The sequence below is a fragment of the Salvia miltiorrhiza genome, chromosome 3 (genome assembly GCF_028751815.1).
Source record: "Salvia miltiorrhiza cultivar Shanhuang (shh) chromosome 3, IMPLAD_Smil_shh, whole genome shotgun sequence".
NCBI lineage: Eukaryota > Viridiplantae > Streptophyta > Magnoliopsida > Lamiales > Lamiaceae > Salvia > Salvia miltiorrhiza.
This window is the reverse complement of record NC_080389.1, coordinates 10,398,066-10,519,961: the sequence shown is the minus strand read 5'-3', so window position 1 is coordinate 10,519,961 and position 121,896 is coordinate 10,398,066. Positions and strand designations below refer to the sequence as shown.

At 36.3% G+C, this 121,896-nt stretch overlaps 11 protein-coding genes and 2 long non-coding RNA genes across 30 annotated transcripts; 4 read left to right on the top strand and 9 right to left on the bottom strand.

The window, feature by feature from the left end:
- Nucleotides 1–1,049: 1,049 nt before the first annotated feature.
- LOC131017598 (probable disease resistance RPP8-like protein 4) lies at nt 1,050–25,065 on the bottom strand. Of its 2 annotated transcripts, none has more exons than XM_057946405.1 (4): nt 24,768–25,065; nt 23,663–23,776; nt 2,152–2,285; nt 1,050–1,711 (listed from the first exon to the last, which is right to left on the bottom strand). In XM_057946405.1, exons 3-4 carry the CDS (start codon nt 2,173–2,175, stop codon nt 1,130–1,132), a joined length of 606 nt encoding a protein of 201 aa, XP_057802388.1. In that variant the 5' UTR covers nt 2,176–2,285; nt 23,663–23,776; nt 24,768–25,065; the 3' UTR covers nt 1,050–1,129. The 2 variants fall into 2 exon arrangements, with proteins under 2 accessions (XP_057802388.1, XP_057802389.1); XM_057946406.1 differs by having other exon boundaries at nt 23,663–23,769.
- A 3,984-nt stretch (nt 25,066–29,049) lies between these two features.
- LOC131017500 (disease resistance protein RPH8A-like) lies at nt 29,050–33,515 on the top strand. The gene is made up of 2 exons (XM_057946255.1): nt 29,050–29,988; nt 31,620–33,515. The coding sequence occupies exons 1-2, from the start codon at nt 29,082–29,084 to the stop codon at nt 33,401–33,403; spliced, it is 2,691 nt and encodes an 896-aa protein (XP_057802238.1). The 5' UTR covers nt 29,050–29,081; the 3' UTR covers nt 33,404–33,515.
- A 2,872-nt stretch (nt 33,516–36,387) lies between these two features.
- On the bottom strand, nt 36,388–37,440 carry LOC131018299 (uncharacterized). The gene is made up of 3 exons (XM_057947025.1): nt 37,436–37,440; nt 36,472–37,061; nt 36,388–36,425 (listed from the first exon to the last, which is right to left on the bottom strand). Exons 1-3 carry the CDS (start codon nt 37,438–37,440, stop codon nt 36,388–36,390), a joined length of 633 nt encoding a protein of 210 aa, XP_057803008.1.
- Nucleotides 37,441–37,602: 162 nt separating this feature from the next.
- On the bottom strand, nt 37,603–41,395 carry LOC131017556 (probable disease resistance protein At1g58602). Its single transcript, XM_057946353.1, has 3 exons — nt 40,975–41,395; nt 40,300–40,873; nt 37,603–38,899 (listed from the first exon to the last, which is right to left on the bottom strand). Exons 2-3 carry the CDS (start codon nt 40,485–40,487, stop codon nt 37,735–37,737), a joined length of 1,353 nt encoding a protein of 450 aa, XP_057802336.1. The 5' UTR covers nt 40,488–40,873; nt 40,975–41,395; the 3' UTR covers nt 37,603–37,734.
- Nucleotides 41,396–49,113: 7,718 nt separating this feature from the next.
- LOC131018298 (uncharacterized) lies at nt 49,114–50,894 on the top strand. The gene is made up of 3 exons (XM_057947024.1): nt 49,114–49,515; nt 50,016–50,374; nt 50,748–50,894. The coding sequence occupies exons 1-3, from the start codon at nt 49,497–49,499 to the stop codon at nt 50,892–50,894; spliced, it is 525 nt and encodes a 174-aa protein (XP_057803007.1). The 5' UTR covers nt 49,114–49,496.
- A 1,805-nt stretch (nt 50,895–52,699) lies between these two features.
- LOC131017507 (probable disease resistance protein At1g58602) lies at nt 52,700–58,483 on the bottom strand. The gene is made up of 3 exons (XM_057946263.1): nt 58,309–58,483; nt 54,883–55,800; nt 52,700–54,466 (listed from the first exon to the last, which is right to left on the bottom strand). Exons 2-3 carry the CDS (start codon nt 55,775–55,777, stop codon nt 52,737–52,739), a joined length of 2,625 nt encoding a protein of 874 aa, XP_057802246.1. The 5' UTR covers nt 55,778–55,800; nt 58,309–58,483; the 3' UTR covers nt 52,700–52,736.
- Nucleotides 58,484–60,093: 1,610 nt separating this feature from the next.
- LOC131017641 (uncharacterized) lies at nt 60,094–63,356 on the bottom strand. 3 transcript variants are annotated; one of them, XR_009099728.1, is made up of 6 exons: nt 62,953–63,356; nt 62,480–62,870; nt 62,334–62,406; nt 62,141–62,180; nt 61,855–61,957; nt 60,094–60,565 (listed from the first exon to the last, which is right to left on the bottom strand). It is a non-coding gene; the product is annotated as an uncharacterized LOC131017641 (long non-coding RNA). The 3 variants fall into 3 exon arrangements; XR_009099729.1 differs by lacking the exon at nt 60,094–60,565 and adding an exon at nt 61,722–61,737; XR_009099727.1 differs by lacking the exon at nt 60,094–60,565 and having other exon boundaries at nt 61,473–61,957; nt 62,953–63,353.
- An 11,462-nt stretch (nt 63,357–74,818) lies between these two features.
- LOC131017516 (probable disease resistance protein At1g58602) lies at nt 74,819–82,969 on the bottom strand. Of its 14 annotated transcripts, none has more exons than XM_057946285.1 (7): nt 82,795–82,969; nt 82,207–82,299; nt 82,069–82,124; nt 78,127–78,268; nt 77,805–77,928; nt 76,759–77,545; nt 74,819–76,671 (listed from the first exon to the last, which is right to left on the bottom strand). In XM_057946285.1, the coding sequence occupies exons 5-7, from the start codon at nt 77,835–77,837 to the stop codon at nt 74,948–74,950; spliced, it is 2,544 nt and encodes an 847-aa protein (XP_057802268.1). In that variant the 5' UTR covers nt 77,838–77,928; nt 78,127–78,268; nt 82,069–82,124; nt 82,207–82,299; nt 82,795–82,969; the 3' UTR covers nt 74,819–74,947. The 14 variants fall into 14 exon arrangements, with proteins under 14 accessions (XP_057802268.1, XP_057802261.1, XP_057802264.1 ...); XM_057946278.1 differs by having other exon boundaries at nt 77,805–77,953; nt 78,155–78,268; nt 82,069–82,154; nt 82,230–82,299; XM_057946281.1 differs by having other exon boundaries at nt 78,155–78,268; nt 82,069–82,154; nt 82,230–82,299.
- Nucleotides 82,970–84,030: 1,061 nt separating this feature from the next.
- On the bottom strand, nt 84,031–86,835 carry LOC131017531 (probable disease resistance protein RF45). 2 transcript variants are annotated; one of them, XR_009099646.1, is made up of 3 exons: nt 86,146–86,835; nt 84,232–86,053; nt 84,031–84,102 (listed from the first exon to the last, which is right to left on the bottom strand). XR_009099646.1 is itself a non-coding variant. In XM_057946316.1 (2 exons), exons 1-2 carry the CDS (start codon nt 86,807–86,809, stop codon nt 84,318–84,320), a joined length of 2,400 nt encoding a protein of 799 aa, XP_057802299.1. In that variant the 5' UTR covers nt 86,810–86,835; the 3' UTR covers nt 84,031–84,317. The 2 variants fall into 2 exon arrangements, 1 of the variants encoding a protein (XP_057802299.1); XM_057946316.1 differs by having other exon boundaries at nt 84,031–86,053.
- A 398-nt stretch (nt 86,836–87,233) lies between these two features.
- LOC131018297 (uncharacterized) lies at nt 87,234–89,021 on the bottom strand. The gene has a single exon (XM_057947023.1). It carries the CDS (start codon nt 89,019–89,021, stop codon nt 87,234–87,236), a length of 1,788 nt encoding a protein of 595 aa, XP_057803006.1.
- Nucleotides 89,022–103,237: 14,216 nt separating this feature from the next.
- On the top strand, nt 103,238–105,416 carry LOC131018296 (uncharacterized). Its single transcript, XM_057947022.1, has 3 exons — nt 103,238–103,977; nt 104,063–104,166; nt 105,091–105,416. Exons 1-3 carry the CDS (start codon nt 103,238–103,240, stop codon nt 105,414–105,416), a joined length of 1,170 nt encoding a protein of 389 aa, XP_057803005.1.
- Nucleotides 105,417–110,028: 4,612 nt separating this feature from the next.
- Nucleotides 110,029–114,084, bottom strand: LOC131017505 (disease susceptibility protein LOV1-like). The gene is made up of 3 exons (XM_057946261.1): nt 113,000–114,084; nt 111,845–112,072; nt 110,029–111,633 (listed from the first exon to the last, which is right to left on the bottom strand). Exons 1-3 carry the CDS (start codon nt 113,943–113,945, stop codon nt 110,159–110,161), a joined length of 2,649 nt encoding a protein of 882 aa, XP_057802244.1. The 5' UTR covers nt 113,946–114,084; the 3' UTR covers nt 110,029–110,158.
- A 3,789-nt stretch (nt 114,085–117,873) lies between these two features.
- On the top strand, nt 117,874–120,470 carry LOC131017652 (uncharacterized). Its single transcript, XR_009099748.1, has 2 exons — nt 117,874–119,709; nt 120,184–120,470. It is a non-coding gene; the product is annotated as an uncharacterized LOC131017652 (long non-coding RNA).
- Nucleotides 120,471–121,896: the final 1,426 nt, after the last annotated feature.

Below are 121,896 nucleotides of genomic sequence, written 5' to 3'. Positions count from 1 at the left end.
CTTCCTCGGAATTGAAGTTCTCAGATCAAAGAAGGGGATCTTCATCAACCAGAAGAAGTATACTCTAGATCTCCTAGCTGAAACTGGGATGCTAGATTGCAAGCCAGCAGAAACTCCTATGATCGTAAATCATGGGCTACAAATTGTGGAAGGAGCTCAGTTAGCCGATCGAGGACAATATCAGCGTCTGGTAGGGAAACTTATCTATCTTTCCCATACTCGACCTGACATTGCTTATGCTGTTGGTGTTGTTAGCCAATTCATGCACCAACCACAGGCTGACCACATGGAAGCTGCGCTCAGAATTGTGAGATATTTGAAGAAGACTTTTGACTATGGAGTGCTGTTCAAGAAGACTGAACACCTCGAGGTACAAGCTTACACAGATGCTGACTGGGCTGGAAACCCAGTAGACAGGAAGTCAACAGCTGGATACTTTGCATTCATCGGAGGGAATCTTGTCTCATGGAGGAGTAAGAAACAAAAGGTGGTAGCTCTCTCTAGTGCGGAAGCAGAGTTCAGAGGGATCAAGAGTGGATTGACTGAAGTCCTTTGGTTGAGAAGACTGTTAACTGAGTTGGGCCTTCAACCAACACAAACATGCCAGATGTTCTGCGACAATAAAGCCGCGATTAGCATCTCAGAAAATCCTGTTCAATACGATAGAACAAAACATGTCGAAGTGGATAGGCACTTCATCAAGGAAAAGATTGAGGAAAAGATTGTGGAGCTCCCGTTTGTGAGGTCCGAAGATCAGCTCGCTGATATCCTAACCAAAGCTGTAGACTTCAAAAGTTTTTCAGAAGTTCTTTCCAAGTTGAGTATCGGAAATCCCGTCACTCAACTTGAGGGGGAGTGTTGAGAATAAAAAGTCAGCAGACAAATAAAGTTAGTCAAAAGATAAAGTTAGTCAAAAGATAATCAAGGATCCCTTAATTATAGGGATCCTCATGATGTTGTAGGAATCCTCATGATGTTGTAGGAATCCTCATGATGTTGTAGAATTAATATTGAATATCAGCTCCCTTCTTAATACTATAAAAGGGATGATTGTATCAGCAGAAAAAAACAAGAAATACAAGAACAATATTCAAGAAACAAATTCTCTCTTCTATGATGATAACATGTTTTAACAATAATTAGATACCCAAAGACGACCCTTGAATCGCTCAATGACGGTTGGATGGTTGTATATCTCTCTCGCAAGAGTTGTCTTTCCAATACCAGACATGCCTGTGATAAGAACAGTCATATTGAACCCACCAATAATCCTTTTGCGAAGCAGCATTTGCACATCTTCCTCCAATCCCACCACATATTTCATGTCATCTTCAACATTTTCAGGTGATCTCATGTTGGACTCCATCTCTGCCTCATCATCTCCCAGTTTAAGCATCTGTTGTTTGATCAGTTCTATCCAAGGTCGTAAGGAAGCAGTACTATAATTGGTTCCATCTTGTTTATAAATGTCGAGGGCATGCTCAGCCATGCTGACAATGTCAGATACCAAAAAATTTAGTCTTCTCCCGTCTTCTAATTTCTTATCCCTCACAATATCCGCAATCTCTCTCACCTCTTTAATTACCCAATCAATAAAATGATTTGGTATCATGTACTCTATATAACTAATGTTCAGCTTCTGTATCACCGATATGAGGAGGGCCTCCGACATGGTTCGACTTCGAGCAGATGGCCTTAATACGATCATAGGCTATTTAACAGCATTAGTAGTTAGGAAATGACAAAAACAATTATACCGGTGTTTTGCATATTATGTATTCATCATATGGGAAAAAGAACAACCCAATTATAACAAATGTAGTCTATGCACAAAATTAATTCAAAAAGACTACACTATTTTACCTCTTTAACATTTGTTTTTTAAAACCGATGTCATACATTAAATACCACCACACTAAAACGATTTTAGAGTCTACAACCACGATTTTAGAGTCTACAACTACGGTTTTTCATCAAAACACTAGTCTTTCAGCATTTTTTTATAGTATATGTTAAACTAGACATGTAATATCCAGGCTTCGAAAAGATTTCGGGCTTAACAAAATTCTAGGATTTAACTTTCCCATTTAAAAACTCCGTACATTCATGCGAGTCTTCATATTATTCCAATGTAAGGAGAAGACAACATACCGGTTCGTAGATTTTCTCTATCATATCTTTGCTCGTCTAGATTGACTTTCCAAATCAATTCTTCCTTTCTCCTTAACTTTGTTCGTCTAGATCGACTTTCCGATTCAATCTTCCCCGCTGGTCTGTCCAACTATCTGTAATTTGAGTGGTTGTTTGGTTCAAGTAGAGGAATAGAAAGAGAATGGAATCAAATAAAGGAGATGAATGATATCAATAACTGTTACTTTTATTGAGTATTAGCAGAAAGAACGTACGTTCTGCATGTAATTAATGTTATTTTATTTGATAATCTATTATTTTAAAAAAATCTATTAATTCATTACTTTTATTTAATAATTTATTGAATGGATATATTTAACAATCTTAATAAGAGAGAAGTCAGAAGATGAATAGTATTGTAGAAAGAATAGTGATGTGCTGGCATTTTTGTACTTTTATGTTATTTGGAGGCTGATTTTTGAAACTATTGATTTATCTCACCAGCTTTCTCCTCATAGCCGATGAGATCAGCTTTCTTTTTCTCCCTTTTTATTTTCTATGGTTTCTCTCTTTAGGAATTCTACTCCAAGAAATCAAATCTTCTTCAAATGATCGGTGCAAAGTCAGATCAAAATCAACCCACTTGAGAAAGCCATTACAGCAACAAAACCAAAGGTGAGCTTATCTTCTTAAACCTGCTTTTATGATTACTTTTTTTTTATTAACCCTAGAACTATATAGTGATCACGAAAGCTTGAATCGAGTATAATGAATGATTTTAAGAAATCAAAGAGGAAAGGGTGCTCCCTGTTTTACAGAATATCATGTCTTGACCAGAGTTTGAGTGAGCTGCGGCTAGGTTTCTGGTGCTGGTCGGAGGCGGCTTTCTTGGCTTCTGGTTATCGGAGAAGGATGGTAGAGGATGGGGAACGGCGAGTCTTGGCTGAGTTAGAACGAGTTGGGGCTGGGTTAATTGGGTTGTTGTCTGCAATTGACTGTTGATTTACGGGTCGAGGCGAGGATTGTGGGTCGACGATTTGGAACGACAGTGAGGTGCAGTCGGACGGCTGATTTTCAGATTATTCGCGAGAAATTAAGAGAAAGGGAAGAAGAAGAGGGAAGAATAACGATTAGGATTTACTGAGTTTAAAATTATTTAAGGCCATTATTTTAGGGCGATTTGCAAAAATATGCCACTATTTTTTAGACTTACAAAAATAGGCCAATTATTTTAGTTTTTGGCATTTTTAGGCTACATTTGAGCTCAATTCAGCATTTATAGGCCACTTTTTGGGGTCAAAATGTGGCCTAAAATAGTCTGATTGGGTACACATGTGGCCTAAAAATACCAAAAACTAAAATAATTGGCCTATTTTTGCAAGTCCGAAAAATAGTGGTCTATTTTTGCAAATCGTCCTAAGATAATGGCCTTAAGTAATTTTAAACTCGGATTTACTTACTGTTGCGAACATGAAGTGCAGAGAGAGATGAGCGAAAGTGTGAGTGGAGGAGATGAGAAAATGGAGAGAGCTAAGGAACAGGGTATATTGTGAGGGATTTTGGCTCTCTATTTTTAATTGATAATAATGGAATATAATTGATCTGGGTCATGATATAATGCATGAAATATAGTTGGGCCTGATGATTAGGATTGTGCATTAATCATTTATCTCTTGTCGCTTTGAGCTACATAAATTTGGTTATATAAACCTAACTATAAATATATATATAGCCCAAAATTATCATCCAAAATATTCAAACAAACCACATCTCAAATCAAAATCCTACCTTTTCAATCACAATGAGAGCCATCACCCATTTTGTACGGTAGTATTATATATATTCTGGGGATAGTTTAGTTTAGTTTAGTTTTCTTAATTATCTGATGTGGGTGAGTTACTTGCTCTGGTCTCTTCTTTATGTTTTGAGCATAAACAAATCTTCTTTAATATAATAATACCTATTATATATATAGATTATTCAATCACAGCTTCTTATTAATTTGTTCTAAAATCCAATGAGATTACATGAAATGCTCAAATTTATGAATATAACTGGGGAATACTTGGCTACCTATTGGGTTTGACTTATTAATTTTAAATTGTTTATTAGACACGTGCTCGTTCAGCGACATCCACTTCTTCAAAAGTTGCATATTCTTCCACGGGAGTAGTGAGCCACTACCTTGCATTTGAGTTGGGGTTCATATTATTAAGTAGCATTTTTTGATAAATACTTGACATCCTTTTCTTTGTCGTGTAATGATGTTTATAGGTTGATAAAAACCGACCCTGTTGCGCTAGCGTTTTGCGTTCTTTCTATTTGATCTGAGGTAAGCTAATGGTATGAATCTAAGAAGTGGTCGTCGTCTGACCATTTTGATTTTAATGTAGTATTTTTGTCACGTGCGCCGTATTATAACAAATTATTTAGTTTGTTAGTTTAGATAAAATTTTAATATTTGAACAATAACTTTACCAAGTAATTCTCTATAATAAAAAAATTCAATTATATCATGAGCATATCTACCATTAGGCTATTTTTCTCTTGTGCTCATCATTTATGCGAGACATTTTGCCTTCTTATGTAATTAGAAAGCTATTTCGCCTCTCTAAATTTCAAGGTGCATTTATTTTTGTGTTGCTTTTTATTTGTGTTGTAATATTTCGTCTTCACGATTTTGCACTCTTCATTGTTGTTAGATGTGCACGGTCGTTTAGTTATAGTTCTCATTTATAGGTTTAGGGGATGGTTCATTACTCTAGGATTAGGCCCATATTGGTTTTCTGCCTCTAGCCTTTTTGGATTTTTAAGGTTTCATTACTTTGTGTTACTTGAAGATTGTTATCTTTGGTTTCTGATTAGTTTCAATTGATGCTCTCTCGGTTTGCTTGTTTGTGCTCCCACCAAGGTTCTTAGTTTATTGCAACGGTGGGAGTCAATATCTTAATTTGTTCTTATAATAGTATTCGTTTTTGTGTTTTATTTTGTTACGTGTTTTATTATTTGATCGAGACATCTAAGTCACTCGTGTCTGAGTTCGGTCTCAGTTTTCAGATCTTTTGTTAAGGATAAAAGAGGATGTGTACTTTCAACTAAAGGTTACTTAGTCTCAAGTTTTCTTTATATATTTTTTTACGCATTCTTACTGTTAATTTATTTTTTCCGTGTCTTTGTTTTAGACCTGAATGGTGGCAAGAGGCTTAAACTTAGTTTGTCACCTCTATTTGCGTTGCCAATTATTTTTAGGTCGTGTTCGCTCGGTCTTCTTACTCGGTCGAGGCATTTGATAGGTTCAAATTTATTTATATATGTTGGTCAAGTTAAGTTTAAATTTGCACAATTTAATTTAACATAGAGGTTTTGTGGATGCTAATGTGAGTTCTTGATACAATTTATTGATCCACCTCTGAGATTTGGTAATCTTTTAACATTATGTGGGTTTTTTATTCTTTTAATTTATTTATTTATTGTGGTTGGTAATTTTCATATGAGACTCCGAAGAAATCGAAGAGATGTGATATTGTAGGTGAGATTGGTTTAAGTATTCAAATCCTACAACAAACAAGTTATGATTTCACTTGTTTTCTTCATTTTAGATCTCTTTAAAACTTGTAAGAATTTCTTGCGTATATGCTCAAATAATGGTTTTTTTTGTCTCTTAACAATCATTTTGTTTTCATTTAGGAGTAGGTGCTTCTGAAAATGGCCAAGTTTTGCTTGGCTAACAAATGTTGTAGCCTTATTGCTCCATATTAGCAATAGTAACTGTTATAGTATTTGATTAATGTTATTGTTTGAGTTATTGGCAAAATCTTTTACTTTTTTTATGTTGATTGTGAGTAAATTGTCTTGTATTCTCACTAGATCGGATTTGTTACTCTAGGATTAGGACTTGGGTTATTGCCTCTAGCCTTTAGGTTTTTAAGGATTTGTTATTTTGTGTTTTACAAAGTTTGTTATTTTCGGTTTCTGGTTTTCGATGGGTGCCCTCACGGTCCGCTTGTCTTTGCTCACATCAAATTTATTTGGTGTAACACTTTTCATCGGTTTATTGCATCTTCGGTGATTCACTACCCTACTTTGTTCAAAATAGTATTTTTGTGCTTTATTTTCTTTTCATATTTTGTTATATCACTGACTAAATTACTGAATTCTCAATCGTGACTTCGGTCATATTTTTTAGATATCTTGTTGTGGCAAAAAGAAGATGAGTGCTTTCAAAGAAGGTTACTGATGAGCTTTCTTTGTTTTTTCTTTTTTTGGGGCTCATTTGTATTGGTTGCACACTTACCTTTAGTTTATTGGTTCTATGTCTTTGCTTTAGAGTATGGTGCATGGTAATTTTAATTCTTCTATAATGCATATTGTGAGATGTGTTATCACACCTGCCATGTATTTCTCAATTCTTTGTTGGTTATATTTGTTTTGGTGTGAATTTAATATTAAATCTCTATTCAAATGCGTACACGGCTTTGGCCACTCGGCCGAGAAGCATGAGATGTGCATAATTATATTTGTTGTGTGTATAGATTTGCACAATTCAATTTATCATTATGTGAGATTGTTTAGTAAGTGGTGTTGCTATTAATATTTTTATTAACTGTGGTTTCTAATTTTCAAATAAGACAGTGAAAAAGAAAGATGTGTGTTGTTGCTGTTGACACTGGTGGGTGTTCCAATCTCATAGGTGGGCTGCATGATCTAGGTTGCCATTACATGAATGTGCTAGCACTTGTTGCGAAATATGGACTCTGAGGTATTTTTCTCACAATGACTTGTAATCCAAAATGAGTGGAAATTCAAAGTTGATCATTTCCTATTGAAAACAGTCATAATAGAGTTGATTAGCATGCAAGAGTTTTCAGAGCAAAAATTGAGTACTTGAAAAAGGAAATTGTAAAAGACTCTTGTTTTGGGTGGTTGCTGCTTATTATGTGGTCAAATCTCAGAAAAGAGGACATCCATATGTTCATTGCAATGGTTTCTGAGCAAAATAAAGGTGAGTGTAGGGTGAATATTCTACATGAAACAACGATGTTAATAGTTGAATGACGTCATCAACGATACATGATAGTATGCAAATACATTATTGTTTTTCATCATCATCATCATCATCATCATTATTATTATTATTATTATTATTATTATTATTATTATTATTATTATTATTATTACTACTTTTCAGACAAAATAGTTGCACAAACACCATCACTCAAACCAAGGGGTGGTGTAACAATCAAGCGAAAAATATTGGACTCATATAGGGATGTCAATCCAACCCGAAATCCGTGGATCAACCCGAATAACCCGACAAAAGTAGAGGGTTAGGGTTGAAAAATCGCAACCCGATTATAAAATCGGGCTAGCACGTTCGGGCTAGCGAGTTGAAGCGGGCCAGCCCGTCGGGTTGGCCCGTTGGGCTACTGTTTTTTTTTTTTTTAAATTGAATTTTAAAATACATTAGAGTTTAGGCTTTTAGGGTTTGAGATTTTTTTTGAGATGCTTTTTTTCTTTAATTTCAAATTATTGTTGAATATTTTATTTTTAGTTTTTTAACAAAGTTGAACATTTTATTGTTATTAACTTATTTTATAAAGTCTCAAAAAAAATATTTTATATGTTATGTGATCTTGAATATATTATATTTTTGCATTTCATGCTTTTCTATATAATTTATATATTTAATATCTATGTATATTTTATACATTATACATTAGATCATTAAGAATAATAAAATACAAATGATAATTTTATTTTTATGCCTTTAACTTGATTACCCTTATGGGCTAGCCTGAAACCCGAATGTTTAGGGTTAGGGTTGAAGATATACAACCCAAAAAAATCTCCAACCCGATTAGCCCGCACTCGATTAACCCGAAACCCAATAGGGCTAGCCCAAAAACTCGGTGGGCTAGCCCGATTGACATCCCTAGACTCATAAAGTGAAAAAAAATCGATGAGACTTTGAGGTAACTTTTGTATGTACTTGTAATCTATGACTTTTGGTCTATTACACCATGTCGATGATATTTTATTAACATTTTGAGATTGTCTTTTGTGTGTACATTGTATATGCCTCAATGTAGCTTCCGATTGAATGCACTGTGTATATATGATGCATAATGTCTTAAAAATATTTAAGTAGTTTGTATATAAAATGTACTTGTAGATTGTTGCATTTTTTATGAATTAGTGACTTATAGAAATTCTCTTACAAGTCATAGTATATGGCTGCACTTGGAAATGATTTGACTAGCATCATTATTAATCCTATATTTCACAGAGCAATTATTGAAACACCGCGTAGGACGCGGTGTGAAATTTCTAGTTTATCTATAAGCCTTATCAATAGTTATAGATATATATCACATAGATTTAGTGTAATATCTAATGAATTAATATATTCTTATAAATATATAATATATAAAATAACCTTAAAATAAAATATATAATAGGGATAAAATAGGCGATCCACAAGTTGTGCCTTAGGATGTCTTAGGTTCTTTTCTATTAGTATAGATTTGGTTTAACAAAGGAAAATAATCACTAGTAAGGATTTTCTTATTCTTGTTTGGTATATGTTTGATAAACAAGGAATCAAGACTTTCTAGTTTAGCTAATATATAGAACAACTAGTTCAAAATTCTACGAATTCAACAACTAATAAAGGTCTCTTGCTACAATTAACTTCTATTCCATAATCAACGCTATGATATGATCAAAAGTGAGATGGATTTTTTTTCTTAAATAATTAATAATAAGGACAAATGGGAAGGACCACATGCTGTGGTTGTTGAACATGATTTTTTTTTTTACTTAGGAACCTCACTGTTCACACACAGGAGGTCGCACCACTTGGTGTCCCCTTGAAGACTCAAAAGTGAGATGGATCAAAGCAAAAACATAAATGTTTTTATGGTTTCTAAATAATAATTTGGATGATTTGGTTATCCTCAAGTAACCATTACCCAAATCAAATAACAAGTAATGAATTCGATTAATTGAATCTGTTTTCAAACTCCAAAAAAGTCCTACCAAACATGGGATGCGGAAAATAGAGTTTGATATCTTTGAACAAGCCAAAACAGAACTGGAAGGAATTATAGGCTACACAAATGCATAAAGTTACATATTTTATATACATGTTAACACTTGATTTATTTTATTAAAACTTAATTGTCAGCCCATAATTTTTCCGATGAAATTAGCTCGTCTCTTGATTTTCTAATGAATCCTTTATTTTGACGGGTAGAATGTGATACCTTTCAAGTTGGTTTTTTTTTTTTTTTTTTTTTTTTTTTTTTTTTTTTTTTAAAGATGAAAAGAATTTTACACTAAACTAAAACTTAACAAATTAAGAAGAGATCGAAAATCTTCACAATGAAAAAAATAAAAAAAATTGTACCGAAGGATTTACAGAAAATTAATTTCATCTTTTCATAGTGATAATTATATGGAATGGATCCATGAGGTCCTTCCGCGTTTAGTGGCTTAAACAATAATAATATTGCTACTATTATCTATATATAATTATATACTATATTAAAAACTCAAGATTTCAATTTGAAATTAATTTTAAAATTAAGTGACAATTTTGTAGTTATACTAAAATTGAAGGTTTATTTGTAAACTATATTTGTTCTTTTTATTTCCTTTTTCTTTATTTTTTTTTAATTTCATTTCTTTCTAAAATTATGATATTCGACTAATTTTAAAGTATGTAATATGCATATCAAATTAATTCGACTAATTTCAATGATTATAATTTTAAAAAATTATCCTCTCTGATCCTTTGTTGGATAAATCTATTTTTCAATTATTTTTATTTTTATTTTTATTTTCATTTTTTATTTTTATTTTAACCTTTTGATAATGTCAATTTTTATTATTCAGATTTTTTCTTTATTTTTTCAGTATTTAGCTCAAATATATTAAATTAAAAATTATTTTTTAGTATATTTATGAATAAAATAATTGAGTTGGTACCAATTTTACATAAATATAAAAATGTTTCACGTGGATTGTTGGGGGAGGGGAGGGGGGGGGGGGGGGTACAAATGCTAGTACGTTATTTCTTAAAGAAGAGATGTTAATGAACTTGGTTTTTATTTAGTAATTGTAAATTAAATTTGAAAATAGTTCCACATTAGATTATAATGCGACATCTTTTATTGAATTTATGGACGATTGACATGTGACAATCTGAAGGGTTCAAGATTGGTCGATGTTATAATATATATTTTCTTTAAAGAAATCCTACATTTAAACCCTTAATATTGTCTTGATTAGATCAGCTCGCACGTCAAGTAATTTTTATTTTTCTTTTTTCTATAGCCTCTATGAATAGTAGTATTATTCTATTTTTTATTTTAAATATATTTTAAAATTAAATTAAACATTGAATTTTAAAAAATAATTCTCATTAAAATTAAAATTCAACATTACATTAATTAAAAAATTACAACAATTTACAATAATTAAAAAAAAATACAATGAACAAATTACAATAATTTAAAAAATTAATAAAAATAGAAAATAGAAATTAGAATTAATACTATTTGGAAGCTAATCAAGTTTACTTTTTTTATTGAATCCTACATTGGAAAGTGTATGATTCTCTACTATGTGTAGTGCACTATGAAAAGAGAAACTGCATTAAGTTAATTTTGTATTGAATTCTGTAATATCCCGCCCATTTCTATTAAGTTTATAATTTATTTTAAGCTTAGATTAAGATGATTCACGCTGGAAAAAAAAAAGAGAGAGATTTATTTTAATTCCAACAAAATGATTTACAAAAGAACTTTGAAAAAATCATTTATTTTAATTATTTGTGCATTTCATATTTATTTAAATTTAACATTCAAGCATTTATATGAGCTTTTAATTCGTGAACCCTGAAGAATTTATACAGCTCCAATAATTCAACCATGTAGTTTTAATTGTCCAATCAACATTCCATCTCACGCCATACCTATGTTTCCCAATAGCCGCCGACCCTATACCCATAGCCACCCCCATTCACCGAATCACAGCTCCCACCCATATTCACCAATCTCAGCTGCCTTCCCTAGCTCGCTACTACCCCTATTCCCCCATGCCTTCCCTGTTCATCCTCACCCCTTTAAACATCACCCTCATTCCCCTAATTCCTCATCCTAGCAACGAGTTTTAACCGAGCTCTTAACATCTCAGAATCCGCTCAAAAAGGTGTTGCTTCAACTCAATGTTTATTTCGATGCATTCCATTAGAATAAGAATACCTGCGAATTCTGCAGTAATTCCCAAGCAACCTTTTCTATCTCAAAACCAAACCAACATATCATTTTTGTAAAGACTGTAAACTATGAATTCTATACACTGATTTTTTTTACAATTGAAAATGCAATAAGTGGAATGATGAACAAGCATGTGTAGAACTAGCCTTGTGACTGTAAAAATTCGAACTTGAATCTAGGTTGTTGGCTATTGAATGTTGTGTGTGTGCTTGCTGTGAGATCGAGTCGAGGAGCTTCGGAGGGCGAGTTCGGAGGTAGAGGCGCGGCCTATAGATGCGTCTCCCTCAGATTTTAGAGAAAGAGATAGAGTTTTGAGGGAGGTCAGCGGCGGCGGTGGGCTTTTCTGCTGCTGCAGCCGCCGGGTTCTGTGAACAGAGAAGGGTCGTCGGCTGGTCACGGCGGTCGGAGCCCGAGAGGGAGAAGAGGAAGGGGCGGAGCACGCGGCGGCGGTCATGGTGGTGGTGGTGGCTGTCGCCAGAAATTTTGAAGGAGGAGGCAACGGTGTTTTCGGTGCGTGTGGGTGTGTGCGTCGGAAAATAAGGGAGAAGGGACAGAGTAGAGGCGAGATGGCGGCAACATTTTCTTTGTGTGAGTGTGTGTGTGGGAAGGTGAGAAAGAAAGAGAGAGCTGGGAGAGCAGAGCTGGTAGAGCGGAGCTAGGAGAGCAGAGCTGGTAGATCATAGTATAGCAGAGCAGAGTAGAACATAGTATAGTAGAGCAGAGCTGGGAGAGCAGAGTAGAGTAGAGCAGACTAGAGCATAGTAGAGCAGAGCAAAGCTGAGAGAGCAGAGCTGGTAGAGCATAGTATTACATAATATAGTAGAACATAGTAGAGTAGAGCAGAGCTGGTAGAGCAAAATAGAGTAAAGCATAGTAGAGCTGGGAGAGCAGAGCTGGTAGATCATAGTAGAGCAGAGCAGAGTAGAACATAGTATAGTTGTTAGTGTATGTGCATAAGTTGCATATATGTGGTATAAAGGAACTAAAGGAGTTGGACGTGAGCTCTGCCACGCTGGATTCTAATTAGTTACATCTTATTAGATCTCAGGCCCTAGGATGATTTGTACGTTCAGGATTATTTCTTTCTTCTCATTTATATTGTATTTTCTATTCATTTTAGTATGTAGAATTTATAGAGAGAGCTGATACAGGAGAAAAAACACGAGTGGAAAAAGGCTGGAAAAGGCCGGAGAGTTTGTGTGATTCTTTGTAATTTGTTGTATATTGCTGCCTTGACCCTTCCATGTAGTAGGATTCACATACGAACCATGTAAACATTGGTGTATTCTTACTGTTTTGATTTGTTCTTTCAATTCGTTTATTGGAGATTTGGAATCTTGGATCGAAACTCACAAATTGGTGCCGTCTAAGGGAACCTGTTCTCACGATGATGACTGCAAAGTTCGAAACCGAGAAATCGGATTGTGGAGGATCAAGATGATGGCCTTGCTTGTTCAGCAAGGTTTAGTTGGTGCGTTGAAGGCGAAAAGGGGCTGAGTGAGAAACTGACGGAGGCTCAACGGGAGGATATTATGCAGAAAGCACATAGTGCTATAATTCTCTGCTTGGGCGATAAGGTTCTCCGGGAGATCGCGAGGGAGGAGACGGCGGCCGGCGTCTGGTCGAAGCTTGAGTCATTGTACATGATGAAATCACTCGCGAACCGACTATACATGAAGCAGCGTTTATACTCTTACAAAATTCTTGAAGATAAGAATCTTGGGGATCAACTCGATGAATTTAATAAATCCATCGATGATCTTGAAAATATAGGAGTGAAATTGGAGGATGAGGATAAGGCGATCCTCCTCTTGAATGCCCTCCCACACTCCTATGACCATCTAAGAGATGCGATGTTGTTTGGTAAAGAGAATGCCATTACTCTTGATGATGTGCAGTGTGCACTAAAAGCGAAGGAGCTTCACAAATCAAATGAATCTAAACTTGATACAGCTGCTGAATGTCTTCATGTGAAGAAATTCAAGAATAAGCCTAAGAAGGCTGGTCAAGAAGAAAAGAAAGGGGGCGCTCCGAAGCAAAATGATGCTGATGGAAAAGGCACAAGAAGATGTTTTCACTGCAAGAAAATAGGACACCTCAAAAAGGACTGCTACTCTTGGAAGAGAAAGCAGGGTCAAAAGGCACAGGCTCCCACTGCTGATTTGGCTGAGGAATCCGAGGGTGCGGAGGTGCTGAATGTTTCAAATGGAGACACTTGAGGAGCCTGGATACTTGATTCAGGCTGTAGCTTCCACATGAGTCCATGCAAGGAATGGTTTCTGGATTTTAAACCACAGGAGCTTGGGTCAGTTCTTCTTGGAAATGATCAAGTGTGCAGTGTAAAGGGAATTGGCAATATCAGGTTAAAAATGGATGATGGATCAATAAAGCTCCTATTTGATGTCAGGTACATCCCACAACTTAAAAGGAATCTTGTGTCTCTAGGCGTGTTAGAAGCGAAAGGTTGCAGTTTCAAATCTGAAAATGGATTCATATCTGTTATAAAGAATGCTAAAATTATGATGTAAGGTGTTAGGAAGAATAGCCTATATTACTTGCTAGCTGAAACCTTGTCAGGAGAATCTGATTTTAGTAGTTCTGATGAGCTACATGTATGGCACTCTAGACAAGCTCATGTTGGTGAAAAGTCACTGACAGAACTTGCTAAGAAAGGTGTTATAAAGGGAGCTCTGCCATTGAATCTTGATAAATGTGAATATTGCATCCTTGGTAAAAGTAAGAAACTCCCTTATAAAAGGGGAAAGCATACATCGAAGGTACCATTGGATTATGCACATGCAGATTTATGGGGGCCATCAAAGGTGGAGTCAACTGGTGGTGGTAGATACTTCTTAAGTATCATTGATGACTACTCTAGGAAACTGTGGGTATATATATTGAAAATCAAAGCACGAAGCCTTCAGTAAGTTCAAGGATTGGGTAACTGAGACTGAGGTCGAAAATGATTCTTGTATGAAATGTTTGAGGACAGACAACGGGTTAGAATTTTTATCATAAGAATTCAATGATTTCTGTAAAAGCAAAGGGATAAAAAGGCATAGAACGGTTCCAGGGAATCCTCAACAAAACGGTGTGGTTGAGAGGATGAACAGGACCATTTTGGAAAGGGTGAGATGTATGATGCTGAGCTCTGGAGTGCCTAAGAGTTTTTGGGGAGAAGCAGTCTCTAGTGCTGAATTCTTGATATACAAGAGTCCTTCATCTGCTGTGGAGTTTAAAGTTCCTGATGAGCTATGGTATGGGCACAAATCTGATTACAATAGATTGAAGGTGTTTGGGTGTCTAGCTTATGCTCACATCAAGCAAGATAAACTGGATGCAAGGGCCATAAAATGCATAATGTTTGGATATCAGCAGGGTGTTAAGGGATATAGGCTATGGTGCATTGAGCCAGGTTTAAAGAAAATTATTATCAGCAGAGACGTGTTTTTCAATGAGATGAATATGCCATTCAAGGGTGCTGGAGATGTTTCAGAAAAGGTGCAAGGTTCAACTGAAAATGATGGTTCGCAAGTTGAGGTGGAGTCACCTGCAGAAACACAGCATGAAGGTAATTCAGAGCAGCATGTTGTTGATGATGATGATTTGGGAGACTATCTCTTGGCAAGAGATAGACAGAGAAGGACCATACGCCCACCAGCAAGGTATCACCAGGCAGATCTTGTAGTCTATGCATTAAATGTGGCTGAAGACATAGAATACCAAGAGCCAAGGAACTATCAAGAGGCCATGGACAGTGATGACAGAGAAAAGTGGGCATGTGCAATGAGAGAAGAAATCGACTCTCTCATGAAAAATGGAACATGGATTCTTGTAGATAGACCAAAGACACAGAAGTTGATAAGTTGTAAGTGGCTCTACAAGAAAAATATGGAGGTGTCTGAAAATGGAAATGAAACAATAAGATATAAAGCTAGACTTGTTGCAAGGGGCATTGATTTTAATGAAGTTTTCTCACCCTTTGTAAAACATACTTCAATTAGAGTCTTACTAGCTCTAGTTGCTCAGTTTGACCTCGAATTGGAACAACTAGATGTAAAAATAGCTTTTTTACATGGAGAGCTAGAAGAATCAATCTTCATGGAGCAACCTCAAGGTTTTGTTATAGCTGGGACAAAGGGTAAGGTTTGTCTGCTGAAAAGATCTTTATATGGATTGAAACAAGCTTCTAGACAATGGTATAAGAGGTTTGACGACTTCATGAAAAGGATTGGTTTTGAGAAATCAGAATATGACAGCTGCGTTTACAAGAAAAAGGGGAAAACAGGAGCTATGATCTACTTATTGTTGTATGTAGATGATATGTTAATTGCTAGTAAGGATAAAGCTGAAATAGAAAGGGTGAAAGAACAGTTGAAGTCTGAATTTGAAATGAAGTGTTTGGGAAGTGCAAAAAGGATTTTAGGTATGGACATCATAAGGAAGAGATCAGATGGGGTGCTGTGGCTAACACAAAGAGATTATATCCTAACGGTACTTAAAAGATTCCTTATGCATGAATCGAAAACTGTGATGATACCTTTGTCACAATAATTGAAGCTATCTGAGAACCAAAAGCCAAAAGATGATATGGAAAGAGAGGCAATGAGTAAAGTGCCTTATGCTAATGCTATTGGGAGTATCATGTACACTATGGTGTGTACGAGGCCGGATATAACATTTGCTATATCAGTAACTAGCAGATTTATGAGTGACCCGGGAAGGAGTCATTGGGATGCTCTAAAATATGTTTTCAGGTACATGAAAGGTATAGCCAACCTTGGTATCATGTTCCAGAAAAAAGGAGAAGTACAGTAACCCTTTGAAGTGTTATGTAGATGTTGATTTTGCTGCGAATATCGACTCCAGGAAATCACAAACGGGTTACATATTCTCTTTATTTGGCTCAGCTATAAGCTGGAAGTCAATGTCACAAAGTGTAGTAGCCTTATCCACTACAGAGGCCGAGTACATGGCGCTTACAGAAGCAGTGAAGTAGTCATTGTGGTTAAAAGGAATTCTTGGTGAATTGGGCATTGTGCAGAAGACTGTGGATGTTTATTGCGACAATCAGAGTGCTATCCACTTGGTGAAGCACCAAGTCTTTCATGAGAGATCAAAGCACATCGACGTGCAAGCTCACTTCATCAGGGATGTTGTTCAAAAGGGATCAGTTCAAATTGTGAAAATATCAACTGATCACAATGCAGCTGATGTATTAACTAAGGCGCTGCCCACGGCTAAATTCAGGTATTGCCTTGAATTAGTCAATGTTCTACTTCTGTAACTTTGTTGATAGGAGGGTAGTCCTGTGCAGAGACGGATCTATGCATACCAGTGTGGGGGCACGTGCCCCCACAATTTTTTTATTTTTTATAGCATATATATATATATATATATATATATATATATATATATATATATAATTTAAAAAAATACATAATAGATAAACAACTTTTTAACCTCTTAATTCTTAATATATTACACGTTATGTAGTATTCCCTTCGTTCATATAAGAGTTCCACTTACCTATTTTTATTTGTCTACGAAAAAATAAGTTTCACTTTTTAAATTATTACATCTTATTTACTTATAAATTGTACTTTTATTTCAATTTATAACCAATAATTATATTTATTTCACATTTTGTATTAACACTATTATTAAAAAATTGTACATTTATTTTACATTTCTACTTACAATAAATTTAACAATTTAATTAAAATCGTGTTCAGCACACACTGATTTAATTTTTTCGTGGAAAAATGGAGTAATTTTATTTAACGTATTTTATACTTCTCCTGTCCTAATCCAATAGATCATAAGGTTCGGGCACAAATTTTAAGAAACGAATAGTTTATAATAAAACAGGTGAGAGAGTAAATTTTTTTAGGACAGAGGAAATATTTATAATTATTTTGTGCCCCCGTATTAAAAAAGTTCTGGATCCGTCCCTGGTCCTATGATCGGACTAAGTGAAGGGGAAAGGAGTTCATGCAAGCTATGCACAAGGTGGAGATTGTTAGTGTATGTGCATAAGTTGCATATATGTGGTATAAAGGAACTAAAGGAGTTGGACGTGAGCTCTGCCACACTGGATCTAATTAGTTACATCTTATTAGATCTCAGGCCGGAGGATGATTTGTACGTTCGGGATTATTTCTTTCTTCTCATTTATATTGTATTTTCTATTTATTTTAGTATGTAGAATTTACAGAGAGAGCTGATATAGGAGAGAAAACACGAGCGGAAAAAGGCTAGAAAAGGCCGGAGAGTTTGTGTGATTCTTTGTAATCTGTTGTACATTCAATCTTCATCAATATAGTGATTACTGCCTTGACCCTTCCGTGGAGTAGGATTCACATCCGAACCACGTAAACATCAGTGTATTCTTACTGTTGTGATTTGTTCTTTTAATTCGTTTATTGGAGATTTGGAATCTTGGATCGAAACTCACAATAGTAGAGCAGAGCTGGGAGAGTAGAGCTGGTAAATCATAGTAGAGCAGAGCAGAGTAGAACATAGTATAGTAGAGCAGAGCTGGTAGATCATAGTAAAGCAGAGCAGAGTGGAACATAGTATAGTAGAGCAGAGCTGGGAGAGCAGAGCTGAGCATAGTAGCAGAGCAGAGTAGAGCATAGTAGAGCATAGCATAGCATAGCAGAGAGAGGAAGTTGGGTGTAGAAAAAAGGGCGATTTTGTTCAGACTGAGCCCTTATTTACTTAAAGACCTTGGGCTTGCGCATATTTTAAGTAAACACTTATTATATGTTTAAGTATGAAATGAGTCATGATTTAATTGGTTATTTATAATTCCAATTATAAAAGGAAGTCGAGTAAGAATATTGTTGGTGTTCTTAACTCAAAAATTTTAGTTTTCAATTATTTATTCATTAAATTTTGAAAACCCGGCTAAGTGAATCATAGAATGTTAAGCACTTTACCTTGACTTAAGATTAGATTCAGGAGACCTATTAAGAGTATAGATTTCTTGTAGGCTTCGTGGATCGTGAGGACTAGCACCGCTATTCCGATTCAGAGATAAGAATAAACGACAGGCATTGCCTAATCAGATGGGCTTATTTTTCAAATGTATGCTTAAGTTATTAAGCTCTAAATGTTTCATGAATTGAAAATTGTTTATCCAATAAATATTTTTGTGCGCTCTATTATGTTTAAGGCTCGCAATTCATGGATCGATCGAGGTTCTCTTATGACCTAACACGTTGTTTGAGAGAATTGTGTACACTTGTTAGTTGTTTCGGTGGGTTGATATCCATCGGGCACTAATTCATGTAAGAGGCGTTATAAGGGTGCTTGGCTGGATGTGTCCCGGAGCATGTATCATGTAAGGCCTGCCTGAGTAGCGTCCCGAGGTCAGTTCAACTTGTCTGAGTTACGTCCTCAGGGCAAGTGTTATGGGAAAAAGCGATACGTCGGTGGCTAAAAGGTCCGGTATCACAGCGAGTAACTAAACAGAGTGTGACAATAACGCGCTAATAAAATGAAATACTTTAACATGCTTAGAAGTTCCTTTACCTTAAAACCTTCTAAGTTATGTCATGAATGATTGGATAAACTGCTCTTACGAATTGTGAAATGTTTTTAAAGTTGCAGCCCACTAAGTACATTAGTACTTAGCCCAAATATTTTCAAATGTTTTTCAGGTTGATGGCTGGTGATGACGTGGAGAACTGAGGCTAGGGTTCAACTCTGTGTTTTGACTTCCGCTGTAGTACTAGCCTTTATCTGTCTTTCGTTTCCATGACCTAAGACCTTTATGTTATGACTTTAATCGATATCTTTTGTTGAGCCTAGACTTTTGACTCTCAATTATTTTGATTAAGGAATGTTGGTTATCTTAAACATGAAACTAAATTTGTGATCCTGAAGTTTGTTGTGTTTGTTGATTGATTTGTATCAATTGGATATTTATCTTTCTTCATCCAAAGGGGCTATGCCCGATTGTTATCCCTTTGATTCGGATTTCACAAGGTTTTTCCCTTGTTCATTTTAATGATGAGTCGTACCCCGGTTATAGTTAATATTTCAAGAATTGGGGTGTGACAAATACCACATCAAAAAAGTGTAAGGTTCTATAGTATGTGTGATACATTATAAAAGGTGAAGCTACATTAAGTTGAATTTATATTGAATTTTACATCAAATGTGTAGGATTCTATACTAGGTACATATACTATAAAAAATGAAGCTATATTTAATTAAAAAATTAGAATCTTAAAATTTAATAAATTTTTATAACCAAAATTGATTTTATATTAAAGTACTACCTCTTCTTTTTATATATATATATATATATATATATATGAAGGCGGTGCGCAACATGCGCCTTCACATTTTTCTTCTGCTCTTAGACTCATTTAAACAAGTCTTCGCATATTTAAATTAAAAATTATGTAATAATAAGTTATAATAATCAAATAATTTATTCTTAACATTAAAAACCATAAGACTATATTAAAACACAAAAAAGTAAAATTGAAAAGGTAAATTTGGGACACAAACTAAAAAGTTAGAGAATCCCACTTGTAAATATCAAACTATATGAATCAAAATACACTAATTTTCACATGCATACAGTAAATTGGAACATAAAAGAGAATTCTCTAATCAAGAAATTAATTTGTGATACAATTTATGTATATATAATATCTGAGATATGAAAATTATAATAACAAAATCTATTAAAATCATAAACCTAAACATTAAAACTATATATACATATATATATATATATATATATAGGGAAGAGATCAATAAAGAATGCTAAATGTAGAAGGAAACAACGAAGGCTGAATAACTCAATACATTTACTGAATAAATCACGCGAGCGCATGAACGAAAAATGTACGTGTTTATTCAGTAAAATAACTATTCGTGCGGTCGCGTGATTTATTCAGTAAATTTATTGACTTATTGAGAACGAAATATAGTTACTTCTTCATAGATCCCAAACGAAATATATATATATATAGGGTCAAGTTAAACAAAGAATGACCCTATGTATAGAGAATAAAGAATAAATCTAGTCCGTAGAAAATGATGGATCGTGCGGTTCCAATTAAATCTGCCTGCATTTTTTAATTAGCATTTTCCATGTTTAAAAATACATTTTAATTAGAATTAGGGCATTTTGGGTAACTTTACAACCTATTAAAAACGGTAGGTCCGAGATTTACTCCCATTTCCACCCTATCGTCACCCACATTTAGGTATTCACCAAACAAATCAATTCAGATCTCCTCTCCCCCTGCCGCTACAGCCGCAACCACTGCATCTCCTTTCTTCATCCTCCCTAAACCACCGGAGTTCCAGCAAGATCGTCGACGTCGTCACGATTTTCACCATCAAAAACCTCATCTCTCTCTCTATTTCAACGGCGAGCGGCGAGAATCGCCGCCGCCCCCTTCTCCTTCGGTCTGGCAGTAGCGACCATCAACTATCATCGCCGCCGCGACGAACCACCATCACCACCGCCTCTGATTCTCCCTGAGTCGCTCTCTCTTATCCTCTTGAATAGACCAAACGACCCAGATCTTGAAGCATCGCCGCTGTCCCAGACGTCCTGCCCGACTACTCGCCGGAGCCCCCAACCAGCCACACCATCGTCGCTTCCTTCTTCGAGCCTAATCCGCCGAGCAGCATCAATTAGAACCGCCGCCCTCAATCCCTGACTCCCTCGATTCATCCCCATCAACTCAAGCCCTAAACTTTCAGATCTGGAATTTGGGAGAATCCTTTTGGTGTGCATTTTTTTGTCTGGGGAATTTTGCTGTTTATAGTTGTTGTGTTCTTTGTATAAATGTGTCTGTTCAAATAGTTGTGATTTCTGTTCGAAATGTACTAATGCTGTTATCAAATGGAGTTTCATTTCATAGGTGTTGTTGTGTTCTTTAAGCTAGTTAGTCTGTTCAAATATTTGTAAGGTCTGTTCGAAATGTACTAATGATATTCTTTGTTTTCATTGGAGAAGGAAGTGCGTGTGAAACTCACGCATGACCCAGATCTTCAGAGCAGACAACATCAACTCAGCAGAAACAAAATTGTGTTTTGTTCATTTAGAATTGGGTTCTGTTCATTTATTAGAATTGTGTTCAGTAAATCTAAATAAGGTTTTCGTTTCTACTATGAAATCTGATTTTTTTTCGTTTTCTTAACATAAACATTTTGAACATGCTTTAAACAATTACGAACTCCTAAATAAACTATTTGAACATGCATAAAAAAATATTTCGAACAGACGTAAAATAATTTACGAATAGGCGTAAATTATTTCGAATACAGCTACAAAAATATTTAACATAGAACATTTTGAACAAGGGTAATAAAATTACGAACATATAAATAAAAATTTTGAATTTTACTTGCTGACATAAAAATTTAACCACGTAATTATTGTAAAATAATTGAAAAGAAAATAAATTATTGAATTCACCAGCAAAACAAACTAAAATTAGGAGAAAAAATCGTAAAAAAATAAAAAATAAAAAATAAAAAAGGCAAGAATAGCGTGAATGATTAGATTTAGGATTGAAGCATATCTTTTAATGTAATTAAAGTGATATGGTGTATCTTTCCATATAAATTTTCGGTTATAAATAAATTGTAGTTTACAAAAATAACCTTTCCCTATAACATAAATACATAAATCAGCCTTAATTATAACCATTAGATTAGATTTGATCAAGGATCAGGATTAATTCTCTATTCTCTAAATACTTAATTATCATTCTCTGTTTAACCTTTCTATATATATATATATATATATATATATATATATAGGGTGTGGTTCTAGAAAGAACTACATTATTTGTGAGAACGGGAGAACCATCAAATCTAATGCATCCACTGTAAAAATTAATGCATTCGCTGTTAAAATTAATGCACTAAAAAAATAAAATAAAAATGCTCTCTTCAGGATTCGAACCCAGGATCTGCATTCATCCAACAAGATGATGCATCCACCGTAGATCTTGATGATCGAATGGCTGAAAATGGTTCTTCGGTCTTCTTTTATGTATGGTTCTTTCTTGAACCTCTCCCTATATATATATATATATATAGGAATTGGTTCAATTGAGATTTATATATATTTTGAGATTTTGAGATAAATGAACATATAAGTACATTTTGATGAACTTGTCAATTAATTTTTACGAACGCGCGTTGGTCTGGGGTTCAATCCCTACAAGTGGCATGTTTTTTAAATAAATTAAATAGATTCATATGTTCATCAGTTATATTGGTTATGTTCAAAGAATTTATTGATATGTTCATTTATCTCAAAATCTCAAAATATTTAAAATCTCAATATAAGCTAACCCTATATATATATATATATATATATATATATATATATAGGGGGGCGCTCCAATGAGACCCCCTAATTTTACTGAGATCTAGGGCACGATCTGGTGCGCTTATTTTATCAATCCTATGGCTGATATTGTATTTGGAGGGTGATTTTTTTTACCAGGGTTCGAATCCTGGATGGAGCAGAATATTTTAAATTTTGTTATTCATCAGTATATACTGCATTGTTCATCAGTATATACAGCCCTATTCATCAGTATATATGTCTTATTCATTATGAATTTTATAAATTTTATTTTTCATCAGTATATACATCTTGTTCATTGGATATACGTTTTGTTCATTAGTATTATATATCTTGTTCATTGTACTCATGTTACACGAAAAATAGGGGGTCTCATTGGAACGCGCCCCTATATATATATATATATATATATATATATATATATATATATATTGTCCCATCAGGAACATCCGATTCGCGAGCAACTTAACGAGCTATAAATTTTAAAAAGTCTCATTAAAATTGAAGTTTACAGAAACTATCTACCCTAATTATAGATTTATTCACTCCACTAATCAAATAATAACTAATAAAATTAAAATTAATTGCTAAAAAGATAATTATACCAGTGCAAGTGTGCAACGTATATTATATATTATTCGTATTGGAAAACAACAAGTGAGGTGAGAATACTCAAGTTATAACTATATAAGTAATTAGCAACAGTCGATGCACAACTCTGTGTTTAAATAGACTAGCAATTTACTCGGTCTTCCAAAATAATTTTCGGCTTAATAAATTTTTATGATTAATAAATTTTTATGAAGCACAGAAATCTAAATTGTTGATGCAAAAACTCCGTATAATTATGTGAGTTTTCATATTATTCAAATCTAAGGAGTAGGAAAATTACCCTTTGCAAATTTTCTTATCTAAAATTTGCGATTCAATCCTCCCTCTCTCCTTGTCTTCGCTCGTCTTGCCAACTGAGAGTGATTTGATTACGGTAGAGTTTGATACCTTTGAACTAGCCAAAACAGACAAATTCACAAAACCACAGTTACAATTATAGTCAAACTCAACAAGTTATATATTTTAGGGTAAATTGCTGTAATATACACAAAGATTGGACGAATTTTGTTTTTGCATACAACTTTTGAAATTTGAAATAAAATACATCACGTTTTAATTTATTTTTTTTCTGATTTTTCCCATCATTTAAAATTCCCCCAAATTTTTTTTAAAAATTGCTACTACAACCTAACACAAAAAGTTTATAACTTGTACATATAATACATTTAATGAACTCTGCAATTCAACAATTCAATATGAAATAAAGTTTTGTCTCACAACCAAACATTAGTTCATAAGAAAATGAAAATAAATTATGACAAATGTATAATTTAGTGTATTTTATTTCAAATTGAAAAGGTTGTGTGAAAAATTAAAATTTTATTTTTATTTTCTTGTGGATTAATGTTTGATTGCAAGGAAAAACTTTATTTCATATTGAATTACCAAGTTTTAAATTTAGGAGAATATTAAGTTGATGAAAAAATTAGAAAAATTAAAACTTGGTGTATTTTATTTCAAATTTCAAAGACTGTGTGCAAAACAAGAATTCGTCCAAATTTGGTGTATTTTAGAACTATTTTTCTAAGTTAAATAGAAGTAACAAAATACTACTTAATTTTCATCAAATGAGGTTCTTAGAGGATCTTCAACACAAACACAAACTGAAAAATTTTCATCAAACTGAACTATTTTTCTTTGAAAGAAAAAACAAAAAATCATAGAAAGAAATGGAAATGGGCCTTGATGCTTGTAGAGGAGCTTGACTGCTTGAGTAATCGCGCAATCACAGTGTGATAGACTCATAATCTTCTTCTTATCTTATTTTCAATTGATACAACTAATTCTGATTCCATTTTGACAATAGCAAGTAAGCAAGCATTGTAAATCAAGAAAAAAGAACATATGTATTGAATTCAGTAAAGCAGAGAGTTAAAATAACGCACCTGGGCTGCTGGCGACGGAAGGAGGCGGTGGCGCCGAGCGAGCAACGGCGCGGCGGAATCCGGCGGTGTTTACTGTGATTAGATTTGGGGCTCTGAATAGTGAATTTCGTTTGAGTAGAATTATGGATTTTGAATGTTAGAAATTGTGATAAATGTCCAGTTGAAGAAGCCAAATAACGTGCATATTCAACAACCTCTAATAAAATAATTAATAAAATCAGGAGCAGATCGAGCCAGTTGAAGAGTTGACTTATTGTTTCACACATAAAATTTGTAGAGATAAGTGACAATTTTGAAAGATATTTAAACAGTGTATATATATTGTTAAGACTTTTGAATGATAAATGAAGGTCAACTTCCACTTTCATCACCCCATGCACTTGCATTCTTCGTTTAATAATTATTCTTTCAACTAGTTGATCCAATATCGATCCTAACACCAAAACATATTAGTTAATATTTCTTTTACTTCTTAAATAAGTATTCAAGGATCTGCGAAAGCATATCGATGCATTTTCTGTCCAACTTGAATATTAGCAACTTAATTAGGAAATGCATGTGCCTACATGTGAACACATTACTTTAATTGTTTTGGAGCATCTCCATCCAAGAGCTCCTTTGGAGATCTATAGAAGTGGTCCCCACTTAACGATGGTGGACTCTTAAACCGATCTCAAAAAAATTTATTTTTATTTTCTCCAAATTAAATGCATTCTAAGATTAAAGTAAATATTGAATTTTGAAATAAAAAGTCTCAGTAAATTTAAATTTTAACCTTACATTAATTTAAAAATATTAAAATAATTTTTAAAAATATTATAGTAATTAAAAAATACATTAATTGAATTATGACTGGATAGGATCAAATCATGCATGTCCAACTCAATTAGATCTTCTTGGAGGCGATTTTGGATTCGTTTATCGTAAATGGAGGAGTATCGAGCTATATACGCTCGAATTGGAAGAGGAGTTGCATAGGAGTTTAATTTGGTGTAGAAGAAAATGAATGGAATGAAGAGGTATTTATAGAATTATTTTGGAATAAAAAAAATGTTAAAGAGCCATTGCAAACGGCTAATTGTTCTAAAAATTTAAAAAATCGGCTGAAATAGATGTTGGATAATTGAAAAAGACATAAGTTGGGCCAGCGCACCGCGATGGAGATGCTCTTAGTATGATGGTTGCTGGAGATGCGATCATCAGTCCCAATTCTATTATCCTATTCCACTATTAAAACCAATGTCAATTTTATTTGATAAAAATAAAAAATAAATATATTTATAATATTTATTATATTGTCTTAATTGATTTCAATTATTGAATTTAGAAAGGTGACTCGATCATTTGTCTTTTGCAATTTTTTATGAAAATTTATAATACTATTAGCAAATAAATAAAAATTAAAATAAATTACTATTATTTCATAATATACGATGAAATCCAATTTGATGATTAGAGATTTCTTCTTCATTTTTTGCGCTTGTTGAGATAATCTTGCTCAACCATTGATCATCGTTACTTGTAATTTCATTGTAGCCATCAAATCATAATTATATAATCAACTCAATTTTTAAGTAATAAATAATCGTACAATTAGATATAATTAACAAGGAGATGGTACTCAATAAATTGATAGCAGAAGTCCTCTACACTATTTTTGTCTTCATTTTGACGTTGATTTAAAGTGGTCTCCACTTTAACTTTGTCGGCCACTGGCTTAAATAATTGCAGTCAGGTCCCTCTCCACAAAACAGTGGTTTCTTAATTTGGCATATATACTCTACACCTTGTCATGTCTCATTCTTTAATAGCGTTTACTTCGGTGGATTAGCCTTGATTGATAAAAATAATAAGACTAATCCTTTATTATATAAAGCAAACCTAAACTTTCTCAAAACAAAAGGGTAAGAGGGCAGGGAGATTTACTTTGATAGATTGCGCAACTTTGGGATATGCAAGACCCTTGATTATTTCTATCATTCAACTTAGTTTTTTGCTTGATTATTATCACATGTAAATGATGGGATTAGAGATATCATACTCTCGAGGATAAGAATACTCAATCATATACATATAATCAATCATGCAAAGTAAACACCCCCAAAATGTAAAAAAGTACATATTTATCAATTAATGAGCGTTTACTTTGAAGGATTAACCTTGATTGAAAAAAACAGTAAGGTTAATTTCTTTTACTTTTATGGATTGCAACTTTATGATATCTCAATACTAGGGGCGGAGCCGGGGGGGGGGGGGGGCAGTGGGGTCACCTGGACCCCCCTGGAATTTCCAAAAATCCTAGGGGTATTTTAGTAATTTTACAAATATATTTAAAAAAATAAAAAAAATATTAATTTTATCTAATTTTTCTAATTGGAATTCCAATCCCTAACTTCTGCGAATTTCAATCCTTAACTTCGCTGCACATCATCTATTTTTTCGCTGCTCTCCGTTCGTTCTCACTCGCAATCGCCATATCCCAGTTTGACTCTACCGTTCGTCTACCGCTGAGCTGCCTCCATTCGTCTCCCTCAGTTCATTTGCCTTTCGTTGCTCCGCAAGTAAATGTTGTGTTTCCTATTCTTGGTCAATAATAGCTCAATGCTCACATAAATTTATTTAAGGGGGTGTGGAGGAAGTTCATGTTCACATAAATTTATTCCAGTGACCTTCCAAAAAATAAAACAATAAATTATCGTACTAGTTTAGTGATGCTAGACGACTAATGTGGTGGTTATCTCATCTGCTATAATAATAATTCAAATGCATTTACAGACAATATTTCTGGTATGATGTATTATGTATGTTGTGACAGAACAAAGGTAATGTTGCTAAATGGTAAGGTGTGTATTTTCTAAAGAAAACATATGCTATAATTTGAGACTTTTCTAGTTTTCTGCCCCGCTTTTGTAGAGCTTGCAAATGATGATTTTGGGTATTGACTTTACAATATAAATTGTGCTTGGTTATTAATATGCTTGCTAATTGTTACATTGGACTTTTTTTAAAAAAATAATTATGTTTATTTTTTTTAACTTGTTATATAATTTAAATAACATTATAATTATATTAATTATTATTATTTATTTTTTTAAAAAAAATATTTAATTATTATTTTTGTTGAAAAAAAAAATTTGGACCCCCCTGGGTCGAAAGTCTGGCTCTGCCCCTGCTCAAGACCCTTAATTATTTCTATCATTCAAGCTAGCCTTGATTGATAAAAATGCTCGAATTGTTCAAGCAAAATTACTTTGAATGATATATAGAAATAATCAAGGACCTTGGGATATCTCAAAGTTGCAATTCATCAAATGAAAGTAAACAAGCGATTAGCTTTTATTATTTTTATTCATCAAAGCTAACCCTCAAGGGTAAACAACCCTAAATGAAAAGTAACAGTTCTCGATCTATATCTCATTTTATAATTCAAGAAAATTTTGAAAATTTGTGACCACTTTTGTAGGACCTACACCTACACTGCGGCACCATGTGGATTACTCTACACTCACATCCACAAAGATGCACGTCTTATCTTGTAAGTTTTATAAAAGAGAAAAAAGAAAAAGTGGAATCCAATATTATTCAGGTTATCTAATCCAACATAATTTGATGTCAAAATACATGTGTAAAATATTTAGAAAATTGAAAATGTTGATTTTTCACATCAAACACAGTCTGCCACGCGCATTTTAATATGCTAGAACAATTCGAGCATCATGAGTTGAAAATACAATTGGCCTTGGCGTTTGATTCGATGGATGAAATAGATAACAAAGAATATATATATATATATTTATATAGTAAGATTGAATTATATGAATTATTTAGTTTTGTGCACTGCTTGGATTGATTGATTATGATTTAAGATCAGTTTAAGAATTATGACTAAAATGTACCATAATACCAATGTCATCCAATTAGATGATTAGAATGTAGATCGAGTTATCTATCATAGACTGAATCGTGCGAGTCAAATATTGATTAAATTGAATTATTTTATCAATCATATCTTATGGTTTGATAAATGCATGATTGATAAAATAATTTTAATTAATTTAGTGTTTGGTTTGCATGATTCAGCATGTGACGATTAACTCGGTCCGCACTCTAATAATTCAATCGGATAATAATTGGAGAGGGAGTGGCACTATCCTCTAATCCTATCAATCTTATCTATCTCATCCGTCAAACCAAATGCCATATAATAATTGGAGAGGGAGTGGCACTATCCAATCCAACATGATCTTTTACTTAATCCACTAAAGCAATGAGAAGAAATTCAGGAGAGAAACAAAACTCGAGAGAGCGATCAACATGGCAGCGGAGGCGGCGATTTCATCTGCTGTGGAACTGCTGGGCAATCTGCTCATCCAGAAGGTGAAATTCCTGCGAGGCGTCAAGAGAAATGTGGAGTTGCTGAAAGACGAGCTGAAGAGGATGCAATCCTTTCTCAAAGACGCCAACAAAAAGCAATTTGAAGACGAGAGCGTGCGTAATTGGATATCGGAGATCAGAGAGGTGGCTCAAGATGCTGAAGATACCATCGAGATCTTCCTTCTCAACGTCGAGAACTCGAAGAGCAAGGGGCTTCTCAAACGATGCACTAGGTTCGCTAAGCGTATGTACCAGCTCGACAAAATCGGGGATGAGATTGAATCAATCCGTGCTAGGCTCGACGCCATTGACAAAAGCCGCGAGAGGTACGGGATTAAGAGTCTCGAAGAGGCGGCGGATTCTACGCGGAGGTCTCAAGTTGAACTGCGGCGGCAGCTGGCTCACTGGGAAAAAGACGAACACCTGGTGGGTATGGAAGATGATGTGAAGAAGCTGCTGCGAGAATCGATTATGGATGAGAAGAAAGGGCTTTCGGTTGCGGTTATACAAGGCATGGGGGGAATTGGGAAATCGACACTTGCCCGGGAGATATACAACCACCCCGACGTCGTTGCCGGTCGATTCGAGTGCCGTGGCTGGGTTGTAGTTTCAAGTGAATTTACTCCGCAAGAGACGATCAAGCAGCTAATCTTGGAACTGCCCGGTTCAGATGGGAACAAGCTGCGTGAATTGGAGGAGACGACCAAAGACGAGACATACCTTATACGAAAGCTTCAGAAAATGCTTCACCAGCAGCTGCAGGGCAAAAATTACTTGATAGTTTTGGACGATGTGTGGGAGCAGCAACATTGGCAAAATTTGAAGAGTGCTTTCCCCATTGAACAAGGTATGTATGCTAGCTCTTCGAATTTATTGTCCCATAATTTATTGTATCTCACTTTTAATTTCACTATTTTACAACTGTTAATTTATTATATAAAAAAATAACCCATTATTAATTAAAATATAATAATAAAAATAATTATAAACCTAATTGAATGAGTTACTCTTTGTTAATTATCTTAAAATTATGCTAATATATAAAATTGAAGAAAAATAATTAAAAACTACTTTATCCGTCCACAAAAATTTTGCCACAATTTTCTTTTCTGTCCGTTCACTAAAAATTTGTCACTTCCATTTATAGCACAAATAGCTTTAATTCCTTTTCAGCTATTCTTACCTTTACTTCTTTGCTCATGTTTCTATTGTATAACACTTAATAAAATAAACACACAGACAAATACTCCATCCGGACAAATACTCCCTCTGTCCCTAAAAATTGTGACACAGGGAGGACATTGGTTTTAAGAAAAAGTGTGGTAGTTGTTTTTTAGTGAAGACTAGCAGAAAGAACGTACGTTGTACGTGTAATTAATATTATTTTATTTGATAATCTATTATTTTAGAAAATTTATTAATTCATTACTTTAATTAGATAATTTATTGAATGGATATATTTATCTATAAGCCTTATCAACAGCTATAGATATATATCACATAGATTAAGTGTAATATCTAATGAATTAATATATTCTTATAAATATATAATATGTAAAATAACCTTAAAATAAAATACTATGTAATAGGGGTAAAATAGGCAATCCACAAGTTGTGCCTTAGGATGCCTTAGGCTCTTTTTCTATTAGCATAGATTGAGTTCCAATGCTTTTTGTAAATAGTGAAAGGGAAAGTTTGTGGGGCTATTTTCAAATAAGGAAAGGTCAATTTTCAGAGGCGTCCCGATATGGTAATAAAGTCACAACTTTTAAGGGCGGAGGGAGTAACTTATTTAAAATAAATACACCAATATCTATTTTGATCTAGAAAAATAAATGAATCTAGTTTAAAATTATTTTCAACTTTCACTATAGCAAATAACTTTAATTTTTTTTCAACTATTAACGTCAGTGCAAAATTTTGTTTTATAATAAATCCCTATTATAATTTTCACAACTTAATATTCCCTCCGACTCATTACAAATGTCTCATTACTTTTGGACACGGAGATAAAGAAATGTGCAGTTAGTAGATAAAGTGGGTTTGTGAAAATTATTCAAAAATATTAAGTATAGAGAGAGAGTATATTACCAAAAGGAATAAGGCATTTTTAATGGGACATCCCATTATGCAAAGTGAGACATTTTTAATGGGACATCCCATTATGATAATTATTCAGTTATAATAATTTATATAAATTAATTGAATTGAGTGCAATGCACGCTTGCTCTACTAGTGTAATAAAAGATTGAATAGCTATGTCACTACAAAATTTTAGGTAAATAGCGACGGGAACTTCCCTAGTTAAAAAAATTAATTCCGTAGTTAAACAATTTTAACAACCTATCGGAAACGGACGTAATCCATTTGGAAAATGCTCGTCGCTAAAAATCCAGCGACTGAACATATATATGTCGTTACAGTTTAGCAGAGTTACAACAGAAACATGGTTTTTTGAATATGTTCTTACTCTGACAGATAAAACAAGCAGATTATTGATTACAACTCGCAACAAGATTACTGCGAAGGATGATCAATATGTGCATAAGATGGAGCTTCTAACTCCCGAGCAAAGCTGGGAATTGTTGTTGAAGAAGGCATTCATTGATGGCAAATGTGCTGAAGAATTAAGGAGTGTAGGGGAACAAATCTTGGAAAAATGCGATGGTCTACCATTAGCTATCAGCGTGGTAGGAGGCTTACTCGTGGAAACACAAACCAAGAGTGGATGGCAACAAGTTCTCAACCAAATAAACTCTTACTTGGATAAACCCGAAAGCAACGTTCCGAGAATTTTGGAGTTGAGCTATCAGAATCTGACTCCACAATTGAAGTCATGCTTCTTGTGCTTAGCTTTTTTCAAGGAAGACTCCATTATCCCTGCAAAAAGAGTGATAGATATATGGGCTGGAATGAGCTTGATCAAACAGGAAGGGAAAGCGACAATTGATGAGATAGGAAGAGGCTACTTAAATGAGCTGATCAATAGGAGCATGGTTCAGAATATCGAACAGGAAGGGAAAGCGACAATTGATGAGATAGGAAGAGGCTTCTTAAATGAGCTGATCAATCGGAGCATGGTTCAGAATAATGCTGGTTTCATCAACGATGATCGAGTAAATCATTGTCGCCTCCATGATCTTCTTCGCGAGGTATGCTTAAGCAAAGCAGGGGGCGAAATGGGTGTGAAGATTGTGAAGGGGGAGGATGGGGTTTCATCTGGATCGTCGTGCAGAACTCGTCATCGTGTTGTCGATGACAAAAATCTTGAGATTTTCTCATCGGATCAGAATAAGCATATTCGCTCCCTTTTCATCCTTAATGTCAGCCGCGAAGGGATCGATGTGAGGACTCCATCTAATTACTGGAAGAGCTTTCAACTCCTTAAGATACTCGACCTCGATGGCTTTGGGTTCCCAACATTGCCCGAATCTCTTCGCTTCTTGGTCGGATTGAAGTGCTTGAGAATACGTAGAGATCAGAGTTTGTTTGGTTATTTCGTACTCACACTCCCGAGCTGGTTCGATCACCTTAAAAAGCTCGAGGTTCTTGACGTGGAGACGGAGGTTGTGCTGTTCCCAGATGAGGCCCTGAAACTGGAAAGACTGCGTCACTTTCACGCCTATCTTGTCGATGGCAAACCGATGAGCATAGACAATTGGAAAAATATCGAGACTTTGAAACGAATCAGGCTTAAGGATTGGCTGGAAATCAGTTCAACACTAATGGCTAGTTGTCAAGTTCGTGAATTGGGCATATATATAAACGAAATCAAAGAAAATTGCAATTTCAGCGCGGGGAAAGCGTCGCTAGAGAAGATGACGAATCTTGTGGAACTACACCTAACAATCGATCATTCGTTATCAGTAAAAAAAATTATTCCCAATCTCGACAGTCTCACTAGACTAATATTGGATGGTGGGATGCTCACATGTCCAGCTGCGAGTGTGTTCCCTCCAAATCTTTCTCACCTTGTGTTGGCCAACCTAGATGATGATCCGATGGAAGAGTTGGGGAAGCTGCCTAAGCTACAGTACCTCACGTTGTCGAATCCGATAAAACCTTACATTGGTTGCAGGATGAAAGTATTGCATGATGGGTTCCCTTGCCTCAAATCCCTCTCCCTCCGAAGGCAGGGTTTTCTGACACGGATCGATATCGAAGCAGGTGGAATGCCGTGTCTCAAACAACTCCAAATCATAGATTGCCCATATTTGAAGACTGAGAATCTGCCCAAACACATCATCATATCAGTTGCATAAGATGGTGGTTAGTTTTGTCATGTTTATTGCACCTTTAAAGTGGTATGTATGCCTCATTTGAGACCCTGACTTTAATTTCATCGGACTTGGAATGTACTTAACTTTGTCTCTATTATTTCATGTTATGCATGCTCTCTCGTTCAAACTATATAATTTATGAAAATGTTGTTTGTTATTATTACTATTTATTGAAGTGTCCCACATTGGATTGGAGATAGTGGCATGAGCCACTTTATATGGTGAGATAACCCTCTCCCTTATAAGGCCTTTTAAGGGAGGAATGAGCTCAATATCCATTTCTAACATGGTATCAGAGCCAACCCAATCCAATGATGGGCCCTCCCAATATCGTTGTCAACAGATGACGTTTCGGATAGTCCACGCTGCTCGTGCGGGGGGTGTATTGAAGTGTCCCACATTGGATTGAAGATAGTGGCATGAGCCACTTTATATGGTGAGGCAACCCTCTCCGTTATAAGGCCTTTTAAGGGCGGAATGAGCCCAATATCCATTTCTAACATGGTATCAGAGCCAACCCAATCCAATGATGGGCCCCTCCAATATCTTTGTCAATATATGACGTTTGGGATAGTCTACGCTGCGCGTGCGGGGGATGTATTGAAGTGTCCCACATTGGATTAGAGATAGTGGCATGAGCCACTTTATATGGTGAGACAACCCCTCTCCCTTATAAGGCCTTTTAAGGGAGCAATGAGCCCAATATCCATTTCTAACACTATTATACTTGTCTTTTAATAAAAAAAATATTTAAAATATACGAAATGCCAAACAAATCGAGGCATTTTAAGGGAGGAATGGGCTCAATATCCATTTCTAACACTATTATACTTGTCTTTTAATAAAAAAAATACCTAAAATATACGAAATGCCAAAAAAATCGAACCTTTGTCAACGAATCACGAAACTTGTACATACCATTAAAACTTTAGATTCATCTTTGTCGGCAGCACATCATCATTTGTAAATCTATTTTGTTTTTTTATGAAGGTATTTCAAAGATTTTTTTTTTTGATAAATTAGTTGTATCTCAAAGACTTTTGTTGTTGAATTCTGTGGTTCCGGGCTATAGTAAAATTTGAAATTCAATTTAGTTATGTAAAGAATGTAGAAGAGTTTATGTTGTGAGTTGTGATTGTATGTGGTTGGAGACTATTAAAAAGTAGGGAATTTGATTTGGCTATGAAAAAAAATCATAATATTTAATTTGGGGTTTGCCTTATAGAGTAAAATAGTAAATTCATAATTATTTATTTATTATTATTTTATATAAAGGATATAGTGAATAAAATGAGTGCTATTAATAGAATTATCCTTAACATTTTGTAGTCACCCCAACCCCATCTACAAACCATGTTTTACCATTAAATTTGTTGAAAATCGAAGTTCAGACAATCGGGAATCTATTGATGCTGAAAATCTCACATAATCGCAGATGCACAAATTTTATATGGGAGGTCGAAATTAAGAATATCATATGTATCAACAATAAGAAAAAAAAAATCAAAATTTAAATAAATAAAAAATTTGATAAAAGTATTAATACGTTAGCTCTATAGCAAGAATAATGATGATATGAAACGCATTTTGGAGAATTGGACATGGCACTTAAGCCCGAATTTTTTACCCGGCCCAGCCCAAATTAAAATTAGGCCTGACAGCCTGGCCCATTAAGCTCAATTGAAATCTGTTCAATGTCGTCTTCTTCTTCTTTCCTTATTATTTTATCGCAAATTCTTGTGTACGCTCGGTCTCACGGTCAGACGGGTCTTTGACCAGGATGAGATTCAGTATCCCATAATTTTATGTGTGCCACTGTAATTCTATGAATTATATTTAATTATATATCCTAGATTAATTGAATAAATCCTAGTTAATAATCACACAATTAAACTAAAGTATACAAAGTTGAAATTGAAGAAAAAATATATAAAAAAATAAACAAAATTGAAAGTGGGACATATATAAAGTATGATACACTGAATCTCATTCCGGTTTCACCCGCGGTCCCTTTTCCACCGTAAACACTAATCTTCCTCTCATTTTCTCTACCTCTCTCTCCCCTTCTTGCATCCTTCGCAGCTCTCTCTCCCCTTCCGTCTCTCTCTTCTCTCCACTGCATCAGTGAACGCCAGCACCCGCAGCCGACATCCCGTCCTCCGCCGCCTGCTGCCCCTCGATCCGCCCAAACGGCCGCATCCGCCACACCTTCCTCCCACCATGATCGATTTGCCTTCAATTTTCCATGGATCTGAAAAATAAGATGCTGAGTGCTTGAGGTCGTGGCGGAGCCGATGGACGAGTTCCTGGCTGAGACGTGGCGGATATAGATCTGAAAACGACAACGCTTCTGCAAACTCACCGCTGCAGCGGCGCAGGGAGCTAAGCAAAACGCCAACAAGCAAAACGTACGTAACAACAACGCTAGCTCATGGATTTATATTCACGATCCTTAGTTTGGAGATTAGGTTTTCTTAAATATGGTAATCGAGAGAAGCTAGGTTGAGAAAGAACAACATGATAGAGAATGTAGAGAGAATTGGTAATGTCTCTGATATATTTCTTTAGATTACAATGCACCCTTTTATAGTGTAAGGGTGAATCAAATGTCAAACTACAATCTCTTAAAATCAAATACAATCTCTTAAAATCAAAAGCTAAAGATTTTATCGTTGAATTATTATTCATGATCTTTGAATAATAATCTTTGACTTATGCAGATGGTTATTTTCAACAGGTTTGAATTCCTGATCTTTGTTGCAATGCTTTCGGTTGTCACCATCTTTAACTCCTCCAAAAAAATCATCGACACAAATCTCTTTCGGGAGGGTATCCAGATTTGGACAATCGTGGATTTCTATTTTCTTGAGCCAAATTATAAATGCACCTTTTCCACATTGTACATTTCTCAGATTCCATAACTCTTCGATGCATAGGACTTCGAGACCACGTAAATGCACCAAACGTCAATGAAACAATTTTTGGAGGGAGATTATTTGGTAACCTGGTAAGGAGTCCATCCAATTTGAGTGTATAGAGACGTAGAATACCAATCTCATCCAAACAAGGCATGCTTCTGAAACGATACCCTCTTAAGATTAGGTGTTTAATATCCGCCAGCACAGCCAATGATACAAAGAGCTTGCTCACATTTGAGTTTCCATCCAATCCTTCTATGCCCAATTTCTTAAGACAAACAAACTTTCCAAAGCCCAAGAGCAGACAATTATCAATCGAGACGTATGTTAAGGTCTCCAGAGACTGCGGCCAGACTATCTTGAAAGGCTTCCGGCAAATCACATCAGACATGTAGAGGTGAAGAAGACTATCCAGTTCCCATATAACATGTGGCACCTCCACCATAAAGTTTTGAGCTATGTCAAGAACCTCAAGCTTTTTCAACCACACCAACGACTGTGGAAGCTCTTTTATGTAATTATTTCTCAGCCACAAGTATATTAATTCCATCAATGTGCAGATAGTTTCCGGTAAAATCTTCAACCCAAAATCTTCCAAGTCAAGTATCTTAAGTAGTTCAAAGCTCTTCCAATAAGACGGACTAGTGTTCAAGTAGCCACCTCCATGGAAGAAGAGAGAAACAAGATGCTTATCTTGATCCGTGGAGTAGTTGAACTTGTCTCTGCTACAAATGATAACACGGTGATAACGAGGACTCTCATAGGGTCGATTATTTCCATTGTTCCTTAGGATATATCTCAAAACCAAGCTTCTCCTCCGCTTTCTGGATGGATAACATGTGTAGCATAGAATTCATGCTATACTCCGTGCTCTTCTCCTTGACATCAATAACAGATTCATTAATTAAAACACGCAGATATAGGCTCAGAGTTCTCCTACTGCAATCCAAATCCGTATCAACCTTATGTAGAAGAGTTGTATGTTCCTTAAAGTTCGACATAGGCTCCAATTGATGATAAAATGGTTCGAATAACTTCAATATTGGACCAAAATCAACTGATTCAAGGACCATCACATTTTCTCAACATTTGTTACCCCATAGGCTCCAAGGACTTATTGTTTTACAAAACAATTGCCAGCTCTTCTCAGAATCCAAAGGTTTCATCTAATGAAGAGCTAAATTTATAGCAAACTCTTAGAAATCTAAGGGATGAGAATAATATTTTTTGCAGTAACTTGAGCAATATATTCCAACATCGATATGAATAAACCACAATTATTGCAACTAAATGTCATTTACAAACACACAACAACCAAGTGGGAAAATAAAAACTTTTCAAATTAATGCAAACAAGCAAAACGTGCGTAACAATAATGTAGACAATTGCGCTAGCTTATGGATTGACATTCACGATCCTTATTTCAGAGGTTAAGTCTGAATTCTTGATCTTTGCTGCAATATTTTTGGTTGTCACCATCTTTAACTCCTTCAGACGAGTCATCGACACAATCTCTGCCGGGAGGGTATCCAGATGTGGACAATCGTGGATTTCTAATCTCTTGAGCAAATTCATTGCACCTTTTCCACATTGTACATTTCTCAGATTCCATAACTCTTCGATGCACAAGACTTTGAGAAGAAGGAAGCTGTCGTGCAAGATCACCATTTGTTGACCAGTGAATGCATTCCGCAATTTGAGGTGTTTTAGCTTAGGTAGCTTCTCTAGTAGTGGCATGGGGTCTTCATCAAGACAACTATTAACCAACCTCAATGATTTAATATTTGGAGGGAGATTACTTGGTAACCTTGCAAGGAGTCCATCCAATTTGAGTCTTTTGAGTCTGTGTAGAATACCAACTTCATCCAAACAAGGCATGCTTCTGAAACGATACCCTCTTAAGCTTAGGTGTTTAAGATTCTCCAACACAGCCAATGACACAAAGAGCTTGCTTACATCTGAGTTTCCATACAATTCTTCTATGCCCAATTTCTTAAGACTAATAAACTTTCCAAAGCCCAACAGCTCACAATTATCAACCAAGACGTAGGTTAAGGTCTCCAGAGACTGTAGCACGTCTATCTTGAAAGGCGTCCGGAAAATCACATCAGACAAGTAGAGGTGGCGAAGGCGGCGCAGTTCCCATACAATATCTGGCACCTCCACCATAAAGTTTTGAGCTATGTCGAGAGCCTGAAGCTTTTTGAAGCACCCCAACCACTGCGGTAGCTCTTGTATGTAATTATTTCTCAACCCCAAGTATCTTAATTTAATCAATGTGCCAATACTTTCCGGTAAATTCTTCAGCCCAAAATCTTCCAAGTCAAGTATCCTAAGTCGTTGTTTAAAGCTCTTCCAGTAGGATGGACTAGTGTCCAAGTAGCCACCTCCGTGGAAGAAGAGAGAATCAAGATGTTTATCTTGATCCGTCGAGTGGTTGAACTTGTCTCTGCTACAAATGATGACACGATGATGACGAGGACTCTCAGAGGGTTGATTATTTCCATTGTTCCTTAGGATCTCAAAACCAAGTTTCTCCTTTGCTTTCTGGATGGATAGCTGACAAACATGGATTTCGTACCTCAATTCCACATGATTTGTTGTCATTTCCCTTCATATTTTGCTTGCCAATGCGTGTTTGTACCCTAATGTTGAGTTTTATGAAGATTTGATTCCTTGGTGTAGTTTTGGAGTGATTTCAGGAACAATCAAGGATTAATTGGAGGATTTTGAAGACATGAGATTGAAGTACTTCTCGAGATGAATCCGTGAGCGCAAACGGCGACCAAATCCGAGTCCGGACGAGGGAGAACGGAGCAAAACGAGCGGACTGTGCAAGGAGCCCAGGGCCCCGCGGTCACCACCCGCGGCCGCGGGACTGACCGCGGGCCCGACCGCGGGCCTCTCCAAAAGCTCCCCCACGGTCCTACGCCGCGGTCACGGCCGTGACCGCGGGAGAAACACGGAATTGATGGTTTTGGTGGGTCCCAGACGCGATTTCAGCCCCCAAATACCCATTTTTCCCCCTATTTTCATACCATTCACCATTCACACACATCTTTCATCTTCCCCAACATTCAACATACCCAATTTCATCTTCTCCAATACTCCACATCAAAACCCTAGCCTCCATTAATACATCCACCTACCAAGATTGAAGCATTGAGGAGGAGAGAAGGAAGAAAGCAACCTTGAAATAGGATTTGTCACTTTACTCTCTATTTCATTTATATATCTCTTTGTTTTTGGATTGTTGTTTGTGAACATGTTAGGCTAAAATCCCCCATTGGTTTGGGGATTAGGCTAGTAGATTATGTAATGGATTGATTATTATGCTCAATATTTGTCTTTGATTATGCCTTCTTCATTATCTTTTCAAGCCCTAGCATTTAATTCTTGTATGGATTGTTGGCCACTTTCTATGCATTTGTAATTTGTGATTTGAATCGGGAGAGGATAATCATAATAGATTAGGAGCTTGAAACATATTGACTCAATAAACCGGGAGGTTGAGAGTTGGGTGAGAGTTTACCGATCATTTGTGCTATTGAGAGTTATAGGTTAGAAGTTGACCGGGGACGGCAACTATGACCCGTAATCTACAGTTTTAGTCGTCCGGGAGGGGGCTAGAACTAGTGGGGAGATCACTCTAGATAAATAGGAATATCAAGACTAATATTGAGCTAATTTGAAGTCCATTGCTAATCCATCGATGCCTAATCCCTAAACCACCTTCATCACTTAATTAATCCACTTTATTTGATTGTTCTTATTTTGTCTTTGAATTTGTTAGTTAATCAAACCACTCACCTCCTTGTTTAGTCTAAATAGCTCTAGCATAATGACTTAAGGTAATCACTAGAATTTGACTACTAATCCTTGTGGAATACGACCTTGCTTCCCTATATTGCAACTACACCGTATACTTGCGGCGTAGTAAAAATAATAGCGAAGAATAGCATGTGTAGCATAGAATTCATGCTATACCCCGTGCTCTTCTCCTTGACATCAATAACAGATTCATTAATTAACTCACGTACATAGGATTTACATTGATATTCATGTTTCACTTCTCCTACTGCAACCCAAATTTGTACCAACTTTTCTTTCCTCAAAGTTGTATTTTCCTTAAAGAAGGACATAAACATGAAGAATGACTCCAGTTTGGGATTCCATTTACGATAAAATGGTTCCAATAACTTCAATATTGGATCAAAATCAACTGATTCAAGAAGTTGTTCCCATTCACTCCCTCATGAGAGTTTCTTTTCCGCTAACTGCTTTCCCACCGCTTTTATAGCTAATGGCGGATCGCCACATTTTCTCAACATTTGTTTTCCCATAGGCTCCAAGGACTTTGGGAATTTGTGCTTACCTGTCAATCTATTCCCATGGTTTATTGTTTTCAAAAACAATTGCCAGCTCTTCTCAGGATCCAAAGTTTTCATCTGATGAAGAGCTAATTTTGGTTCATATATGTCTGTATGCGTTATGTGACTTGTGAGCAGCAATCTGCCTCTTTTTCCTTTATTCCCTGCTTACATAAGAACAATACAAAATGGGACATCTAGAAGGTTCAAAATTTAATTACAAAAACTTGACACAACTAGATCATAGGCAGAAAGATGATCATACCTTTTCGAAGAGCTTCCAAGAAATGAAACAAGCGTATTTGTTTGGGAATGTCGTCGAGAACTATAAGATATCGCTTCCCTCGCAGGTGTTGGCAAAGCATATCTCGGAGGCTTCGGTTGCCCATATTCTCCAATAACGAAGACGTATGGAGTTTCTGAGGAACTACCTGTTGTATGAGTTTGATAAGTAGCTCTTTCATAGTGAAGTAAGTAGAATTAGATACCCAAGCACGAAGCTCGAATTCCTTAACGACGGTTGGATGGTTGTATATAAGTCTGGCAAGAGTTGTCTTTCCAATACCAGCCATCCCTTTGATAAGAGTAGTCCAACTTTTAATAACATTAACTATTATGCGAAGCAGCGTTTTCACATCTTCGTCCAAGCCCACCACGTATTTGTCATCATCAACATTCTCGGATGATCTGATTAGGGATGTCAATGGGTGGGTTTTACCCGGACCAGAACCAGAACCGTTCATTACCCGTTGAGCTATAAGCAATGGTTCTGGTTCTGGTTCTAGACCTGACCCATTTAGACCCTAAACCTGACGGGTCCAGATCCGACCCGACCCGTTTGTTATGGGTCCGGTCCGACCCGACCTATTTTGCCGCTAACCCACTACCACCCACCCCCCACCCACCCTTCCAAATTTTTTTTTTTTTTTAATTTTTTTAAAAGAAATTTCCTCCCCAATTCCACCCCAGCCCCGCCACCCCCACCCACCCCACCCACCCCCCACCCCCCCCCCCCAAAAAAATTTTTTTTTTTTATTTTTTAAAAAAATTTTCCTCCCCAATTCCACCCCAGCCCTGCCACCCCCACCCACCCCCCCACCCCCCCCCCCTCCAAAAAAAATTTTTTTTTTTATTTTTTTAAAAAACATTTCCTCCCCAATTCCACCCCAGCCCCGCCACCCCCACCCCACCCCACCCACCCCCCACCCCCACCCCTCCAAAAAAAATTTTTTTTTTAATTTTTTAAAAAAAAATTTCCTCCCCAATTCCACCCCAGCCCCGCCACCCCCACCCACCCCACCCCCCCCCTCCAAAATTTTTTTTTTTTTACTTTTTAAAAAAATTTTCCTCCCCAATCCCACCCCAGCCCCACCACCCCCACCCCGACCCATCCCTCCAAATTTTTCTTTTAAAATTTTTCCTCCCCAACCCCACCCCAGCCCCGCCACCCCACCCACCCCCACCCAATTTTTTTTTAATTTTTTTAAATTTTTAAAAAAATAAAAAAAAAATAAATTGGGGGTGGGGGGTGGTGGCGGGGCTGGGGTGGAATTGGGGAGGAAAATTTTTTAAAAAAATAAAAAAAAAAAAAATTTTTTTGGAGGGGGGGGTGGGGGGTGGGTGGGGGTGGCGGGGCTGGGGTGGAATTGGGGAGGAAAATTTTTAAAAAAAAAAAAAAAAAAAAAATTTTGGAGGGGGGGGTGGGGGGTGGGTGGGGTGGGTGGGGGGTGGCGGGGCTGGGGTGGAATTGGGGAGGAAAATTTTTAAAAAAAAAAAAAAAAAAAATTTTGGAGGGGGGGTGGGGTGTGGGTGGGGTGGGTGGGGGTGGCGGGGCTGGGGTGGAATTGGGGAGGAAAATTTTTAAAAAAATTAAAAAAAAATTATTTTTGGAGGTGGGGGTGGGGGTGGCTGGGTCTTGGTCATGAGACCATGGGCTTTTTTAAGTTTGGTAATGGGTATTATTGGGTCTATGGGTCTTATAATACCCATGGGTAATTAACCTACCCACACCCATTAATTTTTCACTTAATGGTCTGGTCCGGTGTGGATCCATTAAGTAATGGGTCGGTTCTGGTTCCGGAACCGTAACAATTTTAATGGTTCTGGTCCGGGTAAAACCCACCCATTGACATCCCTAGATCTGATGTTGGGCTCATCATCTCGCAGTTTAAGCATCTGCTTCTTGATCTCTGCAATCCAACTATGGATGGACTCATACTTCCAATAATTGGTTTTGCGTTTTTTGCAATGATCAAGGGCATCGTCAGCCACTTCGTCAAGGTAAGATACAAAAAAATTTAGGGTTCTTCCCTCTTCCAATTTCTTATCCCTCACAATATCCAGAATCTCTCTCATCTCTTTAATTACCCTTTCCATCTCCACTTTTGATTCAACCTCTTTTGTTCCATCCTCATTTTTTTCATCCTTTGAGGGGTAATTGTACCCTCGATATTTTTCCAGCTTGTGTACCACAGATAAGAGGAGGGCCTCTGACATGTTTGAGCTTCGACCAAACTGCCCTAATACCCAATTTAACACCATTAATAGCTACCAAATAACACATTCTAACAAATCCGTAGAAAAAATCGATTTTGGATTGAATGAAATTCATTCCAACAAATCCATAAATTATTAGTACAACTTTAGCGGGTATCATATTTTCTTATATATATATATATATACATATAGGGTCAAGTTTAACAGAGAATTATTATATATTTCATTCTGAACAAATCTATGCATTTTATGAACAAATCAACATAACTAACGAACAGACGTATTTAGTAAAAATAGTGAAAGTCTTGCCCCCATCAAGATTCGAACGCAGGTCAAAATACTTGTTCATACGATATATTAATTTGTTCGTCAAAATTATAGATTTGTTCGTTTTTGTTTTCACGAATTCTCTATTCTCTAAATATTTAGCATTCTCTGTTGAACTTTTCTCTATACTAACAAGAATATCAATTTATACAGGCATCCAAATGATAACGGGTTTATCAAATTTCCTGAAGTGAAAGATTTCAAATAATTAAATTTTTTGAATCAAAGAAAAAGAAAAATACCTGTTCGTGATTCTTTGAAGAATAATGGCGAAGGGAAGCAGTAGAGCTGAAGACATGTGATAGAAGTTTTCTCTCTTATTTCTTGTGGCAAAAGATATCCACAATAGCAGCACCTAAACCTTATATAATAGTGAGCATAAGGCTAGGAACCAATAGACGAGAGACACGTAGAACAAAAGTAACAAAGGTAGCAAAAGGTAGCAAAAAGGAAAATAACAAACTCATGCACGCAGGCATGCATTCACATTATTATCTAGCTGCACTCCTTCACCCCCCCCTCAAGCTGGACGTGGTGAAGATCCACCATGCCAAGCTTGGAAAGTAGCAGACGAAAGCGAGGGCCCCCGAGAGTCTTAGTGAAGGTATCTGCCAGTTGCTCCGTTGTAGAAATAGGTAGAGGAACAAGGAATCCCACACGATATTGATCCCTCACAATGTGACAATCAATTTCCAAATGCTTTGTTCGCTCATGAAAGACCTGGTTCTTTGTGATATGTATAGCCGCCTGATTGTCACAATATAAAGGCAAAGGTTGAGGTAAAACAATGTGAAAGTCAGAACAAAGATGAGACAACCATATCATCTCCCGAGTAGTGGTGCTGAGAGCTCTATATTCTGACTCGGCAGAAGACGCAGAGATGGTTGCTTGTTTCTTACAGCGCCAGGAAACCAAGGAGCCACCAAAGAAGATACAATAACCTGTAAGAGATCGCCTTGTATCTGGACATGTGCCCCAGTCAGCATCACTATAGGCAAGTAAACTGTGATCTCCACCAGTTGGATAGAATAACCCAAGGGAAGGACAACCTTTGAGGTATTTGAGAACATGTAGAGCAGCCTCCCAATGAAGAGTAGTAGGAGAAGAAACGAACTGACTCAATTGTTGTACTGCATATGAAATATCAGGACGCGTGAGATTTAGATACAACAAACGCCCCACCAGACGCCGATAAGCATCGGGCTGTGGATGAGCAGTAGAATCACCAAAAAATAAACTGCAATTCAAAGGGAGGGGTGTAGATACTGCTTTGCAACCAAGAAGACCAGCAGAATCTATAAGATCAAGGATATATTTTCTCTGATTAAGACATGTACCGGAATTGCCACGGGCGATTTCCATCCCCAAGAAATACTTTGCAACACCCAAGTCTTTAATGGTAAACGCTGAGTGCAGATAGGCCTTGAGCTCTGTGATAAGAGTAAGATTGGGGCTAGCAATGAGCACATCATCGACATAGACAAGCAAACAAATAAAAGAGTCACCGTCACCTTTAAGGAATAAGCAGTGATCAGCATTGGATTGAACAAATCCATAACTGAACAAGTGTTTGCTAAATTCTGCATTCCATTCTCGTGAAGCTTGCTTGAGGCCATAGAGACTCTTGATAAGCTTGCAAACTTGTCCAGGCTGAGCATTAGTATAACCCTGAGGAGGCTGCATATATATTTCATCATGTAAGAAGCCATGCAAGAAGGCATTGTTAACATCTATTTGATGAAGATGCCAATCATACTGCGTCGTCACAGCAAGGAGAAATCTCACAGAAACAAGTTTAGCAACAGGAGAGAATACCTCAGTATAATCAATACCATACTCCTGATTGTATCCCTTAGCAACCAAGCGAGCCTTGTAGCGCTCAACACTCCCATCAGCATGAAGTTTTATTTTATAAACCCATTTGGAGCCAATAGCTCGCTTACCTGGAGGCAGTGATGTGAGCTCCCATGTTTGATTACGTTCAAGAGCATCAAGCTCTGCTCCCATAGCATCTCTCCATTCAACAAATCGACTAGCATCATGATAAGAAGTGGGCTCGCGCAGAGCTTGAATGTTCACGAGGAAGGCAGTATACTGAGGGGTAAGAATAGGAGATGTAGTGTAAGGGAAAGTATATGGTGTAAGAGTGTCAGTATTGGCTGAAATAGGGTTTGAAGCAACGGTTATGTGACCAATGTAGTCATGCATCCAAACAGGAGGTTTGCGGATACGTGTGCTGACTCGCACTGGGACATGAGATATAGCAGAGGGAGTGGAGGTATGTGGTGGAGTAGAAGGTTGTATATCAACAGTGGATGTAGGTGAAACAGGAGAGACTGTGTGACTTGAGGGAATAGGTGAAACATGTGTTATGTCATGTGGGTGGATAGGTGCTTGTTCATCATTAATGAACAATGGTGAAATATTTGTAGGTGTGTCAGATAGAGGTAGAGATGAGTATGTGGTTGGCAGAAATTTAACATCGCGCCATGTGATTACCTTCCCCTCAGCAATATCATATAACAAGTAGCCTTTATTGTTCATAGCATACCCCAAGAAAATGCAAGATTTACCTCTTGGATCAAACTTCTTTCGATTTGGCGCAAGATCCACTGCATATGCGAGGCACCCAAAGGGCTGCAAGAGAGACATATCAGGTTCTTCATCAAATAACACAGAGTAAGGTGTCTTCCACCCAATAACTTTGCTAGGTATGCGATTAAGAAGCCAAGTTGCAGTAAGAAGAGAGAAAGGCCAAAATGTAGTGGGCAACTTGCTGTCAAACATAAGAGCTCTAGCTATTTGCAAAAGAGTCCTATGTTTCCTTTCCACAATTCCATTCTGTTGTGGTGTATACACACAGGATCGTTGATGATGTACTCCAAATTCACTTAACACAGCAACCACATCTTTATTAACAAATTCAGTACCATTATCAGTACGTATATTCTTTATAGTCTTCCCAAATTGTGTCCTCACCATTAAGATGAATTTCTTTAAGGTGGAACAGACAAGACCCTTAGAGCTCAATAGATATACCCAAGTAACTCTACTGTGATCCTCTACCACAGTGAGCATAAATCTTACATTACTCAAATTTTCATCGTTATATGGCCCCCAAACATCCATATGCACAAGCTCAAATAAAGTACTCGACCGCCTTTGCAAAATAGGAAAAGATACTCTAGTTTGTTTGGATTTTATACATACCTCACATTCCTTTAGCTGTGAAGTCTCTGCATCTCCAATCATTTTAGATAAGATAGGCATATGCTCCATAACTCCAACTGAGGGATGGCCTAACTCCATATGCCACCTAGCTATGCTTTTCTTGTTAGTGTGTGAAACAGCCAATGCAGTAGCTGTTTCAACCCCTTCCATGATATAAAGATTTTTGCTCAGCTTTCCAATTCCCATAATATGATCTGTTTTGTTCTTCTGTATGATGCAATGAGTTGAGGAGAACAGACACCGAGCTCCAGTATCCTTTGTTAGCTGAGCTACAGAGATCAAATTGTGTGTAAAACTTGGTGCATATAGCACTCCCTTGAGTAACAACTGATTTGCCAACTTTGCTTCCCCAAAATGAGTGACTGCTCTTATACTTCCATCTGGAAGATGAACATCCTGTGAACGTTCCAGCTTATGTATGACACTCATGAGTTGTGAGTTACAACAAATATGAGTACTAGCGCCAGAATCTAGTATCCATATCTTCTGTGATGTTTCATTCAAGACACTAAAGGCATAGTGCCCCTCAAATCCTGTGTCTGAATGCACCATATTTGCACCATTTGATTGATTTGTACTGCTCCCTCCTTGAGACACCAAATGACCAACGCATTTACTGATTTCATGTTGAATGAATTGTTGCAAGGAAGAATTTGCACCTGCTGTAGACTGCTCTCCTGTTCCTTCGTCAAGCTTCACATCTGCATAGTTCACCTTTGTCTTGCCCTTTCCTTCCTTCAATCGCTTATACCAGTCAGGAAATCCATGGAGTTTGAAGCATTCACTCTCCTCATGCCCATGCCTTTCACAATAAGGACAATACAGCTTCTGACGCTCCTCTTTGGTCTTTCTTCCCTTATAGGGCTGCTGTTGTTGTCCTCCATACGTGACAACCTCCTTCCCTCTCATAGATGCTTGTTTATTTACTGCAGAAACTTGCATAGCATGTGAGTCATTGAAACTCTCAGTAGTGAGTTTCTGATCTTCTATTTGCAATACCATAGAATAGGCTCGATTAACAGTCGGCAGCGGATCCAGGAAGAGAATTTGACTCCGTGCATTCTCAAAGGTATCATTGAGGCCAAGCAAAAATTGGATCAACCTCTGATTCTCTTCGCGACTCACCCCAGCCTCTCTAGTTCCACAAATACAACTCAAAGGTGGCAGCAGCATATCAAGTTCATCCCATAGAGCTGTGAGACTGTTAAAATATACAAGCACGCTCTGGTTACCCTGTGTATAGCTACTGATTTCACGTTGGAGTTTATAGATCTTTGGTCCATTACTGCGACCAAATCGTTGACACAGAGCATCCCATAGTTTTTTCGTATTTTCAATATAAACAAAAGCATTAACCAATTCCTTCGAGATCGAGTTAATTATCCACGAAGACACCATGTAATCAGCTTTGATCCAAGCCTTATGGTAAGGTGAAGAAATATCTGGTTCAGAGAGAGATCCATCTAGAATTTCTAGCTTACTTTTAGCTCCTAGTGCCCGTTTAACAGATCTACTCCAATTGAGGAAGTTGTTACCTGTTAATTGCGCCGCGACGAGCTGCATACCGGGATGATCCGAAGTGTGGAGCTGTAAAACTTCTTCAATCTGCTTTGTATCCATCGGAGGCTGTATTTGCCTCTCACTTTCAGATCTGTCTTTGAAACCGCTGGAAATCGGTATCTCAGTCCGTCGAGTAGATGAATCTCCTTTTTCCTCATCAACAAGGATACTCCACGGAGTGTGGCGAGTTTTTCCCATAGATCTATACTACGCTCTAGATACCATGAAGAATAATGGCGAAGGGAAGCAGTAGAGCTGAAGACATGTGATAGAAGTTTTCTCTCTTATTTCTTGTGGCAAAAGATATCCACAATAGCAGCACCTAAACCTTATATAATAGTGAGCATAAGGCTAGGAACCAATAGACGAGAGACACGTAGAACAAAAGTAACAAAGGTAGCAAAAGGTAGCAAAAAGGAAAATAACAAACTCATGCACGCAGGCATGCATTCACATTATTATCTAGCTGCACTCCTTCATTCTTCTTTCTTACTCGCCTTGTTCTACTTTCCAAATCAACCCTCCCTTTTCCTTAGCTTTTGCATACAGGATTCCAAAAGTCTTCTGTTACAATTGAATATATTGAATATATAAAAGGATTTGGTGGGTTAGATAGTTGGAATCTTTAATTCTAAGTATTAGTATTAAAATTAAAATTCATTATTTCCCGGAAGGTTCACCCCCACACGCATCCTGGGTTGATCTCAGCAAACAAGGTGTTGACTTAGGGCGTGTTTGCTAAATTAACCGAGATAATGCATGATTCATTTTAAGACTAATTACCTGCAAGGCCCATTATTAAAAGGGCTTCATAATTAGTCCAGTTTGATGTTTGCTTCACGCCTTTAAACACGCCCACAATTATGAATTGCGTTTGTTATCACCTTCCCCACGAACTGATTAATCAACGAACTTCCCGAAGTACCCTCAATTAAAATTAACAAATACACAAGAACCCCATCCACGTAATCACGATCTCTCCTTCAAGAATTCATTTTTCGTACACGATCTCTGCTTCAAGAAGCCATTTTTGGCACTATAAAAAATGGGAATGTGGAGGGAAAATTTGCGTGACTTTCATAGAGAATCCACTGCTCTGCCATCTGTTTTCTCCGTTCTCAATCACCGGAAGCTACCAATCGGAGTTTGTGATTCACTGTGGTTGCTTTCCAGATGGTTTCGAATATCCAAGGTAAAGTACTTGGCGATTGCACCTAAATTTCGTCTAGTGTTTCTGAACTTGCTGATATACTTTAGATTTTATTGTGAGATTCTGTAGAATAGGAATAACATTCGTTCGTTCTTGCTGGTATAACAATAGTTATTGGTTTTCTTGTTGCAATTCTGTAGAACATTATATAATTTAGACATTCAAAATTGAGAATTGGACTAATATTATGCGCATTGGAACTGTTTGATAAAATGCCTGATAGAAATGATGAACTTATTTCAGAATGTGTTAGAAATTCAGGTTGTGGCTTTATTTCAGAATTTGTTGCTGAATGTATCATTTCATGATTTTCAATGTCTTCAACCTCCGATTTTAGAGTTGTGTTTGGGCCTTCTTCAGCCCCGAGTCCCCTGCACTGCGCAGCTGCCAAAATCGCCCATTCCTGCAAATTTAATATGCACTTTCAATTCCTATCGTGTATAAGCAGCTGTTTTATCTACTTGTATGTTGTATTTGGTCAGGAGTTGATACGGGGAGAAGCGACGCGAGTCTTAGTCGGTCTAACAAAACGGGAAATACTCGCCGTTCTTGGTCTACAAGGGAAGAGCATGTGTTGCTGTCATCGTTGAAAGAATTAGTTGCAAATGGCTGGAAATCGGACAATGGATTTCGAGCAGGGTTCCTCGGTAAACTTGAGGACGCCTTGAAGAAGGAGTTTCCGGTCACCGATTTAAAAGCTACACCACATATCAATTCAAAAATCGAAACTTGGAAAAAAAGCTATTACTCCTTGACATCTATGTTGGGGAATAGTGGAATAGGGTTCAATTCCGACTACATGATCGACTGTGACAACGATCTGTGGGAACAGATCGTTAAGGTATTTCGAATTGACGAAATCTCTATTTCATTTACTTGAATGAATTCCCTCCTTTTGCTTTTCATATTTACTGCCCATGTTATTTTACATTTAGCTAAATTTTCCCTCACAGTTTGATTTAAAAGCTCTTGTTTGCATAGTGAATATTATGCTCTCCAATATGAAGTTATAAATTGGATACATGTTTTGAGATTGTGAATCTATTATGTTTCTTCATCTGCTGTATATTTAATTATTTGTTGTTATATCTCTTGATGTGGATATATATTATGAGGATTCCTTGTCTTAATTTGACGTGAACGAATATTGTGCTGAAATTTAAACTTTTATCCATCGTTTGTATGAAATAACCATCTATTGAACACCTATGTAGAAGGATCCAGCTGCGCGCTCGATGCGTCATAAGAGCTGGCCGCTCTTCGAGGATTGGAAAGAGATCTTCGGCAAGGATCGTGCGAATGATGGAACCCAATCCATGTTCATCATCAAAAGTAAAAGTAAGATAAATAAGTATGAGTGAAAGCTCAAACATAAAGGATTTCACAAAATATAGGAATAAAGTCCGAGATTTTGCTCATTTTCACCAAATCCATGTTTATGAATGACCGAAGCACAATGCGATGGAGGCACAAAATCGATGTTCAGCAAAACAATAACAAACGAAACCCTACCACGAACTCAGGTAAAAAGAAATTCAAATCTTACAGATTTTAATCCAAGGGCGCAATCCTATAATTTTTAAGGGCGTAGGGAAAATCGATTTGGAACAACAGACGCACGAACGACTAAATTGAAGATTATTATTTTTGCTGCTGGAAGACGATGAATGTACCTGTTCTTTAGCAAAGACGGAGTCTGCAAAATCGATTCGTCAACAACAGACGCACGAAGGGCTAAATCGAAGTTCAGAATTTTTGCTGCTGGAAGACGACGAACCGTTCTCTGGCAAGGCGGGAGTATGCAAAGCGAGTTTCGGCCGTTTTCGATTTCTAAAATCTATTTTTTGAGGGCAATTTTGAGAATCCTCAATTTAGTCTGAGGTAGCGAGGCCCTCCTGATAATTTATCCAGCGCCCAGCGATGGTTAATTAAACAAGAGATTTCGATAGATTAACTACGGGCCGACGGGCTCCCTCGGGCCGTCTTACTAATTAACAGGCGCTGGCAAATGCCGAATAATTTGTTGAAAGTTCGATAATTTATATATAATTAATACAAATATATATTAGGATAATATATTATTTTAAAAACTGCCAACAATATTTAAAACACCGACTGCTATTAGGCCACAGTTTTAGCAGATATCAAACTTTCTAATTATCATCTAATAATATTACTATTTTATTCTATTTTAAATTTATTTAAGGCCATTATCTTAGGGCTATTTGCAAAAATAGGCCACTATTTTTCGGACTTGCAAAAATAGGCCAATTATTTTAGTTTTTGATATTTTTAGGCCACATGTGTACCCAAGCTATTTTGGGCCATATTTTGACCCCAAAAAATGGCCTGTAAATGTTGAATTGAGCTCAAATGTGGCCTAAAAATGCAAAAAACTAAAATAATTGGCCTATTTTTGCAAATAGCCCTAAGATAATGGCCTTAAATAATTTTAAACTCGATCATGGTAAATAATCTTAATTGTGCTTTGAAACACATCCAGACAAGCATCCTTATAATGTCTCTTAGCTAGTTAGCACACGATGGCGATCAACCCATCACACTACTAATCTTGTGTACACAATTCTCTCTAATTTTATCGGTAGTTTTAATATATTATTGATTATTTACTTAAGAAAAGACGTAGAGGTCTATACTGTATTTGAGTGAAAAGTAACGAATAACAATCTACAAGAGAATTCTTAAAAAAAAAAAAAAAACAGTAATAACATATATATAGTGAACTTTCTTTTTACTATGCAACTATAATAATTGTAGCTAGCCATAATAGTGGACCCTCCAAATTGTACATATATAAAATTATATTGAACCACCGACTCTATATTTAGTCTTAGCATAAATTATTATAATATTGTTCATATGTACGGATTCAAATATTATCTATATCTATATAATATTAAAGGGTAAAATTTTAGTTATCCTTTATTTTCTGATGATAAATTTACCACCAAAGAGAACACACTCTTAGCAAACTCTTAGATAATACCAACATTGATATGAAGAAACCACAATTGTCGCAACTATGTCATTTACAAACACACAACCACCAAGGGTGAAAATCTAGATAGAAACAGTCCAAATTAAGGCTGAACAACTGCGCAAAACATACATAACAATAACGAAACAATCCAAATTAAAGCAAAACATACATAACAATAACGCAAATTAACAACTGCACTAGCTCATGAATTGATATTCACGGTCTTTATTTTGGATATCAAGGCTGAATTCCTCACCTTTGCTGCAATAATTTTGGTTGTCACCATCTTTAATTCCTTCAGCTTGTACATCCTCTCAATCGCTTCCGATAGGGTATCCAGATATGGGCAATCACTGATTTCTAATTTCTTGAGCCAATACATTGCAAGTCTTTCACATTGCACATTTCTCAGATTCCACAACTCTTCGATGCACAAGACTTTGAGAAGAGGGAAGCCGTTGTGCAAGATCACCATTTGTTTACCAATGTATGCATTCCGCAATTTGAGGTATTTTAGCTTGGGTAACTTCCCTAGTATTGGCATGGGATCTTCATCAAGACAGCTATTAACCAACGTCAATGATTCAATATTTGGAGGGAAACTTGTTGGAAGCCTGCCAAGGAGTCCATCCAATTTGAGTGTACGAACACTTTGTAGAATACCAAGTTTATCCAAACAAGGCATGCTTCTGAAACGATACCCTCTTAAGATTAGGTGCTCGAGGCTCCTCAACTGAGCTAATGATGCAAAGAGCTTGCTTACATCTGAGTTTCCATCCAATTCTTCTATGCCCAATTTCTTAAGACAAATCATCTTTTCAAAGCCCGAGAGCTTACAATTATCAATTGAGATGTAGGTTAAGGTCTCCAGATTCCGAAGCGCGGCTATCTTCAAATCCTTCATGAAAATCACATTAGACAAGTAGAGGTGGCGAAGGCGGCCCAGTTTGCATATAACATCCGGCACCTCCACCATAAAGTTCTGAGATATGTCGAGAACCTCAAGCTTTTTCAAGCACCCCAAATTGTCTGGGAGTTCTTGTATGTGATTATTTCTCAATCCCAAGTATCTTAATTTAATCAATGTGCCAACACTTTCCGGTAAATTCTTCACCCCAAAATCTTCCAAGTCGAGTATCCTAAGTCGTTGTTTCAAGCTCTTCCAATAGGACGGACTAGCGTCCAAGTAGCCACCTCCATGGAAGAAGAGAGAAACAAGATGTTTATCGTGATCTGTGGAGTAGTTGAACTTGTCTCTGCTACATATGATAACACGATGATGACGAAGACTCTGAGAGGGTAGATTATTTCCATCGTTCCTTAGGATCTCAAAACCTAGTTTCTCCTCTGCTTTCTGGACGGCTAGCATGTGTAGCATACCATTCATGCGATACTCCGTGCTCTTCTCCTTGACTACAATAACAGATTCATTAGCTAAATCATGTAGATATGATTTACATTCAGATTCTTCTTCCACTTCTCCTACTGCAACCCAAATCTGTACCAACTTTTCTGCCCTCAAAGTTGTATTTTCCTTAAAGAAGGCCATATACATGACGAATGGCTCGAGCTCGGGATCCAATTTCTGAAAAAACAATTCCAATAACTTCATTGTTGAACCAAAATCAACTGATTCAAGAAGTTGTTCCCATTCACTCCCACTTGTGAGTTTTTTTTCCAATAATTGCTTTCCCACCTCTTTTATAGCTAATGGCAGGCCATCACATTTTCTCAACATTTGTTTTCCCATATGCTCCAAGGACTTTGGGAATTTGTGCTCACCTGTCAATCTATTGCCATGGTTTATTGTTTTCACAAACAATTGCCAGCTCTTCTCAGCATCCAAAGGTTTCATCTGATGAACATCTAAATCCTTTTCATATATGTCTGTATGCGTTATGTGACTTGTGAGCAGCAATCTACTTCCATTGTCTGTTTACATAAGAACAATACAAAGAGGAACAGTCAGAATGTTATTGAGTTGAGAAATTTAAATTGTTAGATTACTTTAATCAATCATTTATTTTTATTTTTATTTTTTTTAAGAACCACTAATTATCTTCGGAATTGATTCTTGAGGTTTCAAAATTTAATTACAAAAACTTAACTCAACTAGATCGAGCTAATTGTTAAAACAGGACCATAACTTTTAGTATTTTTGAAAAAGAGGACTATATGTTATGGAATTTAAAAATGAGGACTATATGTTATGAAATTTGAAAATCGGACTATAGCTTCCATTTTTTAAATTCTGCAACATATAGTCCTCTTTTTCAAAAACACTAAAAGTTACGGTCTTGTTTTAACAATTAGCTACAACTAGATCATAAGCAGAAAGATGATCGTACCTCGTGGAAGATCATCAAAGAAAGAAAGGAAGCGTAGTTGTTTGGGCATGTCGTCGAGAACTATAAGATATCTCCTTCCTCGCAGGTGTTGGCAAAGCATATCTCGGAGGCTTCGGTTGTCCATATTCTCCAATAACGAAGATTTACGGAGTTTCTGAGGAACTACCTGTTGTATGAGTTTGATAAGTAGCTCTTTCATAGTGAAGTAAGCAGAATTAGATACCCAAGCACGGCGCTCGAAGTGCTTAACGACGGTTGGATGGTCGTATATCTCTCTCGCAAGAGTTGTCTTTCCGGTACCGGCCATCCCTTTGAGAAGAACAGTCCAACTGTTGTATTGTTTCGCTTTGATAATCTTTGTGTGAAGCAGCATTTTCACATCTTCGTCCAAGCCCACCACATATTTGTCATAATTATTTTCTGATGATCTGATGTTGGACTCCGTCTCCGCTCCATCATCTCCGAATTTAAGCATCTGCGTTTGGATCTCTGCAATCCAGCTATGGATGGACTCATACTTCCATTGATTGGTTTTGCGTTTTTTAGAATGGTGGAGGGCATCGGCAGCAACGTCGACGAGGTCAGATACAAAAAAATTTAGGGTTCTTCCCTCTTCCAATTTCTTATCCCTCACAATATCCAGAATCTCTCTCATCTCTTTAGTTACCCTTCCCATTTCCTCTTCTGTTTCAACCTCGTCATCTGTTTCATCCTCACCCTCATCTGTTTCATCATCATCGTCATCATCATCATCTGTTTCATCGTCATCCTCATCCTCATCTGTTTCATCATCATCTGTATTATCCTCATTTCTTTCATTCTCATTTGAGGGGGAATTGTACCCTCGATAATTTTCCAGCTTCTGTATCAGCGACAAGAGGAGGGCCTCCGACATGTTGGAGCTTCGACCAAATTGCTCTAATAGCCAATTTCACAACATTATTAGTAGCTAGGAAATAACAAATTCCAACAAATCGATAGATTACATAGAAAAAAAAAATGATTTTAGATTGAAAATAATTTATTCAAGCGAAATATTTCAAAAATCATGTGAATTTAGTTTGCATGTAACTAGCAGAGAGTGTGTGCATTTTCCCATAATTATTCGTGAACTTGACATTAATCAAGTGTTAAAATTGAATACTTGTAATAAATTTATTCAAAGTGTTATTCTTTTAATGTTGGTATAAAACTGAAGATAAATTTTTAATTAATGTAGCGATGGAAGATAAAATCATATAGATTTAAAATTAATTATTAAAAATTAATATGTCCTAGTAATGTATAATTAATTCTAATTAAAAATTGTAAAATTATACTACTAACACAAAAAAGTAAAATCGAATAAATAGATATACTAGAGAAATTAAAAGAGTAAACATAGGACACACTCTAAAAAGTTAGCTAGATATATAAAAAAGAGTAAAATTTTGGAATAGCCAAAATGAATCATAAAACACAAATTATGGCCACTCATTGAAAAAACATAAATTTTGGCCATTTTTATAGCTTTGGGACGTTTTTGCCCTTAATTGGGCGGACTGGGTAGGGTCAGGAGCGCGGGTCGCGTGCCGGGTAGGATCAGGCACGCGGGTCGGGTTAGGCACTTATGGCACTATTAATGCCATAAAAAAAAATTTACTCCCCCTAGATAAAAATAAATCAAATTTTACTTTTGTTATTTTATTTTAAGGCACTTATGGCACTAATAGTGCCATAAGTGCCAACGAAAATTCAAAATAAAATAAAGTAAAATGGTCTTTTTAGCACTTATGGCACTATTAGTGCCATAAGTGACAAACATGCAGAACAAATATAGAAACAACAGCATCATCTAAACCCTAAATAGAACATTTAAACCCTAAATGGAACATATAAAGCCTAAATGAATAATCTAAACCTTAAATGGAATATCTAAACCCTAGGGGAAGTGTTTAAAAAGTTCCTTTGGCTTGGGGGTGGGTGGGGGGGTAGGGTGGGTAGGGTCGGGGGTTGGGGGGGTTGGCAGGGCAGTGGGAGTAAAAAAAAAAAAAATTGGCTTGGGGGTGGGTGGTGGGGGGGAGGGGTTGGGTGGGGTCGGGGGGGGAGGGGTAGACAAGGCAGGGGAAGTAAGAAAAATAAAAATTTTTGGCTTAGGGGTGGGTGGTGGGTAAAATTTTTTGGCTTAGGGGTGGGTGGTGGGTGGGGTCGGGGGTTTGGGGGGTAGACAAGGCAGGGAAAGTAAAAAAAAAAAAAATTGGCTTGGGGGTGGGTGGGTGGGGTCGGGGGTCTGGGGGGGGTGGGGTCGGGGGTCTGGGGGTAGACAAGGCAGGGGAAGTAAAAAAAAAAAATTGGCTTGGAGGTGGGTGGGGTCGGGGGGTCTGGGTGGTCTGGGGAAAAAAAGTTATTTTGGCTTGGGGGTGGGTGGGGTCAAGGGGTAGATAGGGTGCTGAGAATTAATAAAATAATTTTTTTTTTTACTTACGGGTATATTAGGCATATTGCCTAATTAATGGCCATAATTTGTGTTTTTTTAATTAGTGGCCAAATATTATGTTTGCATGTTCAATGTGGCCATTTGACACCATTAATTGTTTCTATAGAAAATCCCAATTGCAAATATCAAACAATATGGCTTAAAACGCGCTAATTTTCACAGCCATGCAGTAAAATTGGAACATAATTTATCATTTTATTATGTATTTATAATATTTTGAGATATCAAAATTATAATAACAAAATCTAATAAAATCATAAACCTGAACCCCAAATCTATAAATTTTCCCTTCGGATCAATTTAATGAGTTTTGTAATCGTTAGATTGTCTGCGATTCAAATGAACGCGATATTTTTATTTTATATTTTCAATGTTATGCTACACCATTCCTTCATTAATTGTGAAAGAATAATTGAAGTGATCCACCACCCAAATTAACAAACAAGATTAGAACAATAAAAAAATATTGGGTTAATTGCATATAAATGACTGAATTTGCACACGAACTTTAAAATATTTATTAAAAATAATCAGTATTAATTTTTCTCATTTTGCATATTCGCCCATTTTTCGTCGTGGTGACATGACATAAATATATTTGTTTCATATAAATATGCTTGCGTGGCATAATTATGGCCGTGTGGGAAAATAGATATGACGTCGTATTGTATAATTAGATGAAAATGACGTTGTTTCATGCCAAAATTTGGTCACAAAATGGATAAATATGCAAAATAAGAAAATAATTAATAGTTGAGTAATTTTAATAAAATTTTAAAGTTCATGTGCAAAATTTTATTAAAAGTTCAATAATTTATATGCAATTAACCCAAATATATATATTTTCCCTACGGAAACATGCATCCAAATGATCATGGGTTTATCAAAATTTCCTGAAGCGAAAGATTTCAAAAAATTAAATTTTTTGAATTAAAGAAGAAGAAAAATACCTTTTTGTGATTCTTCTTTCTCACTCGTCTTGATCTACTTTGCGAATCAATCCTCGCTTTTCCTTAGCTTTTGCTTTTGTCTTTGCATATATGATTCCAAAAGTCTTCTGTTACAACGGAATATATATAAAAGGTTTTGGTGGCTTAGGCAGTTGGAATCTTTCTAAGTATTATTAAAACTTAAATTCATTATTTCCCGGAAGGTGCACGTGACGTTCACCCCCACAAGCATCCTGCTCTTCTCAAGAAACAAGGCGTTGACTGACTGTTTCTAACATAAAATTGAAAAAAAAAACAAGTTTAAGAGAAATCCAATTAGTTGATCTCTAATCTCTTATCGATCCCAGCACCAAACCATATGAATATTTCTTTTACTTCTTAAATATTGAAGGTTATGCGAATGCAACAATGCATTTTCTGTCCAACTTGCATATTGGCAATGGCAACACATTACTTAATTTAATTGTTTTAGAGCATCTCCACCCAAGATCTCTTTTGAGGTTTTATTGAAGTGGTCCTCACTAATTGATACTTCCGATGGCCACAATTTAATGCCCCACTTTGGTGTGCGCACGGAGACTACGAAATCTGAAAAATGTGATATGGATGAAATATATAGGTATTTGACTAAAGTGATAAAAGTGTTGTGAGTGGGTCAATGATAAAGTGTAGGAGGAGAAATCCGATGATGCGGATTAGCTGATGCGGGTGATTAGTTGGAGAAGGAATCCGATGAAGAGGTCGTCGACTTCCACCGGTGATGCGGGTGATTGGCTGGAAAGGGATGGATTTTTTTTTAATTGTTTTCGAAGTGTCAATTTTATGTTTAAATAGACGCCATGTCAACTCAGTACTACCATGTAGGCGCCTCGATACTACCATGTCAGCTCAGTACCTCGTCGGAGCATAAAATTGTGGAAAAATTGAACAAGTGTTTAAATTCAGGGAATTGAAGGTAAAAATTGAAGTTCATGGAAAAGTTGGAAATCAACCCAAACTTCATGAGTTTTAACGTAATTACCTCATTATTTTATGAATTATTATGTGTTATAACTAAAATCAAACGCATACTAAGTATTTAATTAAGTAACGAGTTTTGTTAACAAGGAGATGTAATACTCAATAAATGGATAGCAAAAGTCGTTTATGGCGTATTATTTTTGTTTTCATTTTGACGTTGATTGAAGTGGTCTGCACTTTAACTTTGTCAGCCATGGCTTAAATAATTGTAGTCAGGTCCCTCTCTACAAAATAGTGGGCCGACAATTTAATATGCCCCGAGATTGATTTGTAGAGGCACATAAAAATGTCCTCTAAAATATTTCGAATCATATTGTTAAGTTTATATGGATATTTATTTGTGCCTTCAAAAGAAATATTGGGGCACTTATTTGTGTCCTTTGCTTAAATATTGGGACAAAAAATGTGTATCTTAAAGTTCGTTTTATGTCCCCAAATTAATGTTATGGGGCACTTATTTGTGCCTTCAAAATTTATTTTATGTCCCCAAATTACTATTATATGGCACTTATTTGTGTCTTTTGTTTAAATATAGGGACATAAAATATGTACCCTCAAAATTCATTTTATGTCTCGAGATTAATATTATGGGACACTTATGTGTGTCTTAAAATGAACATATGGAACACTTATTCTAACGTGTTAATATATAAAAGTACCCACTTTTATATAGTAAAAATAAATTTTACCCACTCAAATAAAAACATAAAAAAATACCCACTTTTTGTGTTAAATGACTAAATTACCCTTCTATATAAATGGGCAAACCCTAATTTCCTTTCATTCTCTCATTTTTTTTCTCTCTCTTCTCTCTCACTCTGCACGCTCTCTCCTCTCTCTCTCTCTCTCTTCTCTCTCTTCTCCGTCGTCGCATCCTTAGTCTCTACAGCCTTCTGTGCAGCGGCGTCGGCCGCCCCCTTCGTCCTCTCCACAGTGTACTCCACCGCCTCCCTGGCTCTGGCGCCCGTCTCCTCCGCCGTCTCCTGCGTCCTGTGTCAGCAGCTTCGAGGACTTCCCCTCTGGATTTCTCTTTTTCAAGCGGCGTTGCCGCACGCACGACGAGGCCAGAAGCAGAGCTACCAACCCCGGCAGCGGCGCATCCGCCGTCGGATCTCAGCCAGCGCCGATTTCTCTCTCTCTCTATTTCTGCTTCCGATGGCGTCCAGCGGAGTCTGACCTCGGCCGCGCCGCCCCGTCCTTCACCACGCCGCCGCCTCAGCGCCGCGCCGTCTCGGATCTGCAGAGGCCAGAGTCTCTGGTGATTTAGTTTCCTGATTTGGGGAAATCGTGCCCTAATTTGAGATGAACTTGGGGCTTTTTTAATTTTTTCTTATTTTGAGGATTTTTGATGTTTACAAGCGATGTATTTCGTTTCAAGAAAGGAAATGTAATAAATTTTCTACATAAGCTTTGCTTTGATTGAATACTAAGTATATTGGATCACAAATTGAAGAAATTGATGAAAATCGCTCAATTTTGTACAAATGTTCTTGAATTCACAACCAAGTTTATGAATTCACAACTGAATTATCGGCGTTGGTTGTGAATTTACAATTGAAATAGTGTTGATTGTGAATTCAAGTTTTATTGGTTGTGAATTCACAACTTGAAAAAATGTTGGTTGTGAATTCAAGTTTTATCGGTTGTGAATTCACAACTACTACTATTTATAGTTGTAAATTCAAACTTTAAAACTTGAATTCACAACCAATACTTGTTATTCAGTTGTGAATTCGAGTTTTAAAGCTTGAATTCACAACCAAAATTTATTTTGGTTGTGAATTCGTGGGTATTTGTAAAAATTTTATATGCAAGGGTAAAATGATAAATGTGGGTATTTTTTTAAGTTTTTATATTAGTGGGTAAAATTTATTTTTACTATATAAAAGTGGCTATTTTCAAAATCCACTCTATTCTAACATTCAAAATAAATCATAGTATGAATCAGTTCATCTAAACAGACAAATTTTCCCACAGTAGAAACGTACAACTTTGATTCTACTAAAAATGTAAAAAATATGTAAATAAAAAACCAACTTCGATAAATAATACTCCCTCCGTCCCGCTAAAGTTGGCAACATTCGTTTCGGCACGGAGATTAAGAAATTGAGTGTTATATGTTTTAATAGAGTGTGACCTATAATTGTTGACCAAAATAGTAAGTAATTGTTGACTTAATTAAAGTAATTTTGGCATTTTTAGAAAGTGGCCTACAATTGTTGACCAAATTAGTGAGTAATTGTTGACTTAATTAAAGTAAACTTTTGCCATTTTTAGAAAGTGGCCAACTTTAGTGGGACACCCAAAATAGAAATGTTGCCAACTTTAATGGGACGGAGGGAGTAATTAGAACAGCTTGTTATCGATCTCAAAACAACGATTCACGGACGTAGTCAGAATTAGTATCATCTGCATGCACAAATTAATATATGAGAAAAGGGACCCTCATAGAAGTCATTGACTAACATTGGAAATTCATTTCGTTCAAGAAACATCAAGAGTTTCTGTGTATATGGGGCAAGGTACCTGACCATACAGTAACTCCAGCTGACCCTTCAATGATTCATAAGGTTCTTCTGTGCAACTTATGCAGACCAAGTAAATTTGGTCATTTCACAAGAAAAACAACCTGATATATAAAATCTCCCATCAGTTGATATGAATTTATGAAAGAAGAGATTCAATCTACATTACCAGCTTATTCCTCTAGTTCAGATAAGCTATCAAACTGCGTTTCTAAAATGTTTCTTGGAAGACACAATAAATAAATCAATGCAACTTCATGAAGTCCTATTCTAAGGGAGACATTAACCTGGTGTTTACCAGCTCTAACCAAATTGACCCGATCTCCCCTGAAAAGTATTCAACAAATAAAGATATCAAATCAAGGAGCTGCTAAACAATAATACAAACAAGAAAACACTGCCACAAGTAATTTAAAATACCAAAAACATAATAAGCTACTGAAAATCGAAAATTAAGAAATAATTTATATGGATATATACCTAGAATTGCATAGCAACGAGATGAATCTTGTTTAGAATTTTGATTCCCTTGTTCACCTACTTCAATAAAAATCTAGGATTCTTCGATTAGGGCGAGAAGAGTTTAGCTAAGAGCTGTTGATTAACATTCTACTTAGGGAGCTTACCTGTTTGTAAGAGACTCCCCTTGAGCTTGTGAGAACCGCAAATGGGTGACGCTGTCCTGCTCCAACGTCCAGCCACAGATGACCGGAGGAAGAGGAACGGCGTTTAACCGGAGGATGCCGCCCATGGCAACGGTGGTGACTCCCTTGGAAGTGAGGCGGTGGAGCGACTGCGATGTCGGAGCCGGGTGTGTGGCAAATAGCGACGCAGCTTCAGGAGACGGCGCTGGCAATAGCGGGCTGCTCCGCTCCGTCCAGCAGTGGGAGAAGTCGACGGCGGGTGGAGGCTAGGAGATGGAAATCGCGAATCCAGGCGAAGACATAGGCAGCCAGCATCTTTCTTTTGGGAGAGACTAGGGTTCGCCGGAATCCCCAGTGAAGGCGGCGGAATTTTCTGATGAAAAAAAAGCTAGGGCTTGAATTAGTTGTTGGAGAAAAGTGAATCACAGAGGGGACTACCAGTAGGCGGCACATACTGAAAGGAGAGAAAACAGAGAGGCAAGAGCGTGGGCCCAAAGTCGCCGGAGGAGAAGGAAGTAGCAACCGTTCGGCGGAACTTGTCTCGGCAGTGGCGGCGCGACTCTCTGAGAGTAAGAGCTAGGTCTCGACCTTGTGCGTGAGCATTCAACCCAAATCAGGAAATTGAAAGGAGAATTTGGAAGATAAAGTGAGAACGAGAGAGAGAGAGAGAGTGAGACGGCTGATCCAGGGAGAAGGACGGGGCAACGATCCCTCGCCGGAACTGGGAGTATCGAAATTGAGAAGAGTTTGAGTGAATTCACGAAAGAGAAGAATGAATGATAGGAAAATTGAAAGTGTTTGAGTAAAATTGGGTTAAGGGAGGAAGAAAATCCATCAAAATAGGCACGTCCTCCAAAAAGATTTTAATTAATTAGGGAAATTGAAATATTATATGTCCCTATATATAATTACTATATTTAACAATTGCCTCAAAAAATAATTTAGAGGCACTTAATAAAAAATGCCTCTAAATAAGTGTCTCAATATATGTTTTTTGTTGTAGTGATGTCAACTCAGTACTACCATGTAGGCGCCTCGATACTACCATGTCAGCTCAGTACCTCGTCAGAGCATAAAATTGTGGAAAAATTGAACAAGTGTTTAAATTCAGGGAATTGAAGGTAAAAATTGAAGTTCGTGGAAAAGTTGGAAATCAACCGAAACTTCATGAGTTTTAATGTAATTACCTCATTATTTTATGAATTATTATGTGTTATAACTAAAATCAAACGCATAGTATTTAATTAAGTAACGAGTTTTGTTAACAAGGAGATGTAATACTCAATAAATGGATAGCAAAAGTCGTTTATGGCGTATTATTTTTGTTTTCATTTTGACGTTGATTGAAGTGGTCTGCACTTTAACTTTGTCAGCCATGGCTTAAATAATTGTAGTCAGGTCCCTCTCTACAAAACAGTGGCTTAAACTAAGAATTGATATTTAAGAGTTAAAGAATAAATTTAGTACAATGATTTGAGAAAATCAAACGGATATAAAGCAAGAAGAACAAGTCAACTAGACTATTTCCATTTTTACACGGCAAAGGGTAAAATAGAATTTTTGCTATACACCGATATTGATAACTAGGGATGTCAATCGGGCCAGCCCACCGGGTTTTCGGGCTAGCCCTATCGGGTTCTGGGTTAGTCGGGTGCGGGCTAATCGGGTTGGAGATTTTTTCGGGTTGTAAATCTTCAACCCTAACCCAAAACTTTCGGGTTTCGGGCTAGCCCATCAGGCTAATAATCAGGTTAAAGGCGTAAAAATAAAATTATCATATATATTTTATTATTCCTAATGATCTAATGTATAATGTATAAAATATACATATATATTAAAGATATAAATTATATGGCAAAACATGAAATGCAAAAATATAAGATATTCAAGATTACATAAACAAAATTATATTAAAATGAGATAGTAAAATTTAATATGTATCAATGCACTAGAATCAATCTGGATTATTACTGAATAATTAGTGGATTTGTCATGCACGTCTCATTGACAGAAAAAAAAAAATGGTATCACTTTAAAATGAGATACTAATAATTAATTTCTAACTAATGAGATACTAATAATCAATTTCTACAAAAAATCCGTAATTAATTTCACTTTTTTTAATGAGGCTACATATATATATTTAAGCAAATACCATAGATCTAAGCATAGCAAAAGTTGTAACTGGATGCATCAGTCACAATCAGCCCACCGAGTTTTCGGGCTAGCCCTATCGGGTTCCGGGTTACTCAGGTGCGGGCTAATCGGGCTGGAGGTTTTTTCAGGTTTCGATTTTTCAACCCTAACCCTCTAATTTTGTCGGGTTATTCGGGCCGGCCCACGAGTTATGTTCAAATAGACGCCATGTCAACTCAGTACTACCATGTAGGCGCCTCGATACTACCATGTCAGCTCAATACCTCGTCGGAGCATAAAATTGTGGAAAAATTGAACAAGTGTTTAAATTCAGGGAATTGAAGGTAAAAATTGAAGTTCATGGAAAAGTTGGAAATCAACCCAAACTTCATGAGTTTTAACCTAATTACCCCATTATTTAATGAATTATGTGTTATAACTAAAATCAAACGCATACTAAGTATTTGATTAATTAGCGAGTTTTGTTAACAAGGAGATGTAATACTCAAATTGATAGCAAAAGTCGTTTATGGCGTATTATTTTTGTTTTCATTTTGACGTTGATTGAAGTGGTCTGCACTTTAACTTTGTCAGCCAATGGCTTAAATAATTGTAGTCAGGTCCCTCTCTATAAAACAGTGGCTTCTTTGGCATATCACCTTATTATGTTTCTTTTGGTCAAGTTAAACTAAGAATTGATATTTAAGTAAGAGTTAAAGAATAAATTTAGTACATTGATTTGAGAAAATCAAACGGATATAAAGCAAGAAGAACAAGTCAACTAGACTATTAATCTACCACCTACGACCTACCTTTCCATTTTTACACGGCAAAGGGTAAAATAGAATTTTTGCTATACACCGATATTGATAACACCAAAATCTAATCCTGATGTATGTGTTTGTCAAGCGGTAAATGGTTAATGCCTAAGGCCATAGATCTTGGATTCGAGTTCTCTGTAGCACGGTCTTTAAATTTCTTTATTTAATATTGTAATTTATCAAAAAAAAAAAAAAAACCAAATCCCTGTCTTCTCAATATTCCAAAATCAAATACCCGGCCCAACCCAAATTAAAATTGGGCCTAACAGCGTGGACCATACAGCGTGGACCATCATATTATAAGCTGAATTGTTCAATTTGTTCCATATATATCTATTTATGTTTCCTTATTATTTTATAGCTAGTATGATCATAAGTGGTGCCGAGCTCTAGACTTTCTTACCGAATAATTTTATGATATTGAGAACCATGTTCACTATTGCATTTATTAAATTTTATAATTTTTTTTTATTACTAATATACTCTCTCCGTCCCACGAATCTTGATACATTTTCCTTTTGGGGCCGTCCCACGAATCTTGACATATTTCCAAATAAGGTAATAATTATTATCTTCTCTCTCCTACTTTATCACTTTTATTATCTTCTCTCTCCTACTTTATTACTTTTATACTTTATTAACTACATACTTAAAACACTAATCTATAACTCCTTAATTCTCATGCCGAAATCAAACGTGTCAAGATTCGTGGGACGGAGGGAGTATCTTGTGATCTTAAAATTATATGGATTTTTGTTGTTTATTGTTGGTTTTTGAAATATATCTTGTGATTTTTGTTTTTGTTGGTATACAACATATACTCCTTCCCATAATTTAATATACATATTTCCATTTTAGTATGTCCTACACCTTTGACAGTAAGGAGGAAAAGAGAGCGAAGATGCTCTTTCCGATTGAACGAGAAAGTCTCAAGGTTTTTACCATAGACAACATGATGATGAGGTTTATACGAGGATTGAGATGAAACCCCCTCCTCCTCCTCCTCCCCTTTTACGATCTTCAAACCCATTTCCTCCTCTGCTTTGCTTATGCATAGGTCCCGAAGAAGATCATGGAGACGACAATGTTTCACTCGATCATCATTGATGAAATCATCAATCTGAACCATGCTCCGATTGATCAACTCATTTAAATAGCCTCTGGCTATCTCATCAGTTGTTCCTTTTCCATCTTGTTGGATCAAGCCTTGTGCAATCCATATGTTTACCAGCCTTTTTGAAGGAATAGTAGAATCTTCTTTGAAAAAGGCAAGGCACAAGAAGCATGACTTCAAATGGGGAGACAGATTCTCATAATTCAATTCCAAGATTTTTGGTACGTTGTTTTCTGGGGTATCCAAGTAAGAGTTTATTTGGTTAAGAACTTCTTGCCGCCTCTTCGAGAATCTTAATCCCGTACCTCTCGCGGCTTTTGTCAATGGCGTCGAGCCTAGCTCGGATCGACTCGATCTCGGCCCCGATTCTGTCGAGGTGGTACATACGCTTCGCGAAGCTGGTGCATCTCTTGAGGAGGCCTCTGTTCTTGTCGTTCTCGGCGTTGACGAGGAACATTTCGATGGCATCTTCGGCATCTTGAGCGACTTCTTTGATCTTCTTTATCCAATTACGCACCCCCTCGTCTTCAGCTTGCTTTTTGTTCACGTGTTTGAGAAAAGATTGCATCCACTCTAGCTCTTCTTTCAACGACTGGACCTTCCCCTCCACGCCTCGCACCGATTTCACCTTCTGGATCAGCAGATCGCCGAGGAGTGCCACCGCGGATGAGATCGCCGCCTCCGCTACCATATCGACCGATCACTGAATTTCATATGCTTCTCTCAAAACTTTGTTCACAGCAATGCATTATTGGATAGGACGATACCAATATTGCCCCCTTATTATTACCCGGACAATAAAGTCTACAGTGTGGACCCCATGAATAATATTAGTGTCTTGGTCCATGATAAATGTGGTGTCGATGACAGGGCACAAGTTTTAAGAAAAAGTCGGAGATGTGTATAGACTGCAAAAGGGTCCGATCTAGTTGATTAGTTAAGGTGGGCTCTTTTGGTCGCAAATTTATTTCTAAAGAGAGAAGGTAAAAGATGGGAATAATTATTAGTAATAAGAGCGTACATTGTATGTCTAGTCAATGTTATTTTATTTTATAACAACAACAAAAACATTAATTATATTTATTTTTTAATTAGCAGTTTAATCCATTTGATTCTACAATTATAGTAAAACCTCTTTAAAATAATACTCAACAAATTAATAAACTCCATAAACTGATAAATTTATGCGGTCGTGACCCGGGTCAATTCAAAAAATCATCCATTTTAATAAAATAATATTTTTTTAAGAGAAGTCCTTTATAAATAATAGCAGAGGAAACGTGTGTTGCACGCATTTGTAGATGTTGAATTACTTGATGTAATATTATGCTACAAATTATCTTTATAGACGACGTAACTATTGTTGAGCATGGAATTAATCTCAACAACAAAATAAATGAAAATAGAAAATAACACCAAGAATTTATGTGGTTCGATAGAAAGATGTACATTCAAGGAGATCAAGAAATTTCACTATTAATTATTCGATTTTACAATAACAAGGTTGAGTCATGCCATAAGAATGAAAAAAGCCCCCCTTCAATCCACATATGAGAATCATATTTATAAGTTATAAACTTAGTCCTAAAGCCCATTAATGGAGGCAATTGGGCCCAAATCTCGTTATAATAATCTTGGTTTTGAGGGTGAACTGTCAAGGGATGGTGCGGAGCTGGATTGTCAAGGCTGAGGCAGAGCTAAGCTGCAAAACTAAGTTCCAAGGCTGAGACAAAGCTAAGGTCCAAAGCTGTCAAAACTGAGCTATCAAGGCTGGGTGTCCATAATAATAATAATAATAATAATAATAATAATAGAGGGAAAGATTTTAGCATTATATCCACACAGCTGTGCGCTGACACTTAGTTTACCCCTCATCAACCATATTAGATGCAATACTCAGGATAACATTGAGAAAATTATTGTGAATAAAGTTTGTTAAAAATACGTATTAAAATTATGAAAAGTCAAATATTGCTAGTAAATAAAAGATTAAAAACTAAAAGCAACTATGTTAACTATTAATTAGTCTAAACTATTAAATGTAAATTTATGTTCACATCAATAGAAATTTTTTGGATTCTTCTCTCCACAAAGACCATGCAACATATGTTTTTTCACTAATTCAAATAACTCAGAATTTTTTTCTTCGTCAGGAAGTTCAACACACACAAACTTGTCAATTTCATTTGTAGAATTGATCTTATTTTCAGACATGTGGTAACCCTCAATTTGGAATTTCAATTACATGAATATGTGCATCGACATGTCCAAAATTCTCATTCTTGAATATTTGAGTTGTTTGACTAACATATATTTTTTCTTGTATTTCCTTTCGTTCTGTGTTGCATGTCAATGTGATAAATAAAATTGACTTTCTAATTCTTTGTACTAATATCAATGCATCAAGATATCTGCGTCTAATATCTAATGTTGGACCCCCGATAAACGTTGCAAGAAAAATAATTATTTTGCCAACTTCATTCCCTCACTACAATTCTCCTTTGAAAACATTATCAACAATTCTTTGATATAATTTTGCTCCCATACTTGATTGGTTGAGGCGATAGAAATATAGTCTTGTCGTCTCCAATTTTATATACATATCAACAACAAATTGTTGTAACAATCAACCTGCTAATAAAAGTATGGGTTCCTTTATATTTAAGATTTGTAGTTTATAGCAAATATATATATTCTCGACATGATGCATTCTTATTATTTTGCTTTATGACACTTGTGAAATTGAAAGAATACATCACAAACATTTATTGAAATAAAAATGAGTTGGAGATAGAAGACAATGTCTAGGAGATCAAAGGAAAAGACTTCATTAAATTTTCAAGGTTCTCTAATATATGGAGAATCGAGATTTATAGTCAATATTAAGTTGTTGGTTTAGATTAATTGATTCAAAATTGTAGCAAATAACTCTAGGGATTAATTGATTCAAAATTTGATTGCAAATAACTTTAATATTTTTCAACTGTTCTTATCTTTACTTTATTGAAAAAATGAGTGGATACTGGAAAGGATCATAAGACTCATCATAATGCTTTATTCTATGTCTATCACCTGAATAAGCATGAATCATGATATCTCGCTCAAATGGTATTGTTGTCATTATTACCTTACAATTTGATTAGCATGTGGAGATCAAATTATATACTCGTTGATCTAAGTTCACATATTTGGATATATGAAGTTCAACGTTATCCATTGGCAAACCTCCCTTTTTTCTTTTTATTATAATTTCTGGATTATTATACTTATGATGTTTTTTGAACTTTCCATATATAGAAGAATAATCTTTCAATCTTCAAAAAACTTTTACATATGGATTGGCCTCCAAAAATTTTGTGACATTCTTCACTACTATTTAGGATATAATTTGTTCATTGTGTTCGCTTCATGTTTCATAAACATAATTGAAATAAGCCAGGAGTTGAATCTTGTGGGATCAATTCCGAAAGATCATGATAAACTGTTCCTTGTGCTAAAAAATAGTAAATTCCTTCTCTTGCAAATGGAATAGACAATTGTATGAGCGGATGTTTCTTCGAAAATCCATAGATTCTTGTGAACAATTCTTCAGGAATTTCAGTAAGTGCAATTGGAGCACCGCAATAAGTGCAATCGAACATACCTTTTTTAATTTATGTAGCACCGAACCTACAACTATAAACAATAGATTTAAATATAATAAATATTATTTAATGTATATCTATAAATAAATATTATTCTCAAAACATTGTATTAGTTACTATTTTAGGTTAGAATGTTTCCTTTTCATTTCTTTGCGGGTATATCTATGTGGCTGTAATATCACGTATAATAACGATTCTATTACATGCATGTGATTAGCATACAAACTTATATATGCGAAAAGAGTTTAAAAGGGTAAATTATTTCACTAACTTATTGATGATGAAAGGTAAACGAAAGAGGGAAGAAAGAAGAAAGTAGTAGTAATTTTGAAGAATTTGAACTTATTTAGAATATGTTTGCAATAATAATAATAATAATAATAATAATAATAATAATAATAATATGATATTACATCATTGCCCTTAAAATTGATTTAAAAATAGGGACATAATAGGCAAATCAAATTTTGTAAAACAAGGCTATTTTATAATAGGTATAGATTTTTGCGGTCGTGACCCGGGTCAGTTCAAAAAATCTTCCATTTTAATAAAATAATACTCCCTCCGTCCGCCAAAAGTAGACCATTTTTACTATATTGGGCGTCCGCAAAGAGTATACCACTTTCCTTTTATGGAAATGGTCCCACCACCCACTTTAATCTTTTATCCTTACAAACACTCTTTATTTAAAAAAAAGGGTTAATAGTGTTTTATGTCCCGAACTTTCAAGGTTTTCCACAAAATGTCCCGAACTTTAACTTTCTCCTAAAAAACCCTGAACTTTCAACATTTTCCACAAAATGTCCCGCTATCCAAAATCCGGTGACGGAAAGATGACTCATCTTATCGGAGTCTGAGGTGGACATCTTTTTGTATAAATAATTAATTAAATAAATAAAACTATTCCACTTCATTAATACACCAATTCCACCTCATTAACACAAAAAATTAAAAAATCAAACTTAATAAACACAATCCCATCCTTATTTCTTACGGAAAGTTTAAACAAAACATCAAAATTCCCCAAAATTTTCTTCTTCCCCAATTTTTTTTCTCTGAACGTGCCAATACTCTCTTACATATGTTCTCCAAAATTTCCTTCTTCCTCAAAGTTCATCGAAACACCTTTCGATTGCAAATTTCTATCTATACAAAAAGATGTCCACCTCAGACTCCGATAAGATGAGTCATCTTTCTGTCACCGGATTTTGGATAGCGGGACATTTTGTGGAAAATGTTGAAAGTTCAGGGTTTTTTAGGAGAAAGTTAAAGTTCAGGACATTTTGTGGAAAACCTTGAAAGTTCGGGACATAAAACACTATTAACCCAAAAAAAAATCACCCCAAATTCAATCTCAACCACATATCTAATAAAGTGGTGGGACCCTTGCTCCACTACATCAAAACCATCACCAATTTTATTAAATCTCGTGCCCAACCAAAGTAGTCTACTTTTGGCGGACCGTGGGAGTAATTTTTTAAGAGAAGAGCTTTATAAATATATAGGTCTCGTTAATATTACTCCCTCCGTCCCACGAAGCATGACACAGTTTCTTTTTTGGTCTGTCCCACGAAGCATGACACGTTTCTAAAAATGGCAAAAAAATTAGAGGCATTTGCAAAAATGCCCTTTTCTTATAAACACTTGTAAAAATGCCTTTTTTCACTTATGAAAAAGGGCATTTTTACAAGTGTTTATAAGAAAAGGGCATTTTTGCCTATTAACACAAAAAATTACCCTTTATTCACTTTTTCACTTTTTCACCTACCATACTTAACACACAAAATACCAATTTCTTAATTCCCGTGCCGGAAAGAAGTGTGTCATGCTTCATGGGACGGAGGGAGTATAAATTAATAATTATTAAAATATTACAATTATGAATAATATGTTAATTTGTTAAAATATAAACCTATTGCTGAATAATCTTCAATTTGATCATCATTAGGACCTCCAATAATATCAACCACAATGAATCAACATGCATTCATTTAATTTAAATGTTATCTCTTATTTGTTTTTAATCATTATAACATAATTTAAAATTGTATTTTTATAAAATTATTATTTTTACATATTACTCCCTTCGTCCCTAAAAATTGTGAACTTATTACTATATTAGTATGTCTCTGAAAATTGTGACATTTTCCTTATTTGGAAATGATCCCACAAACTTTTCATCTCACTGTTTATAAAAAAATGTGGGACCAAATCTCCACTCAAACACAGTTACTACACTTTTTCTTAAAACCCGTATCATCTCCTTGTGTTACAATTTTTAGGGATGGAGGGAGTATAACACAGGGCTTCTCATTCTCATTTTTGGTGACCCATACACAATTACTACACTTTTTCTTAAAACCCGTGTCATCTCCCTTGTGTTAAAATTTTTAGGGACCGAGGGAGTATAACATAGGGTTTCTCATTCTCATTTTTAGTGAACGTGAGTCGTAAGTCATTCTCATTTTTAGTGAAGTTTTCCATAGGACTTCTACAAGTTATACTTTATAACTTGTACAAAATTTATCTCCTTTTATATTCTATATATTTTCCACAGTTGTTTACTCTGTGTCTTGTGGAGAGTGTTGTTCCAACATTCTGTAGAACGTCGTGTTCAGACAAAGCAACACTTTCACGCACTATCAATATTAGTAGAAATTATTTGCAGATTTTTTAGAGAACAAGTTGTTTCTTTGGCATCTTCAAAGTTGGAAGTTGGAAAACCATGCATCTGCGTAAGGTTTTCGAAGGAAAACTTCGTAGCTTGCAAAGGGAGTTTCGTCTTTTAAAAGAAGAGCGAGATGTAGTGCTACATAGAATTTCCAATTCATCAAAAAAATTTACACAAATTAGTGGCGAAAAGAACAGGATATAAAGGAGCTTAGCACTGAAATAAGGAGGGGAAAAAAAAACTCAAAGAAGACATCAAACAATTAATTTAAAGTTTGTTAGAAAATGGAGGTGATTATATGGTGGTTGTGGTGTGGTGAGTGATTTAGAGAAGTGGTGAAGATGAATATTGTGAGTGTAATGTGTGCAGAATATAGAAATGAATTTAGAGTAGAGCTCTTGTCTACAAGAAGGCTATAGAGTGTATTTGATAAGGTGCTTTTCTTATTAGCTTATTAGCTTATTAGCTTCTCTTGCTTGATTACAAAGACAAGAAGGCTATAGAGTGTATTTGATAAGGTGCTTTTCTTATTAGCTTATTAGCTTCTCTTGCTTGATTACAAATGGTACAATCTCCTATTTATAGGTGTGGATAGAAATAACTAGATCCTCATATGAATCTAAAATTTAAGATTAATCTAGATTCTACTTAAGATTTCCTAACCTTGAATATTCTAGAATATTTCTATATTCTACATTAATTAATTTGAAAATATATTTCTATCATTTTATTTATTTTATATTATCAAATTCAATTGAAGAACCTACCTATTTATTTGAAAAATATCTACAATTGTTGGTTTGCACGTTTGCTGAAATTTAATAACCACCTTTTAATCATGCATCTATATAGATAATATATGAATTATGAAGTTTAATATAAATTTAATGTGAAATTTAATAACAACCTTTTATCTAGATATTCTCCGGTAAGTTCAATAAAATATTAATGTGGTAATGATGATAAGATAATATATGAATGGAGATTAAGCCTTTTATTTAGATATATCATTATCATATTAATGTGGAAATGAAGATTTATTTAAATTTATTTTACACGATCTAATTAAATTGAAGAAATTATTTATTTTATACATATATTAATATCATTTTCTTTATTTTATATGACCAAATTTAATTAAATAACTTATTTATTTAACATACATTTAAGTATCGTTTTATTTATTTTATATGACCAAATTCAATTGAAGAATTAATTTATTTCAAAAACATCTATATTTTTATTTAGGTTTGCAAATGTTGAAATCTAATTTTTGTTTTTCTAATTTAGAATTATGAAGTTTAATATAAATTTAACATAAAAAAATGACTGCAATTATAAAAAAAATGTGAAGAACTATTTATTTGAAATACATATCATAAGTATTTCTTTATCTAATTTTCCTTTGATTAAATTTAATAGAATATCAATGTGGGAAATTAAGATACATGAGCTCATGTATGAATGGAGATTGAGCCTTTTATTTAGACGATAAATTGATGAAGTTTAGTATAAATTCAATGTGGGATAAATGAACAAAAATGTAAAAATGTCATATAATGTAGAATTGAGAAAGAAGCAAATACTAAATTGTGAGTATTGCCACACAAAATAGAGAATCGAAGAGAGCTCTTCAACATGTAACTCTTTATATAATAGATAGATCAACAATTAATCAACAAAGGAGTATAACTTTATCTGAATAAAAACAAAATATCTATAAGTCAATCACGAAGATGGGCTTTTGGGCTTTTGTATGGGCTTTTGCCAATTACCAAAATTTTAATACAAATCTTAAGGCCTAACTCATTCTTTTAATAAATCCCAAACCAAACTTTTATTGACACCATTATGCAAATTAATTATTATCAACACTCAAATATATAGAATTAAGCTGCATCTTCACGTAATACAATTTAATATAGTGACACACACTTGATTAAACTGTCATTTATTTCTTGTAACAATTATTGTATATACAGTGACCATAATTGTCGCGACTGGAAAAGGAAGAAAATCTAGCAAGAAACGTAAATATAATAATGCAGACAACTGTGTGCTAACTCACGGATTGAGATTCATCATCTCTGCAGCAAAGTTTTCGGAGATTAAGTCTGAATCCATGATCCTTGCAACAAAGTTTTTCGATTCCACCAAATATTTAAAACACGCCATCGCTCCGGAGTGGATATCCAGATGCGGACAATTGTGGATTTCTAATTTCTCGAGCCGATACATTGCACCTTTTCCACGTTGTGCATTTCTCAGATTCCACAACTCTTCAATGCACAAGACTTTGAGCTCGGGAAAACCGTCATGCAAGATCACCATTTGTTGACCAGTGTATGCATTCTGCAATTTGAGGTTCTCTAGCGCCGGTAACTTCCGAAGTAGTGGCATGGGGTCTTCATCAAGACAGCTATTAACCAACGTCAATGATTCAAGATATGGAGGGAAACTTGTTGGGAGCCTGCCAAGGAGTCCATCCAATTTGAGTGTTTTGAGACTTTGTAGAATATGAAGCTCATCCAAACAAGGCATGCTTATGAAACGATACCCTCTTAAGACTAGGTGTTTAAGATTCTTCAAGTCAGCCAATGACTCAAAGAGCTTGCTTACATCTGAGTTTCCATCCAATTCTTCTATGCCCAATTTCTTAAGCAAATTCAACATTTTAAAGCCCGAGAGCTCATATGTCCAATTATCAACTGAGATGTAGCTTAAGGTCTCCAGAAACACTAGCGTCTGTATCTTCAAAGGCTTCCGGATAATCACATCAGACAAGTAGAGGTGGCAAAGGCTATCCATCTCCCATATAATATCTGGGACCTCCACCATGAAGTTTTGAGCTATGTCAAGAACCTCAAGGTTTCCCAAGCACCCCAACGACTGTGGAAGCTCTTTTATGTAATTATTTCTCAACCCCAAGTATATTAATTCCATCAATGTGCCGATAGTTTCTGGTAAAATTTTCAACCCAAAATCTTCCAAATCAAGTATCTTAAGTTGTTCAAAGCTCTTCCAATAAGACGGCCTAGTGTCCAAGTAGCCACCTCCATGGAAGAAGAGAGAAACAATGTGTGTATCTTGATCCGTTGAGTAGTTGAACTTGTCTCTGCTACAAATGATAACACGATGATGACAAGGAGTTTGAGAGGGTCGATTATTTCCACCATTCCTTAGGATCTCAAAACCAAGTTTCTCCTCTGCTTTTTGAATGGATAGCATGTGTAGCACAACATTCATGCGATACTCCGTGCGCTTTTCCTTGACTTCAATAACAGATTCATTGATTAATCCATCTAAATATGATTGATAGTTATATCTTGAAACCACTCCTCCTGCAAACCAAATCTGTGCCAACTTTTCTGCCCTCAAAGTTGTATTTTCCTTAAAGAAGGCCATAGACAAGAAACATGAATCCAATTTAGGATCCAGTTTATGATAAAATGGTTCCAATAACTTCAATGTTGAACCAAAATCAACTGATTCAAGAAGTTGTTCCCATTCAATCCCCTCTGAGACTTTCTTTTCCGCTAACTGCTTTCCCACCTCTTTTATAGCTAATGGCAGACCGCCACATTTTCTCAACATTTGTTTTCCCATAAGCTCCAATGTCTTCGGGAATTTGTGCTCACCCGTCAATTTATTGCCATGGTTTATTGTTTTCAAAAACAATTGCCAGCTATGTTTAGAATCCAAACAATCCATCATATGAACATCTTCATTGCCTAGAGTTAAGTTCATATGCGTCGTGTGACTTGTGAGCAGCAATCTACTTCCATTAACTGCTTACATAACAACAATACAAAAAGGAACAGTCAAAAGTTAGCGCAACACGACTAGATCATAAACAGAAAGATGATCATACATACCTTCATATGGAAGAGCTTCTAAGAAAGAAGTCAAGTGCATTTGTTTGGGAACATCGTCGAGAACTATAAGATATCTCTTTCCTTTCAGGTGTTGGCGAAGCAGATCTCGGAGCCTTCGGTTGTCCATATTCTCCAATAAGGAAGATGTATGGAGATTATGAGGATCAACCTGTTGTATTAGTTTGATAAGTAACTCGTTCATAGTGAAGTTAGTAGAGTTAGATACCCAAGCACGATGCTTGAATCGCTCAATGACGGTTGGATGGTTGTATATCTCTCTCGCAAGAGTTGTCTTTCCAATACCAGACATCCCTTTGATAAGAATATTCTTCGAGTATTCTCCCCCACCAATAATACTTTTGCGAAGCAACATTTTCACATCTTCATCCAAGCCCACCACATATGTGTCATCTTCAACATTTTCTGATGATCTCATGTTGGACTCATCATCTCCCAGTTTAAGCATCTGCTTTTTGATCTCTCCGATCCATCTATGGATGGACTCATAGAAAATATAATTGTCTTCGCGTTGTTTGTAAAGGTAGAGAGCATCATTAGCCACGTCAACAAGGTCATATACAAAAAAATCTAGGCTTCTCTCTTCCAATTTCTTATCCCTCACAATATCCAGAATCTCTTTCATCTCTCTAATTACCCTTTCTATTTCCTTATCGAGAAACATTAAAACAATTTCATCCTTATTTGTTTCATCCTGTCGATAATTAATGTCAAGCTTCTGTATCACCGATAAGAGGAGGGCCTCCGACCTTTTTCTGCTTCGACCAAACTGCCCTTACAGAAAATTTAACAGCATTAGTAGCTAGGAATTAACACATTAATTCCAACAAGTCCAGAAATTATTATTATAGAAGTAAATGGTTTTGGATTGCATAGAAATTACTCAGGTGAATGATTTCAAAAATATTCTAACTATATAATTAAGAACATCATAATCGTGTGAATTTAATTTTTGATAAAATTGAAAACATCATAAACACGGGAATTTAAAATTAATTTAATCTACGGAGAAGAAAAAAGTTAATTACCCTTTTTCTATTTCTCTTCTTTCTGCTCGGCATGATCAACTTTTTGATTCAATCTTCCCTTCTCATGTAATTAGCTGCTCTTGATCTTCCAAATACATTTAATCGACAAGGTAAACAAAGGATTCTGGAAGCCAATTAAATCACATTCACTGAAAGAGGATCAGTATCTTCATAAAGTAAGCTTTGGAAATTAAGATAAGTTAGTAAAAAGAATATGAGCTGATATGAATATATATCAAATAATCAAAAGCCACAAGATGAAGTTAGGGGGCAACTGAAAAATAAAAATGAAGCAAATGAAGCAAAACAGGTATAAACGAACCAAATCCAGGAATTGAAGTAAAACCAACCAAATTTACAAGGCAGATTTGTCGGCGGCGGCGGCTCCCGTCGATGGCGGCTCTGGATTCTACACGGCATGCTCTGGCCGACGGCCGCTCCGGTGGAAAGGTGACGCAGTAAGGCTAACTTATGAAAAGGGGAGGAATGTTTTGATTAGCGCAGGCAGATGAAAAGCAGAGGAAAGTTTTTAATTTTATTTGACAAACAAGGGTTAATTCCCTGTAAATTCCTAATGTTTACACGGAATTGGTTTTTGCGCCTTTTTTTATTTTTTTAGTTTTAAATACCTAAGCTTTCGGTTTTTTCTCTTGTCGGCGCCGGAATTGACACTGTGGCAGCCAGAATGAATGAGGTGGCAGCCGGAAATTGACAACTAAGCACATTTATTACATGTGGAAAAAAACTTAAAAATAAAAATAAAAAATACATATCATCATCACCTTCCCCAATCTTTCATACTTCCAAACCCTAATTCCCTACCCCATCCCCCAACCCGCCGCCGCCGGCGACGATGCCCGTACCACCACCACCGGCGCCTGAAACCCTCTAGATCGACTCCTTCTCTCTCTCCAATTCGTGCCCTAGATTTGTTCACCACCAATTCTCGCGCCACCACCAATTCGCCCGTACCACCACCACCGGCGCCTGAAACCCTCCATCTCTCTCCCTGGTCTCTCCAATTCGTTCACCACCAATTCGCGCAGCCCCTGTCGCGCCACCACCACCATCGCGAATTCGTCGTTCAGAGGCTCGATTTCACCAAATCACCATGAAATCGTAGACTTCAGAGGCTGAATTCGAGATGTTGGAAGGGGGAGGGCTGACAGGGGTCTTGGGAGGCGGAAGGCCGACGAGTTTTGGGAATGGGGAAGGGGGAGGGCTGACGGGGTCTGGGGTGAGGGAGGGGGAGGGCTGACGGGGTCTGGGAATGGGGAAGGGGCGGCAGGCGCCGGCCTGGTGGCAGGCGGCGGCGGCGGGTGGGAAGAGGGGAAGGTAGGGTTTAAGAGTTGGGGAGGTTAGGGAAGATGAGGTGGTGGATTTCTTTTATTATTTTTTTTAAAGTTTTTTTCCACATGTAATAAATGTGTTTAGGTGTCAATTTCCGGCTGCCACCTCATCCATTGCGGCTGCCACAGTGTCAATTCCGGCGCCGGCAAGAGAAAAAACCGATCACCGGATAAATTCGAGACAAAGACGAAAGGTTAAGTATTTAAAAGTAGAAAAATAAAAAAAAAAGGTGCAAAAACCAATTCCGTGTAAACGTAAGAAATTTACAGGCAATTAAGAGTAAATATATAAAACTATCCACTTTTACAGGCAATTAAGAGTAAATATATAAAACTATCCACTTTCATATTGTAATGATAAAAATTGTCCACTAAGATAAAAATAATAAAAACTGTCCACTTTTTAATTGAAAAGGCGGAAATACCCTTAACATTAAAAACATAAAAATTAACCATTTTTGTCTCATTCTCTCTCTCTCTACGCATTCTCTCCCTGCTTTCCCATTCTCTTCTCTCTCTCATCTCTCTCTCCACTCTCAATTTCACCAGCCAACCGAGCGACGATCCGGCGCGGCAGCGGTTGTGGGAGGCTTCGGGAAGGGTCAGGCGGTGGTGATTATTAGTCAAGGGGTTGAAGAAGACGCGGCGATTGGAGGTGCCCCACGCTTCAGTCGGAGATCCGACGATGAAGCGTCGCGGGATCGTCGGAGAATTCTCAGACCCTGCCTTCCTCGCTGATATATCAGAGCCAAGGAGTCCATCGCCGGACTGTTAGAAGACGAGAGAGATCTAGCTGTGGAATCAGTAGCTGCCGCGCCGTTGATCGACCGATCTCCACCTCTGCAAGCTCTGATCTGAGGAGGAGTCGATGAGTTCACAGGAAGCCGACGATCGACGCCTGAAATCCTATCGCCGCCGCCTGAAACTCTAATTTCTGAGGAGGAGACGCCGCACATCTGGCTCTCTCTCTTTGTCATGCTCGATCTCTGGTAGCCCCTCCACGCAGATCTGGCTCTCTCTCTCTCTCTCTCTCTCTCTCTCTTTCAGATCTAAGCTCTGGTAGCCCCTCCACGCAGCTACAGAGCTGGTCCGCCACCGGGTCACGCCACCCTCCACTACCTTCCCCCGGTTCCGCCCCCACGAGCAGAGCTCTGATACAAGCTTCAACGCCGACTTCTTCGCCGAAAAAAAAAATGGATCCTCTCTTACATACTGAGATTTGGGCGAAATAGAAGTTGATCTACTGAGATTTGGGCGAAATGGGTGAATTGATGATTTTAGTGAGGAGTTTTGTTGATTTGATGGATCCTCTTAGTGAGAAGCCGAATTGGGCGAATTGTTTGAAGCTAAACTATAAGTGAAATTGTTTAGTTAATTTGTTTGATTTTTTAAATGTTTTTTTCGTACTGTGAAGGAAGCGTATTTACATTGATATGGTGATGTTAATGTGTTGGTTTTCTAAATAACTCTGATTTATTGGCAATTTCTTGAATTCACGATTAAAGGTATGAATTCACATCTTAATGTTTTTGAATTTACAACTTGATGTTCTTAAATTCATAATCAGATCTATAAATTCATAACTTAATGTTCTTGAATTTACGATCATATCTATGAATTCACAACTTAATATTCTTGAATTCACAACCACATTTATGAATTCACAACTAAAACTCGAATTCACAACCAAAATAAATTCTAATTTTAGTTGTGAATTCAAGCTTTAAAAACTCAAATTCACATCTACTTGAATTCACAATTAAAATAAATTATGTTTGTGAATTAAATTGTGGTTGTGAATTCGCAACCAAAAAATTATGATTGTGAATTAAATTTTGGTTGTGAATTCGACTGGTTGTGAATTCACAACCAAAAAATTCTGGTTGTGAATTAAATTTTGATTGTGAATTCGACTGGTTGTGAATACATAACCAAAAAATTTTGGTTGTGAATTAAATTTTGATTGTGAATTCGACTGGGTGTGAATTGTGAATTCACAACCAGTGTGAATTCACAACCAAAAAATTTTAGTTGTGAATTTACACTGGTTGTGAATTACGAAATTTTTTAAAGGGGTGATGTTTAAAGGGTAAAATGAAGTGGACATTTTTTAAATTTTTAAAGTTGGGGGCATTTTGGTAACAGTGGACATTTTTTATGTTTTTTATTTTAGTGGACATTTTTTATCTTTACAATATGAAAGTGGACATTTTACAAATCCACTCGGCAATTAACCCTTTTAACAACATATAAGATAATTCCTTAGTTAGATTTTAATTATTTAATTAATTATTATTGGTAACTTTTAAGAACGAGGTACTTCTCTCATTACATTTTAATTATTTAAATAATTAAGTATTTTTTATTTTTAATGACAGAATATCTATCGGTAATTCTGTCGTTAAAAACTTTTGAGGAGGCCTTGGGTACACCTGGGTGTACCATGCAACCAGGTTGACCCGCACCCAAATCCTCTTTTCAAAGAGGAAGTACAAACCATGAGTTCTCATGAATTGTTTTTGGAATATGTATAAATTCGTTGTGAAAATGTAATTCAAAAATTAAAATTTTCGCTCCCTATGAGATTAGACCTAGGACCATGAATTCATCAAATTTTTCGCTCTCTATGAGATTTGACCATTAACCACAAAAATCTAAACTTTTGATGTAAAAACTCCCTATAATCATGTGTCTTCATATCTCATTCTAATATATGGAGAAGGAAACTAACCTTTTTTCTATTAAAAAAAAAAAGAAAAAAAAACCTTTTTGCTAATTTTCTTCTTATCACTGCTCGTCTCAATCAACTAACTTTTGACAATGAAGCTATATATCTTTTTGATCAACTAACATTTTGACAACGAAGCTAATTTTCTTCATAGCTATATATCTTTGGTTGGATGCCGAAAACTAACCTTTTTTTTTTTTTTGCTAGACAACAAAGTGCACCTCAGTTGATAAGACGTTTCCCCTCCAATTGATAGGTCGGGGGTTCGAGTCACTAAATGGGAAAAGGGGGAACCATTATTGATTCTCTTAAAAAAAAACCTAACCTTTTTGCTAATTTTCTTCTTACCTCTGCTCGTCTCGATCAACTTTCCGATTTAATCCTCCCTCTCTCCTTATCTTAGCTTGTCTCTGGCCAGCTGAGAATGATTTGATTAAGGTAGAATTTGACATATTTGAACAAGTCAAAACAGAGTTGGGAGGGATCATAAACCACAAATTCAACAAGTTATATATTTTATTGCGTAGGTTGAATAGAAACAATAAAATACTCAATTTTCAATTAATGAGACGTGGTTGTAGAGAAGCTTCAAAACAAACACAAACATAACAAGTCAACACCGAAGGATTATTGATCCTTCAAAACAAACAAAACAAACACAAACAGAAAAAATCAGCTCAAGTTTATTTTTCTTGGCAAAAAAATAAAGAAAGAAAAATCATAGAAAGAAATGGGCCTTGCTGCTTGTAGAGGAGCTTGAGTAATCGACAAATCACACTGTGAGAGACTCTAAATCTTCTTCTTATTTATCATATTTTCAATTGATACAACTAATTCTGATTCCATTTTGACAAGAGCAAATAAGAAAGCAAAATAAATTTGGATTCAGTAAACGAGAGTTAAGATAACATACCTTAGCTGCTTGCGACGGAAGGCGGTGTCTACTGTGATTGGATTTGGAGCTCTGAATAGTGAATTTCGTTCGAGCAAAATTACGGATTTAGAATGTTTTTTTTTTTTTTTTTCGAAATTAGGGATTTTGTGTGAGAAAGTTGTGAATAATTTATTAGATGCTCAGTTGAAGAAGCCAAATAATGTGCATATTTAACAAACACTAATAAAATAATAATATCGCCAGCTCATCCCGAGCCAGCTGAAGTGTTGACTTGTTGTTTCACACATAAAATTTGAAGGGATAACCCCTCAAAAAAAATAATAAAAAAATAAAAAATAAAAAATTAAAAAAATTGAAGGGATAAAAAACAAGTTTGACATAGATATATGTTGTTAAGGCTAATGAAGGTCACTTCCACTTTCAACCCACATGCATTATGCGTTTGATAATTGTTTTTCAATTAAAATTTAACAATCCATAGAGCTGGCATTTTTTTTTTTTTTTGAATTTGAAAAATACTAGCTTGTATCTTGAACCAGTACCATTTGTTTTCTAATAGTGTCTGTATTAGCGTTTATTTTACGGATTAATTTAAATAGATAAAAATAATATAGATTAATTTATTATTTTATTGAAATGAATTGAAACTTTAAAATGTCTTAATTATTTATATCATTTGAGTTTATTTTGTTTGATTTGTATCCTTCTATTCAAAGGTTAAGATTGGAGAAACTATGATAGTCTATTCTAAATAAAAAGTATTTTGAGCACAAAATATACATTGTTTGTTATATCTCTATTATATGTATTTTATTTTAAGGGTAATTTTATAAATTATATATTTTGTAAATTTGAAATTAGCTAGTACACTATATCTATTTAACGTATCTCTAAAACTATTAAATAGGGCTTATAAATATCTCTCTAATAGAACAAATTGTTAACCGTCACTTTGATACTATGGTGAGTTAGTTTGAACTTTTAATATTCTTTGTATCTTGGGTGACTGACAGAAATAATGCGTATACGACACTTGATAAGCTCGCGTAGTTCCAACAACCGGCACCCCTTGAAAAGGTCATGAAGTTTATTGTACTAGACTCTGTCTGTGAGTAATAGTTTGTTGCATTTCAATTTATTCATTAATAATATTATTAATTTCGTTTTAAATTGTATGTCAACTTTCTAAATTCAAAGAATCGAAACTATAATATGCATCCAGCTTTCTAGCACAACCAACTGATACAGTCCATCTTCCAACAAAATTACTTGGTTGATATTCAAGATAAAGACCATTTTCAGCTGTCAACTCAGAATTCAGAAATACTTGGCAATTTTGTCTGCATTTTGCTAAAATCTTAAATCTGCAGTAACTTGAGAAGAAATAGAGTACAAACAAGATATGAAGAAAGCACAATTGCCAAAGCAACTAAATGTCATTTACAAACACACAACCAAGGAAGAAAATATAGCTAGCTAGAAACAATCCAAAAATTAACGCCAACAACATACGTAACAATCATGCAGACAACTACGCTAGCTCATGGATTGATATTCACTATTGCTATTTTGGAGATCAAGTCTGGATTCTTGATCTTTGCTGCAATATTTTTGGTTGTCACCATCTTTATCTCATTCATCGAAAACATCGAACAAATAGCTTTCGGGAGGGTATCCATATACGGACAATCATGGATTTCTAATTTCTTGAGAAAACGCATTTCACCTTCTCCAACTTGTACATTTCTCAGATTCCACAACTCTTCGATGCACAGGACTTCGAGATGACAGAAGCCGTTGGGCAAGATCACCATTTGTTGACCAGTGTATGAATTTCGCAATTTGAGGAATCTTAGCTTGAGTAACTTCCCAAGTAGTGGCATGGGGTCTTCATCAAGACAGCTATCAATCAGAGTCAATGATTCAATATTTGGAGGGAGATTAGTTGGTAGCCTTGCAAGGAGTCCATCCAATTTGAGTGTTTTGAGTTTGTGTAGAATACGAAGCTCATCTAAACAAGGCATGCTTCTGAAACGATACCCTCTTAAGATTAGGTGTTTTAGACTCTTCAACACAGCCAATGACACAAAGAGCTTGCTTACATCTGAGTTTCCGTCCAATTTTTCGATGCCCAATTTATCAAGAAAACTAGACATGATTTTTAAGCCCGAGAGCTCATATGTCCAATTATCAACAGAGACGTAGGTTAAGGTTTCTAGAAACAGTAGCTCGTCTATCTTCAGACGCTTCGGGCAAATCACATCAGACATGTAGAGGTGGCGAAGGTTACGCATTTTCCATATAATATCCGGCATCTCCACCATAAAGTTTTGAGCTATGTCAAGAACCTCAAGATTTTCCAAGCACCCCAACGAGACTGGGAGCACTTTTATATAATTATTTCTCAATCCCAAGTATATTAGTTGCACCAATGTGCCAATACTTTCTAGTAAAATCTTCAATCCAAAATCTTCCAAATCAAGTATCTTAAGTTTTTCAAAGTTCTTCCAGTAAGACGGACTAGTGTCCAAGTAGCCACCTCCATGGAAGAAGAGAGACTCCAGATGTTTATCTTGATCCGTGGAGTAGTTGAACTTGTCTCTGCTACTAATGATAACACAATGCTGACGAGGACTCTTAGAGGTTCGATTGTTACCATTATTGTTCTTTAGGATATCAAAACCTAGTTTCTCCTCTGCTTTTTGGATGGATAGCATGTGTAGCAGAGCATTCAGGTGATACTCCGTGCTCTTGTCCTTGACTTGAATAGCAGATTCATTGACTAAACCATCTAACGATCTTTGACAGTCATATTCTGAACCAGCTCCTCCTGCAACCCAAATCTGTATCAACTTTTCTTTCCTCAAAGTTGTATTTTCCTTAAAGAAGGCCATACACAAGAAACATGACTCCAGTTCGGGATTCAATTTATGATAAAACGATTCCAATAACTTCAATGTTGAACCAAAATCAACTGATTCAAGAAGTTGTTCCCATTCACTCCCCCCTGTGAGTTTCTTTTCCAATAACTGCTTCCTCACCTCTTTTATAGCTAATGGCAAGCCGTCACATTTTCTCAACATTTGTTTTGCCATATGCTCCAAAGACTTTGGGAATTCGTGCTCACCCGTCAATTTATTGCCATGATTTATTGTTTTCAGAAACAATTGCCAACTCTGCTTATGGTCCAAAGGTTTCATCTGATGAACATTTTCATTACGTACAAATATGTCCGTATGAGTTATGTGACTCGTGAGCAGCAATCTACTTTCATCGACTGCTTACATAAGAACAATTTAAAAAGAAATAGTCAGAAGGTTAAAATTTTGAACTAGCACTAAGTTAATCGTGGAAGAAAGATGACCATACCTCGTGGAAGAGCTTCCAAGAAAGAATTCAAGTGCATTTGTTTGGGCAGGTCGTCGAGAACTATAAAATATCGCATTCCTCGCAGGTGTTGGCAAAGCATATCTCGGAGGCTTTGGTTGTCCATATTCTCCAATAAAGAAGATGTATGGAGATTCTCAGGAACTACCTGTTGTATTAGTTTGAGAAGTAGCTCTTTAATAGTGAAGTGAGTAGAATTACATACCCAAGCACGACGGTCGAAGTGCTTAACGACATTTGGATGGTTGTATATCACTCTCGCAAGAGTTGTCTTTCCAATACCACACATCCCTTTGATAAGAACAGTCCAATTGAAGTATCCTTCCCCACCAATGATCCTTCTGGGAAGCAGCATTTTCACATCTTCCTCCAAGCCCACCACATATTTGTCATCATCAACATTCTCGGATGACCTCATGTTCGACTCTGGCTCCATCTCCGCCCCATCATCTCCCAGTTTAAGCATCCGCTTCTTGATCTCTCCGATCCAACTATGGATGGACGCATATCTCTCATCATAGGTTACGTCTCGTTTGACAAGGTGGAGGGCATAGTCAGCCACATCGACAAGGTCAGATACCAAAAAATTTAGGCTTCTCCCGTCTTCCAATTTCTTATCCCTCACAATATCCATAATCTCTTTCATTTCTTCAATTACTCTTTCCTTTTCCTCATTTAACCTGTAGCCTGTGAACAATAAGATTTGGGTCAATGCACGTCATGTCCGCATGGGACCAAGCAAAATAATCGTAGTGTTTAGATAAGAAATTGATAAGCTTCTCTCGGGAGTCGGGGTCAAGTTGTGCTCCAATCCGAACTTTGTGGTCCGGGTGGTCCATATGGATTTGGACTTCATCTATCTCTATAGCTTCTTCCTCGATCAAACTACGTGGTCGTTTTGGGTGAGCGGGTCGATCAGATTGATCTTCTATAATAGCTTTGCTGCTTGGATGACTTTGGGGCGGGCTGGTGGGCTGCGACCTGCCTTCGGGCTCATCTGTTTGTGCAGGTTGACATGATGGGGGTGGTTGATCCATCTTTGGGTGGGTCGAACCATTTTGCTGTAATTGCTATTGAGTGGTTTGCTTTGCCTTCATGATCGTTTGGTAGCATGCCCTTGAATCTTTTTGCTCGCCCCTGATCTCCTTGATGCCCCATTTAGTTGGGAATCGGATGACTTGGTGGTAGGTAGATGGCACTGCTTCCATATCATGGATCCATGGTCGACCCAAAATGACGTTGAACGCGGAAGGGGCATTGATCACTAAGAACTTGGTTGATTGATTCACCCCTTCGGCATAGACAGGAAGGTCAATCTCTCCCATCGTGGTCTTGGTCTCACCACTGAAGCCTATGAGCACCGCAGATTTTTTTATTATTTTGGACTCGTTCAGTCCCATCTCCCTGAAAGCATCAAAAAACAAGATATTGGCAGAACTACCATTATTGATTAGAACACGCTTGATCAAACAATTTGCAATAAAAATTGAAATAACTAAAGCATCATGATGAGGGTGAAGAAGCTTGTCTGATTCAGTTGTATGAAAACTGATTGTTTGGGTCGGAAGGGTTGAAGCGGTCTGGCAGGGCATGTTGGTTTCTTCCGTGTTAGACATAGCCTGTCGAGTATGCTTCTTTGCTGCGGAGTGGGTGACCCCGCTTACTTTGGAGCCACCAGATATCACATTCACGGTTCTTTCATAAGATGGTGGGATTGGCGGTGTAGCTTCTCTATGGTCATCATGTCTATCCCTTCCTTGTTGTAGGGTCTGCTTGCCCTTCTCGGTTAGGTAATCGGTGAGGTGGCCTTGTTTTAGTAGGTGGGCCACTTCCAATTTGAGGGCGATGCAATCCTCTGTCCGATGCCCATGGTCTGCATGGAACTCACACCACTTGGACCTGTCCCTCTGGTCGGCTGGGGCCCTCATCCTCTCTGGCCATTTGACCTTGTTGCCCAGGTTCCTTAGTGCCTCAACTGCTTCGGCGGGGGAGATGGATAGGGCATACTCTGGAATCTTTGCTTTCTCGCGGGGGCGTGTGTCGGGTTCCCTATCGTACTCATCCCTTCCTCTGCTTTGTCGATAAGGTGGATATGGTTCAGCACGTCTGTAACGACCTGACCTCCTGTCCACCCGGTGGTCTCTTTCGGGTCTACTGGGTGGGAAGACCCTCTGCATGTTGTATTGGTCTTCCTCCCACTTAATCTGCGCCCAAGCCTGAATCAACACGTCCTCCATGGTCTTGCACGGGTACTTGGTGAGAGTCTTATAAAGATCCGAGCCGGGCAATAGACCCTTGCGAAAAGCGGTTACAGCGGTTTGCTCGCTACAGTTGGTGATTGACACATTCTCCTTGTTGAAACGTATAATATAGTCTCGAAAGGGTTCTCCATGTCTTTGGACAATGGCGTACAGGTCTTCCGAGATCTTCTCCAATTTCCTACTACTTGCATACTGTTGGACAAAAACATCAGTTAGTTGGGCAAAAGAGCTAATAGAGTTATTCGGGAGATTCATATACCACTGGAGGGCCGATCCTATTAGACTAAAACTGAACCCCTTACACATGCACGCCTCCCTCATGTCACGAGGGATGGCCACGGTGAACATCCTCTGTCGATATTGGGCGATATGGTCGTCTGGGTCAGACGCGCCATCAAACATCTTCATGTGGGGGAAGTTGAACTTCCTCGGCATTTCCACCAAAGTTATTTCGTCCACAAAGGGCGAGTCAGCATAACAGCTCTCTGCACTTTTCTTGATTGGGGTCGGGACTCCTGGGATTCGTTGGATGATGGCCTCCATATCCGCCAATCTTCTAGCCAAGGCGGGGTCTAAATTCTGGATGGTGTTTGACATGCCCTGTCGTCCCTAATTGACCTGAAAGGGTTGATCTTGGATGCTGCCATTATGACCGAGTGGACCTGTTCGCCTTGCTCCATCTGGTTGTCCTGTTGGGTCACCTTCGTGCGGTCCCGTTGGCACAACATGCCCCTGGGTGGTATCGGTCCGGCCTATCGGGGTAGAACGGTCCACTCCCCCATTCGTCATGTTGACTTGAGTGAGGGCTCCCATTACGTTCGTCCTGGTTGTTCTTGTTGTCCCGGGTGTTTGGTCCAAAATGTGGGTTTCACCTGCATTCACATGAAGATTGCCCGTGTTAGGATGAATAACCTCCGATCTATTGTTTCTTACCGAGGATGAAGAGTCATCTGGGTTGATCTCAGTTCCATTGGGTGTAAGCGGGATGTCCTCAATATCCATCATGGGGTTAATAGAAACTCGGAATCGGTCAGGGCGTTGCGTTTGAATTGGCGGAGGCGTTTGGATCTGAGTGAGAGCGTTCAGTCGGGCTAGTAGCTCTTGGTTTTGTTTTTCCAACAACAACCGACTCTCCCTTTCCCGGGCCATCTGGTCCATCAGGGCATTGAGCTTGGCATCTATCTCCACTTGGGCCAACAACTCGGTTTGTGAGGAAGCATCGGTCATGTCGCGTGTGTCGTTTGGGGTACTCATGGTAGAGCTCAATGAGCGTTCGTCGAGAATGCTTGATTTCTAGGGCCCCACGGTGGGCGCCAAATTGTTGGGGATGAATCCAACAATTACGGATAAGGACGTCGGGGTCGTCCGATACGATGGGCACTAGCAACCTGAAACACGAACAACGTTAGAGCCCTTCTTGGAGCACCGGTGGGGGTGTCGATGGAAGGGCCTCCGACGCTCAAGTCAGTAAACAATATTAATAAAAATCGTATTGAAAGCAATTGAAAGTAAATGAAAGATTAAATCGGGTCGATCTGGTCGACGGAGTTGAAGGCGATTGAGCAATGAGCGAGGGTCGTTGGGTCGTCTCGGTTGATCTGATCACCGGAAAACCTAAGGCTGAGAGCGTGGAGGCAGAATAATGCGTGAGGGGAGAGAAGAGCGAGAGAACGTGTTGGAGTCCGAATGATTGTGTCTCGAATGCCCTAATTGGTTATTATTTATACCGTGATCACCTGACGGCTAGGGTTTTGTTGGCACGTCTACTTAAACCCTAGTCGTTCCGATATTCGTGGGGTCGATATCCCTGATTAGTTTCAGCCTTCTTCCCCAAGTCGTTGCCCTATCTAGGGTTTAGGTCGATGGGCCTTGATGATCTAAAGTACGGGCTGAATTAACTAGAATTGATTCAGTTTTTTGGATTGGGCTAGACACTTGGGCTATGAACATTCATTCAAATGGGATATACGAATTTTACCCACTACCTAAAAATAAGATGTTCTAATAAAAAAATCAATTAAATGTCCTAGAGTTAGTAGTTTTACAACAAATAAATTTATAAATTGTATTATAGGTTTCAAATAATTCATAGTTTTACATAATCTCCCTATTCATTCCTTAGCTTCATAAAAATTTTCCTCCTTTATATAAAAATATGGTAAATCAAAGATAAAAGATTTACTAATTTTATATAATTTCTATTTAAATTTGCTTTTTTCTTTGTATTGGAATCATTTTTTATGGACCTTGTAAATTAAAATATCAAAACCAATTAATTTAATTGAAATAATAGATATAGTATTATACATTTTAATATTTTTTTTAATCAGTGATTATGTGAATTAATATTTTTATTTTAAACATTACAATAAAACAGTCAAAACCAAATTCATTTGTTTTCTCTAAAAAATAAAAATGAGAATTCTTGGTAAATATATATATATATATATATATATATATATATATATATATAAATATATAAAGTAAAAAATAAGCAACAACAAAAAATCAGTTGCAATCTACAAAATGATTGCTATCTTTTGTCAAATTCATTTGTTTTTCAATCTCAATAACAAAATCAATTTTGCAAATAATAAAGACAAATAAATAAATTTAAATAAAAATGTGAAATCTATTGTGACATATATAAAAAGAATTATATTACAAAAACTAATGTTGCACTACTATACGTGCATGACTTATCGAGCATTGCATATTTTATTGGATGTGAAAGGACAATAACTTTCAAGATACTTATAAGCTATGTATCATTTACCCACGAACTTGATACTTGCAACCCTTATTTTAGATTGCTACAATTGTCGTGGGTTTTCTTTAATTTACATTGAAATATGTAATATGTCTCTTTTTTACGGACATAATATGATATTATAATATTACTATGAAAAATCTTGATAAGCAATACATGATTATACCATAATATATCCCCAAGTTTAATAAGATAAATATTACAATAAGTTTACTCACCCGTTCACGTGGATAAGTAATTATGTATTTTTTTTTCTTTTGTGAAAAAATGAATTAGCTGAATTGAGAGTGGATGAGACGGGTAGATGGAGATAATGATTACGGGTGAATGATAAATGAGGAACAGAACATCCGACATAGGCGAATCATGGCTGGAAGAATTGACGAAAGAAAATTGAAGTATTGACGGAAATAGCACATTTGTAGATAAATTCATAGTTATGTGACCATAAAAATATTCTTTTAGAATTAATTTATAATTTGAAACTAATTTATATATCTATAATTGATATAGACTTTTAAAACTTTCATGTATCTCATATAAATGCACATTGATTGATTAATGTAACGGTTAAATATATAAGGAAAATAATTGACTCTATATATAATAAAAAAAAATGGTTAGAAAAAATTATTTAAGTTATAATTATAGATTTCCATAAATAGAAAAATCAAAAGATCAAAAAATTAAGGTTACTATTTATAGAATTCGGTGTTGTTATTATATATTATATAGATTTTAGCCCAATGAACTAGTGAATCCCACTTCAGAAACATTTGTAAATATATGAGACACAAATGGGCCTATTGGGTATACAACTAGGGGAGCGTTTAATTTGTATAATTGATAAAATGCATGATTGAGTATTTTTATTTTTAAAAATAAAAATTTTCAATCATATCATATCAATAAAATTAGTTTAAATAATTGAAATAATCAAGGGTCTTGGACATTTCAAAGTTTCGCTTCATCTAAATAAATAAGAGATTAATTTTATTATTTTTATCTATCAAAACTAATTTTTCAAAGTAAATGATCTTACAATATTTATTGGTGAACCACGCAACAAAGTTGATAGCTATTGGCTTATGTCTTGAATTAGATAATAGACATGTTGTGGTGTTTACTGATCCACATGCTACACGAGTCTTGAGTCTTAAAATGTAATGGAGTCTCCATGGAAATAAAGTTGGGTATGAACTTGCTAGTTTTGCTATTAATTTATACTCCCTCCGTCCCTAAAATAACTTCATCTTTTTCCATTTTGGGACGTCCCCCAAATAACTTTCTCTTTCTTTCTTTCCATTTTTGGAAACATACCCCACCACTAATAATACTTTATTTATTCTTACTTTTCACTTTTCACCATTCTCAATACTAATTATAACACTTTTCACAACTTCCAATAATAATTATATCACTTTTTCTCCACTATCAATACACTTTACAACTTTTTATTAAAACCCGTGCCGTCCCCAAAGAGGAAGCCATTTCAGGGACGGAGGGAGTAAGATGTAATAATTTGGAGATCAAATTTTTATTGACTTCTAGATATTGTATATTTGAATTTGGATTAATAATATCTCTAGTCTCGATTTCAAGCTTTTCCACGAGCTTCAATTTTTTATATGAACTTCCTTGAATTTAAATGCTTGTTCAATTTTTTCATACTTTTTATAAATCCCTAAATTACAAGCTGATATGACACTTTTTAAGTTGTCGGCGAACGACGGTATCTATTTGGCAGGAGAAAGATAGAGAGATGGCTGGCGAGCGTGTAGTCGGCGAGGGTGCGACAGTCTTCGAGCTGCTTCCCAGCGAAGATGAGTCGCTGCTGGTCCGGCAGGATACCTTCCTTGTCCTGGATCTTAGCGACGACTTCACCTTGAGAATGAGTTTGAGCACCTCCATTATGATTTTCACCAAGAGCAGCAGATAAAATTAGAAGAAAGAAGTCTGAGCATTGTAGAGAAAAAATAAAAATGAAAGAATGAGGAGAAATGAGGAGACGTAAAGAGAGAGAGAGAAATACCTAAATGAGCAGTAATAAATGATGTCAGATGCCTTTTTGCTTGAAAAGGGGAAGAATTAAATGAACATTAATCAGTGCACATAGAACACATCGCACGCAAAACGATAAAAAAATGAAGGCTGAAGCAAAAAAGGCGGGAATTTGTGTTGCATTTTTGCACTGAAGTAGTGTGTATTTTTGCCCAAACTCTTCTGGCTTTAGATAACAAATAGATATTGAATTTAAAATGTAAAAAATTATATAGTATTTATTTAAAGATTAAAACATAGCAAAATTCTCTCTCATCTTCGTTTAAATAAATATATTTTTTAATTCTATTTTTATTTTAATTTTCATTTTTAGTTCTTTCTTTTAATTGATTTTATTTCTTAAATTTATTGACTTTTCATAATATCAATTATTGTGATTTTTAATTCTAATAATAAAAATTATTTTTAAATATATTTATAAATATAATAATTAAAGAGTGGATTTTTAAAATGGCCACTTTCATATTGTAAAGATAAAAAATGTCCACTAAGATAAAAAACTTAAAAAATGTCCACTGTTACCAAAATACCCTTCACATTAAAAATTAAAAAAATGTCCACTTTACATCACCCCTTTAAAAAATCCCGCAATTCACAACCCGTGTGAATTCACAACCAAAATTTTTTGGTTGTGAATTTACACTAGTTGTGAATTGAGAATTCACAACCAGTCGAATTCACTACCAGAATTTTTTGTTTGTGAATTCACAACTAGTCGAATTCACAGCCAAAATTTAATTCACAATCAGTCGAATTCACAACCAAAATTTAATTCACAACTAGAATTTTTTGGTTGTGAATTCACACCAAACGAATTCACAACCAAAATTTAATTCACAACCATATTTATGTTGGTTGTGAATTCATAATCAGTCGAATTCACAACCTGAATTTAATTCACAACTAGAATTTATTTTGGTTGTGAATTCAAGTAATTGTGAATTTGAGTTTTTAAAGTTTGAATTCACAATTAAAACTGTAATTTATTTTGATTGTGAATTCGAGTTTTAGTTGTGAATTAATAGATCTGGTTGTGAATTCAAGAATATTAAGTTGTGAATTCATAGATGTGGTCGTGAATTCAAAAACATTAAGCTGCTGTGAATTCATATATTTGGTTGTGAATTTAAGAACATTAAAAAAATAATTATACAGCTCAATCAAATTACTGTACAACACCAAAATACAACAACTCAATCTACCATCAAAATACATCAATTCCTCTAAATCAACAATCAAAATACAACAAAATATTATTCGAATCAATTCAATCTACAATTAAAATACAACATTAAGTTATGAATTCATAGTTATAGTTGTGAATTTAAGAACATTAAATTGTGAATTCATAGATCTAGTTTTGAATTTAAAATTTTAAAGCTATTTTTTAAAATTAATGATCAAGAGATAGGAAATCCCAATTAGCTATGCAATTTCCCAACATTCTTTCCCTCTAGATTCATGATCAACAGAGAGTAATATCAATTAGCTAGCTGTTGGCGAAGAAGTCTCAGATGCTAAGAGATAGATTCACGACAAAGAGTTCCCATCCGCAGCTAAAAATTCACCATATTTCGAAATCACCTTCTCCCTCTGCAATATTTGTTCCACCATAGAATTAACAAAAACGAGTCTAATCTACTCTGCAGATCTCACCAAAAATCTATTCGACGACGAACTATTGAGGGCAGAGCTCGGTGGCGGCGGCGGCGGTAATCTCAATTGGCTGCGGCTGCGATTTCCCCTGCTGCAACTACCGCGCCACCGACCTGAAGAACTGGATGTCCGCCCTCAACCCGGACAAGCTCCGCATCAACCAGATCGTGTGGACGGGCACGCACGACTCCACCACCAACAAAATCGGCATCCCCTTCATCAGCCGCCCCTTCGCCCAGTGCCAAAACCTTTCCATCTACGACCAGCTCGCCGCCGGCGCGCGCTGAAGATTCAGAAGAATCAGAAATTAAATTCGTATTATCTCACCTCTTCATTTCCTCCCCAATCCATCAACCATAAAAAAACCCTAATTCTCTGATTCCAATGGCGCGCCGGCCACCCTCTGACTCCGGCGGTGACACGACACCAGCCGCCTCCGCCTGACTGTGGCCGGGCAGCAACGGCACCGCCGCGTGCCTTGCCTTCCTCTGCTCTATCTACCCTCCGCAAACACCGACACCAGGACTCCCCCCAGCGATCGCATCAGCCGATAAGGCCAATCGCCGCCTTTCACCCCTCCTTCTCCTCATAGCTCTCTCTCAGATCTACTCTCATCTCAGATCAAAAATCCCAGCACTGACCTTCACCTTGGCGACAGCGAGGAACCGCCGCCTCCCTCAGCTATCTCTCTCTCTCTCTAAACTCCCCACGCATCGCCTCGTCTGGATCCTGCTCTCTTTCCTCCTCAAGCGCCAGGGGATTTTTCTCTTCGCTCCTCTTCTCTACATCTCTGGTATGCTCTTCTACATGGGAGGCTAAAGTCGCGGCGGGGGGTGATGCAGGAGATGGCGGAGGCGACGAGGCCGAGGTCGGGGCAGCGGCGCTTCACCGGCGATCTAAGAGGAAGAGATAGAGAGAGAGTGAAACCGTGAAACAGGGAGAGGACATGAAAGGGCTATTTTAGGTTGAGGGGCATTTCCGTCCTTTCAACCACAAAGTGGATAGTTTTTATTATTTTTATCTTAGTGGACATTTTTTATCTTTACAATATGAAAGTGGATAGTTTTATATATTTACTCATAATTAAATTGGTATTAATTTTGTATATGGAAAAAATATAAAAGTGTTTGGTGTGGATTGCGCGGCGCAAATATAATACCTAAATGGACGCGTTAGGGTTCATTCCGTATCCGCCTCCTCCAAACACGAAAGCAAATATATGACGCCTAGGGTTGATTCCCTTTCTTCCAAATCCATCAAATTTTGATCGACGATGAAGAATTCCGATAACAAACGGCTTCTTGTGATACGTAATCGTGGACCGTTTGGTAAGTATGAATTTACCGCTCTTTGTCCGCGAGATTTATCTGAAATCGGTGATGAAAGTTTTGAACTTCCTTTTCTGGATCCAAGGCCAGTAATTCATTTTAATAGTTGTCGGGATTTGATATGTATCTACGAACGTTGTGGCCATATTTATGTTTTGAACCATGTTGGGTATCTTCGCCTAGCCAGGGTTACACCGCTTGCTTCCCGAACCTCCTGTCTTCCCCACTTCGTGCTCAAGCACTTGACTCTTCGTCTTCTTCGTCTTCTGCTCCTTCTTCCTCTTCTGCCTCAGATCTGCACGATAAGAGAAAGAAAAAAGAGTAAAAATGATACAATAAAAAGAAGATAAAGGAAGAGAGAGTTTAGAGAGGGGAAAAGGTGTCCTCGGGACACGGTGGGACTTAGAGTTTCTCCAGAACTCGGCAACCCTTCCGGCAGCAGTTCGATCAAGGCCAAAGAGACAGATATGGAGCGGCTTCTCAGATCTCAGCAGAGCCACCAACAGCAGGAGCCAAGTACAGAACTCCGGCAGCTCAGATCTACTCAGGTAACCACCAAACAGGGCTCCGGTGGTCAGGAAAGCCCGGTGATACCTCCACTCACACAGGGAATCCCGTACTATTAAATAAACAACAACACTTGAAAGGAATAGCAGAGCCTTTCTCACTTTGATAATAACGGTTATCCCAACATGAGAGAGCATCAGGGATTTAAGGAGGGTAGCAGCAACGGTAGGGTGAAACACCATTGAAGGCGCTGGAGAAAAACAAGGCAAAATGGCGGTGGAAGGTGGAGGAGTCGAGGGGTCAGGGAGAGAGAGAGGATTAGGGTTAGATGGAATGGCGTAGAGTAAAAGTGAGAGAGAGAGTGGGGCTGGGTGGGGTATATCTGAAGGGGTAGTGGACTAGGGTTTGGGAAAAGTGAGTGGGCTCAGTTATGGGCTTAAGTGAAGGCCCAGACAAAAGAAAGAGAAGATAAATGAGAAATGGGCCAACCTCACATATCCACCTTTGGCACATTGATCATTTAGTCACCATGGAAGGGCCATCCATTGAGTTGGAGTTGTCATCACAGCCCCTATTTTTACTATCATCCTATCACAAAGACAAGACAATAGAGGGTGAGAAAAATATTAAGCATATTTAACTCAATCTCAAAACCACAGAGATCAACCCAAGGGAAATCACCATTTCTCAAACCAGAGAGGTTATCATTGAAGACTCATAGACACAACAGAACTCACACATAGAGCAAAGACAAAACATACAGACCAGAGCAAAAAACAAGGCAAGCACACACAAAACTCAACATGCAGAAAAACAAAGAACCAAGAAAGAGACAAGCAGCCACAGAGGCTGGACATGTCACACAAAAACACAGAGGGATCATCCAGGACCAATACTCAAGGTCCTTTTGCAAGATTCCAGCTTTGCAACTGGTAATCACTTAGTGCCCATATCTGCAGGATTGAATTCAGAGGGAATTTTGTTCAGAATAATATCACCCCTTTCCACAACATCTCTGATAAAATGATACTTGACATCAATGTGTTTTGTTCTATCATGAAAGACAGGATTTTTGCATAATTGTATTGCAGACTGACTATCAGAGAAGAGCACAGGTTTATCATCAACAAAGTTAATCTCAGAGAGCACACCATTCAACCATATAGCTTCCTTTACAGCTTCAGTAGCTGCTATATATTCAGATTCAGTAGTAGACAAGGCCACAATACCTTGTAACTGAGATTTCCAACTTATGCAAACATCACACAAAGTAAACACATAAGAAGTAGAGGACTTCCTATTATCCCTGTCATTAACATAATTTGAATCCACATAACCAACACATTTCACACCATTACCAGACTTAGAGAAGTGCAGACCATGATTCATAGTGGTTTTTAGATATCTAAAGAGCCATTTCATAGCTTCCCAGTGAGGGAGACCAGGATTTGACATGTATCTACTCAAACAAGAAACAGCATAAGCAATATCAGGCCTAGTGCTAATCATCAAGTACATAACAGATCCTATAGCATTAGCATAAGGAATGTTTCTCATTTCTTCAAGATCAGAGTTAGAGGTGGGACATTGCTTCTTACTCAATTCAAAATGGGATCCAAGGGGCACATTGACAACATTGCAATTAAACATATTGAACTTATGCAAAACTTGCTTCACATAATCAGATTGATGCAGCAAAAGAGTGCAATTTTCCCTATTTCTTTCTATGCTCATGCCTAAGATTTTCTTGGCATCTCCCAAGTCTTTCATGTCAAACATATCACATAGGCAATTTTGAACATGCTGTATGGTTTTCAAACAAGGACCAAGAATAAGCATATCATCAACATACAAGAGCAAGAACACAGGGGACTCACCACCCAAGTGATACAAGCAATGATCAAAACTGCTTCTAACAAAATTCAAACTTTTCATGCATTGGTCAAACTTCAAGTTCCATTGTCTAGGGGACTGTTTCAAACCATACAAGGACTTCTTAAGGAGGCACACATGATCAGGGAAATTTTTATCAACAAAGCCCTCAGGCTGTTTCATGTAAATGTCATTTTCAAGATCACCATGCAAGAAGGCAGTAGTAACATCCATTTGTTTCAATTCCCAGTTAAAATGAGCACATAAGGCAAGCATAATGCGCACAGTAGTGAATTTAACAACTGGAGCAAATATCTCATTATAATCAATGCCCTTTTTTTGTGTGAAACCTTTTGCAACAAGTCTAGCTTTGTATCTAATGTGGTCCACCTCATTTTTAATTTTAAACAACCATTTGCATTCAACAATAGAGCAGTCAGCAGGTTTAGGAACCAAAATCCAAGTATTGTTGTTATGCAAAGAGTTCATTTCAGATTCCATAACAGTCAACCACTTAGCATATTCATCAGAGTTAACAGCCTCAGAGTAAGAGCAAGGTTCAGCATGATCCACATTATTAAACACATTAAAGGCATACATAGACATATTGTAGTCATCAAACCTAGTAGGTTGCCTAGCATGCCTTCTTTCTCTATCTCTTGCAAGTTGATAATCATTCAAATTGTCATTCACATGCACCTCATTCTGGGTAGTTTCATTCACAGTAAGTTCAGGTATAACAGGTTCAGGATCAGGAATGGGTTCAGGTATAGGAGGAGGTTCAGTGTTTGGTTGAGTTTCCACCTCAAAAGGAATTACAGGAGTGAACATAAACTCATATCTAGCATCATCATAAGCATTCAAGTTTTCCACCTCACTTGGAGCAGCAGAGTGTGAGGAATTCAGTAAACAAGGGAAACTTAACTCATTGAAAGAGACATCTCTGCTAACACAAGTTTTAAACCCAGGTACTGACTTATCCCACAACCTATATCCTTTAACACCTTCAGGATAACCAAGGAAGATGCACTTCTTAGCCCTAGGCTCAAGTTTATCACGGTTTTGATGCACATATGCAGCACAACCAAAGACTCTCAGGTTTTTCAGGCATATAGGTTTATTCCAGAACACAGACTCAGGCAATCTACCAAGTAAAGGCACAGATGGTGATCTATTGATCAAGTAGACAGCAGTCATAAGGGCTTCACCCCAGAAATGCTTGGATAGACCAGAGGCAACAAGAAGACTCCTGACTCTCTCAAGGAGAGTTCTATTCATTCTCTCAACAACTCCATTTTGTTGTGGAGTATAAAGAACTGACTTATGTCTAGTGATGCATAACTCAGAACACCAATTATCCATGGAATGATTGCAAAATTCAAGGCCATTATCAGTTCTTATAAATTTAATGCTCTTTCTTGTTTGATTTTGAATCTGAACAGCCCATTTAGACAGTTTATCAAACACATCAGACTTATTTTTCATGAGAAACACCCAAGTTTTTCTAGAAAAATCATCAATCACAGATAAGAAGTACATATTACCACCATGAGTAGGCACCTTTGCAGGGCCCCAAACATCAGCATGCAAATATTCAAGTATTTCAGTGCTAACATGTTTTCTGGGGTAGGGAACAGAAATAAGGAATGCAGATTTATGATGCTTTCCTAAAATGCAAGGTTCACAAAAAGTAATGTCAGAAATCTTGTCAATAAAGATTCATGCCTTTATTGCTTATATGACCTAGTCTAGCATGCCAAAGTGCAGACTTATCATCATGAACCACATTTGCAACATGTAAAGGCACAGACTCAGCATGCACAGCATACAAATTTCCCTTCCTAAGTGCAGAAAAGAAAGGCTCAGAGTTCTTCTTGAATTGAAAACTCAAATGATCAATAGATCCAGTTATCATATTATCAGCAATCTGAGACACAGACAACAAACTGAACTTCAAGTTTGGAACATATCTGACTTCAGTTAAAGTGAGACACTTTCCATTTTCAAATTTTAAGCACACATCACCTTTCCCCATAATTTCACAGTTCTGACCATCAGCTAAAGCAACATGCCCTGACTAACAGGTTGAAGATTATGAAACATATGCTCAAAAGGAGTAACATGAAAAGTGCAGCCAGAGTCAATGAGTCATTCACTGGAACTCATGGTTTTTTAAATAGCATTTGAGTAACTGATGAACTGAAAATCATAGTCATGCATCATGTAAACACAGTCATCCTCATACACATTATTGGCATTTTGGCTTGGCTCTTCAGGGGCAGGTTGCCTTTTCTGCTTAGGGAGTTTGCATCTATTTATAAAATGACCTGGTTTTCCACAATTCCAACAAACCTTCCTAGGCTTTTGGTCAGAGTTTTGGTTCTGGTTTTGACCTCTATTCTCAGCCTTCTGGTTATAAGGTCTCATGTCTTTAGGCTTATCAGGGTTCTGACCCCTATTGAAGTTTTGCGGTTGGTTTTTGTTGACATACAAGATTTCACCATGCAAGGGTTTTGACTTGGCCAATTTAAGCTCACTCTCTTTGGACTTAAGACCATTGGTGATCATTTCACAAGTGACTTTTGCACCACCATATTTCAAAGCGGATTTTACCTCAGCAAATGGCTCAGGTATTGAGTTTAAAAGAATTTGGGGAGCATATTTTTCAATGGAGTCATCTCCAGCAAGTTTTAAATCATGCAGTAGTTTATTGAAATTCTCCATATTAGTATCAACATCCTTTGAAGAGTCCATTTGAAAAGACATAAATTGGTTTTGCAAAGACCAAGTTGACACTTCAGAAGGGGCAGCATATATAGAGTTCAAGTCATCCCACAAATCTTTAGCACAGGCATGGTGAGACACTTTTCTGACCACAGAACTACACAGATTCAACAAAATTGTAGCTCTAGCATTATCATTCATCTCATGCAATTTAACATCAGTAACAGCCTCATCAATCTTAGTAGTTATGGCCTTTTTTACCTTCTCTTTTACCAGAATGCACTCAATCTTGATTTTCCAATCCTGGAAATCATCCCTGCCATTAAATGGCACTACATGCATGTTGTTCATGATTATGCAGATGCAACAAGCAAGGAATCACAATGAGCAAAGGCACAGAAGAATCACACAGCAGAGGGAGGTCAGAACTGATCTGGAGAGGATCCACCTAGGGTTAAAGAGCAGTGGAGAGCCCAGATCTCAGCACAGATTGATCTGTGGAGCAAGGTTCGCACTGGTCACTCTAGAGGTTCCAAGAGGACTTTTTAGTCCAGAAAACTCTCAATCTAAGAGTGTTCTCAAGGGACACAGACCTTTCAGAGAGTACAACACAAAACAAAAGTAGCAAGTAAGCAAGGCACAAACAGCCAATCTGGATGAATCCCTTTCTCCCTTGCTTTCCAGGTTACTCGCACGAGGAGAATTCAGACGAACTGGACCAACTACAAGGGAGATCTTACTAGGCTTTGAAATGCCAAGGGATTATCGAGACAAATGGCCAACAAGCGGAAGCAAAACAAAAAACACAGGAACGCAAGATACCAACAAAGAAAAGAAAAGCAGCACCTTGACCAAGCCTAGATCTAGGAGCTAGGGTTTCAGCCGATTTACCAGAGCCAAACTCTTCCAGGGAAGAGTTTGGACTTACTCTTCTCCTTGTTCATCGGGAGCGAATCGGCGCAGCCAAAGAGCGGCAGGGTGGGTAAGATGTGTTCGAAGGGTGCCCTGGCTAGGTCATCGTGGCTCTGATACCACTGTTGGGTATCTTCGCCTAGCCAGGGTTACACCGCTTGCTTTCCGAACCTCCTGTCTTCCCCACTTCGTGCTCAAGCACTTGACTCTTCGTCTTCTTCGTCTTCTGCTCCTTCTTCCTCTTATGCTTCAGATCTGTATGATAAGAGAAAGAAAAAAGAGTAAAAATGATACAAGAAAAAGAAGATAAAGGAAGAGAGAGTTCAGAGAGGGGAAAAGGTGTCCTCGGGACACGGTGGGACTCAGATTTTCCCCAGAACTCGGCAACCCTTCCGGCAGCAGTTCGATCAAGGCCAAAGAGACAGATATGGAGCGGCTTCTCAGATCTCAGCAGAGCCACCAACAGTAGGAGCTAAGTACAGAACTCCGGCAGCTCAGATCTACTCAGGTAACCACCAAACAGGGCTCCGGTGGTCAGGAAAGCCCGGTGATACCTCCACTCACACAGGGAATCTCGTACTATCAAAGAAACAACAACACTTGAAAGGAATAGCAGAGCCTTTCTCACTTTGATAATAACGGTTATCCCAACATGAGAGAGCATCAGGGATTTAAGGAGGGTAGCAGCAACGGTAGGGTGAAACACCATTGAAGGCGCTGGAGAAAAACAAGGCAAAAGGGCGGTGGAAGGTGGAGGAGTCGAGGGGTCAGGGAGAGAGAGAGGATTAGAGTTAGATGGAGCGGCGCAGAGTAAAAGTGAGAGAGAGAGTGGGGCTGGGTGGGGTATATCTAAAGGGGTAGTGGGCTAGGGTTTGGGAAAAGTGAGTGGGCTCAGTTCTGGGCTTAAGTGAAGGCCCAGACAAAAGAAAGAGAAGATAAATGAGAAATGGGCCCTCACAAACCCCACAACCAAACAGTGTCTGATGTTTCCTACCGAGGAAGTCTCTCAATTTGATGAGAGGAGGACCTTGTTGCTTGGTGCTTGTATCGGCTATGATTCTAAATGTGATGATTACAAAATCCTAAGAGTTTGTCAACGTGTTATAACGGCACCCTCCTCTTATGGGACGCTCAATACTTATCAGTTGTATTCGTTCAAAGAGGATTCTTGGAACCAAATTGATCGTGTTGCTAATCCTGATGATACATCTAAGTCTAGTTTTCAAGCTGCATTTGTTAGAGGTAAATGTTATTGGTGTGTTGCGCTTGACAGAATTGAATCGTGGGATTGTAGTGAGAAAACCTTATCTTACATGGATTTCCCGCCAGAGCGTCGTATCACTAGATATGGTCAACTTGTCCAGATTAATGGTGGAGATTCGTTAGGTTTTGTTGGATTTTCGGATCGAGATCCTAAAGTCGGTCATGATTATGAGCTTTGGGTATGGAGTGAAGAGTTAAAGAGGTGGGATAGACAGTTTAGTGTCTCTCTTGGTGGTGCTGTGGGTAGACCAGTGGGGACTATATTTGGTACATTCTTATTTCTTCATGGAATGACTGGCACACCGGATGAGTACATACGTCGTCTAGTAGCTTATGATTGGAGTAAGGAAGCCTGCAAGGAACTCGGTATTCGTAATTATCGCTTTAGAATCAATGTCCTTTGTGATGTCGAGGGCACCGTTGTACTGCCCTGTGGAAAGCATGGAAAGCCAATCTCTAGGTATGTACGCTACTATTCTTCTAGCTTTCTCTTAAGGCATTGTTCCAATGATATTTGACTAAACATGATGGATGTGCGAGTGCAGATCCTCAATTATTAATAATCCTCCTATCGTCACGGTCGGCCCTCCTGACCCGTCCGAAAAGTATTGCATTTGCGGTTGTCATCGCGGGACGAGTTCGAGGGACAGTAACTTAGATTGCATTTGCGGTTGTCATCGCGGGACCCTTTTCGATGCAAGTGTTGTCAACTTTACTCCGATGTCTACAAGCTTGATCTTGAAGATTTTGCTTATAATGGGTACGTTTTTTTGTTGATATGTTCTAATTCTAACATTTTACAAATGAAACATAAAGATGGATTTTGAATATATAGGTGATGCATGTATAAAGTTAGTTTCTTAAGTAGCATAAATTATTTGTGTTTTGGACTAGTTTTCTAATGTAAAACAACTTTCTTTTATATAGTTTCTTTACTAATTAAACATGTCTGACTTGTAGGCTTACTCGGAAAAAAAAAAGAAAAAAAAAAGAAAAAACACCTGATGCACAAGGAAATCTCTAGACATCATCTGTATAAGAGAGAGGGTGGATCGAACATGTGTTCACAAATATTTTACTTGTAGGCTTACTCGGTTTAACTTCAAATTATTGATAAAAATAACAAATAAGAACTTGATTTTTATATAATTTATAAAATTAGTGATCCCAATACTAATTTATGAAGTATTAGAATAAAAATAAATACCTAAATCATAAAAGATAACACAAACGAGAGCTAAATGTGAGTGGTGCTCACATAAGGTGCTCATGTAAGGTATGTAGCATAACATTCCTCTATATATATATATTAATTGTCTATGTTATAATCACCACATATCACACAACATGAGCACAAATCAAAATATTTTTTTAATTAATATATTTATATTTATATATTGCAGCTAATTAATGAGGTATATAGACAAAGAAAAAATCTACAAAGACAAAAGAAACGTAAACGAAATGCAAGTGATTTGAATTGTAAGTATTACATTCTTTTAAGATAAAAATACGTTTAATACATTATGATAAATTATTAATGTTTTTTTAATTATATTGTTTATCTATTTAGGTTCATTGCTACATGAATTGAAAAATGTGCCTGATTGCATTCATTGTGGTGCAAGAATATTTGAATATGAACCTCCTACTTTTTGTTGTGATAATGGAAAAGTTAAACTTGCATTTTCTGAAGTTCCTACGCAGTTGGATGAATTGTTTACAGCCCAATCAGAAGAAGCTATTGATTTCAGAAGGAATATTCGTGCTTATAATAGTATATTCTCATTTACGTCGTTTGGTGTAAAATTGGACAAAGAATTGGCATCTGCAAGACAGGGAGTTTATTATTTTCGAGCACAAGGCATGGTTTATCATGATCTTCCTGGATTGATGTAGTAGCCCACTCTTTTATTTATGATTAAGATTAGTAAATGCGATATTTAATTATTGCATCCTCCAATAATGTTAATCCAGCTGAGATTCAGAATTAGATTTTTCCACGTGAGATGATCGTGATTTATTCTTTGAGCAGACAATAATTTAATTTTCAGAATGATAAGTGACAGCATGTGAAGCGAATTAAATCTACGGGTTTAATATAGAATTAGCAGGCAAGAAATTAGATATCAAAAATATGGAATTTATTAGAGTAACTAGTATTCGATTACAAACAAGCAATATTAGCAAAACTCATAACTATATTCAGATTTAAAATACAAGACAGAAGGATTTATTCCTAGCTACATTACAACTTCACTCCTACTATCTAGCTTGTACACGTAGCAACAAAAGGGGAGAAAAATGGCAAAGAGAGAAGAAAAGGGGGGGGGGGGACAGCAGCTCCCATCCCTTCTCTGCAGCTAGAGCAACTTCAAAGCGGATTAGGATCCTCTGCTGTGCACAGCACCATGCTGTGCACAAAAACAAGGTGATTTGCATTTAAATAGGAAGAATTAAAAAAAGAAAAAGAAAATACAAAAATACTATCTTACCTTGTTTTTGTGCACAGCATGATGCTGTGCACAGCAGGGGATCCTAATCCGCTTCAAAGCCATACCCTATGACATCCCATCCCCTCAGCTACTCACCACCTTCACAATCTTCGATTCTTTACAGCTATCAGCCCTTTCATTCATTCCTTCATTTATTATCTTATACTATTTGTATATTCCTTGTGCTATTTGGTCTCATATGATTATAACAATAGTATTAATATAATATTTTCTTTTAATATGGATTGGTTGTTCAAATGTCAGATTATTTACAATCTTTCTTTATTTAAGAACCAACAACTCTTGCTGAATGATCAATGGAGACAAAAGATAAATAATATCATGCACAAGCTCGATGAGATGTTTAAACAATTTTGGAGAAAAAAAGTCAGTTTAACAATTCCATGTGGGTCTCCCACAAATACAGTAACTGAACCTAATATTTACAAAATAAAGGTAGGAATCACATGGGCTTCGCAAGAACTAACATATAGAATGAATATATTAATTTCCACTTGATCAGTTTTTTTAATATTATATATCATAAATTTGAATTTTAATATTAATATATTTCGTTAATTATAAAAAATAATTTAAAATATACTAAATATAATATTAGCTGGTGCGGGCTCGGGGTGGGGTTTTATATATCCGGCCCCGCCCCAGACCCGATTCGGGTTTAATTTTTCATGCTCGTCCCTGCCCCAACCCCCAAAATAGTGGCCCCGTCCCCGCCCCATTAGGGCGGGTATAATTGTCATCCCTAATTTTGGACAATTGGACATGGCACTTGAGTCCGAATTTTTTACCCAGTCCAGCCCAAATTAAAATTGGGCCTAAAAGCGTGGACCATCATATTATAAGCTGAATTGTTCAATTTGTTCCGTATCTATTTTTTTTCCTTAGTATTTTATAGCTAGTAGGATCTTAAGTTGTGTCGAGCTCTAGACTTTGTTACGGAATAATTTTATCATATTGAGAACCATGTTCACTATTGCATTTATTCAATTTTATAATTATTTTACTTTTTTTGATTACTAATATATCTTGTGATCTTAAAAATATATGGATTTTTGTTGTTTATTGTAATATGTATTGTGATTTTAAGATTATTTGGTTTTTTGTTGGTTTTTGAAATATATCTGGTGATTCACTACAAAAAAACGCATGATTACCGACGGCATTTTGCCGTCGGTAATAAGACACGGCCGCCGGTGATAAAGGTTACCGGCGGCGTTACCGGCGGCAACTCGCCGTCGCTAACCGGCTCGTCGGTAACGCCATTACCGACGGCGATCGGCCGCCGCCGGCAATTAACGGCGGCAAAGCCGCCGGCATTTCCGCCGTTGAACGGCGGATAGTTGCCGGAAAATTACCGACGGCATTTGCCGTCGGTAATTAGCGGCGGCGAGATCACCGTCGGTAATTTCCACCGGACGGTGGTGGCGCACACGCCGGAGTTGTTCAAGGTATTACCGAGGGCAAATGCCGTCGGTAATTACCGAGGGCAAAATGCCGTCGGTAATTACCGACGGCATTTGCCCTCGGTAATATTTTTTAATTTATTTTTTTTATTTTATTTTATTTATTTATTTATTTATTTATTTATTTTATTGTATATCCACAATTTATTTCGGTATTTATACAGTATTGCATAATTTAGACGAACTTCCCAGTCGGTCACCCATCTTAGTTGTGCTCTAAGTCAAGCACGCTTAACCTTGAAGTTCTTTTCGAATGGTCACCGGTACAGAACACTCGTATTATTGATATATATAGTATCTATTAATTCATTTAAAGTCTACTTCAATATACAATATCATATATATTCATAACCTTAGAATATGTCGAGATGATATACAAAAAATATTGTTAATTACGGATTTGGCTCGTTTCCGTTCTTATTTTTATGTCGGAAAAATATTTATTAATTAATTTATTATTAATTTTCGTTTTTTTTTTTTTTTATCAATCTAGTTTATACACCATTCATAACCTTAGTGTTGATTGATGAGTGAATCACTAATCAAATTAACATTCTTAAGTTATAATTATAAGATTCTTACTAAGAATCTTGAATTCTTAGTAAGAATCTTGGATTAGTGATGATTGATGAGTGAATCATTAATCAAATTAACATTCTTAAGTTATAATTATAAGATTCTTACTAAGAATCTTGAATTCTTAGTAATAATCTTGGATTAGTGATGATTGATGAGTGAATCACTAATCAAATTAACATTCTTAAGTTATAATTATAAGATTCTTACTAAGAATCTTGAATTCTTAGTAATAATCTTGGATTAGCGTTGATTGATGAGTGAATCACTAATCAAATTAACATTATTAAGTTATAATTGTAAGATTCTTACTAAGAATCTTGAATTCTTAGTAATAATCTTGGATTAGCGTTGATTGATGAGTGAATCACTAATCAAATTAACATTCTTAAGTTATAATTATAAGATTCTTACTAAGAATCTTGAATTCTTAGTAATAATCTTGGATTAGTGATGATTGATGAGTGAATCACTAATCAAATTAACATTCTTAAGTTATAATTATAAGATTCTTACTAAGAATCTTGAATTCTTAGTAATAATCTTGGATTAGTGATGATTGATGAGTGAATCACTAATCAAATTAACATTCTTAAGTTATAATTATAAGATTCTTACTAAGAATCTTGAATTCTTAGTAATAATCTTGGATTAGTGATGATTGATGAGTGAATCACTAATCAAATTAACATTCTTAAGTTATAATTATAAGATTCTTACTAAGAATCTTGAATTCTTAGTAATAATCTTGGATTAGTGATGATTGATGAGTGAATCACTAATCAAATTAACATTCTTAAGTTATAATTATAAGATTCTTACTAAGAATCTTGAATTCTTAGTAATAATCTTAGATTAGTGATGATTGATGAGTGAATCACTAAGCAAATTAACATTCTTAAGTTATAATTATAAGATTCTTACTAAGAATCTTGAATTCTTAGTAATAATCTTAGATTAGTAATAATCAATGTTTAAATTTTCACTTGTATTTCAATATATATTTGATTTTAATGTTTTTGTATTTTTATCTTTGATCAATTTATTAGATGATAAATGAAAAAAAAATGAAAAAAAAAATAAAAAAATAAAAAAAATAAAAATAAAATAAAATTAATTACCGACGGCAAATGCCGTCGGTAATTAGCGGCGGAAAAATGCCGTCGGTAATTTTGGCTGGACGGCGGTGGTGCTATCGCCGGATGTCACCGGCGGTGGTGATTAGCGGCGGCCGGTTGCCGCCGGTAAATACCGACGGCAATTGCCGTCGGTAATAAATAATATATATTTATATTAATATATATTTTAATTAGCGACGGCGTAACCGCCGCTAATTAGCGGCGGCCCGTTTGCCGTCGGTAATGCGCCGGTAATAGTCAAAAGGCGACCCGCCTTTTTTGCCGCCGCCGTGCCGTCGGTAATTGCCGGCGGCGGCGCCGCCGTCGGTAATTTTCGTCGCTATTTACGCGTTTTTTTGTAGTGATTTTTGTTTTTGTTGGTATAAAACATATACTCATTCCATCCCACAATTTAATATTCATGTTTCCATTTTAGTCTATCATAATTTAGCTAGTATCCTTTGATATTTTTAGTAAAAGTACTCCACACAATCCTATAAAATAAGGCTCTTACTTCACTTTAATTATTTTAACACTCTCATATATAAAGGGGAGACCTTTATTCCATCAAAACACACTCAATCACTTTATTAAAACTCACGTTATTCATATAGAGTACAAAATAATATACATATTTTAGAAAATCTTAGATACAAAATAATATTTTCTGGTCATTAGAAAAATAAAAGAGTAAGAGTAAAATGCACATGTGTATAGGTGAAGAATAGTATATATATAACGAACAATCTAGATAGCCAATCACAATTGCACATAAGTAGGTCATCCATGATCAACTGACAATGCATTACTAATATATATAGGTTCAATGCTATAACAAGTAGGGCATAAATAAACCTTTAATAAGAAATATACATATCAAATGAGGCAAATATGAAACTCACAATATGAAATGAGGCATCAAAAACCATTTTATAATACAAAACAACAATGATTAAGCAACATCCAATTTACCCTGCTAATACGATGATGTGTTTGGGCAGATTCTCAGCCTCCAAATTTGGGCAATGATGAATTTCGAGTTGTTTGAGGTGCGGCATTCCACCTTCTTCGATGTCGATACATCTCAACAAACCCATGCTTTGGAGGGAGAGGGCCTTGAGACAGGGGAACCCATCATGCAATACTTTCATTCTGTCACACATGTAAAGAGCTACTAAACTTGATAAGGTGAGGTATTGTAGCTTTGGTAGCTTACCCAACTCTTGCATGGGATCATCATTTAGGTTACACAATGTGAGATGAGAAAGATTTGGGGGAAACACACTCGCAGCTGGACATTTGAGCATGCCACCATCCAGTTTAAGTATAGTGAGACTCTCGAGATTTGGAATAATTTCTTCCATTGAAAACGACATGGTGATTTCTAAGTGTAGTTCCACAAGATTCGTCATCTTTTCCAACGACGCTCGCGCCCGACTAAACTCATCGCTTCCTTCCATTCCGGTAATACATATGCCCAAATCACGAAGATGACAACTAGCCATTAGTCTTGAGCTGCATTCCAGCCAATCCTCGAGTCTGATGAGTTTTAAACTCTCAATGCTTTTCCAATTTTCTATCATCATCGTTCTGCCATAGACGCTATGTATATGGAAGTGACGTAGCCTTTCCATTTTCAATGCAACATCTGGGAACAACACAAGCCCCTTCTCCACATCAAGAACCTCGAGTTTTTTAAGGCGATCAAACCAACTTGGGAGCTGCAGTACGAAATAACCAATGGCACTCGGATCTCTACGTATTCTAAAGTACTTCAATCCAAGCAAGAAGCGAAAAGAGTCTGGCAATCTTTGGAACGAAGAGCCATCGAGGTCGAGTATCTTAAGGAGTTGAAAGCTCTTCCAGTAACGAGATGCATAAACGTCCTCACCTCTGACATTAAGGAGGAAAATAGAGCGAATATGCTTTTTCCGATTGAACGAGAAAGTCTCAAGGTTTTTACCATAGACAACATGATGACGAGGTTTATACGAGGATTCAGATGAAACCCCCTCCTCCTCCTCCCCTTTTACGATCTTCAAGCCCATTTCCTCCTCTGCTTTGCTTAAGCATAGGTCCCTAAGAAGATCATGGAGACGACAATGCTTCACTCGATCATCGTTGATGAAATCATCAATCTGAACCATGCTCCGATTGATCAACTCATTTAAATAGCCTCTGGCTATCTCATCAGTTGTTCCATTTCCATCTTGTTGGATCAAGCCTTGTGCAATCCATATATTTACCAGCCTTTTTGAAGGAATAGTAGAATCTTCTTTGAAAAAGGCTAGGCACAAGAAGCATGATTTCAATTGGGGAGACAGATTCTGATAACTCAACTCCAAGATTTTTGGTACGTTGTTTTCGGGGGTATCCAAGTAAGAGTTTATTTGGTTAAGAACTTCTTGCCATCTACTCTTGGTTTGGGTTTCCACTAGTAAGCCTCCTACCACAACCAGGGGGCTTAGCCCACTGGCCACCGGGTCCTCACTTAAGTGAAGTGACCCGGGTTCGATCCCTCTTGGGAGCGAATTGGAGAATGGAGATATAAGGTGGATTTTGGTGAATGGAGAGATAAGGGGTTCTTGGAGTGGATGGGGAACTAATTACTAACATCTAACATGACTTTGCCCGATCAAAAAAAAAAAGTAAGCCTCCTACCACACTAATTGCTAGTGGTAGACCATCGCATTTTTCTAAGATATGTCTTCCTATAATTTCCAATTCTTGTGGGCATGTGCCATTGGTGCTGCCAGTGAATGCCTTCTTCAAGAACAATTCCCAGCTCTTGTTGGAGTCTAGAAGCTTCATCTTGTGCAGACAATGATCATACTTTGTAATTATCTTGTTGCGACTAGTAAGTATTAATCTACTTGTTTTATCTGTAAGCATAAAAACTAATTTTAACACCGTATTCTAGCAATCAATAATAGTCATTTTCATGTTGTAAAGATGTTAATATATCAAAATAGTCAGTTTCATGATGAAAAGTAGCCGCAAAGATAAATATAGCTATTTTGCTCTTAATTCACAATTAGAAAGTTTGGTTGTTGTGAATTGTAGCCAAAACATTAGTAAATTAACTACTATATAAGAAGCATTTTGGTCATATTTGTTACAACTAAGAAACATGGTAAAATCTTCTTCCCCTGTCCCAATTATGCATTTGTTATATGTTCTCAAATATATGCACTTTCTATTTAAGATATTATCGCACATATAATTTGGCAATTTTATATTTAATATGAGACCCTTTCTCCACTATCTATATACAAAATTGGAAACAATTTCTTCACCATCAATAACCTTTTTAATATCTCAATAATTTTTTTATTAAAATTCATGCCAAAACATTTCATGCATAAATATAAGGGACCGAGGGACAACCAAATTTTGTTCATCAAATTAAGTTCAGGAAAATGATGCTCTCTCCATCCCTAAAAAGTTTGTTCCAGTGGGAGCAGCACATGTTTTAATAAAAGGTGATAAAAAGTTTATTTGACGATGGAGTCATGTACAAAAATAATTTTTATTGTAAAATTGGTGGTGGGCCCACGTACAAAAATAAAAAAATAAGAATATTCGGTCAAACTTTTTTTTGACACCTCAAAAAGTAAATTCGGGCAAATTTTTGGGGGCGGATAAAGTAATATTTTATATGTAAACAAACAATTCTTTTTTTTTTCTTTTCTCGACACATATATGTTATTAAACTTTCAAAAGTTTAAGCTAGAAATTAGAAATTTAGTTGAAGTGCCAGAACAAAAATAGACTAAATATCTCAAAATAACAACATAATTTTTACATACCTTGTTCATTAGGGAAAGCACTCCTCAAATACTCCCAATGTTCTTTCTCCCACACATCATCCAGAACTATCAAGTAATTCTTGCCCTGCAGCTGTTCGTGAAGCATTTCCTGAAGCTTCCGTTGAAGGTATAGCTTGTCCTTCATCGACTCCTCCAATTTCTGGATTTCGTTAAGCAGCTCTTCGTTGTCTTGTTTAGACCTCGGCAGCTGGAAGATCAGCTGTTTGATCGTCTCTTGCGGCGTAAACTCACTCGAAACCACCACCCAAGCACGACACTCGAATCGCCCTGCAACGACGTTGGGGTGGTTGTAAATCTCCCGAGCAAGCGTCGATTTCCCAATGCCACCCATGCCCTCAATAACCGCAATCGAAATCCCTCTCCTCTCCTCATCGAGAACCGATTCTCGCAGCAGCTTCTTCACATCATCTTCCATGCCCACCAGGTGTTCGTCCTTTTCCCAATGAGCCAACTGCCGCCGCAGTTCAACCTGTGACCTCCGTGTTGAATCCCCCTCCGCCGCCTCTTCGAGAATCTTAATCCCGTACCTCTCGCGGCTCTTGTCAATGGCGTCGAGCCTAGCTCGGATCGACTCGATCTCGGCCCCGATTCTGTCGAGGTGGTACATACGCTTCGCGAAGCTGGTGCATCTCTTGAGGAGGCCTCTGTTCTTGTCGTTCTCGGCGTTGACGAGGAACATTTCGATGGCATCTTCGGCGTCTTGAGCGGCGTCTTGAGCGACTTCTTTGATCTTCTTTATCCAATTACGCACCCCCTCGTCTTCAGCTTGCTTTTTGTTCGCGTGTTTGAGGAAAGATTGCATCCACTCCAGCTCTTCTTTCAACGACTGGACCTTCCCCTCCACGCCTCGCACCGATTTCACCTTCTGGATGAGCAGATCGCCGAGCAGTGCCACCGCCGATGAGATCGCCGCCTCCGCTGCCATATCGACCGATCACTGGATTTCATATGCTGCTCTCTAAACTTTGTTCACAGCAATGCATTATTGGATAGGTAAATGTCATTGCCCCCTTGATTATTACCCGGACAATAAAGTCCACAGTATGGACCCCATAAATAATAGTTGTCCCTCTCTCGATGATAGGGCACGAGTTTTAAGAAAAAATTGGAGATTTATATATAGTGAAGAAAGGGCCCGAACGTATTGATTAGTTAGGTAATAAATAAATGATTTATAAAATGAGTTTTTTTTTTGTAAATATTGTGTAAATAAGATAAACAATTATATATACATTGTTTGCTTATTTGTAGTAAAAATTCGAACAGATCATATAAAATTTCGAGTAGCATATATATTTTCTCTTGGGCAAGGTATAACTTTATAACTAAGCAAGAGTGTTACCATCTTATAAAGAGTGAGATAAATATGTTATCATTCAAAACAAACAAAATATAGAAAAGAATATTCTTACTTTAACTGATAAATTTATACCTTATTATATTATATCTGAACAAGTGGATTTGGTCTTTGATTGTTTAGAATTGCATTAATTTGATGGATGCATTTGCAATGTATTTTGGAAATGAGAAACTACTCAGAATTTACATGCATGGTATAGCGGCCAATAGCAATTGGCCTGCCAAGGCTGACTTCAACTTTATTTTCATAGATTATCACAAAAAAAGTTTAATAATCTTAAGGTGGGCTCTTTTGGTCGCAAATTTATCTATACCTATTATAAAAGAGCCTTGTTTTACAAAATTTGATTTGCCTAATATATCCATATTTTTAAATGTATCTTAAGGACAATTGTGTAATATCATATTATTATTATTATTCTAACTTTCATGAAAGTTCGATGTTATCTATTTATCAATAATATATCTATTATTTTATTCTAAGACTTATTAATTTTTTGAATACAAATTTATTATATAAATTCAATAAGCATACAAAAAAACTTAATGAAATATGTTGTTAAGTCCTACTGAAACCTAGATCTATACAAACAAAAAGATTCGAAAAATACATAAATACATTGCGGAAATATATGTTTGTAAGAAAAATAATATAGTATCGTTCTACAAAAATAAAATCAGTAAAGTTAAATAACATAAAACTTTTGATTGGATAAATATATAAAAGTTACACATCAATATAAAGGATATTTCATTTAAAATTATTTATTTAATTAATTCACAATTTATATATGAAATTTTTATAATATACCAAACAAGTATCAATGAATTCTTAAGTTATTTTATACTGATTTTATAGAGTTTTAATTTAAGTGCTATTTTTAGTCCTACTAAAAATCTAATTTATCATTACTATAGATATTAGTTTAATTTTTTTTATCAGAGATATTATTTTAATTTTATGCATTAGTATATATTAAAAGTTTTGAATTTAACCCTTATAATAAAGATTTTAATAAATTAATGTAAATACTTAAGGATATGATGATCATAGGATAACACATCTTCGGAATACCCACTTAAAAATTAATATGAATGAAGAATATAACACACAACGCTATGCAATATTTCTCTAATTTTGACATAGATACTGATTAACAAGTACCACTGAAACAAGATCTGGGAAAAAAAATTGATTTTGATATTATCAATTTTGTTCATTGAATTGATGTATCAAAAAAAATGTTTATCATCATTATGACATCATGCCAAACTCAAATCAAGTAATAAATACTTGATTAATTAGTAATTTGATATTCTTTTGAGATTATATTTTAATTAATCTATATACTATAGATTATACAGATGTTAGAGCACTCCCAGCAGAAATCCCAAAATTATGCTCCTATATTTCTTCTTAAAGCTTCCCTATTTAATTTTAGGATCTCGATTTTATAAATGCATACACCAGATCTCCTATTTTCTACATAAAAATAATAATTGTGTGTGGGCCCTACTAATTATAAGCTTAAAATAAATTTAGGGTGGGTGTAAATTTAAGATTGAATTTAGGTAGGTGTAAAATTTTTTGTGGGCCCCATCCAATTTAGGGGATCTGCTGGATGCATTTTTTATTTCATTTTCAATTGTTTTAGCCTAAATTTAGAATTAGTGATGCATTTAGGTGATCTACTGGGAGTGCTCTTATAACCCCTTGCAATATCCATTTCTTCTAAGATTGTGAAATGGGTTAGTTTTGTATTTAAAAATCTCTTAGATTTTGGATTAACTTTTTTATTGTTGTCAATGATGTCAGTATTATTTATTATATTTTAGATTCTTTTTTTTAGTTTCGTCTTGAAACAAGCTAACTGTATAATTTTTATTATCATAAAATTTTCACTCTTTTTATGCAATAAGAACATGGAGTCTCAATCAGTCATCAACAAGCCATCATCCAATCCACTAACTACCAATAATATATGTGAAATGTTTATGATTCCTATGTTGCACTTTGTTGAGGTTTTGCTTCATTAGATTAAGTAATTAAATTTAAGTAAAAAATAATTTCACAAGCTTTATTTAACTTAAAGATTCGTTAGAATATCATAATGAGCTCCGAGTTATATCAAAATGCTCTCACTCATTCCACTGCATATGAGCTGAACTATAAAATAAGTATACACAACTATTATGATATATTCAAAAATTACTTTAAGCAACATTTGTATATTGTTTAATCAAGTAATCGTACTATTTTATTTTTTTAACTTTCAAATTAAATTAATTCATTAGTTTGACAATCTTTTGTGTCGAGTTATGCTTTCATTTTTAGCCTACATACCTAATTCTTTCAAAATAATTAACAACTTCTATGATTCATTTTCAAATATTTATTACATAATGCACTAAGTGAGGCGGATGAGCCTTACTCATCCGGATGAGTAAGGCTCGAGTAAGGGGAGGGCTGCATCGGCTTACGCATCCAAGAAAGGATTTGAGTCCCCTTGGATGAGTAAGCCGATGCGGATGCTCTTACTACCTTATCGATCTATCAAATTATAAGAATATCCATGACACTAATTAAGGATAAGACCTTGTAAAATATGCATGACACTGGTTGGGAAGAAGTTATTTATGGATAATTCTGATAGTGTAAGGGGCCTTTATTATTGAGGGTTGACTTAATAGATTAAATAGCATAGGTCAATCCATTATTTATTAAGATGAATTCAAATTTTGAGATATCTCAAGATAGTTTCTATAATTTAAGATAATCATCTTGATTTTTATCTAATTAAAATGGATTGAAGAAATCCTATTAATGAGGATAAAAAATTCTCAATCATGTAAAGTAAATGTGTCTTAAATTATAGATTATGCTTATTATCACATATTTTTTTTAAGGTAGATTCATATTGGTTCATTATCTTGTGACATCATTAAATATATTCAAGATAAGCATGACAAAAAAATCCACATTGTAATGTACGTAGCTAGATTTTGCTTTCTCTTATGAGACGTAGAGTTGTATAGTTTTAGACCCTTAAATTTAAATTGGAGGATTATCTCAAGAGTTCTTTAGAGAGATTCAACATTATCTACGCAAAAAATCTCAAGAAATCCATCCATAGAGCATTATCTTTCGCTCATTAAGGATTAAAACATAAGTTGTTTTTTGTAACACCCGGCATTTTCACTACGGTATATATGTATTGTTAATATTATTTTCTATTTTCTATTATTTTAAAGAAGAAAGAGAAGTCTCAATTTTATGCAAAAAGCCCAATAATTATTGTTTGGGCTAGTGATTTTGTTAAGTTTTGGAATAGAGTCCAATACATGTATATATGGGCTAAGTTTAAATAAGCCCAATACTTAATCATTTGGGCCAATGATTATATTAAAGAGGCCCAAGCCCAAGTCTTTGTGTTATCAGTGAATCACTTAGCTCTAAGCTGTCGATTAGATTTATTAATCCAGATTAGCTATTCGTCTGGCTCGTATCCTTCAGCTTTTCACGCAGCTGCTTAAGAAACCGACTTCAAATCAGTATAAATCTCTTCTCTCTCACATCTGATGTTTTTCCCCTCATTCGGCAATACAGCAGCCTCCTCTTCGACGTGGTCGAAGTTCTCGCACCGGAAGTCCTCTCCGTTTCCCCTTCTTTTCCGATGTGGAGCCCTAATTCTTAGAAGAAGGAAATTACTACTGTCGCGACTGGAAGGCCAACGAACGGCTGAGCTTCGCCCGTCTCTGCCTTGAATCCATACTCGAGAAGGAGAGAAAGGAAAACGAGCACTAATTCTTTTCTACTCCCGCCGTCATGGTTCGGCTGCCACCTCCGCCGTCTGTGGAAGACCGGCGATTCAGCGGCGCCGCTCCATTCACGACGCCGCTACTGCTGCTACACGATCCCCTCCGAGGCAGCAAGCGCTGCCGTCATCATCGACGTCTTGGCTCGACTGAACAGGGTCGCGTCCCTCGTCGTCGAAAAGTTAAGTATTCTACTTGTTATTGAACAAAGTGTTTGATGTTGCTTGTGATTTCTGAGTTCGTGCCAAAATAATCGAGGCATAGGTGACTTCTCTCTGAGATTCCTAAAGTGAGATATTAAACAAAATGTTATATGTACTTGAGGTAAATATTCACTAGAATCTAGTGATAGGATGATAGGAATCGAAGTTCTATCCCAAAGCCCCAATTTTCAGCCTCTTTCATGAACCCTAGAATCTATTCCCTTTATATTAGCATTAATTGACTATGTATAAATGTTTATATGTATGCAAAGATATTATTGAGAGTTATTTGGGTATTTACTCAAAAGAAATCATGATTTCCCAATAAGTTTAGTTTAGATGGATTGGTGGATTTGGGAATTTTTGTTATAGGATAGCTATTTGTTTGATGCTTGTGTAATTGTACTCTTTGAGTTGTAAAATGAGATTATATGATAATAATTGGAGGATATTAAGCATGCTACTATATGTTGATGTGTTGAACATGAATTAAGTTAAGCTAAAGCATGCTAATGTATATTAAGATGATGTATTTGAGATCCTATAGCTTTTATTTGAGAAAAATATGAGTGATATGTCATTGAGCATTGCTGTCAGTTTTCGGGTCGGACGGAACAGTATGTTTCGGGGTACTTTTGATGATGTTTTCGGAGTCCAAATAACTTGAAATTTTTACTGTAATAACTTCATCATGTGTAGTCGTTCTCTGCAAAATTTCAGCTGAATCCGAGACCTCTAGGTAGGTCAAACAATTTTCTGAAATGTACTGCGCGAAGCAGCGTAGTTCTGTGGCAGATTCTGCCTTTTGTGAGATAATTTCTTATACATTTGAGATATTGTATTTTTATAAATTCCCGATAAATATAGACTTTAGTAGATTTCTAAAAGTGTAAAGCTTATATTTTTCTTTGAAGAGATTGATTTTATATGATTTTTCAAAGTTGAGATTCATTTATGAAGACATGTTTGAGATTTCTTACTTGGGATAGTTATAAATAGAACCATGCTAAGTGATTGATGTTTAATTATTAATTGTAAGCTAATCTATATAGAATGGATTAGTTTACTCTTAAGCTTTTCTCAATTTGAGATATCCCAAGAGATGTGATGTTACTATTTGCTTTTAGTTAAGTCCATATAAGTAGAATACTCAGATTAGAGGATGCAACTTTAAAGGGATACAAGTTTCATTCAAGATTTACTTTCTACTTACTTATTATCCAATCTTACCTGGGAACCTCATTATAATGAAGGTTCGAGTGGCAGTGTAGAATGAACAAGCAAAGACTTCTATTTCATTAAGCGTATCAGGTGGGCTTACTAACTCAAGAGATAAAGATGCATACTTTAATATAAAGTTTAGTGTATGCATTTATTTTTAAATTATTGACTTGCCAATGTTTGAGATTTATATGATACCATCTACATAGAAGAACGAATTCGGGTCCTGAGCGAGTCAGGATTTGTGTACACAGAGTTGACAGTTAAACCTTGTGTTAGCTTGTCATCGTGTTTGAGAAGGAGGCCTACTTCTCAACACTCAGAGTTATATGATGCGTAGATATGGTACATACATGTTAATTGTCTACAGACGTATATGATGTTATGATGATTATAGAGAGGTTTTACAGTTTTACATACACAGGTTATTTAAATAAAACTCCTGTGTGATGTTTGAGATGGCAAGTTCAATATATAGCTCTAAGAGCAAGCTTTAAAGTTATTTCGGCATGACCACTAAGTGCTTTTTGGTACTCAGCCCTGCGTATGTTTCTAAATATGCAGGTTAAGCTGTGATGCAGATGGTAGCAAGCAGAGCTAAGCCCTCGGTGTATATATATATAATTTAGGCTCGGGATTTCATGTCCTCATACATGTAATCCACTTGAGTTGTTTCCGCTGCAACACTTAATGTACCTTACTTTATTGATGTGTTGTAGAGATTTTAAACCAATAGCTTCGAGAATTATATTATTTAGACAACTTGTCGTTGTGTTATTGTAAGTTGTCTACTCGTGAGTTTTAAAAGTGTTGCCTACGATTATTCAATATTATAGTGATTTATTGTTAAACTTGGTTCATTTTTATTAGTGAAATCTCTTTCCTTTTTCATTTTCTTTCTCTGTTCCCCGGTCACATCTTTCCCCGGCTTAACTATACACTAGATTAGGCCGGGCTGTGACATTTTTATTGTTGTTTAAATGGTTATTGTCGTGAAGAAGATTTATTCCTAAAACATTCCATGAAGTGCAAGGAAGGGGGGAGACGAAAAATCACAAAAAAAGTTCTTGATGATTATATTGACATAACAAGCGATGACGATGAAGATGATGATGATTGCACATTGAAAAAATTTATCTCTGGAAGCAAAAATAAGAGAAAGAAATTTTCTCCAACCATCAAAGTCAAAGTAGAGAAGATTTGATGTGAATATAGATTCACATGTAATAGTTTAGACTAATTAGTAGTTGACGTATTTGCTTTTACTTTTTAATTTTTTAGTTACAAGCAATATTTGACTTTTAAAAATTCAATAGGTATATCAAATTTTATTCACAATAATTTTTACAATGATATTTTGAGTATTGCTTTAAATATGATGTTAACTTTTAGCATAATATTAAACTATCAAGCATAACACGTGCAACGCACGTTTCCTCCCTTTTTTTTAGCACGAGAATTAAGAAGTAGTGTGTGTAGGTGAGAAAGTGAAAGATGTAAATAAATTAAGGGTAAAACTTTTAAAATGACTCAAGATAAATGGGACGTCTAAACAGGAAAGTGTCTCAAGATAGGTGGGACGGAGGAAGACATGATACTGTTATTTTGCAATTACTAAACGAAAGAGTCAATTTTTTTTGAAAATAAGTTAAGAAAAAAGATAACTGGTTGTGGAACTCATGATGTGTAATACCCCGTTTTTCCCTAGCTAATTGAACTTAGAAATTAAGATGATTCACGCCGGAAAAAGAAAATGAATTTATTTTAAATTCCAACAAAATGATTTTCAAGAGGTGTTACTAAATTTTTATTATTTAAGTTCTCATGCATGGTATATTTATTTAAATTAAGCATTCAAGCAATTGCATGAGCTAAAAGCCTGATGAATTTTAAAGTTTCAATAATTCAGTCCTGAGGGATTTTTAAATGTCAAATCCTCACTCAACCCACTTACACTCATCTCTCCCATCAGCCACCCTACACTATGCTACTAACTTCAACTTTAAGCCATGCTTCCTCTGCCAACTCAAGACTATATTGCAGCCCAATTTTCATGCTTCCATCTTCACACAAATACTTTTGAATTCAGTTCTCTCTTCCAAAAGAAAGGGGAACTAACTGGAGTTACAGAGCCTTAACAGCTGCACATTTTCGGCCCACACAACCCCAAATTCAGTGAGCTCCTCTCAACACAATTATCACAAGGTTTCATTTTCTTCAAACTATAATACTTTGCTTTTACAGTATTGAATAAGGCATCTCCATTTACTTTCACAA

Coding starts and splice junctions, on each gene's coding strand:
- LOC131017598 (XM_057946405.1), bottom strand. CDS start 2,175: ATGATAGAGAAAATCTACGAACCG. Junction 1,712..2,151: donor TAGAGAAAATCTACGAACCG/GTATGTTGTCTT, acceptor GCTGTTAAATAG/CCTATGATCGTATTAAGGCC.
- LOC131017500 (XM_057946255.1), top strand. CDS start 29,082: ATGGCAGCGGAGGCGGCGATTTCATCTGCTGTGGAACTGCTGGGCAAT. Junction 29,989..31,619: donor TGCTTTCCCCATTGAACAAG/GTATGTATGCTA, acceptor TTACTCTGACAG/ATAAAACAAGCAGATTATTG.
- LOC131018299 (XM_057947025.1), bottom strand. Junction 36,426..36,471: donor GCCTTGTTTGGATGAGATTG/GTATTCTACGTC, acceptor ACTCCTTACCAG/GTTACCAAATAATCTCCCTC.
- LOC131017556 (XM_057946353.1), bottom strand. CDS start 40,487: ATGTTTATGTCCTTCTTTAAGGAAAATACAACTTTGAGGAAAGAAAAG. Junction 38,900..40,299: donor ATGAATTCTATGCTACACAT/GCTATTCTTCGC, acceptor CCATGTTTGTCA/GCTATCCATCCAGAAAGCAA.
- LOC131018298 (XM_057947024.1), top strand. Junction 50,375..50,747: donor TGTGGGAACAGATCGTTAAG/GTATTTCGAATT, acceptor ACACCTATGTAG/AAGGATCCAGCTGCGCGCTC.
- LOC131017507 (XM_057946263.1), bottom strand. CDS start 55,777: ATGTCGGAGGCCCTCCTCTTGTCGCTGATACAGAAGCTGGAAAATTAT. Junction 54,467..54,882: donor CTTTGATGATCTTCCACGAG/GTACGATCATCT, acceptor TTATGTAAACAG/ACAATGGAAGTAGATTGCTG.
- LOC131017516 (XM_057946284.1), bottom strand. CDS start 77,837: ATGCCGAGCAGAAAGAAGAGAAATAGAAAAAGG. Junction 77,546..77,804: donor AGAAGAGAAATAGAAAAAGG/GTAATTAACTTT, acceptor CTGTAAGGGCAG/TTTGGTCGAAGCAGAAAAAG. Junction 76,672..76,758: donor AGAAGCTCTTCCATATGAAG/GTATGTATGATC, acceptor TTATGTAAGCAG/TTAATGGAAGTAGATTGCTG.
- LOC131017531 (XM_057946316.1), bottom strand. CDS start 86,809: ATGAAAGAGATTATGGATATTGTGAGGGATAAGAAATTGGAAGACGGG. Junction 86,054..86,145: donor CTTGGAAGCTCTTCCACGAG/GTATGGTCATCT, acceptor TTATGTAAGCAG/TCGATGAAAGTAGATTGCTG.
- LOC131018297 (XM_057947023.1), bottom strand. CDS start 89,021: ATGTCAAACACCATCCAGAATTTAGACCCCGCCTTGGCTAGAAGATTG.
- LOC131018296 (XM_057947022.1), top strand. CDS start 103,238: ATGTTTCCTACCGAGGAAGTCTCTCAATTTGATGAGAGGAGGACCTTG. Junction 103,978..104,062: donor CATGGAAAGCCAATCTCTAG/GTATGTACGCTA, acceptor GTGCGAGTGCAG/ATCCTCAATTATTAATAATC. Junction 104,167..105,090: donor CGGGACGAGTTCGAGGGACA/GTAACTTAGATT, acceptor TTATCTATTTAG/GTTCATTGCTACATGAATTG.
- LOC131017505 (XM_057946261.1), bottom strand. CDS start 113,945: ATGGCAGCGGAGGCGGCGATCTCATCGGCGGTGGCACTGCTCGGCGAT. Junction 112,073..112,999: donor TGCTTTCCCTAATGAACAAG/GTATGTAAAAAT, acceptor TTATGCTTACAG/ATAAAACAAGTAGATTAATA. Junction 111,634..111,844: donor AGCAATTAGTGTGGTAGGAG/GCTTACTTTTTT, acceptor TTGTGGTAGGAG/GCTTACTAGTGGAAACCCAA.